A 144179-nucleotide genomic window follows, 5' to 3' on the forward strand; every position below is an offset into this window, starting at 1 on the left:
CCTTCCAGCCTCTTTTTCCATCCATAATGTTTTTCATAGATCTTTGTTGCGGAAATATGTGGTGCCCGTTGTTCCCTCTGTTGATCCTCCTGCCCCGGTGTTGATTGATGGGGAGTTGGAGTATGTGGTTGAGAAGATTTTGGATTCTCGTTTTTCGAGGCGGAAGCTTCAGTATCTTGTCAAATGGAAGGGTTATGGCCAGGAGGATAATTCTTGGGTTGTTGCCTCCGATGTTCATGCTGATGATTTGGTTCGTGCCTTTCATTTGGCTCATCCGGATCGGCCTGGGGGCTCTGATGAGGGTTCGGTGACCCCTCCTCAAGGGGGGGGTACTGTTGTGAATTCTGCTCTTGGGCTCCCTCCGGTGGTTGTAAGTGGTAGCGCTGCTGTCTCTGAATCGCAGCATTTATCAGGTGTGTTCACTTTTTGCAATTTTGACTGGGCTATTTAGTCTTGCTTCACCCTTTGGTCAGTGCCAGTTGTCCATTGTTCCTGGAGGATTCACATCCCTGCCTGGTCTCTTCTGCTTTGCAGTTCATTTCAACAAAGATAAGTTCTGGCCTTGATTTTTGCTGTCCACATGCTGTGGCCTTATTGTTCAGTTCTTTTCCATGTTTTTGTCTTGTCCAGCTTGGTCTGTATAAGGATTTGTTTAGCCAAGCTGGTATCTCTGGAGATGCAGATATACCCTCCATATCTTTAGTTAGCTGTGGAGATTTTGTATTTTCTGTGGTGGATATTTTCTAGTGTTTTAATACTGACCGCATAGTACTCTGTCCTATCCTTTCTATTTAGCTAGAAGTGGCCTCTTTTGCTAAATTCTCATTTCAGTCTGTGTATGTTTTTTCCCTCTCCTCTCACAGTCAATATTTGTGGGGGGCTGTCTATCCTTTGGGGATTTTCTCTGAGGCAAAGATTCTATCTTTAGGGGTAATTAGTCCTCCGGCTGTGTCGAGATGTCTAGGGAGCGCTAGGTACATTCCACGGCTACTTCTAGTTGCGGTGTTAAGTTCAGGGTCTGCGGTCAGTACAGGTACCACCTTCTCCAGAGTACGTCTCATGCTGCTCTTAGGCCACCAGATCATAACAGATGCAGTTTGTTTTGCAAAGAGCATGCAACCTGATTTTGTCTTTCTACCCTCTTGGAACATTATCACCCAACTTCCGTTTTACACTATATCTATAGAAATATGAAGAGATCCAAAATTAAGATAAAAATTAGCTTTTATTCAGTAGTACATAAAACAATAAAAAAGCAAGAATACTGTCAAAGGACACTGAAAAAATGAACACACCAATAGTACACTGATATTAATGATACACGGGATATTCTACATTAACAATCATAATGCGGAAAAATGTATTGCTATACTCATATGATGCAGTTTGTAAGTTCCCACAGTTATAAAGATATCTACAACAAATGTAAATGTTTAATGGAGGACTGGCACTAGACATATACTGGCATGAAAACTCCTAAGCAGTATATTTATCCACACTATATTGACATGTAGCCATATGGAGCTAATAAAGGCTAATAAAAGTAATAATGTTAGTGTTGCCCACAACAATTTAGCCACTAGTCCCATCAATCCATTCAAAAATGTAGGAATTACCTGTGAAAAAGGTGATTGGTGCTTATTCGGCGTCCACTCACCCCGACGTATGTTTCGCCGTCAGCTTCTTCCGGGGGCTTGTCAGGGTGAGAGGCAGCCGGATATTTATATGACGCGCCACCAATAAGTGCTTGCCAGGGGAAAGAAATCGTCGCCTGCCCACAGTAGCGCATAGCGCATCCGCCCGCCTCCTCCAACGGGTACTTCCCTAACGACGCTCAATGACACGCAAGCTATGACGTCTGCGTGTCAGTGTATGAGCGTCCCAGGAAGTCCCAAGAGGGTGGGAAGAACGCACATGCTCAGAGGCATTTGGACACCATTTGAATTGGAAAGAGAGTGCACAGGGCAAAGAGCTATAGTGCCTATTATAGTAAAGTGATACAATTAACAACATAAAGCATGTTGACACCGTGAACACAAGGGTGAAAGGGATGATAGTGAATGAAGAATAGACCATATATAAATAGATTATATCTAACGTTATAAAATAACCACCACCAAGATGAATATGCATGGTTTTATTAATGAAGTGAAAGAATAATTGGCGAGTTAAATTAATCCATATATGAAAATGTATAAAAATGATATCTTAACCACCACCAAGAGTGAGTATGTATGGTTTTATTAATGAAAGTGTCACGAACCATACTAACAATTCTTCATTATATTAAAATAATTGTGCCTAACAACAGTGTTGTTGTTGTAATATTGCAAACATAGAAAATAAAACATGAATAAAAGTGACCAATATTAAAGTGACCAATTACTAATAACAACACTTCTCCCAAGGAGTAGTAACTTGAATACATAATCAATATAATACACTAAACATCACTGTGTGATACATATCTTAATAATAAAATTCCTATTACATACAGTATATGATATTAAAAGTTACATTTTTAAAGTGACAGTGCATTGAAAAGACCAATCCATCACTATAGCTAGAAAATAAATTTGACCCATGTTACACCCCAGAAAGCGAAAAGAGTTTGAAAAAAATAATTATTATGGAATCATCATTGATAGCCATGTACATATAGACCAAAACCCGTGAAATACATTATGAACCTCATGATGTTGTTTATCAATCATAAATATCACATATAGGTCTATTGGTCTGAAGATCCAAAATCAACAGATATAAGAAACAAAAATATCAAAGAAAAACCATCATGGCTCCAAAAAATCAGGATGTAAAGAATCCAATTCCACCGTTTAACAGAAGAACTCTGGTGACAAGCAGCCATCCTTCCCATGGGACAAATGGTTTATGAGATAACTGAAATAAGAATAAGATGTGAAAAAACAAGTAAAAACATAAAAACAAAGCAGAAAATCAAACCGGATACCTCCCACCCATAAAAAAGATGCATCCTTACAGAAACGCTGAGAAACCCATGGTTTCATTGAGGCCTGAGGGACTGATGGTACCCAAACGGTTGATCCAACGACATTCCAGTTGTGCCAAAGCTTTGCCTAATTCACCCCGACATGAGCCCAAATCTAACTGATCAATGGCCTTAACTTTTAGACTGCAGGAATTGCAGTTATATTTTTTGAAGTGACGTGGTATTGTCTTTAATTGAGTGTCATCTTCAGCTGTTTGTGCTTTTTCAATGTCAAGGACATATTCTCTTACTCGAATCTTCAGTTCCCGTGTGGTAAGACCCACATATACCTTACCACCCGGGCACTCAGCATGATAGATGACCGCCTTGGATGTACACGTAAGATGCTTAGGAATCTCGTACATCCGTGACCCATCAAAATTTTTAAAGAACTTTCCTTTGACCAAATTAAGACCTGCCTTACATAGGCCACATGGAAAAAATCCTTGAGGAGGAGAGGAAATTAACACACTTTTTTTATGAGGTTCATAGTGGCTATGAACCAGGAGATCTTTGAAGTTGGCAGAACGTTTGGCAACACATTGTGGAGTTTGAGGCAAGATTTGTTTTAATATTGGATCAGATAACAAAATCTTCTAATGTATATTGATAATATTAACAAGATGTTGCCATTGACCATTGAATGTGGATATGAATCGTACCTGTTTCTTATCTTCTTTTTCAGCATTCTTTTTGATGCCATATAGCAACTCATTTCTTCATGTACGTTTCGCTCTATTATACCCCCTCTGGATCATCTTCTGGCTGTATCCTCTTGTTAGGGCTGGTGGAATGCACCGAGTAAATATAATGATAGTAAAGGTGCGTTCGCAGCCTGGGGTCCTCCATGCAGGAGTGGAACCTGCTGCTAGTTAATGGCGGCACCATATGGTAGTACTACGCCAGAATAGACATGGGTTCCATCACCCAGTCTGTATAGGAGGGAACTCTGTTGCTTCACAGAGTCACAGGGAATAAAGGTAACACTGTGCCCTGTTAGCAGTCACAGGGTGCAGCAAATGGATACTAGTGGGATCCTACAATTCACCCCCACTATGCTGGGGATTGATCCCGCTCTGAGGACGCCCTGAGTAAGATGCTAGGATCAAGTGGGAGTTCCCACCCTACACTGATGGATTGTCAGGAGAAACTGGAGATTGCCACACAGAGTGCGTACAGCACCGCACTGGTGGTCACCGCTGGTTAGACGCAGTATAGATTGTGCCTGGTGCTGGATGGCACTATCTGGCACTAGACAGCTCCAACATTCGAGAACATTCATCAACTCTAGGGATGGGAATGATTTGGAGCTTTCACCAGAACAGGCATACATCCACACACACACAATTACTGATTTATACTAGTGCAGGGCCATGCGGCCATGCAAGCCTTTTATAGAGGAAGCTCTCCGGGACCTTCCTAGTGGTCCAATAGGAGCTGCTGCAGGACGTGAGCATGTGACCCCTGACCTCCAATGAGAGGTCGTCCCTTGGGCATGCTCAGTAGAGTAAAAGCAGGACTTAGTCTCAGGAGCGTCTGCTCGCTGCTGATCAGTGCTGGTTACAATGACTGAACCTGGAAAATCAGCAGTAACCAAGAGCACAGTATCTGCCTGAGCCAGACGCTGGGTCTGACATCTCTGCTGAGCAGGCTTCACTGCGGCTGGAGAGGAATGGGAGATGGTTCAAGATTCCCCCTGTGCAGCGGCGGGAACTCAACACCTCTTTCTTCAAATCTTTCAGTTAGGTCCATGCATTGTCTTTCAAACGACTTTTCATCAGAGCAAATTTTCCTCACCCAAAGAAATTGTCCAATAGGGATCCCCCGAATGGTACTTTTTGGATGTGATGAATCAGCCATAAGACAGGAATTTGTGGCGATGGGTTTTCTGTAAACGTCCGTATGTATAGTACCATTTATTGATGTCTCAATCCATATATCCAGGAATTGCAAACCAATACCAGATTTAAAGGTGAGACGTTTGTTGCGATCATTTGCATTCAATTTTTGCATAAAACATCCCTATTCCTCTGTTGAGCCCTCCCAAACGAAAAAGACGTTGTATATATATCTCATCCAGTTGTGCACTTTACTCATTTCTGCAATGTCATCCTCTAAAAAAATTTTTCTTTCCCATGCGCCTAAAAATAAGTTGGCGTACGAGGGGAACATGCAGGGTGAGAGGCCAATCAAGAAATTATGTTGTAAAGCGTACCTTGGAGCATCCTAGTGTGGGATCACTGGTCTCCCTGGACATGGTGAGAGGAAGTAGGATCAGGGTGAGAATCAAGGGATTCAGACTGTTGGTTGGTGAGAATGGAATGTGTGGAGGACTGGATGGAGCTGGCAAGCATGCTGGAAGCATTATCTGCTATCCAAACTACTACGTGTCCTCATTGGTGTGGCTTCAGAACTGGTGTCCTTTGCCTTTCTGCAAAGTGTGACAGAAAGATGTGTCGTAGATGGGCATGTTTCTCATGTTTCAGCAGCAGGTGTAGTTGCACCTGCCCCACGTCCACAGCGTCTGTGTGTACCATCATTAGTACTTCCATTTCCTTGTACCTTACTGCACGCATTCTACATTTTCTCATTGCTAGTTCTCTAGAAACTAAGTTTCCTTTATAAATTGAAACTAAAAATTTTTGAACCAAAAATTTGGTGAACTGTAGCAAGCCACAAGGTTTTAAAAAATGTAAACCACCTTAATTTTACAAAGAGCATGTTAAACTGTATGGATGACTAAGTGAATCCAGAAAAAATGTTTTGAACGTCTTGTTTTATATACCACCATAATGTAAGAAAAAACAGTGTGCTAAAGTCTATGGATGACTAATTAAATCCACACAAAAAATTTGCACTCTTTTGGAGTTTTATGTACCTTCCGTAATGTAACACTAAGCACGTTAAACTCTATTTTTTCCACAGACTGAATAATGTAAAAAGGAAACCAAAAAACAATGGTGGATTACGTTGTTGTTTTTTTACCATTTTACTTCAGTTGGAGATTTTTACCCATGTTTCAGTATATAATGCCGTGAAGTAAATCATTTGATTTAAAAGAAAAACTCATCCTTCAAATAAAAGCCCTGATATAGCTATGATGATAAAAAATTGAGTTTATGGCTCTCAAAGAAATAAAAACGAAAAAAGGAAAATTGTCAGCCTTAGGAAGGGGTAAATATTTCAAGTGCTTTCAAGAGTAAGCTGAGTACATCAAATTCAACAATACATTTTGTTAAAATGAACAGAAACAATTTTGTAATATGTACAAACTACATTGAAATTTCTTCAGAAAGCAATACTTTCATCCCTGTCAGCTGCCCTGATTTTTAAGATTTATAGGAAAGATATGTGATGCAATATGTTCTCTCTCTCTGTCTTCATAAAACATTTGTAGACTTCTTTTGTCCCCAAGATGCAAAAGTTAGTACATTTCAAAAGCAAACCCCACGGGTAATTTATATTGACTGCACTGAAAACGAAATGGTTACCTTGATGCAGGAATGAAATAAAACTATTATAAATGGGGCTTCAGCAATCTCCTTCATGTTTCTCCAGGATATAAGCATCTCTGCTACTTTGATAGATACTCGTTGTCACAAGAAAACTCTGCTCTTCAATTTTCATGTGTATTTTAATAGCCACCATAGAGATTTCCGTTCATCTCAATTTGGCAATGACTTCATTTATTCAAGTTGTATGTTTTATCATTTTTGTAGCATTTGTAATTTTGGCTTTGATTTATGATATCATTGTTCTAGCTTTACTCTAAAAACTACCAGAACAATTTAACAGTTCATATTTTTAAAAAATTGAAAAGATTTCCTGTGTTAATATTGATTGAGAGATTTAGATATAAAATAGATGAATATAGACCAAGAGTATAATCATTGTTTGTGCAGATTAATTAAAAAGAAGATACACCTAATAACAAAAGAAATGACAGATTTGATAAAGTGTTTATTTCATTCCATTTCTCAGCATAATTATCATTGGACAGTTATTTCTGGAAAAGAAAAGTGATTCATACTGTTGTTTAGTTGTAAAATAAAGCCAGGCATACTTGTGGTCACTTGATAACAGCCTGAGCAGGCAGCAGAGCAGAATCCTGACTAATTTGTTGAGGTACCGACAGATTATCTTTTAGAAAAGTTTTTTCCTGAGTTTCTGTAAAAATTTAGAAAAGTACCTAGATGTACAGTATGTGATTGCTCAACAGGTAGGTTCTCTTGATTTATTATTTTAACACTTAAGAAGGTTTAAGTATATCAGTAATATTTCATCCCCCACACTATTGATATGTGCATGTACATCTTTTAAAGATAATTTTGATAATACCTTTACAATATGAATCTGTTTCTCTGTTTCTGAGAAATCCAATTTTGACTTGATATGCAAATGAGCTGAAGAGCTATTGTAGATCTGAAGCCACTGTCACTCCAGTTCTTTTCCCCACCCAGCGCCACCTCCTACTGCTTGACACAGCACATGATCTAACGTGGTGCTTTGCAGTGCATTAGAATTGTAATCAGACTGCAGAAAGTGAAATTTCCATATAGGGACTTGGTAAAAAAAACAAAACAAAAAAACATAAAAAACATTGTTAAAATATTTTTAAACAAAATCACAAAAAAATTATGAAAAATTAAAACATGTTACCCATAAACAAATATTTTTATGAAAAAAATAAAAAAAGTACACGTTTGGTATCGCCACATCCGAAACAATGCGGCCTATGAAACTGTCCCACTAGTTAAACCCTTCAGTGAACACCGTGAAAAAAAATATCAAATGTGGCAAAAGACAAACGGTATCTTTGAAAGCATCATGTTGTCCCACAAAAAAACAAAACCCCATACAGCTCAAACAGCTGAAAAGTAAAAAAAATTTATAGCTCTCAGAATAAAGCGATGCAAAAATAATTTTTTTTCTATAAAATAGTTTTATTGCGTAAAAGCTTCAAACTACAAAAATAAATTATTTATCAATTTTATCACATGCAGAATGGCATTAAACAAACAAAAATCAAATTCCTGAATTGCTTGTGTTTGTTTTGCCTCTCAAAAATTAGAATAGAAAGCTATAAAAAAAAGTCATGTGCCCGAAAATGGTACCAATAAAAAGATCGACTCATCCCACAAAAAAATAAGCTGTGACATGACTCTGCCAGTAGTAATATGAAAAAATTATAGTTCTCAAAATGTGGCAGAAAATCAAATTTTTTAGTGTGTGATAGCAGCCAAACATAAAGATAGCAATATAAATCTGATATCGCACAGACTCAAAGAATGAAGTCATCTAATTACTTATACCGCATGGGGAATGGTATAAAAAATAAATTACTAATATTTCACCTGCTGTTGACTTTCTCATTCTGCCTCACAAAAACCACAGTAAGGCTTGGAGCATATTTATCCTGCACTCTACGCTGAGTACTTACACTGGGGTTTCTGTGTAAATGTCTGAAATACGTGAGTCAGACATAACCCTCTGCAGAAGATTCCCTAAAATGAAGCAGATGGAGGCACTGTAGACACTAAAGAAAATAGAAAAAATTGGAGTCCGGCTCAACAGGACTGGATTTTCCTTTTCTTTCTTTTTTCAAAAGAAAATATAGTGCATATAAAAGAAAAATTTACATGGTCGACATGACCCAGTTGACGCGTTTCCACTGCACTAGGCAGTGTTACTCATGAGTAAAGATTACAACTTTAAGTTTAAAACTGGCTTCATATTTCTTTCTTCTTCCTGGTGGAGCCATGATGGGTTTTGACTGCCGGACATTTGTACTGTACTGTATGCACTGGTGAACAAGTACAGATCCCGGTGATGTACTGGAATCCAGTATACAAATCCAGTATACAACAATCATCCAATGTACCGTACCGGCTGGTTTTTGTATACAAACCCTGTTTGCATTGGTCAGCTCTCCCTGCCTGCCCAGACCTCCCTGTCCTCAAGACAATGAGAGTGCATCCTTCTGGCCTGCCTTTGTACCTATTACTGGTACCTCCAGAGAGTGCTGTGCCCAGAAAAACATGCCTCTTTCACCTGTCTGGTCCGCCCTTGTATCTCTGCCTCTCATAGAATCATAGAATGTTAGAGTTGGAAGGGACCTCCTGGGTCATCTGGTCCAACCCCCTGCTCAAAGCAGAATTCACTAAATCATCCCAGACAGATGTCTGTCCAGCCTCTGTTTGGAGACTTCCATTGAAAGAGAACTAACCACCTCTCGTGGCAGCCTGTTCCACTCATTGATCACCCTAACTGTCAAAAGTTTTTTAATATCTAATCTGTGTCTCCTCCCATTCAGTTTCATCCCATTACTTCTAGTCTTTCCTTGTGCAAATGAGAATAAAGATGATCCTTCTACAATGTGACAATCCTTGAGATATTTGTAGACAGCTATTAAGTCTCCTCTCAGTCGTCTTTTTTGCAAGCTAAACATTCCTAAATCCTGTAAAAGTTCTTCATAGGACATGGTTTTCAGACCACTCACCATTCTGGTCGCTCTTCTCTGAACTTGCTCCAGTTTGTTGATGTCTTTTTTAAAATGGGGTGCCCAAAACTGAACACAGTATTCCAGATGAGGTCTGACCAAAGAGGAGCAGAGGGCAATAATGACTTCACGTGATCTAGACTATATGCTTCTGTTAATACATCCCAGAATTGTATTTGCCCTTTTTGCTGCTGCATCACACTGTTGACTCATGTTCAGTCTGTGATCTATTAGTATACCCAAGTCTTTTTCACTCACATGTGCTGTTGCTTAGCCCTATTCCTCCCATTCTCTATATGCTTTTTTCTGGCCTCTAGCCTCTCTTGCTCCTGAGGACTTCACAGTGACGAGGTGAGGGAGGGCAGTGAAGCTGCACAGGTGCGCATGTGCGAGATCCGAGAGGCAGAGAAGATAATAAGATCGAAGCGCAGGCCAGATGGGTAAAAGAGGCGTGTCTTCTGGGCACAGCGCCGCTCTCTCGCTGTTTTCCATACCCCGGGACGCCTGCAGCTTGCTTCACCTTCTAGTAAGATGCCCCCTCACCTCTTCATCGGGACTGCTCCCCCCACTATATGTGCCGACCGCTGTATAAGGTGACCGTCAACAGCAGAGTGCAACACAACTGCCGTACAAGGTGACACCGGTGTATAAGATGACCCCCGACTTTTCTGAAGATTTTAAGGGGTTAAAAAGTCATCTTATACGCCGGAAAATACGGTACATGGGAAATAATACATGTAATCTCAGCTGATTTAAACAAACCTTCACTCTACTCTACCAATCAGAACTTTTATTTTCTTATGAGATAAGACCAAGAGGAAGGACAATAATTTAGTTGTAATTTAATTAGCATAAAGCACACTGCAAACAGCTCTTTGCATCATCCTAATTACTCAGTTGCTGCAGGGAGAATAAAACTTAATTTTCTCTCTGTAGCCTTGCTTTCAGTAACACAGAAAAACATGGTTAAAACACTGCTTACCTGCAGACACTATATCTGCCGGCAAAGAGCGTTTTGGGAGGTGTCACTTTCCCTTTAAAAATATGGAAGTACTAGACTAGTAGACATAATGGAAAACTATATTGGTAAAAGTAAATGCTGAACTTCAGAGTATTCTGTTAACCTTGACCTAGTTCTAATAACGCAGTCTCCTACCATTGTATACCAAACACCAATACCAGCTAGAATTTATTACATTATGAATTAAAAACATTTCATTGTTTGTGTCGCACAGGAATGCATTTAGTAAACAGGACTGCTGAAAGAACCAACAATGTGCATGATGAAGATATGTATGTGTTTTCCAAGATATTCACAATATAGCAATGAACAATTTACATACTAGAGAATTGAACAAGGAAGCAGTAATGTCCCCTTTTCATATACAAGAAATGTATTGTAAAAATTACAAATAAATGAAATGACAATTATTATCCAATGTTTTGCTGTCACTGAATGGGAAAATGCTGAAAGCCTTAACCATGTCCAGTGATGATAAAATATTAAAATGGAACATAACGCAGTAAGTTGGGATACATGATATTACCGAAAAACACAAAACTGATACATACATTAGAAATACAGAAGAAAAATTGTAAAATTAATGTAATAAATAAAAAAATGTAACCTACATACCAAGGTAGAAGATAAAGTTTTGTACCTTGTGAAGTTTGGGTAAAATATTCTATATATTTTTTAGGTGTATCATATATTATTGAGCATTCTAATTACATTATTCAGCACAATTGTTGGTGATAATATGGATTTAACTTAGTGTAATCTTAATTAAAATAATATAGTGGCCATTGGATTAGAAAGATGTAAGAGTACTAAAATGTCATTACACACATCAACAATACAAAAATAGTAGCATCATATAGTACTAGTACACTAGTATCAACATCATAACCATGAATCTTCTTTGCTACATAGTCCCTATTTATTTCTTCTTGCTGCAGCAGTTGCCCATTTGGGTTGGAGCCCACAGTTTTCATATTTCATTGCTGGCATCTATGGTATTCCTGGCTGCTGGCATCTATGGTATTCCTGGCTGCTGGTGTAGAGCCCCTGAGGGTTCAGTCGCCACAGAGGTACTGCATCTCATCCAGAGGTGTGGTAACCCACTTTCAGGTAAGGAGGGGACACTACCCAGGACTCCAGCATCCAACACCTCACCACTCCAGTCAGGGCACCTGGTTGTACCCTATGGGAGGATGGCCTCATCCCAGTCTGGAGAGGGTTACTAGGTAGAGGGTGTGGGTGGAGAGAGTAGAGTTGTCATAGGAACAAGAGGGAGGAGTGAGTTAGAGGGTTAGACAGTAGGAACTGGGGACGTGAGCAGTGAGGAGCTCATACATCACCAGAAAGGAGATAGAGAAGTTGCAGAAATAGAGAGAGAAAGAAGGGGTCCTAGGGGCACGGGTAGTGAGTAATCCACCCATGGGACCCGCATCCATGCTGATGATCGCCAGGTGGAGGGACCAGGTCGCAGTGGGAAACCGGCCCCCAAGACTAGTGGAATTCAACAAGGCTCAGCTAGCAAGCCGGAGGCTGTGGTGCCTGTATGTGCCACAGCCACATTCTTACACATTCACTGGAAAGGCAGCCATATAGGAGCAAGGGGACTCAGAAGAGGTCCGACAAGGTCAACAGCTGCAGGCTTGGGACACTGTGTGTGAAGGCGCAGGGTAGGGGAGGTGGTGGCAGTGAGATGGCAAGGAAATGAACATAAGAGAGGAGTCCCAGAGAAGTGTACCCTAAATCATCTGGGGGTTGGCTGGACCACAGACCCGGAGGACACAGCACACGGCTGGAGATAGTATTCTGGAGAACTGTGAGTAAAGCGTTGAAAACTGCACTCAGCTGTGTCCTCTGAATTATTCCTGCACCACTTGCCCTGCACTACAACTACCACAACCACCATCAGCACAATTAACACCTATATCTGCACTGGAGACTAGCTCTGCCCATGGAGAGCTGAAACATCTTTGCTGCATCACCAACTGCCCCAGTGGATCTGAACTGCAGCGTCTGCCATATTAACCAAACACCACGGGTGGCCTCACGAACACTCTCCCCATAAACTTTACCCCCTTCATTTCACTTTTACTGGATGCTCTGGGCCTTATAGGTTATGGCTTGATTTATTGCACAAACATCTGTGGGATTGTCCCTAATTTTATTATATGTTATGGTGTATTTTTTAATTATGTGGATATTCCCTCCTCTTGTGGACATTTCCTTTTTATCTGTACTAACTACTTTGGTCTCCTGACCTTTGGCAGGTGATCAATATTTACAGTTTGGTTGTTACATACTATATTATCATTAGGAAAGTGTTATTTGTACTTTGCTTAGCCCATGCCTGATACCTTATAGTGTGGAACCGTGCAATGAATTTTTTTGATACTGTGCGCCACTTGTCCATCTCCTTTTTCTTATAATGTGAGTTATTGTTAAAATTAGTTTGTGTAATAAAATTGTTATCTTTTTACATATTTGGACTTTGTACTCTATTTCTCTTGTAGGTTATATATCTATGGTATTCCTGGCTGCTGGCATCTATGGTATTCCTGGCTGCTGGCATCTATGGTATTCCTGGCTGCTGTCATCTATGGTATTCCTGGCTGCTCTCTACACCCTCTATTTTTCCCCTTGATGAAGATAAATCCTTCATACACTTGTGAATTTCATTTTGTGCTCCCTCAATGCTGAGAATCTCACATAGGTCCCTAGTCATGGCACTCAAGATGGCACTGCAGCCTCAACAGTTTGTTCACATAGCGTTTTATAACAGTTTTTGGAGTGGATCTTCTATAAAATCTTCCTCAACAACTGCTTCAAAAACTCTTGAATATTTCTCCCTGTGGGAAATCCTATGCTAGTTTAGATGAGGAAGCATTTTTTTAGTCATATGCTTGAAAAAAAAACAGTTTTTTAGCTTTTTATTCCTGTTTTGAAAAACTTCTTATGGAAAAAAGAAAGTTTGTGTCACTTCTTTGAAGAGAAATTTGAAGGAAACTTCTCCATACTGTGCATTGTTCAGTATAGTGGCTGCAGAAAATGTTTGGGGAAAAAACTTTTCTGAAATCCTTAAAAATTGCCTCAGGAAAAGATAACCTGCTCCAAACACCCCGTGTGAACATAGACTTAAGGTATCAAAGCGTTTTTACATAGATTGTTCTAGCAGAATAATCGACATCTAAAAACACTTCTAAAAACATGTAGTTTTTACATAGTTACAAAGCTACAGAGGTTGAAAAAAGACATCAGCTCATCACATCTGAGCTAGCATCACATCCAGACAATTCAGTACAGCAGTATAATGTCATCCTTAGCTTTGTTGCCTTTCTCTGTGTGATAAAAAAAACAAAGACAAGTAGGAATCCATGCCTGTGTGCTGTCATGTATATAGGGGACTTCATAGTAGCTAATCAACTTTCATAAATTTTAAGAAATTGCCAGTCCCAGCAAATTCAAATAATTTGTATATCAATTTACGTAAATCGCTAAAGAAAGAAGGTTCACTTCAATTTTACACATGTCAGAACAATCCATCAGTCACGAAAGGCTCCCTTAACCTCAGGCATGACAGGAGGAGATTTCCCATAATGCCTTGCAGCTATCACATTACATCATATGGTGCAGTCAGCAGCCATTTCAGAATTCAGCAGCCATTTTAGGGTGATTAAGGATAGTGAGAGGATGTCCAAATTCACAGTTAAGCAAAAAGCTGTTAATCATTGGACAAATACTCCAGACAGTAATGTTATACAAGTGAAGAAGATAAGTTTAGTAGTATATGAATAATACAGGGATTCAGTTGAGAAAGGTGCAGATAGATAAGAGGTGCCAGAAGCAATATCTGATTCAAAAACAACAAAGGTACACCGGCGCTGTCCTAAAATACTGTACTGTGTGAGCTGCTGGCACCCTGGCAGGTGGGATGTGCGGACCTGCCCAAATAACCAACCAAAAACAAAACAAGAGTCTGCCGCGCTCCAACACAGATGGGTGAACAAATGTCTACGTAACACTGCTCACCTGGTTGTGCTAGTGTTCAACCGTGTTAGCACAGTCCCGGAGCTGAAGTAGCAACACCAGATCGGTGTGCCCAAAGTCACCGGTGTATCCGCTGCCTTGGCTGGGTCTGCAGATGGGGAGCGTCCTCCCTGAACACCGTAAGTAGCTCCTGGAGAGCTGGAGTGTGCTAATCGGCGGTGTGCCTCGGCCGAAGGCGCCGCCGTGTGTGAGCAAAGTGTACGAGGGGCGTGGTAGAGCGGTGACGTCACCTGTCCGTAGAAGACGGGCATGTACAGGGGCCAATGACCGACGCGTTTCGAGGGAGACGTCCCTCTTCCTCAAGGTTGTGGTCCCTGTACTAACGCTAAACCTATATACCCCCCGTCATCCTCCCTGCTCCTGAGCCAATTTTCCTAATGACCTCGCCAGCACCCTGCAATTAGTGGCATGCAGTATATGACACATGAAAACACCTATACTGAATTGCGCATGACCGCTAATCCCTATTATTCCACGGATAAAACGACCTCCTGTTTTCCAAATTAAAATTAAAATTTATTTATTATTTATTGGTCCCCAACTAATATATAAAAAATATAACATGTATAAATATGTATAAATAAGTAAAAATTTTATTCAAATGCTAAAATAACCCCACCTTACCCTTTGATAAACTTGATCCTAAAAATTTTTTTTTTTTTTTTTTATTGCCCTAACAGAGCTATATTTAAAAAGAATTATCAGTGTGCAGTATGTAATTGCATCGATAAAAACATACCTCCATTCGCATTGAAATAAAAATACCACTCTGAAATCATACACTGAAATGGTGGTACCCACTGTTAATATATTAAAGGGCATACAGTTCAATTTCATAATTGAGTCCCTTTGGGGCCAGACTGTTGAGTGTAAAAATCCAATTGGACTCAACCCTAGACATGCTCCTCAGGTAATCCCCCCCTCTGGGGTTTTTTTGTACGATCTGGATGCCACAAAAAGATGTCCCATTGCACATTCGTCCATGTTTTTCTGCATAGTGGCGTGACAAAGGGTGGCCACCAAACCCCTTAGTGATATTATCCAGGTGTTCCTTTATCCTGTCTTTCAATCTCCTTTTTGTGCGGCCTACATATATCTTCTCGCAGGGGCATCTAATAATATAGATGACCCCCGTTGAATGACAGGAAATATTATCCTTAATGCTGAACATTTCGGTCCTATCTGTATTCCAAAAACTCGTTTGGACCGACTTTTTGCATTTTACCCGTATACAGCAGGAGCAAGTTCCACACGTGGTGAACCCCCCTTTAAGATTCGGCCATACTGTGCTTGTTGGTTTAGTGTGTCCATGAATCATTCCCATCCTGGCTGTTGGAGCTATCATATTTCCAATATTCTTAGCCTTTCTAAAGACAAATCTTGGTTCGTCAGCAATAAGTTCTCCCACCACCTTATCCTTTTTTAAAATGGGCCAATGTTTATAGATTATATTAGTGAATCTTTTACGATTCGCATGGTATTGCGTAATAAATGGTATTTTCCCAATTTCGTGTGCTATGCTCAAGAGTTGTGGTCGTTTTTCGGTTGCATGAATCAAATTCCCTCTTGGCACAATCCTGACATCCTGCCTGATCTTTTCCAAGGATGTCTCACAGTACCCTCTTTCTATAAACTGTTTCTTTAGATAGTTGGATTCTTCATCATAATCCCCATCTTTTGTGCAATTCCGTCTTATACGTGTAAACTGGCTTTTTGGAATGTTTGAAAGCCATGACGGAAGGTGGCAACTATCTGTATGGATGTAGCTGTTGCAGTCAACTTCCTTGTGATAGCATTTGGTAAGTATGGTATTGTTTTCTATAAAAATATTTAAATCCAAAAAATTTACATTAGATGTACTTATAGTGGGCGTAAACTCTAACCCATACCTGTTATCATTCAATCCCTGAAGGAAGGTGCTGAGGTCGGGCTGTGTCCCTTCCCATATAAATACCACATCGTCAATAAAGCGTCGCCACAAAATTAGGCCTTTCCGTAGTTGGCCATTCTGATAAATGTAGGACTCCTCCCATTTCCCCACATATAGATTAGCATAACTTGGGGCAAATTTTGTACCCATGGCTGTACCCCACGTTTGCAAATAAAACTGTTTACAATAAATAAAATAATTGTGTTGGAGAATAAATTTCATACTCTCCACAATATATGCAATCTGAGTGGGGTTGTAAGAGTGTAGTTGTTCCAAATAATATTCAGCTGCTGAACAACCCTTCTCCTGGTTGATAACCGTGTAGAGAGATTTAATGTCCAATGTGCCAAGTATGTAGTTACTCCCCCAGCTCGTGTTTTCCAAAACACGTATTGTATCCCCTGTGTCTTTTAGATAAGCTGGAAGAAGAGTGACACATTTCTGCAGATGTGTATCCACGTATTCTGATAAATTGACTGTCAGGCAATTAATGCCTGATATAATTGGCCTTCCAGGAGGGCATCTGGAGTTCTTGTGCAGTTTCGGGATGTGATAAAAAATTGCCACACTTGGTGTTTTATTATTAATAAATTGAAACTCCTTTTTATTTAAAATGCCCATAGACTTGCCTTTCATGGCTAAAAAATTTAACTTTTTTACATATTGCACAGTGGGATCCCCTAAAAGCTTCTTATACGTAACAGTATCATTTAAGAGCCTCAATGCTTCCGTATGGTACATACTGCGATCCATGATGACTATGCCACCCCCTTTATCGGCACCCCGGACCACAATATCATTATTGTCCTGGAGATTGATTAAAGCCTTTCTTTCCTCTCTAGTGAGGTTGCTTGGAGCATACTTAGGGTTCACTCTTTTTAATTTTCTGATGTCAGAAGTCACTAATGTTTCAAAGGCGTCAGCACCTTCCTTCAGGGATTGAATGATAACAGGTATGGGTTAGAGTTTACGCCCACTATAAGTACATCTAATGTAAATTTTTTGGATTTAAATATTTTTATAGAAAACAATACCATACTTACCAAATGCTATCACAAGGAAGTTGACTGCAACAGCTACATCCATACAGATAGTTGCCACCTTCCGTCATGGCTTTCAAACATTCCAAAAAGCCAGTTTACACGTATAAGACGGAATTGCACAAAAGATGGGGATTATGATGAAGAATCCAACTATCTAAAGAAACAGTTTATAGAAAGAGGGTACTGTGAGACATCCTTGGAAAAGATCAGGCAGGATGTCAGGATTGTGCCAAGAGGGAATTTGATTCATGCAACCGAAAAACGACCACAACTCTTGAGCATAGCACACGAAATTGGGAAAATACCATTTATTACGCAATACCATGCGAATCGTAAAAGATTCACTAATATAATCTATAAACATTGGCCCATTTTAAAAAAGGATAAGGTGGTGGGAGAACTTATTGCTGACGAACCAAGATTTGTCTTTAGAAAGGCTAAGAATATTGGAAATATGATAGCTCCAACAGCCAGGATGGGAATGATTCATGGACACACTAAACCAACAAGCACAGTATGGCCGAATCTTAAAGGGGGGTTCACCACGTGTGGAACTTGCTCCTGCTGTATACGGGTAAAATGCAAAAAGTCGGTCCAAACGAGTTTTTGGAATACAGATAGGACCGAAATGTTCAGCATTAAGGATAATATTTCCTGTCATTCAACGGGGGTCATCTATATTATTAGATGCCCCTGCGAGAAGATATATGTAGGCCGCACAAAAAGGAGATTGAAAGACAGGATAAAGGAACACCTGGATAATATCACTAAGGGGTTTGGTGGCCACCCTTTGTCACGCCACTATGCAGAAAAACATGGACGAATGTGCAATGGGACATCTTTTTGTGGCATCCAGATCGTACAAAAAAACCCCAGAGGGGGGGATTACCTGAGGAGCATGTCTAGGGTTGAGTCCAATTGGATTTTTACACTCAACAGTCTGGCCCCAAAGGGACTCAATTATGAAATTGAACTGTATGCCCTTTAATATATTAACAGTGGGTACCACCATTTCAGTGTATGATTTCAGAGTGGTATTTTTATTTCAATGCGAATGGAGGTATGTTTTTATCGATGCAATTACATACTGCACACTGATAATTCTTTTTAAATATAGCTCTGTTAGGGCAATAAAAAAAAAAAAAAAAATTTTTAGGATCAAGTTTATCAAAGGGTAAGGTGGGGTTATTTTAGCATTTGAATAAAATTTTTACTTATTTATACATATTTATACATGTTATATTTTTTATATATTAGTTGGGGACCAATAAATAATAAATAAATTTTAATTTTAATTTGGAAAACAGGAGGTCGTTTTATCCGTGGAATAATAGGGATTAGCGGTCATGCGCAATTCAGTATAGGTGTTTTCATGTGTCATATACTGCATGCCACTAATTGCAGGGTGCTGGCGAGGTCATTAGGAAAATTGGCTCAGGAGCAGGGAGGATGACGGGGGGTATATAGGTTTAGCGTTAGTACAGGGACCACAACCTTGAGGAAGAGGGACGTCTCCCTCGAAACGCGTCGGTCATTGGCCCCTGTACATGCCCGTCTTCTACGGACAGGTGACGTCACCGCTCTACCACGCCCCTCGTACACTTTGCTCACACACGGCGGCGCCTTCGGCCGAGGCACACCGCCGATTAGCACACTCCAGCTCTCCAGGAGCTACTTACGGTGTTCAGGGAGGACGCTCCCCATCTGCAGACCCAGCCAAGGCAGCGGATACACCGGTGACTTTGGGCACACCGATCTGGTGTTGCTACTTCAGCTCCGGGACTGTGCTAACACGGTTGAACACTAGCACAACCAGGTGAGCAGTGTTACGTAGACATTTGTTCACCCATCTGTGTTGGAGCGCGGCAGACTCTTGTTTTGTTTTCAATATCTGATTCAGTGTGACTTATCAGTGATATAGAGTAGCTGATATGTGTCGTGCTGCATTTGAATTTCAATAGCACATTTTTTCTTAATTGTTAATGCACTAGAAAACAGAATCAAGGCAGCACAATATTTTTACAGAAAATATAATAAATCCAAAATCAGTCTCAGTCATTTAACTATGGAAATAAATAACACGGCACTCTGGAATGACACTGCTGGTGGTGCTCGAGTTGGGTGTCCGACCCATACAATTAGGCAAAAAAATTATTTGGCACTCAATATTTAAAAAAATTGATTCCTTCTTTATTGTACATCCAGATCAAATAAATTAAATTAAACGTTTTCGGTCCGTCATAGGACCTTCATCAGAATGTCCTTATTGGAGAAAACTGGATGTCATATGCAATTATGGGAATAAAGGCAGCTGTATGCGGTCTGGTGACGCTGAGTACCTCAGCAGCCTTCCTCCAGAGCCCTCTCACTCACCGGTGGTATCGCCACATGACGGACCTGGTTAATAAGCATCATCCCCCTTGCAAGTTTCCTGCCAAGTACTGGAGTGCTGTTTATCTTTTACCACGTCACAGCCCCACAAGATCACATTAGCTTTTTCCCACCTGGGCATCCCTACTGAAGGGCGGGCTTGCCATGTGACTCACCGAGGCACTCAGCGCCATTCCTGTCGCAAGTCCTTTTCATATTCAAGTAGCGCTGTTCCTCTCCTCATTTTTTTGCACATCTGTTTTACATATCATATTTAACATTCATATACTTTTCACCAATATAACACTCTGTTGAAGGTGCTGAATTGGACATGTACCTACCTACCATTTATTATTACATCATTTTTGGGAAAAGAGTTGAATTTTAGTAAAGCGAAAAAATGTAGATATGTAACTGTAGCTGTCTACTTTAGCATGTATGTTTTACTAGTCCATTTTTACAATCATGCATTACACACCTACATGGCGACCTACTGCCACATTTTATTGATAGTATACCAACCTACCTAGTATTTCTTGTTACATTCTTTTTGGCAAGAGTTGAATGATGGATTTGAAAAATTTAAATCCAGGAATTGAAGCTTGAGGAAAGTAATTTGAATATTTCCATTGCATTCTCGGAAGAGTGAAGAGTCATTGCTAGTCTGAAGATCTTTGGGTGTAGCTTGATTGAGCTGCTTGAAGGAAAACATCAAACTGCGCCATCAGATTTTTTATAGCAGTTTAACAACAATTTTGTTCAACTTGGAGAAGGAGATTGCCCATATGGTGTGCTGCAATGTGTGCTTTGTATTTACAAACTTGCCAGAGGAAATAACAAACATTATGAGCCAGGAATGTAAGCTTGCGACTGTGTTAGAGGAAAAGGTGCAAAGTCAGCAGGAGAGAATAGATACACTAAAGCTCAAAGAAAATTAACATTTCCGTGCTAGAGCAGAAGAACCTCTTCAGTATGATGCAAGAGAACAACTTTTCACCCTTCCTACAGAAGCTAAGGATAGAGTAGAATTAACTATTCTGAATGTTCGAAGAGAAGCACCTTTCAACGTACCTGCAGAAGATGGGAAATGAAAGCATATGACTAAGGAAGAGTGACCCATGGAAGTTCGGGGAGATCGGCTGAACTTGAGAAAAAAGTTTGGTTCGGGTGCCAGAACCTAACATCAACTTGACCACAGACCTGAACTCCTTATAAGTCAATGGGGACCCGGACTTTGTTGCTGTCAAATGATCGTAGTAAGTGCTAGGTTGCTGAAAAAGGAAGCAAAATTGGAGTAAGGGCAGGATAATTTATCAGCAAACAAATGTGGATTGGAAAATGACTTAAAATAACATAGTAACAAAAAAAAAATCTGTGCCGTGCATGTGTATTCTACTGTACTTGTTAATAAGATATGAATAAATGAAATAAATGACATGGAGTCCCCCTATGTTTTTAATAACCAGCTAAGGGAAAGGTGACAGCTGTGAGCTGGTATTATTATTCTGTTAAGGGACCAATATCCATGGACGTATTAATATTAATCCCCTGCTGTCTGCTTTGCCTTTGCTGGTTATTGCAAATGGGAGACCCTTAAAAAATGATGTGGGCCCCCCTGCTGTGGTGGCAATCAGGGTAATGGGATTGTGGTGTTGATGTCAGCTGTGTAATGTCTGCTGAGGTTAGTAATGGAGAGGCATCTATCAGACACCCCGATTACTAATCCAGTAAATAAAAATAGAAGAAAACACTCAAAAAAATCTTTATTTGAAAGACTCTTAGCTGACTAAAAAAAGCTACAAACCGTGATACTTGAAAAAGGGGGGAATCACTATATACTAACCATGAAGGATGCCCAAACTTTTGCATCAGCCCATTTTCATTTTTGTACTTTTTAAAATGTAAAGGATGATAATATATAATATATATTTTCTTTGCTTAGCACACAAAGGAAATGTGCTGTCTTTAACTTTAGACCTTTTGTAGATCACTTAATTTTCAACTTGCTTAACTGTACACAATAACAGTCATTTTGATGAGGGTAGTCCAAACTTTTAGATGCCACTGTACTAGGTACTAAACATACAGGGTAACAAAACTTTTGCATAAGCCCATTTTCATTTTTGCAATTTTTAAAATGTGAAAAATATATATCTTTTTTTTGCCTAAAATACAAAGGAAATGTGTAATCTTTAACTTTAGGCCTTATAGAGATTATTTTATCTTCAACTTGCTGTAACTGTAATTTTGAACAGTGGTGCCCAAACTTTTACATGCCACTGTACATCCTGGAGTGCTGAAAGTGACAGCAGAGGAAATTGCAGAACCACTAAAAAGAATCTTTTAAGATTTCTGCAGAACAAGAGAAGTCCCAGAAGATTTTAGAAGGGCAACTGTTGTGCCTATCTTCAAAACATGAAAGAAGATGGAGCCAGGAAATTACAGGCCAGTGAGCCTTACTTCTATACCAGGAAAGTTCTTTGAGCAAATTATTAAACAGCATGTATGTAAGTACAGGATAAGAATACAGTAACTAATCAGAGCAAGCATGGCTGTGTAGCAAGCAATTCATGCCAGACTAATCTAATTTCCTTCTATGATGGAATCACTGACTGGGTGGACAGGGAAATGCAGTAGACATGGTATTTTTAGACTTCAACAAAGCATTTGATAAAATATCTCATACCATCCTGATTCAAAAAATGACCAAGTATGGGATTGACGAGGCTATAGTTAGGTGAATTCATATCTGCCTCAGTGATCATATTCGAAGAGTAGTAATACGTAGGGGTAATATCCAATTTGGAAGAATGTCCCAAGTGGCGTACCACAAGGTTCTGTCTTGGCCCCAGAATAGTTCAACATTTTTATAAATGATCTAGATAAGGGAACTGAAGGTAACCTGTTATGATCCTAGTGGCAAGGATCGCAAGATTGACTAGCTAAGTAACTAAACCGACGACCAGCTCTAGGGAAGTGGTATCTAGATTGACCGCAACCTGATCCTATCCGCAAACAACTATAGGCAGCCGTGGAACGTTACCTGAAAATCCTAGACGTCTCTTCACGGCCTGAGAAACTACCTATTCCTAGAGGGAAAGTAAAGTCCTTACTTGCCTCAGAGAAATGACCCCAAAGATATAGAAAAGCCCCCCCACAAATATTAACGGTGAGTTAAAGGGAAAGCACAAACGCAGAGATGAAATAGATTTAGCAAGTGAGGCCCGATAACACTAGATAGCAGAAAATAGGAAGGGAGCTGTGCGGTCAATAGAAAACCCTAAGCAAAATATCCACGCAGAGATTGCTCGAGCCCCCGCACCAACTAACGGTGCAGGGGAGGCAACTCCGTACCCCAGAGCTTACCAGCTGCAAGAACTCACATATTAGCAAGCTGGACTAAACTCATCATACACTGAAATCATATTGCAGACTGATGAGCAAAAAATAATCAAACGGAAACTTAGCTTCTCCAGAAGAGACTGAAAACGAAGATAATCAGGGGAGATCAGAATAGCGCTGAATACATCAACAGCCGGCAACAAGTGGAGGTGAAGCAGAGCTAAATAGGAAACTCCCTAGTGCATACCGAGGCAGCTGATTCAGCCACAGATCCGCAGGATAACAAACAAAGCCACCAGGGGGAGCCCAAAAACAAAACTCACACAATACCACCTGTGACCACAAGAGGGAGCCCGAAAACAGATTTCACAACAGTAGCCCCCCCTTGAGGAGGGGTCACCGAACCCTCATCAAAAACCCCCAGGGCGATCAGGGTGAGCCACATGGAAGGCACGAACCAAATCAGCCGCATGAACATCAGAGGCGACAACCCAGGAATTATCCTCCTGACCATAGCCCTTCCACTTAACCAAATACTGAAGCCTCCGTCTAGAAATACGAGAATCCAAGATCTTCTCCACCACGTATTCCAATTCTCCCTCAACCAGCACAGGGGCAGGAGGCTCAACCGAAGGAACCACAGGCACCACATACCTCCGCAACAACTACCGATGGAACACATTATGAATAGCAAACGATGCTGGGAGGTCCAAACGAAATGACACAGGGTTAAGGACTTCCAAAATCTTATAAGGACCGATAAACCGAGGCTTGAACTTGGTAGAGGAGACCTTCATAGGAACAAAGCGAGAAGACAACCACACCAAGTCCCCAACGCGAAGTCGGGGACCCACACAGCGACGGCGGTTGGCAAAGCGCTGAGCCTTCTCTTGTGACAGCTTCAAATTGTCCACCACATGATCCCAAATCTGATGCAACCTATTCACCACAAGATCCACTCCAGGACAGTCAGAAGGCTCCACCTGACCCGAGGAAAAACGAGGATGAAACCCTGAATTACAAAAAAAGGCGAAACCAAAGTAGCAGAACTAGCCCGATTATTAAGGGCATATTCGGCCAATGGCAAAAAAGCCACCCAGTCGTCCTGATCAGCAGAAACAAAACATCTTAAATAGGTTTCCAAGGTCTGATTAGTTCGCTCGGTCTGGCCAGTCGTCTGAGGATGGAAGGCCGACGAAAAAGACAAATCAATGCCCATCTTAGCACAAAAGGTCCGCCAAAATCTAGACACAAACTGGGATCCTCTGTCGGAAACAATATTCTCAGGGATCCCATGCAAACGAACCACATTTTGAAAAAACAGCGGAACCAACTCGGAGGAGGAAGGCAACTTAGGCAAGGGCACCAAATGGACCATCTTAGAAAAACGATCACACACCACCCAGATGACCGACATTCTCTGAGAGACAGGGAGATCTGAAATAAAATCCATGGAAATGTGCGTCCAAGGCCTCTTCGGGACAGGCAAAGGTAACAGCAAACCACTGGCACGAGAACAGCAAGGCTTAGCCCGAGCACAAATTCCACAAGACTGCACAAAGGAACGCACATCCCGCGACAAGGAAGGCCACCAAAAGGACCTGGCCACCAAATCTCTGGTACCAAATATTCCAGGATGGCCTGCCAACACCGAAGAATGAACCTCGGAAATAACTCTGTTGGTCCATCTATCTGGGACAAACAGTCTCTCCGGTGGACAACGGTCAGGTCTATCCACCTGAAACTCCTGCAGCACTCGTCGCAAATCTGGGGAGATGGCAGACAAAATCACCCCTTCTCTGAGGATACCAGCCGGCTCAGAATCTCCAAGAGAGTCAGGCACAAAACTCCTAGAAAGAGCATCAGCCTTCACATTCTTCGAACCAGGCAGGTACGAGACCACGAAATCAAAACGAGAGAAAAACAACGACCAACGAGCCTGTCTAGGATTCAGCCTCTTGGCCGACTCGAGATAAATCAGATTTTTGTGATCAGTCAAGACCACCACACGATGCTTAGCTCCCTCGAGCCAATGTCGCCACTCCTCAAATGCCCACTTCATAGCCAACAACTCCCGATTACCGACATCATAATTCCGCTCGGCAGGCGAAAACTTTCTTGAAAAGAAAGCACATGGCTTCATCACAGAGCCATCAGAGCTTCTCTGTGACAAAACAGCCCCCGCTCCAATCTCAGAAGCATCAACCTCGACCTGGAAAGGAAGAGAGACATCTGGCTGACATAAGACCGGAGCCGAGAAAAACCGGCGCTTCAGCTCCCGAAAGGCCTCCACAGCCGCAGGAGACCAATTAGTAACATCAGAACCCTTCTTGGTCAAATCCGTCAAAGGCTTAACAACACCAGAAAAATTAGCGATGAAGCGACGGTAAAAATTAGCAAAACCCAAGAACTTCTGAAGACTCTTAACAGATGTAGGCTGAGTCCAGTCATGAATAGCCTGAACCTTGACTGGGTCCATCTCAATAGTAGAAGGGGAAAAAATGAAACCCAAAAAAGAAACCTTCTGGACTCCAAAAAGACATTTTGAGCCCTTCACAAATAAAGCATTGGCACGCAGGACCTGAAACACCATCCTGACCTGCTTAACATGAGACTCCCAATCATCAGAAAAAAACAGAATATCATCCAGATACACAATCATAAATTTATCCAGATACTCGCGGAAGATGTCGTGCATGAAGGACTGAAAGACAGAAGGAGCGTTAGAAAGTCCAAAAGGCATCACCAAGTACTCGAAATGGCCTTCGGGCGTATTAAATGCAGTTTTCCATTCATCACCCTGCTTAATACGCACAAGGTTATACGCACCACGAAGATCTATCTTGGTGAACCAACTAGACCCCCTAATGCAAGCAAACAGATCAGATAACAATGGCAAAGGATACTGAAATTTGACCGTGATTTTATTTAGAAGGCGATAATCAATACAAGGTCTCAGGGAACCATCCTTCTTAGCCACAAAAAAGAATCCCGCACCCAGAGGGGAGCAGGAGGGGCGAATAAGTCCTTTCTCCAAAGACTCCTTTATATAACTCCGCATAGCAGCATGCTCCGGCACTGACAAATTGAAAAGTCGTCCCTTAGGAAACTTACTACCAGGAATCAAATTTATAGCACAATCACAATCCCTATGAGGAGGCAGAGAACTGAGTTTGGGCTCATCAAATACATCCTGGTAGTCCGACAAAAACGCAGGGACCTCAGAAGGAGTGGATGAAGCAATTGACACCACAGGAGCGTCACCATGAATTCCCTGGCAACCCCAACTTGACACAGACATTGCTTTCCAATCCAGGACTGGATTATGAGTCTGCAACCATGGCAGACCCAACACGACAACATCATGCAAATTATGCAGAACAAGAAAGCGAATCACCTCCTGATGAACAGGAGTCATGCACATGGTCACTTGCGTCCAGTACTGAGGTTTATTCATAGCCAATGGTGTAGCATCAATACCCCTTAGTGGAATAGGGAATTTTAAAGGCTCCAAAACAAAACCACAGCGCCGGGCAAATGACAAATCCATCAGGCTCAGGGCAACACCTGAATCTACAAAAGCCATAACTGGGTAAGATGACAGGGAACAATTCAGGGTAACAGACAAAATGAACTTAGGCTGTAAAGTACCGATGGTGACAGATTTATCAATCTTTTTTGTGCGCTTAGAGCATGCTGAGATAACATGAGCTGAGTCACCACAATAAAAGCACAACCCATTTTGCCGTCTATAATTTTGCCGTTCACTTCTGGTCAGAATTCTATCACATTGCATAGACTCAGGTGTCTGTTCAGAAGACACCGCCAAATGGTGCGCAGGTTTGCGCTCCCGCAAACGCCGATCAATCTGAATGGCCAGAGTCATTGACTCATTCAGACCTGCAGGCGTAGGGAACTCCACCATGACATTCTTAATGGCTTCATTCCATTGAGTAAGCACCGACCATTTCCAAAATTTCTGGCAATACACCTCTGCTTCATCTTGCCCCTGAGAGAGGGCCAACAAAGCTTTTTCAGCCTGGTTCTCAAGATTAGGTTCCTCATAGAGCAATCCAAGGGCCAGAAAAAATGCATCCACACTGAGCAATGCAGGATCCCCTGGCGCCAATGCGAAGGCCCAATCTTGAGGGTCACCACGCAAAAAGGAAATGATAATCTTAACTTGCTGAACGGCATCACCAGAGGAACGAGGTTTCAAAGAAAGAAACAATTTACAATTGTTCTTAAAATTCAGGAACCTAGATCTATCTCCAGAAAACAACTCCGGAATAGGTATTCTAGGCTCTGACATAGGACTGTGAACAACAAAATCCTGAATACTTTGTACCCTTGCAGCAAGATGATCTACACTGGAGGCCAAACTCTGGATATCCATGTCAGCAGCTGAACTCAGAGCCACACCAAGATTAAGAGGAGGAGAGAAGCTAGACACACGGCAGCAAAAAAAAAAAAAAAAAAAATCCTCAAGGCTTCTCTTCTCCTGCTTCTGCCATGCAATTAACACTTTATGGGCCGGCTGTACTGTTATGATCCTAGTGGCAAGGATCGCAAGATTGACTAGCTAAGTAACTAAACCGACGACCAGCTCTGGGGAAGTGGTATCTAGATTGACCGCAACCTGATCCTATCCGCAAACAACTATAGGCAGCCGTGGAACGTTACCTGAAAATCCTAGACGTCTCTTCACGGCCTGAGAAACTACCTATTCCTAGAGGGAAAGTAAAGTCCCTACTTGCCTCAGAGAAATGACCCCAAAGATATAGAAAAGCCCCCCACAAATATTAACGGTGAGTTAAGGGGAAAGCACAAATGCAGAGATGAAATAGATGTAGCAAATGAGGCCCGATAACACTAGATAGCAGAAAATAGGAAGGGAGCTGTGCGGTCAATAGAAAACCCTAAGCAAAATATCCACGCAGAGATTGCTCGAGCCCCCGCACCAACTAACGGTGCAGGGGAAGCAACTCCGTACCCCAGAGCTTACCAGCTGCAAGAACTCACATATTAGCAAGCTGGACTAAACTCATCATACACTGAAATCATATTGCAGACTGATGAGCAAAAAATAATCAAACAGAAACTTAGCTTCTCCAGAAGAGACTGAAAACGAAGATAATCAGGGGAGATCAGAATAGCACTGAATACATCAACAGCCGGCAACAAGTGGAGGTGAAGCAGAGCTAAATAGGAAACTCCCTAGTGCATAACGAGGCAGCTGATTCAGCCACAGATCCGCAGGATAACAAACAAAGCCACCAGGGGGAGCCCAAAAACAAAACTCACACAATACCACCTGTGACCACAAGAGGGAGCCCGAAAACAGATTTCACAACAGTAACCTGATTAAATTTGCAGACAATGTAAAGTTAGGAGGGATAGCTAACCCTAGATAAGACAGAAAAAGGATTCAGAAGGATCTCGATAAGCTTGAACAATGGACAGCGAATAATATAAAGGTATTTAATAGCTAGAAATGCAAGATTCTACATCTGGACAAGAAAAATTTAAAAAGCATCTAAAGAATGGGAGGACTGGAACTAAGCAAGAGAACGTGTAAAAAAGATTTGGGCATACTAACAGATCACAGACTGCACATGAATCAATAGTGTGATATATTAGCAAAATAGGAACCGTTCTGGGATGTATTAGCAAATGCATAGAGTCTACATCACCTAAAGTAATTATCCCCTTCTAATCCTCCTTGGTCAGACCTAATCTGGAATACTGGAGTCCAGTTCTGGGCAACACATTTTAAAAAAGACATGAAAAAACTGGAGAAAGCTCAGAGAAGAGCTACCAGGATGGTGAGTGGACTTCAAACTCTGTCCTTCGAGGAATGGTTAAAAGATCTGGGAATGTTTACTGTCATGTTCCCAATGGCAGGGAATTAAACACATAACACGGGCAAAAACAGGACGAGCTCTAGGGTGATGGAACCTGAGCTGACCGCGATCCTGAACCTCAACACTCAACTAACAGCAGCCGGGGAACGTTCCTGGGGGGACTCTAGACGTCTCGCGCCAGCCGGAGATCTAGCTACCCCTATCAGAAGAATCACAGACCTATCTTGCCTCCAGAGAAATATTCCCACAGAAATAGCAGCCCCCCACATATAATGACGGTGAAATGAGAGGAAGGCACAAACGTAGTTATGAAAACAGATTCAGCAAAATGAGGCCCGCTTAAGCTAGATAGCAGAGGATACAAAAGGTGAACTGCGCAGTCAGCTTAAAACCCTTCAAAATACCATCCTGAAATTACTTGAACTCATGTGCCAACTCATGGTACATGAGTGGTAATTTCAGCCCACTAGAGCAACCAGCAGCAGAGAATTACATATCTGCAAGCTGGACTAAAAACATGAAAGCAAACATGAAACAGGGAAATCCAGACTTAGCTTGTCTTGAAGGCCTAGGAGCAGGTAGCAAAGGTAACAGAGACACACTGATACATTGATAGCCGGCAAGGGAATGACAGGAAAGCCAGGTTAAATAGGAAACACCCAGCCTCTGATGGACAGGTGGAAACCAGAGACTGCAACCCACCAAAGTCACCCAGTACCAGTTGTAACCACCAGAGGGAGCCCAAAAACAGAATCCACAACAGTACCCCCCCCTTGAGGAGGGGTCACCGAACCCTCACGAGAACCCCCAGGGCGATCAGGATGAGCTCTATGGAAGGCGCGGACCAAATCAGTCGCATGAACATCAGAGGCGACCACCCAGGAATTATCCTCCTGACCATAACCCTTCCACTTAACCAAATACTGGAGTTTACGTCTGGAAACACGAGAATCCAAGATCTTCTCAACAACATACTCCAATTCTCCCTCCACCAGCACCGGAGCAGGAGGCTCAACCGAAGGAACAACGGGCACCTCATACCTCCGCAATAACGACCGATGGAACACATTATGAATAGCAAACGATGCTGGGAGATCCAAACGAAAAGATACAGGGTTAAGAATCTCCAAGATCTTATAAGGACCGATGAACCGAGGCTTGAACTTAGGAGAAGAGACCTTCATAGGGACAAAACGAGAAGACAACCACATCAAGTCCCCAACAAGAAGTCGGGGACCCACGCGGCGACGGCGATTAGCAAACTGCTGAGTCTTCTCCTGAGACAACTTCAAATTGTCCACCACCTGATTCCAAATCTGATGTAGCCTGTCCACCACCACGTCCACTCCAGGACAATCCGAAGGCTCCACCTGACCAGAGGAAAAACGAGGATGAAACCCCGAATTACAAAAGAAAGGAGAAACCAAAGTAGCAGAACTAGCCCGATTATTAAGGGCAAATTCGGCCAGTGGCAAAAAGGCAACCCAGTCATCTTGATCAGCAGAAACAAAACACCTTAAATAAGTTTCCAAGGTCTGATTAGTTCGCTCCGTCTGGCCATTCGTCTGAGGATGGAATGCAGACGAGAAAGACAAATCAATGCCCATCTTAGCACAAAACGTCCGCCAAAATCTAGACACAAACTGGGATCCCCTGTCAGAAACGATATTCTCCGGAATCCCATGCAAACGAACCACGTTCTGAAAAAATAAAGGGACCAACTCAGAGGAGGAAGGCAACTTAGGCAAGGGTACCAAATGAACCATCTTAGAAAAGCGGTCACACACAACCCAGATAACGGACATTTTCTGTGAGACAGGGAGATCTGAAATAAAATCCATGGAAATGTGCGTCCAAGGCCTCTTCGGGATAGGCAAGGATAACAACAACCCACTGGCCCGAGAACAGCAAGGCTTAGCCCGAGCACACACTTCACAAGACTGCACAAAGGTGCGCACATCCCTTGACAAGGAAGGCCACCAAAAAGACCTGGCCACCAAGTCTCTAGTACCAAATATTCCAGGATGACCAGCCAACACAGAAGAATGGACCTCGGAGATGACTCTACTGGTCCAATCATCCGGAACAAACAGTCTTTCTGGTGGACAACGATCAGGTTTATCCGCCTGAAACTCCTGCAATGCACGTCGCAAGTCTGGGGAGACGGCGGACAATATTACCCCATCCCTAAGGATACCAGTAGGCCCAGAGTCTCCAGGAGAGTCAGGCACAAAACTCCTGGAAAGAGCATCTGCCTTCACATTCTTCGAACCTGGCAGGTATGAAACCACAAAATTGAAACGAGAAAAAAACAACGACCAACGAGCCTGTCTAGGATTCAGACGCCTGGCAGACTCAAGGTAAATCAGATTTTTGTGATCAGTCAAGACCACCACACGATGTCTAGCACCCTCAAGCCAATGACGCCACTCCTCAAATGCCCACTTCATGGCCAAAAGCTCCCGATTACCCACATCATAATTGCGCTCGGCGGGCGAGAATTTTCTAGAAAAGAACGCACATGGCTTCATCACCGAGCCATCGGAACTTCTCTGTGACAAAACCGCCCCCGCTCCAATCTCGGAAGCATCAACCTCAACCTGAAAAGGAAGTGAAACATCCGGTTGACATAACACAGGAGCAGAAGAAAACCGGTGCTTAAGTTCCTGAAAGGCCTCCACAGCCGTAGGAGACCAATTAGCAACATCAGCACCCTTTTTAGTCAAATCAGTCAAAGGTTTAACAACACTGGAAAAATTAGTAATGAACCGACGATAAAAATTAGCAAAACCCAAGAACTTCTGAAGACTCTTAACAGATGTAGGTTGTGTCCAGTCACAAATCGCCTGAACCTTGACGGGATCCATCTCAATAGTAGAAGGAGAAAAAATGTACCCCAAAAAAGAAATCTTCTGGACTCCGAAGAGACATTTTGAGCCCTTCACAAACAGAGAATTGGCCCGCAGGACTTGAAACACCTTCCTGACCTGTAGAACATGAGACTCCCAGTCATCAGAAAACACCAAAATATCATCCAAATACACAATCATAAACTTATCCAGATATTCACGGAAAATATTGTGCATAAAGGACTGAAAGACTGAAGGAGCATTAGAAAGTCCAAAAGGCATTACCAAATACTCAAAATGGCCCTCAGGCGTATTAAATGCGGTTTTCCACTCATCACCCTGCTTTATCCGCACAAGATTATACGCACCGCGAAGATCTACCTTAGTGAACCACCTAGCCCCCTTAATGCGAGCAAACAAATCAGTCAATAATGGCAATTGATACTGATATTTGACTGTAATCTTATTCAGAAGGCGATAATCTATACAAGGCCTCAGGGAACCATCTTTTTTTGCCACGAAAAAAAAACCTGCTCCCAGAGGGGACGAAGATGGACGAATATGTCCCTTTTCCAAGGACTCCTTAATATAATTCCGCATAGCAGTATGCTCTGGCACTGACAGATTAAATAAACGACCCTTAGGGAACTTACTGCCAGGAATTAATTCTATAGCACAGTCACAATCCCTATGAGGAGGGAGCGAATTGAGCTTAGGCTCCTCAAAAACATCCCGATAGTCAGACAAAAACGCAGGGACCTCAGAAGGAGTAGATGAAGTGATTGAAATCAGAGGTGCATCATCATGAACCCCCTGACATCCCCAGCTTAACACAGACATTGTTTTCCAATCCAGGACTGGATTATGAGTTTGTAACCATGGCAGACCAAGCACTAGTACATCATGTAAATTATACAGTACAAGGAAGCGAATCACCTCCTGATGAACGGGAGTCATGCGCATGGTCACTTGTGTCCAGTACTGCGGTTTATTCATAGCCAATGGTGTAGAGTCAATTCCCTTCAAAGGAATAGGAACTTCCAGAGGCTCCAGACTAAAACCGCAGCGTTTGGCAAATGACCAATCCATAAGACTCAGGGCAGCGCCCGAATCCACATAGGCATCGACGGAAATGGATGACAGTGAACAAATCAGAGTTACAGACAAAATGAACTTAGACTGCAGAGTACTAATGGCAAAAGATTTATCAACCTTTTTTGTGCGTTTAGAGCATGCTGATATAACATGAGCTGAATCACCACAATAAAAACACAATCCATTTTTCCGCCTATAATTTTGCCGTTCACTTCTGGACTGAATTCTATCACATTGCATAGTCTCAGGTGCCTGTTCAGAAGACACCGCCAACTGGTGCACAGGTTTGCGCTCCCGTAAACGCCGATCAATCTGAATGGCCATAGCCATAGACTCATTCAGACCTGTAGGCGCAGGGAACCCCACCATAATATCCTTAATGGCCTCAGAAAGACCATCTCTGAAGTTTGCAGCCAGGGCGCACTCATTCCACTGAGTAAGCACCGACCATTTCCGAAATTTTTGACAATATACTTCCGCTTCATCATGCCCCTGAGAGAGGGCTAATAAAGCCTTTTCAGCCTGAATCTCCAGGTTAGGTTCCTCATAGAGCAATCCCAGTGGCAGAAAAAACGCATCCACACTGAGCAATGCAGGATCCCCTGGTGCCAATGCAAATGCCCAATTCTGAGGGTCACCCCGCAGGAAAGATATTACAATCTTGACCTGCTGAGCAGGGTCTCCAGAGGAGCGAGATTTCAAAGAAAGAAACAATTTGCAATTGTTCCTGAAATTCAGGAAGGTAGATCTATCTCCAGAAAAAAACTCTGGAATAAGAATTCTAGGTTCAGACATAGGAGTGTGAACAACAAAATCCTGTATGTTTTGAACTTTTGCAGCAAGATTATTCAGGCTGGAAGCCAAACTCTGGACATCCATGTTAAACAGCTAAGGTCAGAGCCATTCAAGGGTTAAGAGGAGGTAAGAAGCAGCTAGACAGCAATTAAGGGCTAGGCAGCAAAACTCTGAGGGAAAAAAAAAAAATTCCCTTCAACACTTCTTTTTCTCCTGCTTCAGCCCAAACAATTAACACTTTGTGGGCCGGCTATACTGTCATGTTCCCAATGGCAGGGAATTAAACACATAACACGGGCAAAAACAGGACGAGCTCTAGGGTGATGGAACCTGAGCTGACCGCGATCCTGAACCTCAACACTCAACTAACAGCAGCCGGGGAACGTTCCTGGGGGGACTCTAGACGTCTCGCGCCAGCCGGAGATCTAGCTACCCCTATCAGAAGAATCACAGACCTATCTTGCCTCCAGAGAAATATTCCCACAGAAATAGCAGCCCCCCACATATAATGACGGTGAAATGAGAGGAAGGCACAAACGTAGTTATGAAAACAGATTCAGCAAAATGAGGCCCGCTTAAGCTAGATAGCAGAGGATACAAAAGGTGAACTGCGCAGTCAGCTTAAAACCCTTCAAAATACCATCCTGAAATTACTTGAACTCATGTGCCAACTCATGGTACATGAGTGGTAATTTCAGCCCACTAGAGCAACCAGCAGCAGAGAATTACATATCTGCAAGCTGGACTAAAAACATGAAAGCAAACATGAAACAGGGAAATCCAGACTTAGCTTGTCTTGAAGGCCTAGGAGCAGGTAGCAAAGGTAACAGAGACACACTGATACATTGATAGCCGGCAAGGGAATGACAGGAAAGCCAGGTTAAATAGGAAACACCCAGCCTCTGATGGACAGGTGGAAACCAGAGACCGCAACCCACCAAAGTCACCCAGTACCAGTTGTAACCACCAGAGGGAGCCCAAAAACAGAATCCACAACAGTTTACCTTGCAAAAAAGAAGGCAAGGAGACTTAATAGCAGTCTGCAAATATCTGACAGGATATCACAGTGTAGAGGGATCATCCTTTGTCTCATTTGCCCATGGAAAAATGAGAAGCAATGGAATGAAACGGAAAGGGAGAAGGTACAGATTGGAAAAAACTTTTTGACAGTGAGTGTGATCAATGAGTGAAACAGGTAGCCAGGGCAGGTGGTGAACTCTCCTTCAATGGAGTCTTCAAACAGAGGCTGGACAGACATCTGTCTGAAATGGTTCAGTAAACCCTGCACTGAGCAAGGGGCTGGACACGAAGATCCTGAAGGTCTCTTCCAACTCAAACATTCAATGATTCTATGTATGATTAACAAAAGTTAATTTTAGTATTGCACAAAATGAATAGTAAAAGTAAAAGTGGCATTGGCAATGGAAAAGTTAGTGGAAATGTAATTAAAACCTGGAGCACAGCTAAAAATGAATAACTGCTAGCAGCTGAAAACCACCACAATCACTGGCACTAGCTATATTGGTTGTAGTACAATCAAATGCAGATTACAATTAGCCCCCTTATTCTCAGGCAAGCATATTAGTTGGAAGGAAATGAAGGACGTTATTGAATATATGGCAGACATAGTCACATTGTGACGATGTTACATCTTACAACCACATCATCAGTTTGAGTCGGTGTTCTTCACATAATGGTCTGCTGACTAGAATGATTTAATCACAAATGACTAAGTGGGATCATTTTTGGTCTGCTTTTTAAAAATAAAAAAGATGAACAGTGTACTGTGTTATTAAATGGGCTGTTGGTTTCTACCTGGTTACTATTCATGTCTACTGTGAGGTCACTTTGAAAATATTAAAACTGTGTATGAGTGTATACAAACCCTTCCAATCTCTTTACTACAAAGTGTTACACACATTTTATCAGGGCAATTGGAGATTTTACAGTATTGCAATATATAGCATTAGGCTGAAAATCTCATTCTTAAAAAGAAATAAAATAGTCGAACCTAGTGAATTTTAATTTCAAAGCTGCTGTCAACTCTATTAATTTCTGTATTGTGATCATTTTTACTTTAGAACCCATACTTTATTAACTTTTGTTTTGCATACTGAAATAACCCTTTAATTGAGTTGCAAAACACGTCCCTCTAACATAATAAAACCAAGTCACATGTTCATATAGACTACTTGAGTAATAGCGCTTCAACCATGAAAGCCATGCAAATTCCGTGGAGAGGTTGAGTAGTGAAATGCGTGGAGTATAAAATTGTCAATCCTGTTGCATCAAATAATTTAAGCATGTAAGTATCATCAGCACAAAACCTATGTATTCATGATAAGCTTAAGATCACCATACACAAAGCCAAGAGTGGGCTGTATTGGTTTACCTATGCTGACAACGGACTGATGGCAACCAGATTAGCCTGCCTAGTCTTCCTAAAGAATATAGTTGAATGATCATGAATGAATGAAAAAATGAATCACATCAGGGCATCAGAGCTCTGTCTAATATATGTCTGTTGTGAAGAACCTTTGTAATGTCAGACAAGGTGCGAAAAGAATGTTTTTGTTCTCTGGAAGCTGTCATTTTGAAAATGTCAAAGAAGTTTTTCAAAGAAAAAACTTTGCTTCATTAAGAAAAAAACAAGTACAGTCCTCTTAAGTAACTGCTATCACGTCTACAAATGTGCAACATCATGTTCTTTTTACTTTTCCCCTTTTTCACCTTGCATTGCTATGGTCCGTCCACATTTCTTGTTCATCATGACTTGCTTGAACTCTAAAATGTTCTCTCTCATTTATAAACCCATGAAGCAATACATCATAAATAGATGCATGTGGCAGTACATAATCAAATATGTGAAAAGTTATTTTGAACGCTTTCTTTATCTAATTTAGCTTGCGCTTGTATGCTTCACCATCTGCTTTCCTTGCATGATCACACAGCCCACTCTTCTAGTCTCTTTACATCTTTACATATAGATTTTGCTTTTCTCTACGCAGCCATATATTTTCCTTCTGTCTCATTAACTCAACTCTCTGGCTACAATGTGTTAAAAGTTCTGACTGATTACAGGCCCCATCACAAAGGCGATGTAAAGCAGAAATGGTTAGTCACAGCTGAATACTTTGTCTGCGGGAAGATGCATACATATGCTTTATGAAATGTGTCTAGAAGAACGCTGGATTCAAATCATATTATGTCACATGTAAATTTTCTGTTCTTACCAAGAATAAAAAAGTAAAAACTAAAAGCCAAATATTAGTCATCGATCTAATAAACTGGTAAAGCCAATTAGCTATTCAATAAAGTCAGTCACTAGTACATGCCTTTTAGATGAGGTTATCTATATAATGCCTGATCAAATGTGTGTTCATAGGTTTAAAGTCCCCATACACATGTGTATGAGGGCCTCCTGACTGGGCACCACCAGATTACGTTAGGGTGGATAAGGATCAGGAGATTGGAACTGAATTTCCCTATCCGTTTATTCTTCATGCAGGGTGACTCTTGTGAGCATGAGCATGAGCACCCTAAGGAAAATCGGTGCTGACATTCAACTCATATTCCACTGGGACCATAGACTAAAATAAATATTCCCAGAACTATCACTTCTTTCCTATAAATAGCCATGAACCATAAGGAATATTCTTATCAGGAATGTCCTCTCATAACCATCTTTGACTAGCACATTGACCTGCAACAGTAAATGCAGGACTTGTACCCACATTTTACCAATCAATGCAATTGCACCGTAGCATAGCTACTGGGGGTCGGAGGGTGTATGTGTAGTGATGAGCGAACGTGCTCGCCACTACTCATTACTCACCCAAGTATCACTGTAGTCGGTGTACTCGGCAAGCACCGAGCATTTCTGGGATTACTCGGGGGGAACTCAGGTCTCCCCCTGCATTTTTGGCGGTATTTAAACCCAATCAACATACAGGGATTCTCTGCCAGACACTGTAATGCCGTAGCCATCTTTGCTGTAGTTTTGCAGTGATTGGCTGGCCGCACAGCATCATTAGGGGTATAAGAGACCGGACGCCGCCCTGCTCGGCGCATTCAGCTCCGGAATCAGACAGTGTATGGAGTGCTGCTGCTGAGATAGATAGAGATAGATAGATTTGGGGATTTCTTAGTTAGTGTGGGGTCTACCATCCTAAACTACTCAAATCCAGCTAAACCAACAGTCTTTCTAAGGACTAATTCCGGAGTATATAGGTTGCAGTGTTAGGTAGGCAGGGGAGTGTACGTCGCTCTATACATATCAGTGCAAGGCCTGCAGGCACAGTATGTGTGTATATAGATGTCACTGCATACATCAAGAGGGTGCATTCCATTACTGTCTGCTGCTGCTACCTTTAGCAGATATTGACCGTATATACCTAGCCCCAGGTATAACTGGCTAGGAAAAAAAAGTTTGCCAGGATAATAGAGATTATTTTATTGCAAAGCAATCCAGAGCCTTTTTTTCTCCATTTATTTTTTGACACTGCACAATACAGCTAGATCCTTTTCCTAGCACAGCGTGAAAATCCAACAATTTTAAAGGGGTCACAAAAATCACTTATGAGTGCGCAGAAAAATCTTTCATTTTTTTGTGGTATGGTAGAGTAGAATTTTTTTAGTGTCTTACACAATTTCTTGACACCATTTTGCTGAACCTCCCAAAAAAATACATACAGGCCCCACAATTTACAGTGTGGTATATCTGTGACACAACTCATACTTCCGTGTGCTAAAATTTTGGGTATTTTAGGCCTAAATTCCATTTTTTGGCTGTCTGTTACTCTAGTTATATACAGCACTATTTTGCAGACCACCCAAAAAATACAGGCCACATGTTTGGCAGTGTGTTATCTCCGTGACAGGCCTCATATATTCTGTGTGCTCCGAGTTTGGGCATTTTTGGCCAGAATTCCAGTCTTTTTCCTGTCTGTTACTCTAGTTATATACAGCACTATTTTGCATTAAAAAAATAAAAAATACAGGCCACATATTTGGCAGTGTGGTATCTCCGTGACATGCCTCATATATCTGTGTGCTTTAAGTTTGGTCATTTTAGGTAAGTATTTCAGTATTTTTCCTGTCTGTTACTCTACTTATATACAGCACTATTTTGCATCAAAAAATAAAAAATACAGGCCACATATTTGGCAGTGTGGTATCTCTGTGACAGGCCTCATATAACTGTGTGCTCCAAGTTTGGGCATTTTAGGCTGGTATTCCAGTGTTTTTCCTGTCTGTTATTTTAGTTATATACAGCACTCTTTTGCATTTAAAAAAAATAAAAAATACAGGCCACATATTTGTCAGTGTGGTACCTCCGTGACAGGCCTCATATATCTGTGTGCTCCAAGCTTGGGCATTTTAGGCCAACATTCCAGTGTTTTTCCTGTCTGTTACTTTAGTTTTATACAGCACTATTTAGCAGACCTCAGAAAAAATACAGGCCACATATTTGGCAGTGTGGTATCTCCATGACAGGCCTCATATATCTGCGTGCTTCAAGTTTGGGCATTTTAGGCCAGTATTCCAGTGTTTTCCTGTCTGTTACTTTAGTTATATACAGCACTATTTTGTATTAAAAAAAAAATTCAGGCCACATATTTGGCAGTGTGGCATCTCTGTTACAGGCCTCATATATCTGTGTGCTCCAAGTTTGGGCATTTTAGGCTGGTATTCCAGTGTTTTTTCTGTCTGTTACTCTAGTTCTATACAGCCCTAATTAGCCCCCAAAAATACAGGCCACATGTTTGGCAGTGTGGTATCTCCGTGACATGCCTCATATTTCTGTGCGCTCTAAGTTTGGTCATTTTAGGTAAGTATTCCAGTATTTTTCCTGTCTGTTACTCTACTTATATACAGCACTATTTTGCATTAAAAAATAAAAAATACAGGCCACATATTTGGCAGTGTGGTATCTCTGTGCCAGGCCTCATATATCTGTGTGCTCCAAGTTTGGGCATTTTAGGCTGGTATTCCAGTGTTTTTCCTGTCTGTTACTCTAGTTATATACAGCACTATTTTGCATTTATAAAAATAAAATATATAGGCCACATATTTGGCAGTGTGGTATCTCTGTGACAAGCCTCATCTATCTGTGCTAAAAATTTGGCCATTTTAGGCCTACATATTCTAGTGTTTTTGCTGTCTGTTACCCTACTTATTGACACCAATTTGATCATCGAAAAAACATTTTTAACTACAGTCCAGATAGTTTAAAGTGTGGTTTTCCCACACACGCATCACATACAAGTTTGCTCCCAATTCAGCCATTTGTAGTGAACGTGTAAAATATACGTTGGGCAAGGCGCGTGGCAAGGGACAGGGAAGTGGATGTGATGGTGTTGCGCATGCCAAGGCTGAAGCCATGGGCAAGCTGAAAATGGGCCACCAAAAATACCTACATCTTCTCGCTGGACCTTAGTGTCCGAAGTCCTAGGGGACCACAGCAAGACAGCACTACTGAAGCCAGAGCAGTTGTTGGTTGGATAGCGGATAATACTTCCAGTTACTTGGCCACCAGCACTCTTTCTTCCACATGGTCAAGTCTGATTAGCCGTGAACCTGGACCACATATTACTCACCCTGATCCTCCTTCCTCCCACCAAGCTGAGTGCCCTGAGACAACTGATCCCAAACTCGCACACTCCAAAGAGCTGTTCACATTTCCATTTATAGATTCGGCCTCTTGCCCGGTCCCCTTGAAGTGGTGCAAGATGAGATTCCATGTAGTGATGACCAAATATTTGAGCAGCCACAGTCACAAGAGGTGGATGATGATGAGACACAATTGTCAGAAAGTCAGGAGGAGAACCAGGGTGCGGAAGTGGAAGATGAGGTGGTGGATGATATATTAACTGACCCTATCTGGCAGGAGGACATGTAGAGCGAGGACAGCAGCACACACAGGTAGGGAGGCATAGCACCTCTTCAGGCAGGAAGATGTAGTGTAGTGGCTGCAAACAGAAGGCGGACAACCGTTCCCCGTAACACCAACATGATGGAAGTTGCCAGTCCAACTGTTAAGTCTTCCCGAGTATGGTTATTTTTTTAAAGACTCTGCCGATAACCCCCCAAAACAGGCCATTTGCAACACCTGTTATGCCAGCATCAGCAGGGGTAACAAAACTACCAGCCTTACCACCACCAGTATGATCAGGCACATGGCAGCAAAGCACCCGACTTTGTGGGCCCAACCCCAGTCTCCAGGAACAGTGTCTGCGGGTGACACCACTGCTTCTTTCACTATTGTGCGTGCAAGCGAATCCCCTTTCCACGGTGCATGCGAAGATGCCTTCTGTCCTGCACCTGCCATTGCCCACACTCAAATAGCACCATCATCAAGCACGTCCACATGCTTGTCCCAGCACAGCCTTCAGTTGTCCATACCCCAATCATTGGAATGCAAGCCTAAATACGCAGACAACACTCCACAGGCCACGTACTAAATTCAGACATTACTCGTCTGCTTGCCCTGGAAATGTTGTCTTTTAGCACAGTGAAGACGGAATTTTTCTGCAACCTGATGATGACGGCTGTCCCAAGGTTCTGGGTCCCCAGCCGTCACTATTTCTCCACCTGTGCTGTCCCGGCATTAAACAAGCACATGTGTCATGGTTCTCAATGGCAAGAGAACGTAATAAAGCATACAAAAGGACTAGCTCTTGGAAGATGGAAACTCGAGCTGACCATGAGCTAAACCTACCGCACAACTAACAGTGGCCGGGTAGCGTGCCTACGTTTTATCCCTAGACGCCCAGCGCCAGCCGGAGAACTGACTGACCCTAGCAGAGGAAAATACAGACCTGGCTTACCTCTAGAGAAATTTTCCCCAAAAGGCAGACAGTAGCCCCCACATATATTGGCGGTGATTTTAGAGGAAATTAACATACGAAGTATGAAGATAGGTTTAGCAAATTGAGGTCCACTTACTAGATAGTAGGAAGACAGAAAAGGGAACTTCACGGTCAGCTGAAAACCCTTTCAAAATACCATCCTGAAATTACTTTAAGACTCTAATATCAACTCATGACACCAGAGTGGCAATTTCAGCTCACAAGAGCTTCCAGCCTCAGAAATATTCAATCACAGAGAACTGGAACAAAAATGCAAAACAAACTTAGGACAACAAGTCCAACTTAGCTGATAGTTGTCTAGGAGCAGGAACATGCAACAGAAAGGCTTCTGGTAACATTGTTGGCCGGCATAGAAATGACTGAGGAGCAAGGCTAAATAGAAAACTCCCACATCCAGATGGAAAACAGGTGAACAGAGGAGATGAAGCACACAAGTGCAGTACCACCAGAAACCACCGGGGGAGCCCAGAAACCAAATTCACAACAGTACCTCCCCCTCAAGGAGGGGGCACCGAACCCTCACCAGAACCACCAGGGCGATCAGGATGAGCCCTATGAAAGGCACGGACCAAATCGGAGGCATGAACATCAGAGGCTGTCACCCAAGAGTTATCCTCCTGACCGTAGCCCTTCCACTTGACCAGATACTGAAGTCTCCATCTGGAAACACGGGAGTCCAAGATCTTCTCGACAACGTACTCCAACTCACCCTCAACCAACACCGGAGCAGGAGGCTCAACGGAAGGCACAACCGGTACCTCATACCTGCGCAACAACGACCGATGGAAGACATTATGAATAGAAAAAGATGCAGGGAGGTCCAAACGAAAGGACACAGGGTTAAGAATCTCCAATATCTTGTACGGGCCGATGAACCGAGGCTTAAACTTAGGAGAAGAAACCTTCATAGGGACAAAACGAGAAGATAACCACACCAAGTCCCCAACACAAAGACGAGGACCAACACGACGACGGCGGTCGGCAAAATGCTGAGTCTTCTCCTGGGACAACTCCAAATTGTCCACCACATGCCCCCAAATCTGATGCAACCTCTCCACCACAGCATCCACTCCAGGACAATCCGAAGACTCCACCTGACCGGAAGAGAAACGAGGATGAAACCCCGAATTACAGAAGAAAGGAGAAACCAAGGTGGCAGAACTAGCCCGATTATTGAGGGCAAACTCCGCCAAGGGCAAAAAGGCAACCCAATCATCCTGATCCGCAGACACAAAACACCTCAAATAAGTCTCCAAGGTCTGATTAGTTCGCTCGGTCTGGCCATTAGTCTGAGGATGGAAAGCAGACGAAAAAGACAAATCAATGCCCATCCTAGCACAGAACGCTCGCCAAAATCTAGACACGAATTGGGTTCCCCTGTCAGAAACGATATTCTCCGGAATACCATGCAAGCGCACCACATTTTGAAAAAACAGAGGAACCAGCTCGGATGAGGAAGGCAATTTGGGCAAGGGAACCAAATGGACCATCTTAGAGAAACGGTCACACACCACCCAGATGACAGACATCTTCTGAGAAACAGGGAGATCAGAAATAAAATCCATGGAGATGTGAGTCCAAGGCCTCTTCGGAATAGGCAAGGACAACAACAATCCACTAGCCCGAGAACAACAAGGCTTGGCCCGAGCACAAACATCACAAGACTGCACAAAACCTCGCACATCTCGCGACAGGGAAGGCCACCAGAAGGACCTAGCCACCAAATCCCTGGTACCAAAGATTCCAGGATGACCTGCTAACGCAGAAGAATGGACCTCCGAGATGACTCTACTGGTCCAATCATCAGGAACAAACATTCTACCAGGCGGGCAACGATCAGGTCTATTCGCCTGAAACTCCTGCAAGACCCGTCGCAAGTCTGGGGAAACAGCAGATAATATCACTCCATCCTTAAGGATACCTGTAGGCTCAGAATTACCAGGGGAATCAGGCTCAAAACTCCTAGAAAGGGCATCCGCCTTCACATTTTTAGAACCTGGTAGGTAAGAAACCACAAAATTAAACCGAGAGAAAAATAACGACCAGCGCGCCTGTCTAGGATTCAGGCGCCTGGCAGACTCAAGATAAATCAAATTCTTGTGGTCGGTCAGTACCACCACCTGATGTCTAGCCCCCTCAAGCCAATGACGCCTCAAAAGCCCACTTCATAGCCAAGAGCTCCCGATTACCAATATCATAATTTCGCTCAGCGGGCGAAAATTTACGGGAAAAGAACGCACAAGGTCTCATCACGGAGCAGTCGGAACTTTTCTGCGACAAAACCGCCCCAGCTCCGATTTCTGAAGCGTCAACCTCAACCTGAAAAGGAAGAGTAACATCAGGCTGACGCAATACAGGGGCAGAAGAAAAGCGGCGCTTAAGCTCCCGAAAGGCCTCCACAGCAGCAGGGGACCAATCAGCAACATCAGCACCCTTCTTAGTCAAATCAGTCAACGGTTTAGCAACATCAGAAAAACCAGTTATAAATCGACGATAAAAATTAGCAAAGCCCAAAAACTTCTGAAGGCTCTTAAGAGAAGAGGGTTGCGTCCAATCACAAATAGCCTGAACCTTGACAGGGTCCATCTCAATGGAAGAGGGGGAAAAAATGTACCCCAAAAACGAAATCTTTTGAACCCCAAAAACACACTTAGAACCCTTTACACACAAGGAATTAGAGCGCAAAACCTGAAAAACCCTCCTGACCTGTTGGACATGAGAGTCCCAGTCATCCGAAAAAATCAAAATATCATCAAGATACACAATCAAAAATTTATCCAAATAATCACGGAAAATGTCATGCATAAAGGACTGAAAGACTGAAGGGGCATTTGAAAGACCAAAAGGCATTACTAAATACTCAAAATGGCCCTCAGGCGTATTAAATGTGGTTTTCCACTCATCCCCCTGCTTAATTCGCACCAAATTATACGCCCCACGAAGATCAATCTTAGAGAACCACTTGGCCCCCTTTATTCGAGCAAACAAATCAGTAAGCAGTGGCAAAGGATACTGATATTTAACCGTGATTTTATTCAAAAGCCGATAATCAATACACGGCCTCAAAGAGCCATCTTTTTTAGATACAAAGAAAAAACCGGCTCCTAAGGGAGATGACGAGGGACGAATATGTCCCTTTTCCAAGGACTCCTTAATATATTCCCGCATAGCAGCATGTTCAGGCACAGATAGATTAAATAAACAACCCTTTGGAAACTTACTGCCCGGAATCAGATCTATAGTACAATCGCAATCTCTGTGCGGAGGTAGTGAACCAAGTTTAGGCTCCTCAAAAACGTCACGATAATCAGATAAAAATTCCGGAATCTCAGAGGGAATAGATGACGAAATGGAAACCAAAGGTACGTCCCCATGAGTCCCCTGACATCCCCAGCTTAACACAGACATTGCTTTCCAGTCGAGGACTGGGTTATGAGATTGCAGCCATGGCAATCCAAGCACCAACACATCATGTAGATTATACAACACAAGGAAGCGAATAATCTCCTGGTGATCCGGATTAATACGCATAGTTACTTGTGTCCAGTATTGTGGTTTGTTACTAGCCAATGGCGTGGAGTCAATACCCTTCAGAGGTATAGGAACTTCCAGAGGCTCTAAATCAAACCCACAGCGTTTGGCAAAGGACCAATCCATAAGACTCAAAGCGGCGCCAGAGTCGACATAGGCGTCTGCGGTAATAGACGATAAAGAGCAAATCAGGGTCACAGATAGAATAAACCTAGACTGTAAAGTGCCAATTGAAACAGACTTCTTAGTACGTTTAGAGCATGCTGATATAACATGAGTTGAATCACCACAATAGAAGCACAACCCATTTTTTCGCCTAAAATTCTGTCGTTCGCTTCTGGACAGAATTCTATCACATTGCATAATCTCTGGCGTCTTCTCAGTAGACACCGCCAAATGGTGCACAGGTTTGCGCTCCCGCAAACGCCGATCAATCTGAATAGCCATTGTCATGGACTCATTCAGACCTGTAGGCACAGGGAACCCCACCATAACATCTTTAATGGCATCAGAGAGACCCTCTCTGAATTTCGCCGCCAGGGCGCACTCATTCCACTGAGTAAGCACAGACCACTTACGAAATTTTTGGCAGTATATTTCAGCCTCATCTTGCCCTTGAGACAGGGCCACCAAGGCTTTTTCAGCCTGAATTTCTAAATGAGGTTCCTCATAAAGCAACCCCAAAGCCAGGAAAAACGCATCCACATTGAGCAACGCAGGATCCCCTGGTGCCAAAGCAAATGCCCAATCCTGAGGGTCGCCCCGGAGCAAGGAAATTACAATCCTGACCTGCTGTGCAGGATCTCCAGCGGAGCGAGATCTCAGAGACAAAAATAATTTACAATTATGTTTGAAATTCTGGAAGCGAGATCTATCCCCAGAGAAAAATTCAGGTAAAGGAATTCTAGGTTCAGATGTAGGAGCATGAATAACGAAATCCTGTAAGCTTTGAACCTTCATAGCGAGATTATTCAAACCTGTAGCTAAACTCTGAGGATCCATATTAATCAGGTGAAATCAGAACCATTCAAGGATTAGAAGGAGAGAGAGACGAAGGCTGCAGTAAGCAGAGATGCTAGTGAATCAACTAATGAGCAAACTCAGGAGAAAAAAAAAAAAAAATATCTGCAGACTCTTTTCTCTCCTTTCTTCTGCCAATTATTTTAACCCTTGGCCGGCCAAACTGTCATGGTTCTCAATGGCAAGAGAACGTAATAAAGCATACAAAAGGACTAGCTCTTGGAAGATGGAAACTCGAGCTGACCATGAGCTAAACCTACCGCACAACTAACAGTGACCGGGTAGCGTGCCTACGTTTTATCCCTAGACGCCCAGCGCCAGCCGGAGAACTGACTGACCCTAGCAGAGGAAAATACAGACCTGGCTTACCTCTAGAGAAATTTTCCCCAAAAGGCAGACAGTAGCCCCCACATATATTGGCGGTGATTTTAGAGGAAATTAACATACGAAGTATGAAGATAGGTTTAGCAAATTGAGGTCCGCTTACTAGATAGTAGGAAGACAGAAAAGGGAACTTCACGGTCAGCTGAAAACCCTTTCAAAATACCATCCTGAAATTACTTTAAGACTCTAATATCAACTCATGACACCAGAGTGGCAATTTCAGCTCACAAGAGCTTCCAGCCTCAGAAATATTCAATCACAGAGAACTGGAACAAAAATGCAAAACAAACTTAGGACAACAAGTCCAACTTAGCTGATAGTTGTCTAGGAGCAGGAACATGCAACAGAAAGGCTTCTGGTAACATTGTTGGCCGGCATAGAAATGACTGAGGAGCAAGGCTAAATAGAAAACTCCCACATCCAGATGGAAAACAGGTGAACAGAGGAGATGAAGCACACAAGTGCAGTACCACCAGAAACCACCGGGGGAGCCCAGAAACCAAATTCACAACAGTACCTCCCCCTCAAGGAGGGGGCACCGAACCCTCACCAGAACCACCAGGGCGATCAGGATGAGCCCTATGAAAGGCACGGACCAAATCGGAGGCATGAACATCAGAGGCTGTCACCCAAGAGTTATCCTCCTGACCGTAGCCCTTCCACTTGACCAGATACTGAAGTCTCCATCTGGAAACACGGGAGTCCAAGATCTTCTCGACAACGTACTCCAACTCACCCTCAACCAACACCGGAGCAGGAGGCTCAACGGAAGGCACAACCGGTACCTCATACCTGCGCAACAACGACCGATGGAAGACATTATGAATAGAAAAAGATGCAGGGAGGTCCAAACGAAAGGACACAGGGTTAAGAATCTCCAATATCTTGTACGGGCCGATGAACCGAGGCTTAAACTTAGGAGAAGAAACCTTCATAGGGACAAAACGAGAAGATAACCACACCAAGTCCCCAACACAAAGACGAGGACCAACACGACGACGGCGGTCGGCAAAATGCTGAGTCTTCTCCTGGGACAACTCCAAATTGTCCACCACATGCCCCCAAATCTGATGCAACCTCTCCACCACAGCATCCACTCCAGGACAATCCGAAGACTCCACCTGACCGGAAGAGAAACGAGGATGAAACCCCGAATTACAGAAGAAAGGAGAAACCAAGGTGGCAGAACTAGCCCGATTATTGAGGGCAAACTCCGCCAAGGGCAAAAAGGCAACCCAATCATCCTGATCCGCAGACACAAAACACCTCAAATAAGTCTCCAAGGTCTGATTAGTTCGCTCGGTCTGGCCATTAGTCTGAGGATGGAAAGCAGACGAAAAAGACAAATCAATGCCCATCCTAGCACAGAACGCTCGCCAAAATCTAGACACGAATTGGGTTCCCCTGTCAGAAACGATATTCTCCGGAATACCATGCAAGCGCACCACATTTTGAAAAAACAGAGGAACCAGCTCGGATGAGGAAGGCAATTTGGGCAAGGGAACCAAATGGACCATCTTAGAGAAACGGTCACACACCACCCAGATGACAGACATCTTCTGAGAAACAGGGAGATCAGAAATAAAATCCATGGAGATGTGAGTCCAAGGCCTCTTCGGAATAGGCAAGGACAACAACAATCCACTAGCCCGAGAACAACAAGGCTTGGCCCGAGCACAAACATCACAAGACTGCACAAAACCTCGCACATCTCGCGACAGGGAAGGCCACCAGAAGGACCTAGCCACCAAATCCCTGGTACCAAAGATTCCAGGATGACCTGCTAACGCAGAAGAATGGACCTCCGAGATGACTCTACTGGTCCAATCATCAGGAACAAACATTCTACCAGGCGGGCAACGATCAGGTCTATTCGCCTGAAACTCCTGCAAGACCCGTCGCAAGTCTGGGGAAACAGCAGATAATATCACTCCATCCTTAAGGATACCTGTAGGCTCAGAATTACCAGGGGAATCAGGCTCAAAACTCCTAGAAAGGGCATCCGCCTTCACATTTTTAGAACCTGGTAGGTAAGAAACCACAAAATTAAACCGAGAGAAAAATAACGACCAGCGCGCCTGTCTAGGATTCAGGCGCCTGGCAGACTCAAGATAAATCAAATTCTTGTGGTCGGTCAGTACCACCACCTGATGTCTAGCCCCCTCAAGCCAATGACGCCTCAAAAGCCCACTTCATAGCCAAGAGCTCCCGATTACCAATATCATAATTTCGCTCAGCGGGCGAAAATTTACGGGAAAAGAACGCACAAGGTCTCATCACGGAGCAGTCGGAACTTTTCTGCGACAAAACCGCCCCAGCTCCGATTTCTGAAGCGTCAACCTCAACCTGAAAAGGAAGAGTAACATCAGGCTGACGCAATACAGGGGCAGAAGAAAAGCGGCGCTTAAGCTCCCGAAAGGCCTCCACAGCAGCAGGGGACCAATCAGCAACATCAGCACCCTTCTTAGTCAAATCAGTCAACGGTTTAGCAACATCAGAAAAACCAGTTATAAATCGACGATAAAAATTAGCAAAGCCCAAAAACTTCTGAAGGCTCTTAAGAGAAGAGGGTTGCGTCCAATCACAAATAGCCTGAACCTTGACAGGGTCCATCTCAATGGAAGAGGGGGAAAAAATGTACCCCAAAAACGAAATCTTTTGAACCCCAAAAACACACTTAGAACCCTTTACACACAAGGAATTAGAGCGCAAAACCTGAAAAACCCTCCTGACCTGTTGGACATGAGAGTCCCAGTCATCCGAAAAAATCAAAATATCATCAAGATACACAATCAAAAATTTATCCAAATAATCACGGAAAATGTCATGCATAAAGGACTGAAAGACTGAAGGGGCATTTGAAAGACCAAAAGGCATTACTAAATACTCAAAATGGCCCTCAGGCGTATTAAATGTGGTTTTCCACTCATCCCCCTGCTTAATTCGCACCAAATTATACGCCCCACGAAGATCAATCTTAGAGAACCACTTGGCCCCCTTTATTCGAGCAAACAAATCAGTAAGCAGTGGCAAAGGATACTGATATTTAACCGTGATTTTATTCAAAAGCCGATAATCAATACACGGCCTCAAAGAGCCATCTTTTTTAGATACAAAGAAAAAACCGGCTCCTAAGGGAGATGACGAGGGACGAATATGTCCCTTTTCCAAGGACTCCTTAATATATTCCCGCATAGCAGCATGTTCAGGCACAGATAGATTAAATAAACAACCCTTTGGAAACTTACTGCCCGGAATCAGATCTATAGTACAATCGCAATCTCTGTGCGGAGGTAGTGAACCAAGTTTAGGCTCCTCAAAAACGTCACGATAATCAGATAAAAATTCCGGAATCTCAGAGGGAATAGATGACGAAATGGAAACCAAAGGTACGTCCCCATGAGTCCCCTGACATCCCCAGCTTAACACAGACATTGCTTTCCAGTCGAGGACTGGGTTATGAGATTGCAGCCATGGCAATCCAAGCACCAACACATCATGTAGATTATACAACACAAGGAAGCGAATAATCTCCTGGTGATCCGGATTAATACGCATAGTTACTTGTGTCCAGTATTGTGGTTTGTTACTAGCCAATGGCGTGGAGTCAATACCCTTCAGAGGTATAGGAACTTCCAGAGGCTCTAAATCAAACCCACAGCGTTTGGCAAAGGACCAATCCATAAGACTCAAAGCGGCGCCAGAGTCGACATAGGCGTCTGCGGTAATAGACGATAAAGAGCAAATCAGGGTCACAGATAGAATAAACCTAGACTGTAAAGTGCCAATTGAAACAGACTTCTTAGTACGTTTAGAGCATGCTGATATAACATGAGTTGAATCACCACAATAGAAGCACAACCCATTTTTTCGCCTAAAATTCTGTCGTTCGCTTCTGGACAGAATTCTATCACATTGCATAATCTCTGGCGTCTTCTCAGTAGACACCGCCAAATGGTGCACAGGTTTGCGCTCCCGCAAACGCCGATCAATCTGAATAGCCATTGTCATGGACTCATTCAGACCTGTAGGCACAGGGAACCCCACCATAACATCTTTAATGGCATCAGAGAGACCCTCTCTGAATTTCGCCGCCAGGGCGCACTCATTCCACTGAGTAAGCACAGACCACTTACGAAATTTTTGGCAGTATATTTCAGCCTCATCTTGCCCTTGAGACAGGGCCACCAAGGCTTTTTCAGCCTGAATTTCTAAATGAGGTTCCTCATAAAGCAACCCCAAAGCCAGGAAAAACGCATCCACATTGAGCAACGCAGGATCCCCTGGTGCCAAAGCAAATGCCCAATCCTGAGGGTCGCCCCGGAGCAAGGAAATTACAATCCTGACCTGCTGTGCAGGATCTCCAGCGGAGCGAGATCTCAGAGACAAAAATAATTTACAATTATGTTTGAAATTCTGGAAGCGAGATCTATCCCCAGAGAAAAATTCAGGTAAAGGAATTCTAGGTTCAGATGTAGGAGCATGAATAACGAAATCCTGTAAGCTTTGAACCTTCATAGCGAGATTATTCAAACCTGTAGCTAAACTCTGAGGATCCATATTAATCAGGTGAAATCAGAACCATTCAAGGATTAGAAGGAGAGAGAGACGAAGGCTGCAGTAAGCAGAGATGCTAGTGAATCAACTAATGAGCAAACTCAGGAGAAAAAAAAAAAAAATATCTGCAGACTCTTTTCTCTCCTTTCTTCTGCCAATTATTTTAACCCTTGGCCGGCCAAACTGTCATGGTTCTCAATGGCAAGAGAACGTAATAAAGCATACAAAAGGACTAGCTCTTGGAAGATGGAAACTCGAGCTGACCATGAGCTAAACCTACCGCACAACTAACAGTGACCGGGTAGCGTGCCTACGTTTTATCCCTAGACGCCCAGCGCCAGCCGGAGAACTGACTGACCCTAGCAGAGGAAAATACAGACCTGGCTTACCTCTAGAGAAATTTTCCCCAAAAGGCAGACAGTAGCCCCCACATATATTGGCGGTGATTTTAGAGGAAATTAACATACGAAGTATGAAGATAGGTTTAGCAAATTGAGGTCCGCTTACTAGATAGTAGGAAGACAGAAAAGGGAACTTCACGGTCAGCTGAAAACCCTTTCAAAATACCATCCTGAAATTACTTTAAGACTCTAATATCAACTCATGACACCAGAGTGGCAATTTCAGCTCACAAGAGCTTCCAGCCTCAGAAATATTCAATCACAGAGAACTGGAACAAAAATGCAAAACAAACTTAGGACAACAAGTCCAACTTAGCTGATAGTTGTCTAGGAGCAGGAACATGCAACAGAAAGGCTTCTGGTAACATTGTTGGCCGGCATAGAAATGACTGAGGAGCAAGGCTAAATAGAAAACTCCCACATCCAGATGGAAAACAGGTGAACAGAGGAGATGAAGCACACAAGTGCAGTACCACCAGAAACCACCGGGGGAGCCCAGAAACCAAATTCACAACACACATGTCCCACAACATTACCCATGTCCTCAACAATGCAGTTACTGGGAAAGTACACCTATCTACGGACACGTGGACAAGTGCTTGTGCCCAGGGACGGTACATCTTGCTGATGGCACACTGGGTTAACATAGTGGAAGTCGGGACCCAGTCAGACCTTGGGATGGAACACGTCCTCCCGACACCAAGGATTGCAGGCCCTACGTCAATCAGGGTTGCCCCCACAGTCTACAGCTCCTGCACCTCCTCCTCCTCCTCTTCAGCTTCCATCTCTGAAATGAGCACATCAGTCACAAGCTGGAAGCACTGCAGCATTGCGAAATCCAAGCTGCGACAGGCTGTGCTGAAGCTAATATGCTTAGGTGACAAACCGCACAATGCTGAAGAGTTGTGGACAGCTCTGAAAGAGCAGGCATATCTGTGCTGAAACCCTTGAACCTGCGGCCAGGCATGGTTATGTGTCACAATAGCAGGAACCTGGTGGTGGCTCTGAGGCGAGGTGAACTGACACACGCACTATGCCTGGCCCATGTGCTTAACCTCGTGGTTCAACGGTTTCTAAAAAGCTATCCGGAACTGCCGTATCTGCTTGTGCAAGTATGCCGTCTGTGTTCCCATTTTAGAAGGTCAGCTACAGCTTCAGCCTCCCTTGCCATGCTTCAGCAGCAATTGCAGCTTCCGGGTCACCGACTGGTGTGTGATGTCCCCACGCATTGGAACTCTACACTGCAGATGTTGGAAAGGATTTGTGAGCAGAAGAGGGCAGTTTTTGAATAACAGCATCAACAAGGCGGTTGTTATTCAGGTCAGACTCCACACATAAGAAATCAGGAGTGGACATGGATGTCAGACATATGTACCATCCTCCAAAATTTTGAGGAGTCCTCCGAGATGGTGAGCAATGATGCCATAATTAGTGTCACCAACCTGCATCTATGCATTCTGAAAAGCTCTCTGCTCACAATGGAAAAGGATGCATAACAGGTGGAGCAGGAGGACATGGAGCAAGGAACCATACAGGGTGATTACACACAGCCCAGCCTCATGTCATCCCAACGTGGATTGTTTGACAATGAGGAAGAGGAGCAGGAGGAAGAACAGGAGCTACTTTCATGTGCTTTAGATGGTACTGCAAACACAGCTGTCATACCATCTGTTCAGCGTGGATGGCATGAGGAGGAGGAGGATACCTTGGTCAGTTGTCCTGTTGGTGAGGACATAGAAGGCTTGCCTGTTACCAGTCTGGCATGCATGGCTGACTTTATATTGTGCTGCCTTTCCTCTGACCCTCACATTGTAAACATTTTGGGTGACAGTAATTACTGGGTAGTTACTCTTTTAGACCCACGCTACAAGGAGAACTTTCAATCTCTTCTTCCAGAGGCAGACAGGTGTACTAAAATGGTGAATTACCAGAGGACCATTGTTGCAGAATTAGTAAAAAAATTCCCATCTCAAAACACTTGCGGCAGACATAACAGTTACTTGGACAACCAAGGCGTACAGGCGAGAGAGACACAGCTCCAATCCAGCAGAGGCAGGGGAACACTAGCAAAGTTCTGGGACAGTTTTCTCAGACCCTCCCAGCACTCTGGCCCTGAGGTGCGGGGTAAGATCACAAGGAATGGAATGTTTTCTAAGATGCTGAGGGAATACCATTCTGACCCTACCAACATCCTCCGTGATTCCTCTGTGCCTTTTAATTATTGGGTATCCAAGCTGGACACGTGGCATGAACTGGCTCTATATGCCTTGGAGGTCCTGGCCTGCCCTGCTGCTAGCGTTTTGTCAGAGTGGGTTTTTAGTGCCGCTCGTGGAATTCTCATAGATAAGCGCATTCACCTGTCAATGAAAATGCAGACAGGCTGACTCTTATAATAATGAACAAGGGCTGGATTGGGCCAGACTTCTTTACACCACAAAATGACAGCGAAACATAACCTGCAATGCAGTGTCTTTTTGGGAGGTGTATTCCTATGCACCTCTTCACACCCATACATGGGTATAAGCTTTCTGATTTTGGCTATTTGGTGTACTCCTCCTTTTTGTCCTCATCCTCATCATCCATCACCACTAGAACACCAGGGTGAACGTCTTCTATGCTGCTACAGCCAGTCAATTTTTTGGCAAGGGTGTCTATGATCCCCATTAAAAAAATTTAAAAAATGTACCCCCATGGGGAAATATTTGTCAGCCCATGCACTTAGTGTATGGGCATTACAAGTATAGGAGACCCACTCCTTTAAACTGTGAAGACCTTTTTCACAGGTCACACTCCATGTCTCTTCCTTCACCACCCCTACATCACCAGGGTGACCGTGTTCCATGATGAAATAGCCACTACATTGTTTTGCAAGGGTGTTTACGATGTCTGCAACAGCAATTATTTACACAGTAGGTTGATGTGTCCCCCTCAGGAGAAACTTTTTTTCAGCCTATGTACTTAGTGTATGGGCATTACAAGTCTAGGAGACCCGCTCCTTTAAATTGGGCCTATTTTTTAATGAGACCTTCCTACATGTCTCATCATTCACTGCCACTAGATCACCAGAGTTAACGTGTTCCATGCTGCTACAGCCACTTTAGTTTTTTGCAAGGGTGTTTATGATGCCGTAATAAAAATATTTACACAGTATATTGATGTGTACCCCCAGGAGAAAATGTTTGTCAGCCCATACACTTAGTGTATGGGCATTACAAGTCAGGGAGACCCGCTCCTTTGTAATGGGACAGTTGTTTAATGAGGTCCTCCTCCATGTTTCTTTCAAGGGGGTATTGGGGTGCATGCAAATTTTGGTCTAGGCGGCTGTGGCATTCCATGCATAAGGAAACAGTATGGCAGGACCAACTGAAGAATGTGAAGATGGTTTTCCTGTGGCCATCCAGTATGTGGTTTCAAAGGCTTATTGTGGTGCATATGACTTGGTAGCAGGGCAGGCCATGCAGTCAATGCATAAGAAAACAGTATGGGAGTACAAAATTAATAATGTGAAGTGGGTTTTCCTGTGGCTATCCAGTACCTGGGTTCAAAGGCTTCTTGGGGTGCATATGACTTGGTAGAAGGGCAGGCCTTGCAGTCAATGCATAAAAAAACAGTATGGGAGTACAAAATGAATAATGTGAAGTGGATTTTCCTGTGGCCATCCAGTACCTGGGTTTAAAGGCTTATCAGGGGCATATTACTTGCTAGCAGGGCAGGCCTTGCAGGTAATACATAAGAAAACATTATGGGAGTACAAAATTAATAATGTGAAGTGGGTTTTCCTGTGGCCATCCAGTACCTGGGTTTAAAGGCTTATTGGGGTGCATAATACTTGCTAGCAAGGCCGGCCTTGTAGTCAATGCATAAAAAAACAGTATGGAAGTACAGAATGAATAATGAGAAGTGGATTTTCCTGTGACCGTCTATTATGTGATTCCAAAGGCTTATTGGGGTGCATGCATATGAGTTGGTAGCAGGGCAGGCCATGCAGTCAATGCATAAAAAACAGTATGGAGTACAAAATGAATAATGTGAAGTGGATTTTTCTGTGACCATCCAGTACCTGGGTTTAAAGGCTTATTGAGGTGCATATGACTTGGTAGCAGAGCAGGGCTTCCAGTCAATGCATAAGAAAAAAGTATGGGAGTACAAAATTAATAATGTGAAGTGGATTTTCCTGTGGTCATCCAGCATGTGGTTTCAAAGCCTTATTGGGGTGCATATGACTGGGTAGCAGGGCAGGCCTTGCAGTCAATGCATAATAAAACAGTATGGGAGTACTAAATGAATAATGTGAAGTGGGTTTTCCTGTGGCCATCCAGTACCTGGGTTCAAAGGCTTATTGGGGTGCATATGACTTGGTAGAAGGGCAGGCCTTGCAGTCAATACATAAGAAAACAGTTTGGAAGTACTAAATGAATAATGTGAAGTGGATTTTCCTGTGGCCATCCATTATATGGTTTCAAAGGCTTATTGGGGCGCATATGACTTGGTAGCAGGGCAGGCCTTGCAGTCAATACATAAGAAAACAGTACGGGAGTACAAAATGAGTAATGTGAAGTGGACTTTCCTGTGGCCATCCAGTATGTGATTTCAAAGGCTTATTGGCGTGCATATGACTTGGTAGCAGGGCAGGCCTTGCAGTCAATGAGTAACAAAACAGTATGGGAGCAGGGCCGCCATCAGGGCATTACAGCCATTACTACAGTATGGGGCCCGGTGATGAGGAGCAAAAAGGGGGGCCCGAGCATGCTCGCAGCCCGATCTGCACTCCGATCGGGCCCCCTGACATTTTATTCAAGCTGCCGAACACCAACAACACGGTGGTGTAACAGAGACACCCACAGTGCTATAAATGCAGTGGAAATGAGTGCTGTAGCTCTAAGCCGCCGCCTGCGGCCCGGGCCCGGTGCATCATGGTCCAGTTCGTGACATCACACGCTGCCCTGCTCCACTTCCTCATTCCGGAGCAGAACAGCATGCGGTGTGCCACGTGGCTGCGGACGGCGGAGCAGAAGAGGCAGCGGGGGACCACCTGTGGGAGGAAGAATTCTGGAGACACGGGAGGGTATGAGGAAGAATGCTGGAGACACGGGGGGGTATGAGCAAGAATGCTGGAGACACGGAGAGGAAGGAAGAATGCTGGAGACGCTGGGGGCAGAATCCTGGAGACACTGGGGGCAGAATCCTGGAGACACTGGGGGCAGAATGCTGGAGACATTGGGGACAGAATGCTGGAGACACTGGGGGCAGAATGCTGGAGACACTGGGGGCAGAATGCTGGAGACACTGGGGGCAGAATCCTGGAGACATGGGGGGCAGAATGCTGGAGACACTGGGGGCAGAATGCTGGAGACACTGGGGGCAGAATGCTGGAGACACTGGGGGCAGAATGCTGGAGACACTGGGGGCAGAATGCTGGAGACACTGGGGGCAGAATGCTAGAGACACTGGGGGCAGAATGCTAGAGACACTGGGGGCAGAATGCTGGAGACACTGGGGGCAGAATGCTGGAGCCACTGGGAGCAGAATGCTGGAGACACTGTGGGCAGAATGCTGGAGAAAATGGGGGTGGAATGCTGGAGACACAGGGGACAATATCCTGGAGACACTGGGGGCATATTGCTGGAGACACTGGGAGCAGAATGTTAGAGACACTGGGGGCAGAATGCTGGAGACACAGGGGGCAGAATGCTGGAGACACTGGAGGCAGAATGCCGGAGACATTGGGGGCAAAATCCTAGAGACACTGGGGGCAGAATGCTGGACACACTGGGGACAGAATTCTGGAGACACTGGGGTCATAATGCTGGAGACCCTGGGGCAAAATACTGGAGACACTGGGGGCAGAATGCTGGAGACACGGGGGCAGAATGCTGGAGAGAATGGGGCAGAATGGAGATACGGGCATGATTGGAGATACAGGGCAGAATGGAGATACGGGCATGATTGGAGATACAGGGCAGAATGGAGATACAAGGCAGGATGAAAGACATGGGGGCATGATTGGAGACACTGGGGCAGGATTGAAGACAGATCGTGCAGGATCATGGGGCAGGATGGATATTATGGAGACAGATAGGGCAGGATGGATACTCAAGAGGGCAGGATGTGTGAACATATGGTTGGAGCCAGAAGTGAGACACACGGGGGCCAGGATGGGGAATATTGTTACCATAGGAGCTAATTAAAGGGATATTATTACTGCAGGGACATATTTATTTTATTTTTTGAGGATACTGTTTTAAATGGGGGGGCGGTCCTGTTACTGTGTGGAGTGATGCTATGTCACCTTTTTTTCTTCATATGGTGTAATGTAGAAGTTGGGAAAAATTAAATGTGTTCTGCAAGCAGAGCTCAAGATAACTGTGTTATTTCCTGAAGAGACGAGCCCTGGCTGAAAGAAGTGATGGCGGTCTGTGCTGGATGAAAGTTGAAAGATGAAGGACTTCACCTAGAGACGTCACTGGTGAGTCAGTGTGTTACCTATACACTGACACTATACACTGTATACTATATACAGAGCTCCTGTGTATAATGTCACCAGTGATCACTGTATTACCTATACATTATATACAGAGCTCCTGTGTATAATACCACCAGTGATCACTATTATCTGTACACAGACACTGCATACTAAGTACAGATCTCCTGTGTATAATGGCACTTATGGTGATAGTATTGTGGGTTTTTTTTATTACTGATCAGTATTGTAGTATTCAGTCACTATGTGGTGGTAATATGTGGTCTGGATATGGTGCTGCAGTATTTGTCCCTTGTATGTGCTATTTGGTCACTTTGGGGTGGCAGTATGTGGTCTGGTCATGGTGTAGCTGTATTTGTCCCTTGTATGTGCTATTTGGTTACTTTGTGGTGGTAATATGTGGTCTGGTCATGGTATAGCGGTATTTGTTCCTTGTTTGTGATATTATTAGATCACTGTGGTGGTAATATGTGGTCTGGTCATGGTGCGGTGGTATTTGTTCTTTGTATGTAATATTATTCGGTCACTGGTGGTAATATGTGGTCTGGACATGGTGTAGCGGTATTTGTTACTTGTATGTGACATTATTGGTCATTTTAAAAATTGAAAAATAAATAAACATATACCTAAACTGTATTGCATATTTTAACAAATATTTAATAGGTTACAGCAGAGTAGGGCCCAGCCAAAAGTGTCTACCGTGTTATGGTGGCAGCTTAACCCCTTAGTGACAGAGCCAATTTGGTACTTAATGACCAGGCCAATTTTTACAATTCTGACCACTGTCATTTTATGAGGTTATAACTCTGGAACGCTTCAACGGATCCTGCTGATTCTGAGATTGTTTTTTCGTGACATATTGTACTTCATGTTAGTGGTAACATTTCTTCGATATTACTTGCGATTATTTATGAAAAAAATGGAAATATGGCAAAAAATTTTAAAATTTAGCAATTTTCAAACTTTGGATTTTTATGCCCTTAAATCAGAGAGATATGTCACAAAAAATAGTTAATAAATAACATTTCCCACATGTCTACTTTACATCAGCACAATTTTGGAACCAAAATTTGTTTTTGTTAGGGAGTTATAAGGGTTCAAAGTTGACCAGCAATTTCTCATTTTTACAACACCATTTTTTTTTTAGGGACCACATCACATTTGAAGTCATTTTGAGGGGTCAATATGATAGAAAATAACCAAGTGTGACACCATTCTAAAAACTGCACCCCTCAAGGTGCTCAAAACCACATTCAAGAAGTTTATTAACCCTTTACGTGCTTCACAGGAACTGAAACAATGTGGAAGGCAAAAATGAACATTTAACTTTTTTTTGCAAACATTTTGTTTCAGAACCATTTTTTTTTATTTTCACAAGTGTAAAAACAGAAATTTAACCATTATTGTTGTTGTGCAATTTCTCCTGAATACGCCGATACCCCATATGTGGGGGTAAACCACTGTTTGGGCGCACCACAGAGCTTGGAAGAGAAGGAGCACCGTTTGACTTTTTCAATGCAGAATTGGCTGGAATTGAGATCGGATGCCATGTCACGTTTAGAGAGCTCCTGATGTGCCTAAACAGTGGAAACCCCCCACAAGTGACCCCATTTAGGAAACTAGACCCCTTAAGGAACTTATCTAGATGTGTGGTGAGCACTTTGAGCCCCCAAGTGCTTCACAGAAGTTTAGAAAGTAGAGCCGTGAAAATAAAAAATCGCATTTGTTTACACAAAAATGATCTTTTCACCCACAAATTCTTATTTTCACAAGGGTAACAGGAGAAATTAGACCACAAAAGTTGTTGTGCAATTTCTCCTGAGTATGTTGATACCCCATATGTGGGGGTAAACCACTGTTTGGGCGCACCGCAGAGCTTGGAAGAGAAGGAGTGCCGTTTTACTTTTTCAATGTAGAATTGGCTGGAATTGAGATTGGACGCCATGTCGCATTTGGAGAGCCCCTGATGTGCCTAAACAGTAGAAGCCCCCCACAAGTGACCCCATTTTGGAAACTAGACCCCTTAAGGAACTTAACTAGATGTGTGGTGAGCACTTTAAACCCCCAGGTGCTTCTCAGAAGTTTATAACGTAGAGCCGTGAAAATAAAAAATCACATTTTTTCTACAAAAATTATTTTTTTGCCCCAAAATTTTTATTTTCACAAGGGTAACAGGAGAAATTAGACCACAAAAGTTGTTGTGCAATTTCTTCTGAGTACATCGATACCCCATATGTGGGGGTAAACCACTGTTTGGGCGCACTGCAGAGCTTGGAAGAGAAGGAGTGCCGTTTTACTTTTTCTATGTAGAATTGGCTGGAATTGAGATCGGACGCCATGTCGCGTTTGGAGAGCCCCTGATGTGCCTAAACAGTGGAATCCCCCCACAAGTGACCCCATTTTGGAAACTAGACCCCTTAAGGAACTTATGTAGATGTGTGGTGAGCACTTTAAACCCCCAGGTGCTTCACGAAGGTTATAGCGTAGAGCCGTGAAAATAAAAAGTCACATTTTTTTTTCAAAAATGATCTTTGTGCCCCCAAATTTTTATTTTGACAAGGGTAACAGGAGAAATTAGACCACAAAAGTTATTGTGCAATTTCTCTTGAGTATGACGATACCCCATATGTGGGGGTAAACTACTGTTTGGGCGCACCGCAGAGCTTGGAAGAGAAGGAGTGCCGTTTTACTTTTTCAATGTAGAATTGGCTGGAATTGAGATCGGACACCATGTCGCGTTTGGAGAGCCCCTGATGTGCCTAAACAGTAGAAACCCCCCACAAGTGACACCATTTTGGAAACTAGACCACTTAAGAAACTTATCTAGATGTGTGGTGAGCACTTTAAACCCCCAAGTTCTTCACAGAAATTTATAAAGTAGAGCAATGAAAATAAAAAATCCTTTTATTTTTCCTCAAAAATGATTTTTTAGCCTGCAATTTTTTATTTTCTCAAGAGTAACAGGAGAAATTGGACCCCAAAATTTATTGTGCAATTTATGCTGAGTAGGCTGATGCCCCATATGTTGGGGTAAACCACTGTTTGGGCGCATGGTAGAGCTCGGAAGGGAAGGAGCGCCGTTTTGGAATGCAGACTTTGATAGAATGGTCTGCGGGCGTTATGTTGCATTTGCAGAGCCCCTGATGTGCCTAAACAGTAGAAACCCCCCACAAGTGACCCCATTTTGGAAACTAGACCCCCCAGGGAACCTATCTAGATGTGTGGTGAGAACTTTGAATGCCCAAGTGCTTCACAGAAGTTTATAATGCAGAGTCGTGAAAATAAAAATAAAAAATTTTTTCCACAAAAAAGATTTGAGCCTCCAAATTTTTATTTTGACAAGGGTAACAAGAGAAATTGGACCCCAAAAGTTGTTGTCCAATTTGTGCTGAGTACACTGATACCCCATTTGTGGTGGGGACCACTGTTTGAGCGCATGGAAGAGCTCGGAAGGGAAGGAACCCCATTTTGGAATGCAGACTTTGATAGAATGGTCTGCGGGCATTATGTTGCGTTTGCAGAGACCCTGATGTACCTAAACAGTAGAAACCCCCACAAGTGTCCCCATTTTGGAAACTAGAGCCCCCAAGGAACTTATCTAGATGTGTGGTGAGAACTTTGAATGCCCAAGTGCTTCACAGACGTTTATAATGCAGAGTTGTGAAAATAAAAATATTTTTTTTTTCCACAAAAAAGATTTTTTAGCCCCCAAGTTTTTATTTTCACAAGGGTAACAGGAGAAATTGGACCCCAAAATTTGTTGTCCAATTTATCCCGAGTATGCTGATGTCCCATATGTGGGGGTAAACCACTGTTTGGGTGCACGGCAGAGCTCGGAAGGGAGGGAGCACCATTTGACTTTTTGAGCGCAAAATTGGCTGTGGCGTTTAGAGACCCCCTGATGTACCTAAACAGTGGAAACCCCCCAAATCTAACTCCAACCCTAACCCCAACACACCCCTAAGGCTTCTTTCACACTTCAGTTGTTTGGCGTCAGTCAGCTCCGACATAGTGACGGATCCGTCACAATTGTTGAGAAAACGGTTTTAACGGATCCTGTTTTTTGACGGATCCGTTACTTGGGGGTTGTCTGGGAAAAGTATCTACTTTTTGGAGCATGCGCAGTTGAAAAAGTGGATTGGGGCGACGGATCCGCCGAAATGACAGTAACGACGGATCCGTCGCCCATAGGTGGCCATTCTATGGAATGACGAACGCGACGGATCCGTCGCGAACCGCCATTTTGGCGCAGACAAAAAACGTTACAATGGCTGTCAATGTCTAGATGACGTCCACCAAATCTCGACGGATCCGTCACAAGGCAGATGGAACGGACGACCATCCGCCACAATCCGTCACTAATGCATGTCTATGGGAAAATAGCGGAACCGCCAAAAAAAATGGCGGATCCGCTATTTGATGAAAATGGCGGTTTCAGACTGACGCCAAAAGACTGAAGTGTGAAAAAGGCCTAACCCTAATGCCAACCCGATCCATAATCCTAATCACAACCCTAAGGATAATCGCAACCCTAACCTCAAAACAACCATAACCCTAATCAGAACCCTAAATCCAACACACTCCTAATCCTAATCTCAACCCTAACCTCAAACCTAACCCTAATCCCAATACACCCCTAATCCCAACCCTACCCTTAACCCTAATCCCAAACCTAACCTTAATCCCAAACGTAACCCTAATGCCAACCCTAATCCAAACCCTAATCCCAACTCTAACCCTAACTTTAGCCGCAACCCTAGTCCTAACTTTAGCCCCAACTCTAACTATAGCCCTAACTTTAGCCCCAACCCTAACCCTAACCCTAAATTTAGCCCCAGCCCTAACCCTAAATTTAGCCCCAACCCTAACCCTAAATTTAGCTCCAACCCTAACCCTAAATTTAGCCCCAATCCTAGCCCTAACCCTAACCCTAGCCCTAACCCTAACCCTAATTTTAGCCCCAACTCTCCTCTCCTGCCGGCCGGCAGATGGCAACAGAGAGTGGGCGCACTACGCATGCGCCCGCCATTTTCTTTTCATAGGAAGGAGAAGACACAGGAGGACCCAGGGACACCGGTAAGTATGATAGGGTCCCCAAATCCCCCTATTTCTCTGTCCTCTGATGTGCGATCACATCAGAGGACAGAGAATTACACATCACTTTTTTTTTCTTTTTTTTTTTTGCGGTCGCCGGTAAACAGTTAATTACCGGCGATCGCAAAACCCGATCATGTTCTTTGGGGTCTCGGCTACCCCCAGCAGCCGAGACCCCAAAGATCTCCCAGGTGCCGGCCGGCGGGCGCACCGCGCGTGCGCCTGCCATTTTTAAGATGGCGGCACCCATGGGGAGCCACGAGGAGCACCGGGGGAGACAGGTGAGTATCGGGGGGGCATCGGGGGCGACCGGGGACCCCATTTCTCTGTCCTCCGATGTGCGATCACATCGGAGGACAGAGAAATTAAATGGGAAATCGCGTTTTTGGGGTTTTTTTGCGATCGCCAGTAAACGGTTAATTACCGGCGATCGCAACTCGGGGGTCGGTAAAAAAACCCCGAATCGTGTTCTCTGGGGTCTCGGCTACCCCGGGTAACCGAGACCCCAGAGAAAATCCGACTCTGGGGGGCGCTATTCACTTTTTCCACAGCGCCGTTAATTAACGGCGCTGTGGTTTAAGTACCCTTAGCGGCCGCCGTTAAAAGGCGTATCGGCGGTCGTTAAGGGGTTAAAAAATCTTTTGGCCAAAACAAAAGCTGCCGACTATATGTGTGATCTGGTGAGGGGAACTGTTAATGTGCGATAGATGAGAAGTGGAGTTTTTCCAAGAGAGAGCGGGGGTACTGTGGACAGTTCAAGGGGTGGAGGCAGGGCTGGGGTGGAGCCTGGGCGGAGTCTCTAGGGGGCCCCGAAAAATTTGCCAGTATGGGGTCCCGAAATTTCTAGTGGCAGCCCTGTATGGGAGTACAAAATGAATAATGTGAAGTGAGTTTTCCTGTGGCCATCCAGTACCTGGGTTCAAAGACTTATCGGGGTGCATATAACTTGGTAGCAAGGCAGGCCTTGCAGTCAATGCATAAGAAAAAGTTACGGAGTACAAAATGAATAATGTGAAGTGGATTTTCCTGTGGCCATCCAGTATGTGGTTTCAAAGGCTTATTGGGGTGCATATGACTTGGTAGTAGGGTTGGCTTAGCAGTCAATGCATAACAAAATAGTATGGGAGTACAAAATAAATAATGTGAAGTGGATTTTTCTGTGGCCATCCAGTACCTGGATTCAAAGGCTTTTTGGAGTGCATATGACTTGGTAGCAGGGCAGACCTTGCAGTCAATGCATAACAAAACAGTATGGGAGTACAAAATGAATAGTGTGAAGTGGGTTTTCCTGTGGCCATCCAGTACCTGGGTTCAAAGGCTTATTGGGGTGCATATGACTTGATAGCAGGGCAGGCCTTGCATTCAATGCAACATTTTTTCACGAAGTCCTACTGTACCTCTCGCGAAAGGGGTATTGGGGTGCATTGTAATTCTTGTCAGCCCAGCTACTCACTGCACAGGCATTGACAGCATAGGAAACCCACTATTTAATTATGGCCCTTTAAGAATATTAATGCCACCTGACGCCCCTCTAAAAATAGGCTTTGTGACTTTAAGAGTCCCTCCATCATAAATAAAACCAGATGTGTCTGCTTATGTGTCACTCACCACATGGCCAGCTAGGGTTGTTAAATATTACAATGACATTTCCCAGTGAATGCATTTGTATTGGTTGAAAGCAATGTTAAAGTTGAAAAATGCATAAAAAACGCTGGTGTGAACATAGCAAAAGTGGTGGAGGAACATTTTGGTCTGGGGTTAATTATGTTGCCTTATATACAAGTCATTAACCTGGAAAGGATGGACCTTACTAGCAAAAGTGGGGGAGGAACATTTTGGTCTGGGGTTAATTATGTTGCCTTATATACAAGTCATTACCCTGGAAAGGATGTACCTTAACATATTTCCCAGCAAAATCCATTTTGGTTTAGTTTTTGTATGTTTTTTGGTACACCTGTAAAAATGGCGTGAAACTCTGACAACATTGTTTACAGATGTGACCTAGGAGTCAGAAATGCTTCTAGGGACATTTGCCATGATGTTCCATTGTCATGTGCATAGTATTTCCATCATTTTCAGATGTTTTTAGACCTTAAATGGACCCCCGGGGGGATCGCGGTGAAAATGCTCGGGTCCCCCATAGACTTACATTGGGCTTGTTGTTCTGTCCGAGTACCTGAGTATTCCAATTAGCTCGACTGGAGCAACGAGCACCCAAGCATATTAGTGCTTGCTTATCACTATGCATGTGCACTGGGCCCCTCGCTCAGAGCAGCCTACCCAGAAATTCCACTATACTTAATCGTACAGACATGCGCAGCATATCCATACAGTTATTCTCTGCGACAGAGCAGGGAAACATGGTTTGCACTGCCACTCTCCATTTTAAAGGCTGCTGGTCACTTTCGGTCTGCATCTGGCAAAACTACAAGTCCTGGGCAGAGCAACATCAGAGTCTGTCTGCCCAAGATCTGCTGCTGGCCGGCGTAAATAGTGGGGGCTACTTAGTTGGGCCTCATGCATAGTGGGCACTACTTATGGGGCCATCATACATAGTGGGGTCTACTAAAGGGACCATCAAATAGTGTTGGGAGCTACTAAGTGAGCTTTCATAGTGTGGGGGCAACTAAAGGGGCCATCATATTCTGGGGGCTACTAAGGTGGTCATGATACAGAGTGGGGCTGCTAAGGTGGCCTTAATGCAGTGTTAGGGCTACTAAGGGGGGCCAAGATTCAGTATGGGAGTTAATATGAGGTGCGTGGGCTATGTCAGAAGCTATAATACAGAGGGAGGGCTATTGTGATGGCCATTATACAGTGTGTGAGCTAATGTGGAGCAATCGTTCTATGCGAGGGCATGATATAGTGTGGGGGCTCCAATGGGGCAATCACACAGAGTGGAGGCTACTGTGGGACTATTGTACAGTGTGGGGCCATTAAACAGTGGGGGCTACCAAGGGGCCATTATACAGTTTGAGAGCCATTATATCATAATAGGGTATCTAGATAGAGGTAGCACCTCTGGTGGAGGGCTTGCTGTGTCCTTTCTGGACGGCTCTTCCATCTTTGGTCCTCATCTGATGCTCAGCTCTCACATGTACCTCCAAGTAGCTACTAGCATGCGACAGTGGGTACACCCTGAAACACTGCCTCGGCGGGAGTGCCAAACCAGGTGAGGGTAGCTGTTGTGCTTCTGGATCGCCCCAGAGTAAGGCAATGGGGTACTCGGTATCGGGTCCTGCAGTTCAGGGGATATCACGGTGGCTGACCCGGTCCGTAGCCCTCAGGGGCGTCCAGTAAAAGAGTTTATATACGGGCAAGGTGCAATAAAGAACGAGGAGACAGGTTTGCAGTCTTTTACCTTGTTTACTGAAGACTTCAGATGGTATCCTCAGCCCGGAGCGCCAGATGACAGGGCAGGCAGAGTCGGTCTGTAGGCAATTCCAGAGTCCCCTTATCCAGGTGGAAATCAGTAGACTTCCTACTAGCGCCTGGGTGTTGTAGTACTTCCCTGCTGAGCTTCTCGATAAGGTCCTCACAACTCTTGTAGATGTTCTTGGTGTTATGTCTTCCTCTCTCTCTGTCCCCCAGATGGTGTGGATAGGACGGACCCGTATGACTAATGGCCTGAGGCTTGTTTATAGGGACCCTAGAGACGCCCCGGCCCCCACAGTTGCCACTGTCTTCTTAGGTATTAAGGTCAGACAGCCAACTTGGAATTGACAGTCCTCCTGGTCTCTGGAGCAAGGTTAGAGACAGTTGCTCCCTCGGTGTTCCTGGCTACCGGCTTCTGCACCTCAGAAAGGAGCAGCTTGTTCCTGGCTGATCTCCCTCTGATATTCCTCTCCTATGCTCTGCTTTCCTGCACACTCTCTGCTGTATGTCCATCTTTTAGTGCCTTTTCCCAGGAGTTGCAGCACTTCAGGCCAGCAAAGCTCTTCTCGTCCTGGCTGCCTGCCAGGAACTGAACTCCTTTCCCTCCAGATCAGGATGTAAATAGGGGAATTCACCCTAAACAGGCTTAGAGATCCCCCTTCTGGTCTGGAGTGTGAACATGTTGCATGTGTGTAATACCTGAATGTGGTTGTCTTTCATTGCCTTCAGACATGACATCACTTCTCCCCTGAAAGGATAATGACATCACTGCGACAACCAGGACACTGGGGCGCCGCGCTCCCCCCTGTTAAATCCAGTACTCCAGGACTGGGAAAAGAAGAACCACAATACATATTAGCAAAAGACATACAATTTTGAAATGCTATGAAAAACTTATACAAAAGTAGTGCTTCCCTTTATGGGAGGTGAGGACACTTGAATGTTGCGAAAGTCTCGGTCATGCACAGTTCATGACTCCTAGTTCAGTGAGTGCAAACTTGAAACAGCAGGGATCCCGGGTAAACAAAGGGATCCCTTTTAAAAGTATAATGAAAGTTTTGGAGCAATTCACTGTCCATTACTCCATTGTCCATTTTAAATCTGTAACAAAGATATATATATATACAAACATTTTCAACCAAACAGCAGCAACCGTTAATATTTCCAAGTTTTGTAGCAAATTGGGGTCTGATTCTTAGTGCTACGTGTAGACCTCCGCAATGCAAGGGTTGTTAGGGACCTAACAGGATCCGCTGTGCTTGCTATCGCTGGTGTAGTGCACTGTCTTCTGGCTACACTTCTAGTGAGTCTAGGTAGCACTGGCATGCTGGAGCTCACAGGACTGCTGCTACTAATTGTGGGCATGGCAGATTCACCGACAGCAGAGGGAGGACTTGCCGATTCAACGGTTGGCATAGCATCCTCTGTTGGAGCCTGCTGTAGTTGAGTTACAGCCGGGATCGCGTCGGCTATGGGAATCTGTTGGTGCAGAGTCTCTTTTGGCTCCAGATGATCTGGCATCACATTTGGTTCCGGCGGCTTCGGCTGATGAAACATTAAAACAGGTACCACGATGGCCTGATTTATTTGAGTCCAAGACTGGGGAAAATCGCCAAGAACAGTGTGTATCATCTCCTCTTCTATGGGTGGAGATATTCCTGGATCTGTTTCTCTATCTCTCAACTTATCAGGGCATATTTTGAGGTGGTCTCTGGATATTGCTGTCAAAGTTTCTCCTCCATCTTTGCTGATGAGACAGACCTTTGTATTGTCAAAGTCGGATGGCAGGATGGTATATGGTTCCGCTTCCCATTGGTCATCAAGTTTGTGTAGTCTCCTCTTCCGTTTGAGTACTTGTTCACCTGGCGACAAGGGAATTGCAGGAGCATGCTGGTTGTAGTCCCTTTCTTGTTTTTGTCTGGCTTGGGCTAGACTTCTTTCCACGCACACCTGTACTTTGCGGTACCTTTGCTGCCTTTCTGTATCCCAATCTGCATCGGGCGAGGCATCTTCTGTGTTTAGGACCCCCATGTCTAGATCAACAGGTAACTTACTGGATCTTCCTCTCATCAGTTATGCTGGGGTACAGTTGGTGGAATTCACTGGGATGTGGTTGTACATGTCTACCAAGTCGGGCAACTTTGCTGGCCATAAGTTCCGTTCCTCCACAGGCAAAGTCTTCAGTAAGTCAATTACCACTTGGTTCATCTTTTCACACATCCCGTTGGTTTGGGGGTGATACGGTGTCGCTCTGATCTTTTTACACCCGTATAATTTGCAGAATTCCTGGAACACTTCTGGCTCAAAGGCTGGCCCTTGATCAGTCAGTACCTTTTCCGGGTACCTGTGTGGTCTGCAGAAGTACTGCTGGAAGGTTTTGGCTGCTGTCCTTGCTGTCCGATCTTTGACAGGCACAACTACCAGAAATCTAGTGTAGTGATCTACGATAGTGAGGGCGTAGACATAGCCTGATCGGCTGGGTGTTAGCTTCACATGATCTAGCGCGACCAGTTTGAGCTGTCGTCTGGTGATGATGGGCTGTAGTGGAGCCCTTTGGCTGTCACGGTCCTCCCTGCGTAAGCTACATGGGCCACACTCTTGACACCACTTTTCGATGGCTTTCTTCATGCCAATCCAGTAGAACCTTCCACGAAGCAGACTCTCCAACTTCCTCCATCCGAAGTGCCCTGCTCCATCATTGTACGCTTCCAGAACCATTGGCACATCTTGTTTTGGGACTACTATCTTCCATACCAACTCATGGGTGCGTGGGTCGATGCTTCTTTGGCACAGCTTACCATCGTAAATAAACAGCTTGCCTCTCCCCTTCCACAGCTGTTGTGTCTCCTGTGGATCCTCCAGGCCAGGGTGTGATCCTGCCTGCATCAGGAGCTCTTTCACCCAACGGACCGCAGGGTCACTGTCCTGAGTCTCTGCCCATCCATGTTGAGGCAGGGGATTCAGCATGGCGTCCTGCTTGTTCCTGCTCCCGTTCCTCACATGATGGGAATACTGAGTGGCCTTGGGGTGATGGAAAGCTGGCAAATCTATTTCCTCGAGCGCTTCGGGGTCCTCTTCCGTTTCTGGCAAGTTGGGCATCCTGGACAACGCATCGGCATTCGCATTCTTGTGTCCTGCCCGGTACTTGATGGTAAAATCATAATTGGACAACTGGGCCATCCACCGCTGCTCTAGGGCACCAAGTTTCGCGGTGTCCAAGCATGTCAGTGGATTGTTGTCCATGAAGATGGTGAATTTTGCTGAGGCCAGGTAGTGCTTGAACCTCTCTGTCACTGCCCAAACAATGGTGAGGAACTCCAGCTTGAAGGAACTGTAGTTGTCAGGGTTCCTTTCTGTGGGACGAAGTTTCCTGCTGGCGTAAGCAATTACCCTCTCTTTGCCTTTCTGGACCTGGGACAACACGGCTCCCAGTCCCATGTTGCTGGCATCCGCATACAGCACAAACGGTTGGTTATATTCAGGGTAGGTCAGTACCTCTTCCCCATCAGCGCCAACTTCAAACAGGTGAAGGATCCCTCCAGGCCGTCGTTCCAGTCAAATGGGGTATTCTTACCCTTGGTTTTCTTGGATTGGCCCACTAACAGGTCTTGCAATGGCTCGGCTTTCTTGGTGAAGTCCTTGATGAATCTTCTGTAGTAGCCTACCAACCCAAGGAACTGCCGGACTTCATGGAGGTTGCTGGGCTTCGGCCAGTCTCTGATCACAGTGACCTTGTCAGGGTCTGGGGCCACTCCTTCGGCACTCACCACATGGCCCAGATACTGCACTTTGGGCTTTAATAGATGACATTTGGACGGTTTTACCTTTAGGCCAAAGTTGGACAGAGCTTTGAACACCTCTGCCAGGTGCTTTAGGTGGTCCTCATAGGTTTTGGAGAAGACGATGACATCATCCAAGTACAGCAGGACGGTTTCAAAATTCTTGTGTCCAAGGCAGCACTCCATCATTCTCTGGAACGTTCCTGGGGCGTTGTACAGTCCGAATGGCATGTAGTTGAATTCACAGAGACCCATCGGTGTGGTGAAGGCTGTCTTTTCCTTGTCCGCTTCTGTTACGGGAACCTGCCAGTACCCACTGGTGAGATCCAAGGAAGAGAAGTAGTTAGCAGATTTTAAAGCAGCCAAGGACTCCTCTATTCTGGGCAGTGGGTATGCATCTTTATGTGTAATGCGGTTTATCTGCCTATAATCAACACACATCCTCATCGTGCCATCCTTTTTCCTGATGAGGGCTAATGGAGCTGCCAAGGGGCTATAACTGTCTCTAACTACCCCAGCCTCCTTCATATCTCGCAACATGTCTTTGGCACATTAATAATGAGGTGGGGGTACAGGACGGTATCTCTCTTTAATGGGTGGATGATTTCCCGTGGGGATATGACGTTGAATCCCTTTTACCTGCCCAAAATCTAGAGGGTGCTTGCTGAATACCCACTCATACTCATGAACCACTCTGTAAGCCCCTTGTTTCTGGTGTGATGGGGTAGAGTCGGTGCCCACGTGTAATATCTGACACCAATCTTCCATTTGCCCTGCAGAGCCACTGTCCTCCGCCTGGTTGGACGGGACCAAGGGTTCTGGTGCCTGTATCACATTATTATCAACAGCAAACAATTTGGCAAGTGTGGCATATTTGGTTAGGTGGACCTCTTCCTCTCCACAGTTAAGGACACGTACTGGCACTCTCCCCTTGCGGACTTCAACCACCCCTCTGGCTGTCAGGAGGGTGGGCCTACTATCTGAATACACAGGTTCTACCAGGGCTTGATAGTCCTTACCCCTGAGGCCTATTGCTGCCCGACACCATATTAACATTTCGCTCCTGGGGGGTATTGCAATAGGGATTGAATCACTCACAGTGATGTGGCCAATTTCTCCACCAGTCAGTTCTACCTGCTGTCTTTGCATCAGAGCTCGGGTTTCTTTCTGCAGGGCATGCTGTTCACTGTAACCAGCTGTTTCTGCCACCTGTTGTAACAAGACAATAACCTCTGCAAGACAATTTTCTATGACATTAGTACCAATGGTCATCATGGGGTTACATTCACGTCGGTCAATATCAACAATCACAATTCCTTGGGCCTTCAATTCTACCCACCCCACTTTAATGGTGACCTCTTTGTACCCCACCTGTGGCAATGGCTGACCAATACTGGCTACTATGGTTAAATCATCATCAGGGCCACAAGTAATGTTGGTGTCCTATCAATAATGTTTATAAAGGATGTAAGGCATAGTTGTCACCTGAGAACCGGTGTCCAACAGAGCGTTCATGGGGATACCATCGATCACAATGGGGAGAACAGGTCGCCCTCCAATGTACTTGGCTCTCCAGTTTTGTGGGCCTGGTCATCCTACTCCTGGGGGTTGGCCCTCTGCCCCAGGGGTTGCTAGTTTAAATGACAGTACCTTGCAATGTGGCCAGCCTGGTTGCAGCGGCGGCAGATGGGTCATCTGTCCTGATGAAAATGATCGTCATCTCTGCCTCTGGTTAGCGGAATCCTCCTCTGTCGTCGCCAGGGAACATCCTCTGGTCTGGAAGCCAGCTTGATCTTCTCCTTGGGGGCCTCCTGTAGGGACTGCAATGCTCTTGGTCAGCTCCTGCATCAGGAGGCATAGTCCTGCAGGGGAATCATCTTCCAGGATCTGGGCATCGGCCTCGGCAGAAACTTGTGGATCTGGTGCTACCTCCTGGTGGTATGTGAGGGCTTGACGCCTAGGAAGTACTGTACGGTTGGGCTGTCGTGTTGTTAATTCCGTTCTCGGGCTCCCTCCTGTGGTCATGAGTGGTACTGTGTGAGTTTGGTCTTGGGCTCCCTCTGGTGGCCTTTAGCGATATGGCTGGTCTTGGCTGGGCTCAGCTGTTTCATCTCCTGCTAGGCTGGGCCTATTTAACTCACCTGGACCTTCTCTTGTCGCCTGCTGTCGGTGTATTCAGTCCTGATCCTGTGCTCTCCTGAATATTCCTTGTGACCAGTCTCCTGCTATGAGAAGCTAAGTTTGCTTGTTCAGTTTCTCATTATTTCCTTGAAAACGTTTCTCATTATATCATGAGTTCAGCCCAGCTTGCTTTTATGTGATTTTTTGCTTCCTAGTTAGTTCTGGGGTGCAGAGTGCGCCCCTCACATCGTGAGTGTGGGGGTTCTTGTATTCTCTGCGTGGTTTACTTTTGATAGTTTTGTACTGACCGCACAGACACATATCTATTTTCTGCCTATCTAGTATTAGAGGGCCTCATTTGCTAAATCTGTTTCATCTCTACGTTTGTGTTTTCCCCTTGACTCACCATTATTATTTGTGGGGGGCTATCTAAAACTTTGGGGTACATTTCTCTGAGGCAAGTGAGGTCTTTGCTTTCTCTCTAGGGGTAGTCAGTTTCTCAGGCTGTGACGAGACGTCTAGGTTTTCAGGTAACGTTCCATAGCTGCCTTTAGTGTGTTTGGATAGGATCAGGATTGCGGTCAGTATAGCTTCCACATCCCCAGAACTTGTCCTATATACTCAGGGTATTATTTGTCAGGTCAGTTTGAGATCCTACCACCAGGATCATAACAGTACAGCAGGCCCGAAAGTGTTAATGCAGCTAAAGAGGGAGAAGAGAAATCTTAAGGTCATTTTTTTTTTTTCCTCTGCACTGTGTTTTGCCTCTCTCCTCCCCTTAATCTCTGGGTGGTTCTGTATGCAGCTACTAATATGGACATTCAGAGTCTGTCTTCTAGTGTGGATCATCTCACTGCAAGGGTACAGGGCATTCAGGATTATGTAGTCCGCAGTCCTATGTCTGAGCCTAAAATACCTATTCCTGAGCTGTTCTCCGGAGATAGATCTAGGTTTTTGAACTTTAAGAATAATTGTAAGTTATTTCTTTCTCTGAGACCTCGCTCATCAGGCGACTCTGTTCAGCAAGTCAAAATTGTTATTTCTTTGTTGCGGGGTGACCCTTAAGATTGGGCATTCTCTTTGGCGCCAGGAGATCCGGCACTGCTAAATGTTGATGCGTTTTTTCTGGCGCTTGGAGTGCTTTATGAGGAACCAAATCTGGTAGACCAAGCAGAGAAGGTTTTGCTGGCTCTCTCTCAGGGTCGGGATGAAGCAGAGGTTTATTGTCAGAAGTTTAGGAAGTGGTCAGTGCTCACTCAGTGGAATGAGTGCGCCCTGGCGGCGATTTTCAGAAAGGGTCTTTCTGAAGCCCTTAAAGATGTTATGGTGGGGTTCCCCACGCCGGCGGGTCTGAATGAGTCAATGTCTTTGGCCATTCAGATTGATCGGCGTTTGCGGGAGCGCAAACCTGTGCACCCTCTGGCGGTATTTTCTGAGCAGAAACCTGAGCCTTTGCAATGTGACAGGATTCTGACCAGAGTTGAACGGCAAAACCACAGACGTCAGAATGGGTTGTGCTTTTACTGTGGTGATTCTGCTCATGTTATCTCAGCATGCTCTAAGCGCACAAAAAGGGTTGCCAAGTTTGTCACCATTGGTACTGTACAACCTAAATTCATTTTGTCTGTTACTTTGATTTGCTCTCTGTCATCCTACCCAGTTATGGCTTTTGTGGATTCAGGTGCTGCCCTGAATTTGATGGATTTGTCATTTGCCAGGCGCTGTGGTTTTATCTTGGAGCCTTTACAATTCCCTATTCCGCTAAAGGGAATTGATGCTACACCATTGGCCAAGAATAAACCTCAGTACTGGACTCAATTGACCATGTGCATGGCTCCTGTACATCAGGAGGTAATTCGCTTTCTGGTGCTACATAATTTGTATGATGTTGTCGTGTTGGGTCTGCCATGGCTGCAGGCTCATAATCCAGTCCTGGATTGGAAAGAAATGTCTGTGTCAAGTTGGGGGTGCCAGGGGATTCATGGCGATGCTCCTTTGGTGTCAATTGCTTCTTCTACTCCTTCTGAAGTCCCTGAATTTTTGTCGGACTACCAGGATGTATTTGATGAGCCCAAATCCAGTGCCCTACCTCCTCATAGGGATTGTGATTGTGCCATAAATCTGATTCCTGGTAGTAAGTTCCCTAAGGGATGACTTTTTAATTTGTCTGTACCAGAACATACCGCTATGCGGAGTTATATAAAGGAGTCCTTGGAGAAGGGACATATTCGCCCGTCCTCGTCCCCTTTGGGTGCGGGGCTCTTTTTTGTGGCCAAGAAGGATGGTTCTCTGAGACCCTGTATAGATTATCGCCTTCTAAATAACATCACGGTCAAATTTCAGTATCCCTTGCCACTGTTGTCCGATCTGTTTGCCCGGATTAGGGGGGCCAGTTGGTTCACCAAGATAGATCTTCGTTGAGCGTATAATCTTGTGCGCATAAAGCAGGGCGATGAATGGAAAACAGCATTTAATACGCCCGAAGGCCATTTTGAGTACTTGGTGATGCCTTTTGGGCTTTCTAATGCCCCCTCTGTGTTTCAGTCCTTCATGCATGATATCTTCCGAGAGTACCTGGATAGATTTATGATTGTGTACCTGGATGATATTTTGGTCTTTTCTGATGATTGGGAGTCTCATGTGAAGCAGGTCAGGATGGTATTTCATGTCCTGCGTGCCAATGCCTTGTTTGTGAAGGGCTCTAAATGTCTCTTCGGAGTCCAGAAGGTGTCCTTTTTGGGCTTTATTTTTTCTCCTTCTACTATCGAGATGGATCCAGTCAAGGTCCAGGCTATTCATGACTGGACTCAACCTACATCTGTGAAGAGTCTTCAGAAGTTCTTGGGTTTTGCTAATTTTTACCGTCGCTTCATCACTAATTTTTCTAGTGTGGTGAAGCCTTTGACGGATTTGACCAAGAAGGGTTCTGATGTGACGAATTGGTCTCCTGCGGCCGTGGAGGCCTTTCAGGAGTTGAAACGTCGGTTTTCTTCGGCTCCTGTCTTGCGCCAGCCCGATGTCTCTCTTCCCTTTCAGGTCGAGGTTGATGCTTCAGAGATTGGAGCAGGGGCTGTTTTGTCGCAGAGAAGCTCTGATGGCTCTGTGATGAGACCATGTGCTTTCTTTTCAAGAATGTTTTCGCCTGCCGAGCGGAATTATGATGTTGGTAATCGAGAGTTGTTGGCAATGAAGTGGGCATTTGAGGAGTGGCGACATTGGCTTGAGGGAGCCAAGCATCGTGTGGTGGTCTTGACAGATCACAAGAATTTGACTTATCTCGAGTCTGCCAAACGGTTGAATCCGAGACAGGCTCGATGGTCGCTGTTTTTCTCTCGTTTCAATTTTGTGGTTTCATATCTTCCGGGTTCGAAAAACGTGAAGGCTGATGCCCTTTCTAGGAGTTTTGTACCTGACTCCCCGGAAGTTTCTGAACCGGCTGGTGTTCTCAAAGAGAGGGTGATTTTGTCTGCTATCTCTCCTGATCTGCGACGGGTGTTGCAGGAGTTTCAGGCCAATAGACCTGACCGTTGTCCACCGGAGAGACTGTTTGTCCCAGATAGATGGACCAGTAGAGTTATTTCCGAGGTTCATTCTTCGGTGTTGGCGGGTCATCCTGGGATTTTTGGTACCAGGGATTTGGTGGCGAGATCCTTTTGGTGGCCTTCCTTGTCGCGGGATGTGCGTTCCTTTGTGCAGTCCTGTAGGATTTGTGCTCGGGCCAAGCCTTCGTGTTCTCGTGCCAGTGGATTGCTTTTGCCTTTGCCTGTCCCGAAGAGGCCTTGGACGCATATTTCCATGGATTTTATTTCGGATCTTCCTGTCTCTCAGAAGATGTCTGTCATCTGGGTGGTTTGTGATCGTTTTTCCAAAATGGTCCATTTGGTACCCTTGCCTAAGTTGCCTTCCTCCTCCGATTTGGTGCCATTGTTTTTTCTGAATGTGGTTCGTTTACATGGTATTCCGGAGAACATTGTGTCCGACAGAGGATCCCAGTTTGTGTCCAGATTTTGGCGATCCTTTTGTGCTAAGATGGGCATTGAATTGTCTTTTTCGTCAGCCTTCCATCCTCAGACGAATGGTCAAACCGAACGAACTAATCAGACCTTGGAAACTTATTTGAGTTGTTTTGTTTCTGCTGACCAGGATGATTGGGTGACCTTTTTGCCATTGGCTGAGTTCGCCCTCAATAATCAGGCTAGTTCTGCTACTTTCTTTTGCAATTCTGGTTTTCATCCTCATTTCTCCTCGGGTCAGGTTGAGTCTTCTGACTGTCCTGGGGTGGATTCTGTGGTGGATAGGTTGCAGCAGATTTGGAACCATGTGGTGGACAATTTGACTTTGTCCCAAGAGAAGGCTCAGCGCTTTGCTAACCGCCGTCACTGTGTGGGTCCCCGACTTCGTGTGGGGGATTTGGTATGGTTGTCTTCTCGTTATGTCCCGATGAAGGTTTCCTCTCCTAAGTTCAAGCCTCGTTTCATCGGTCCTTATAAGATTTTGGAAATCCTCAACCCTGTGTCTTTTCGTTTGGACCTCCCAACATCGCTTGCCATTCATAATGTGTTCCATAGGTCATTGTTGCGGAGATATGTGGTGCCTGTGGTCCCTTCTGTTGATCCTCCTGCTCCGGTCTTGGTCGAGGGGGAGTTGGAATATGTGGTGGAGAAGATCTTGGATTCTCGTATTTCTAGACGGAGGCTTCAGTACTTAGTGAAATGGAAGGGTTATGGTCAGGAGGATAATTCCTGGGTTGTCGCCTCCGATGTCCATGCGGCCGATTTGGTTCGTGCCTTTCATTTGGCTCGTCCTGATCAGCCTGGGAGCTCTGTTGAGGGTTCGGTGACCCCTCCTCAAGGGGGGGGTACTGTTGTGAATTCCGTTCTCGGGCTCCCTCCTGTGGTCATGAGTGGTACTGTGTGAGTTTGGTCTTGGGCTCCCTCTGGTGGCCTTTAGCGATATGGCTGGTCTTGGCTGGGCTCAGCTGTTTCATCTCCTGCTAGGCTGGGCCTATTTAACTCACCTGGACCTTCTCTTGTCGCCTGCTGTCGGTGTATTCAGTCCTGATCCTGTGCTCTCCTGAATATTCCTTGTGACCAGTCTCCTGCTATGAGAAGCTAAGTTTGCTTGTTCAGTTTCTCATTATTTCCTTGAAAATGTTTCTCATTATATTATGAGTTCAGCCCAGCTTGCTTTTATGTGATTTTTTGCTTGCTGGTTAGTTCTGGAGTGCAGAGTGCGCCCCTCACATCGTGAGTCGGTGTGGGGGTTCTTGTATTCTCTGCTGTGGTTTACTTTTGATAGTTTTGTACTGACCGCACAGACACCTATCTATTTTCTGCCTATCTAGTATTAGCGGGCCTCATTTGCTAAATCTGTTTCATCTCTACGTTTGTGTTTTCCCCTTGACTCACCATTATTATTTGTGGGGGGCTATCTAAAACTTTGGGGTACATTTCTCTGAGGCAAGTGAGGTCTTTGCTTTCTCTCTAGGGGTAGTCAGTTTCTCAGGCTGTGACGAGACATCTAGGTTTTCAGGTAACGTTCCACAGCTGCCTTTAGTGTGTTTGGATAGGATCAGGATTGCGGTCAGTATAGCTTCCACATCCCCAGAACTTGTCCTATATACTCAGGGTATTATTTGTCAGGTCAGTTTGAGATCCTACCACCAGGATCATAACACTGTCACTCCTGTAGCACTTGAATGGCCTTGTCTTTAAATTGCGCAAAGGTCAGGTCAGGATTCTGCATGGCCAGGAGGTGCAGTTGGGCCCTTTGGTGACTGCACAGGAGCCCCTCGATGAACTGCTCCCTTAAGAGTCTATCCTCATCTTGCATGCTGTCTGGATCATCCTGCTTGATTGCCCGCAGTGCCTCCTGGAGATTAAGGGCATAGTCCCGTAAGCTATCCTGAGGCCTCTGCTTGCACCCATAGAGCGTCAATTTAATTTCTGTAGCGGTATGGGTGTCAAAGGTGGTTTTAAGCTTTGCAAAGACCTGCTGCGCAGTTCTCTTATCCGCAGCGGGCCAGGACTTCACTTCTCTCAGAGCCGCTCCAAACAGTTGGCCCGTCACCATGTGAACTTTCTGAGGCTCCGTCAGGGGATAAAACTCAAGCAGGCTGCAGATCCCTTCTTTAAAGTCAGTTAACATATGCGATTCTCCTCAGGCGCTTGGCAGCACGGCAGCAGGATTTACCCACCCTCTATAGATCGGCCATGGCTACAGGTATAGCAAACTAACATATTATGGTGTAATTTTTCTCTATCTTGCTATGCTAGTGGTGAAAACCGGTTAGTCACCTTTGTGAACCTTTAAGTCTATTATGACTCAATAGCCATGGAGGTCTAAATATTTGGTATCCCAGATTGGGGCCTTTTTATATAGGTATTTAAAGTGGTGTGGCTTCTCATCTTGTGTTTTGCCGCCTGGCAAAAACTCTTATCTTCTGTTTTTTTGTTTGCTATTGGTACTTTTCACGGATTTACTATGTATATGATGTTATCGTTTAATATGATATTTAATAAAGTCTGTTATGTTTATAAATTTTGGTAGTCTTGCCTCCATCATGGTATATAGTCCTCACAGAATATTATTCTGAGTATTTTGAGAATTTGGACTGTACTGCTATAGGTTTTAAAGCTCATTATACTTGGAGACTTTAATGCCAGAGTGGGAACAGACCATCAAAATTGGGAAGGGGTCACTGGGAGACACGGCAATGGCAAGTGTAACAGTAATGGCCTGCTGCTCCTCAAGATGTGTGCCACACATGACCTTGCCATCACCAACACTTTATTACCCACACGCAAGGAAACATCATGGATGCACCCACGCTCGAGGCACTGCATCTCATTGATTACATCATTGCCAGGAAAAGGGATGAGATGGACTTTAGAGTTACGAGAGCCATGTGCTGTGCAGACTGCTGGACTGACCATCCCCTCATTGTGTCTAAGTGCAGGCTCCGCATCCTGCCTGCGAGGAGACCCCAAGAGCAGAAAACGACAAAGAGGCTGAATATCTATAAGCTGCAAAATAAAGGAATTGCAAGGGAATTTGCCAATGACCTTGATGGCAGACTGTTTAAATATACTGCAGGCAGAGGAGATCAGCGTTGAGGAACAGTGGACAATTCTGAGAGATGCTGTTTATAATACTGCTCTGGAGCATCTTGGATCAGCAGCCAGAAATAATCAAGACTGGTTCGATGAAAACGACGAGGAAATAAAGACACTCCTAGAGAAACATCAGCGGTACAAGGTGTATCAAAATGACCCCACGTTGTTAGCTAAGAAAGGTGCCTTTACCAACATAACAAGAAAGGCACAGGTGAAGCTAAGCGAGATGCAGGATCACTGGTTTAACAAGAAGGCCGATGAAATTCAGGGCTATGCAGATACCAATGACCAGAAATGCTTCTACGATGCGTTCAAAACTGTATATGGACCCCAGTCATCAAGCTCTTCATCTCTGCTTAACGCAGATGGAACTAAGCTGCTGACAGAAAAGAAACAAATTCTGGAACGCTGGGCTGACCACTTTAATAATATTCTTAATCACCCTGCCAATATCAATGATGAGGTTATTGCTCGCCTGCCCCAGGTAGAAATCTACAAGTACCTTGATGTTCTTCCAAGTGGAGATGAAGTCAGGAAAGCAGTAAAACAACTTTCTTGTGGAAAAGCACCCGGAAATGATGCTATACCTGCTGAGGTATATAAAGCTGGGGGCCCTGCTCTGATGCGAACGGTGACCAAACTATTCCAGTATATGTGGAAAAAGGAACAGGTTCCTCAACAGATGAAAGATGCCAGCATAATATACATATACAAGAGAAAAGGTAATCACCAATTTTGTGACAACCATCGAGGCATCTCCCTTCTGTCCACTGTAGGAAAGATATTGGCTCATCTCTTTCTCAACCGCCTTTTACATCACCTTGAGCAAGGCCTATTACCGGAAAGCCAGTGTGGTTTCCGTGCTAAACATGGAACAGTGGATATGGTCTTTTCAGCTGTCAACTTCAGGAAAAGTGTCAGGAGCAACACCGTGACCTTTATGTACTTTTGTTGATTTGACCAAGGCTTTTGACACAGTCAGTAGAGACGGCCTGTGGAAGATCATGGCAAAATTCGGCTGCCCGAGCAAGTTCATCTCAATCGTCTGGCAGTTCCATGATGGCATGATGGTGAAGGTTCTGAACGACGGAGACAAATCTGAGCCTTTCCGGGTAACAAACGGTGTAAAACAAGGCTGTGTGCTTGCTCCAACCCTGTTCAGTATGCTATTCTCTGCAATGTTAAGTGATGCCTTTAACAACTGTGAAGATGGAATCCAGGTTAGGTACAAGACTGATGGCAAGCTATTCAACCCAAAATGCCTGAAGGCGGTTACGAAAGTGCATGAAACTGTTATCCGTGAATTATTATTTGCTGATGACTGTGCACTTAATGCTAGCACGGAACAGCAAATGCAGAATGAAATGGACTGTTTTCGCAAGCTTGGTCTCGAGATCAACATTAGAAAAACCGAAGTCATGTATCAACCTGTTCCAGGAAAACTATACAAGGAGCCACGTATCACGGGGAAGGGGCAAAACCTCAAAGCAGTCGATAACTTCACATACTTAGGCAGCACACTTTCCCGTGAAGTAACCATAGACGCTGAGGTTAATAACAGAATTGCCAAAGCCAGTGCCGCCTTCGGGAGACTGGGTAAGAATGTCTGGGAATGAAGGAGACTCAGCCTTACCACCAAGCTGAAGGTCTATTGCGCGGTGGTGCTCATCACACTTCTCTATGCTAGCGAGACCTGGACAGTCTACAGCCGGCATGCTAAACAGCTTAATCATTTTCAGATGAGTTGCCTCCGCAGACTCCTCCACATCAGGTGGCAAGACAATGTCCCGGACAAGGCAATTCTGGAACAAACTGGGCTCTGCAGCGTTTACACTCTCCTGCTGAAAGTCCAAGCCAGGTGGGCTGGACACATGGTCAGAATGCCTGACAGCCGACTACTGAAACAGCTGCTGTATGGAGAACTGTGCCAAGGAAAGCGAGCAGTTGGGGTGCAGAAGCGCTATAAAGACTGCCTTAAGGTGTCTCTCAAAAACCTGGAAGTCAACACCAATGAATGAGAAGAGCTTGCCCTGGATCGTCCTGGTTGGCGGGGCAAGATCACCTCAGAAGCACATGCAGCTGAAAATAGGAAAATCTTTGATGCAAAAAGAAAGCGCGCTGTCCGCAAGGCACAAGTAGAATCTGGTGTCCTGACCACATCTGCTTCCTTATGTGAAGTATGTGGGCGAACCTTCAGGGCCCGATTGGACTCATCAGCCACCTCCGGACCCATAACTACTAATTCTCTTCTAACCCTGAAGTCATGGTCATCTTCGACTATGAAGGACGAACATCATATAATAATACTTTTGTTATACATGTGCCGGATCTTGAAGCCCCAGGGACCTCCCCCAATTCTGTCATTGGTTATTGTTGTTTGTTAATAAATGGCCACTGTGACCAATTATATCCAAAAAAACAAAGTCTCCTGTGTATCATTATTATAAGTTAAGGGGTATGGGAGACTGAGGGGAGAAAAATAAATAAATTAATATAGGGGTTGGTTTCAGTGGAATGACTTGGGCCATACCCTGTCATGTATATTGGGAGGGAGATTAGGCTCACCACCAATTATGAGTTGGACATACAGGATGAAAACAAAAACAAAAACAGAGAAACAGGGTGTTGTGAGTGGCAATCTTTGGGCTCGTGCTGTCGACCATATAATTTGAAGGAGTGCTACCCTTGTTTAGACGAATAGCACTCGTACCCATGTTATTCTTTGGGAATGTGCACATGTCAGATATTTTCTTTGGACTGAGTGCTCCTTTAGAAAGAAATCGTAGCATGCACAATTTGCCTCTGAGAATTGGATGTCATTCGCCCACTAAAATCTAATTTCGTACCGCATTTAGATAACATCCAAGTGGTGTCCAATTTTCACAGACTAAAGGTATCTTCACACTAAACGATATCGCTAGCAATCCGTGACGTTGCAGCGTCCTGGCTAGCGATATCGTTGAGTTTGACAGGCAGCAGCGATCAGGATCCTGCTGTGATATCGCTGGTCGTTGGTTAAAGTTCTGAACTTTATTTCTGCTGCTGCTCTCTCCTATGGTGGACTACACTTTTCTCATACCCCAAGATCAGACAACAGAGCAGGTGGAGGCGTTGGTCTGCTCCTTTCACCCAAATGTACCTTCCAAGTTATCCCCCAAGTACCCTCACTTGTATTCCCTTCCTTTGAGGTCCATGCTGTCAGACTCTACGTCCCCTTCTCCATGTGAGTGGCGGTGGTGTATCATCCTCCTGGCCCCTCTCATCAGTTCCTGAATCACTTTGCCACCTGGCTTCCACACTTTCTCTCCTGTGACACCCCCACCCTTATCATGGGTGATTTCAACATCCCCATTGATTCTTCCCTTTCCCCGTCTGCTTCTCACCTTTTATCTCTAACCTCCTCTTTCGGCCTCTCGCAGCATACTAACTCTCCAACGCATGAAGATGGAATCTCCTTTGACTTGGTCTTCTCCCGACTTTGCTCAGTGGATGATTTCACAAACACCCCTCTCCCGCTCTCTGACCACAACCTTCTTTAATTCTCTATCAAGAACTGCCATCCCGCTCAGGTCACCCCCACTTTCCACACTTATAGAAACATACAGGCCATTAACACCCAGAAACTTATGAAGAACTTGCAGACCTTATTGGCCCCAATCTCCTCCATCTCATGTCCTGATTCTGCTCTGAACCATTACAATGAAACCCTGCAAAGTGCCCTGGATGAAGCTGCTCCTCCTATACATAGAGCAACTCGACACAGACGGCGACAACCATGGCACACGCTGCAAACACGCTTCCTGCAGCGATGCTCCAGGTGCGCCGAACGTCTGTGGAGAAAATCTAATCTACCCGAAGATTTCATCCATTATAAGTTCATGCTAAAAACATACAACTCTGCCCTTCACCTCTCCAAACAAACCTATTTCAACACCCTCATCACCTCACTGCCCAATAACCCTAAACGTCTCTTCGACACTTTCCAGTCCCTACTCAACCCAAGAGAGCAGGCCCCAACCACAGATCTCCGCGCTGACGATCTGGCCAATTACTTCAAAGAAAAAATTGACCACATTCGACAGGAGATCATCTCCCAATCTCTTCATACCAGGCACTGTCCTCCCTCCCCCACTGCATCTAGTTCACTCTCTGACTTTGAACCAGTTACTGAAGAAGTAAGCAGGCTCCTTGCATCTTCTCGCCCGACCACTTGCACCAGTGACCCCATTCCGTCACATCTCCTCCATTCCGTTTCCCCGGCTGTCACCTCTCACATAACAAAAATATTCAACCTTTCCCTCACTTCCGGTATTTTTCCCTCCTCATTTAAGCATGCCATCATACATCCAAAAAACCCTCCCTCGACCAAAACTGTGCCGCTAATTATAGACCTGTCTCTAATCTTCCCTTCATCTCTAAACTCCTGGAACGCATGGTCCACTCCCGTCTTACCCGCTATCTCTCAGATAACTCTCTTCTCGACCCTCTTCAATCTGGCTTCCGCTCTTTACACTCTACTGAAACTGCCCTCATTAAAGTCTCTAATGACCTACTAACAGCTAAATCTAATGGTCACTACTAGGGTTGAGCGACTTTCATTTTTTTAAGATCGAGTAGGGTTTTGGGAAACCCGATTTTGTCCAGAGTCGAGTCGAGTGCAGTCGGCCGATTATCGCTAAAAGTCGGGGATCGACCGAAACACGAAACCCAATGCAAGTCAATGGGGAAGCATAGTCGGCAGTGAGTGGAGGCCAGGAAAACACCTACAGTGCCCATTTTAATGCCAAAAACATCCATTCTTGTTTCTGAAGCTTGCCAATCTTAATTAACTGTATAATAATAGTTGGGCATAGGGAATTGGGGGAAAGTTGTGGGGGGAGTAGGGCTGGCTCAAGTTTTTCGTGGGCCCAGGAAATGCGGACTACGTCACGGCGGTGTTGCAGGGAAAGGTAAGTATTTAAACGTTGCAAGTGCTGTGATCCTGAGCAAGCAGGGGGGGGCCCACTCGTTCGCATTGCCACTGGCACAGGGCCCCTCAAAGTACGGCGGTGTGTTTGCATGGCGGGGGCGCCTCCCACCAGCAGCGACACTTTTGCGTACTCTGAGGGGCCCTGTGCCAGTGACGTCGCCAACGAGTATGCCCCCCCACCTGATGAAGGAACCTGCACTTTCATCTGCACCTTCCTCTTTGTCCCTGTGTAAGGTGGTATAACATGCGGGAAGGGGAACCTTACTTTCAGCAGGGTCAGATTCTGGCTGTGTAGAGTACAAGGGGAATGTAGTGGTCTAGGTCAATGTACCAGCAGACTCATTTAGCAGTGGCTGGGCAATGGGCAGGATGAGGAGGAAACAGATATAGGGCCAAAGAATAAAGTAGGCTACATGCAGTTCAAAATTGGTAACAGGACTAAACAGGCGGCATTGCTTTGTTCAGTGGAGTAGCAAACCCAAGAGCAGCAGACACTGTTTCAAGGGCCTAACCACACTAGTAGGCCAAATGCAGTTCAATATCTGATAGTATAGGGCGGAAGCCAGAATGTGGAAGCTCAGCTTTGTTCAGTTGAGGACAACACCAGGGAGGGGCAGACACCTTTAGTAGGCCGGAAAAGCCTATTGCATTTTTTAAAATGGTAATTTGGAGCAGAAGGTTGAAGCTCAGCTTTATTTAGTTGAGGGCAACACCAGGCAGGGGCACACAGACAGACACCTTTAGTAGGCCGGAAAAGCCTATTGCATTTTTTAAAATGGTAATTTGGAGCAGAAGGTTGAAGCTCAGCTTTATTTAGTTGAGGGCAACACCAGGGAGGGGCAGAAGCCGTTAGTAGGCCCTAACCACCATTTTTTTTTTTTAAAACCACTTAATGAGAGCCGGAAGGTTGAAGCTCAGCTTTATTTAGTTGAGAACAACACCAGGCAGGGGCACACAGACAGACACCTTTAGTAGGCCGGAAAAGCCTATTGCATTTTTTAAAATGGTAATTTGGAGCAGAAGGTTGAAGCTCAGCTTTATTTAGTTGAGGGCAACACCAGGCAGGGGCACACAGACAGACACCTTTAGTAGGCCGGAAAAGCCTATTGCATTTTTTAAAATGGTAATTTGGAGCAGAAGGTTGAAGCTCAGCTTTATTTAGTTGAGGGCAACACCAGGGAGGGGCAGAAGCCGTTAGTAGGCCCTAACCACCATTTTTTTTTTTTAAAACCACTTAATGAGAGCCGGAAGGTTGAAGCTCAGCTTTATTTAGTTGAGGACAACACCAGGCAGGGGCACACAGACAGACACCTTTAGTAGGCCGGAAAAGCCTATTGCATTTTTTAAAATGGTAATTTGGAGCAGAAGGTTGAAGCTCAGCTTTATTTAGTTGAGGACAACACCAGGCAGGGGCACACAGACAGACACCTTTAGTAGGCCGGAAAAGCCTATTGCATTTTTTAAAATGGTAATTTGGAGCAGAAGGTTGAAGCTCAGCTTTATTTAGTTGAGGACAACACCAGGCAGGGGCACACAGACAGACACCTTTAGTAGGCCGGAAAAGCCTATTGCATTTTTTAAAATGGTAATTTGGAGCAGAAGGTTGAAGCTCAGCTTTATTTAGTTGAGGGCAACACCAGGCAGGGGCACACAGACAGACACCTTTAGTAGGCCGGAAAAGCCTATTGCATTTTTTAAAATGGTAATTTGGAGCAGAAGGTTGAAGCTCAGCTTTATTTAGTTGAGGGCAACACCAGGGAGGGGCAGAAGCCGTTAGTAGGCCCTAACCACCATTTTTTTTTTTTAAAACCACTTAATGAGAGCCGGAAGGTTGAAGCTCAGCTTTATTTAGTTGAGGACAACACCAGGCAGGGGCACACAGACAGACACCTTTAGTAGGCCGGAAAAGCCTATTGCATTTTTTAAAATGGTAATTTGGAGCAGAAGGTTGAAGCTCAGCTTTATTTAGTTGAGGGCAACACCAGGCAGGGGCACACAGACAGACACCTTTAGTAGGCCGGAAAAGCCTATTGCATTTTTTAAAATGGTAATTTGGAGCAGAAGGTTGAAGCTCAGCTTTATTTAGTTGAGGGCAACACCAGGGAGGGGCAGAAGCCGTTAGTAGGCCCTAACCACCATTTTTTTTTTTTAAAACCACTTAATGAGAGCCGGAAGGTTGAAGCTCAGCTTTATTTAGTTGAGGACAACACCAGGCAGGGGCACACAGACAGACACCTTTAGTAGGCCGGAAAAGCCTATTGCATTTTTTAAAATGGTAATTTGGAGCAGAAGGTTGAAGCTCAGCTTTATTTAGTTGAGGACAACACCAGGCAGGGGCACACAGACAGACACCTTTAGTAGGCCGGAAAAGCCTATTGCATTTTTTAAAATGGTAATTTGGAGCAGAAGGTTGAAGCTCAGCTTTATTTAGTTGAGGACAACACCAGGCAGGGGCACACAGACAGACACCTTTAGTAGGCCGGAAAAGCCTATTGCATTTTTTAAAATGGTAATTTGGAGCAGAAGGTTGAAGCTCAGCTTTATTTAGTTGAGGGCAACACCAGGCAGAGGCACACAGACAGACACCTTTAGTAGGCCGGAAAAGCCTATTGCATGTTTTAAAATGGTAATTTGGAGCAGAAGGTTGAAGCTCAGCTTTATTTAGTTGAGGGCAACACCAGGGAGGGGCAGAAGCCGTTAGTAGGCCCTAACCACCATTTTTTTTTTTTTAAAACCACTTAATGAGAGCCGGAAGGTTGAAGCTCAGCTTTATTTAGTTGAGGACAACACCAGGCAGGGGCACACAGACAGACACCTTTAGTAGGCCGGAAAAGCCTATTGCATTTTTTAAAATGGTAATTTGGAGCAGAAGGTTGAAGCTCAGCTTTATTTAGTTGAGGACAACACCAGGCAGGGGCACACAGACAGACACCTTTAGTAGGCCGGAAAAGCCTATTGCATTTTTTAAAATGGTAATTTGGAGCAGAAGGTTGAAGCTCAGCTTTATTTAGTTGAGGACAACACCAGGCAGGGGCACACAGACAGACACCTTTAGTAGGCCGGAAAAGCCTATTGCATTTTTTAAAATGGTAATTTGGAGCAGAAGGTTGAAGCTCAGCTTTATTTAGTTGAGGGCAACACCAGGCAGGGGCACACAGACAGACACCTTTAGTAGGCCGGAAAAGCCTATTGCATTTTTTAAAATGGTAATTTGGAGCAGAAGGTTGAAGCTCAGCTTTATTTAGTTGAGGGCAACACCAGGGAGGGGCAGAAGCCGTTAGTAGGCCCTAACCACCATTTTTTTTTTTTAAAACCACTTAATGAGAGCCGGAAGGTTGAAGCTCAGCTTTATTTAGTTGAGGACAACACCAGGCAGGGGCACACAGACAGACACCTTTAGTAGGCCGGAAAAGCCTATTGCATTTTTTAAAATGGTAATTTGGAGCAGAAGGTTGAAGCTCAGCTTTATTTAGTTGAGGACAACACCAGGCAGGGGCACACAGACAGACACCTTTAGTAGGCTGGAAAAGCCTATTGCATTTTTTAAAATGGTAATTTGGAGCAGAAGGTTGAAGCTCAGCTTTATTTAGTTGAGGACAACACCAGGCAGGGGCACCTAGACAGAAACCTTTAGTAGGCCGGAAAAGCCTATTGCATTTTTTAAAATGGTAATTTGGAGCAGAAGGTTGAAGCTCAGCTTTATTTAGTTGAGGACAACACCAGGCAGGGGCAGAAGCCGTTAGTAGGCCCTAACCACCATTTTTTTTTTTTTAAACCACTTAATGAGAGCCGGAAGGTTGAAGCTGAGCTTTATTTAGTTGAGGACAACACCAGGCAGGGGCACACAGACAGACACCTTTAGTAGGCCGGAAAAGCCTATTGCATTTTTTAAAATGGTAATTTGGAGCAGAAGGTTGAAGCTCAGCTTTATTTAGTTGAGGACAACACCAGGCAGGGGCACACAGACAGACACCTTTAGTAGGCCGGAAAAGCCTATTGCATTTTTTAAAATGGTAATTTGGAGCAGAAGGTTGAAGCTCAGCTTTATTTAGTTGAGGGCAACACCAGGGAGGGGCAGAAGCCGTTAGTAGGCCCTAACCACCATTTTTTTTTTTTAAAACCACTTAATGAGAGCCGGAAGGTTGAAGCTCAGCTTTATTTAGTTGAGGACAACACCAGGCAGGGGCACACAGACAGACACCTTTAGTAGGCCGGAAAAGCCTATTGCATTTTTTAAAATGGTAATTTGGAGCAGAAGGTTGAAGCTCAGCTTTATTTAGTTGAGGACAACACCAGGCAGGGGCACACAGACAGACACCTTTAGTAGGCCGGAAAAGCCTATTGCATTTTTTAAAATGGTAATTTGGAGCAGAAGGTTGAAGCTCAGCTTTATTTAGTTGAGGACAACACCAGGCAGGGGCACACAGACAGACACCTTTAGTAGGCCGGAAAAGCCTATTGCATTTTTTAAAATGGTAATTTGGAGCAGAAGGTTGAAGCTCAGCTTTATTTAGTTGAGGACAACACCAGGCAGGGGCACACAGACAGACACCTTTAGTAGGCCGGAAAAGCCTATTGCATTTTTTAAAATGGTAATTTGGAGCAGAAGGTTGAAGCTCAGCTTTATTTAGTTGAGGACAACACCAGGCAGGGGCACACAGACAGACACCTTTAGTAGGCCGGAAAAGCCTATTGCATTTTTTAAAATGGTAATTTGGAGCAGAAGGTTGAAGCTCAGCTTTATTTAGTTGAGGGCAACACCAGGGAGGGGCAGAAGCCGTTAGTAGGCCCTAACCAAAGTTGAAGGCCAAATGCAGTTTAATTTCTGATACTATAGGCCGAAAGCCAGAAGGTGGAAGCTCCGATTTAGACAGTGGAGGACAATTTGAATTAGGGACTGCAGACAGACTTAGTAGGCTGTCCCCTGTGGACCATGCATCCACCACATTAACCCATTGCGCCGTAATGGACACGTAATCTTCCGTGGCCATGCCTACAGGTCCATGCGTCTGTTGTCAGGTGCACCTTTGTACTCACAGATTGCCAGAGTGCATGGACAATGCGGTCTTCTACATGCTGGTGGAGGGTTGGGATGGCTTTTCTCGCAAAAGAAGTGTCGACTGGTTAGCTTGTAGCGTGGTACAGCGTAGTCCATCATGGCCTTATTAATAGTAAATAAAATATATAACTAGGCTCTATGAACTTTTAAATAGGTTCCAGGGGTACACGGGCAGCATTGGTGTGGTCAGTGGAGGAGTATTGCAAGTAGGGGCTGCAGACAGGCTATCAAAGGCCTAAAATAACAAACAGTAGGCAGTCATGGCAGTTTTACATCGGTTACATGGATACACAGGCAGGCACTCCAGGCAGCATTGTGGTCAGTGGAGGAGTATTGCAAGTAGGGGCCGCAGACAGGCTATCAAAGGCCTAAAATAACAAACAGTAGGCAGTCATGGCAGTTTTACATCGGTTACATGGATACACAGGCAGGCACTCCAGGCAGCATTGTGGTCAGTGGAGGAGTATTGCAAGTAGGGGCCGCAGACAGGCTATCAAAGGCCTAAAATAACAAACAGTAGGCAGTCATGGCAGTTTTACATCGGTTACATGGATACACAGGCAGGCACTCCAGGCAGCATTGTGGTCAGTGGAGGAGTATTGCAAGTAGGAGCCGCAGACAGGCTATCAAAGGCCTAAAATAACAAACAGTAGGCAGTCATGGCAGTTTTACATCGGTTACATGGATACACAGGCAGGCACTCCAGGCAGCATTGTGGTCAGTGGAGGAGTATTGCAAGTAGGGGCCGCAGACAGGCTATCAAAGGCCTAAAATAACAAACAGTAGGCAGTCATGGCAGTTTTACATCGGTTACATGGATACACAGGCAGGCACTCCAGGCAGCATTGTGGTCAGTGGAGGAGTATTGCAAGTAGGGGCCGCAGACAGGCTATCAAAGGCCTAAAATAACAAACAGTAGGCAGTCATGGCAGTTTTACATCAGTTACATGGATACACAGGCAGGCACTCCAGGCAGCATTGTGGTCAGTGGAGGAGTATTGCAAGTAGGGGCCGCAGACAGGCTATCAAAGGCCTAAAATAACAAACAGTAGGCAGTCATGGCAGTTTTACATCGGTTACATGGATACACAGGCAGGCACTCCAGGCAGCATTGTGGTCAGTGGAGGAGTATTGCAAGTAGGGGCCGCAGACAGGCTATCAAAGGCCTAAAATAACAAACAGTAGGCAGTCATGGCAGTTTTACATCGGTTACATGGATACACAGGCAGGCACTCCAGGCAGCATTGTGGTCAGTGGAGGAGTATTGCAAGTAGGGGCCGCAGACAGGCTATCAAAGGCCTAAAATAACAAACAGTAGGCAGTCATGGCAGTTTTACATCGGTTACATGGATACACAGGCAGGCACTCCAGGCAGCATTGTGGTCAGTGGAGGAGTATTGCAAGTAGGGGCCGCAGACAGGCTATCAAAGGCCTAAAATAACAAACAGTAGGCAGTCATGGCAGTTTTACATCGGTTACATGGATACACAGGCAGGCACTCCAGGCAGCATTGTGGTCAGTGGAGGAGTATTGCAAGTAGGGGCCGCAGACAGGCTATCAAAGGCCTAAAATAACAAACAGTAGGCAGTCATGGCAGTTTTACATCGGTTACATGGATACACAGGCAGGCACTCCAGGCAGCATTGTGGTCAGTGGAGGAGTATTGCAAGTAGGGGCCGCAGACAGGCTATCAAAGGCCTAAAATAACAAACAGTAGGCAGTCATGGCAGTTTTACATCGGTTACATGGATACACAGGCAGGCACTCCAGGCAGCATTGTGGTCAGTGGAGGAGTATTGCAAGTAGGGGCTGCAGACAGGCTATCAAAGGCCTAAAATAACAAACAGTAGGCAGTCATGGCAGTTTTACATCGGTTACATGGATACACAGGCAGGCACTCCAGGCAGCATTGTGGTCAGTGGAGGAGTATTGCAAGTAGGGGCCGCAGACAGGCTATCAAAGGCCTAAAATAACAAACAGTAGGCAGTCATGGCAGTTTTACATCGGTTACATGGATACACAGGCAGGCACTCCAGGCAGCATTGTGGTCAGTGGAGGAGTATTGCAAGTAGGGGCCGCAGACAGGCTATCAAAGGCCTAAAATAACAAACAGTAGGCAGTCATGGCAGTTTTACATCGGTTACATGGATACACAGGCAGGCACTCCAGGCAGCATTGTGGTCAGTGGAGGAGTATTGCAAGTAGGGGCCGCAGACAGGCTATCAAAGGCCTAAAATAACAAACAGTAGGCAGTCATGGCAGTTTTACATCGGTTACATGGATACACAGGCAGGCACTCCAGGCAGCATTGTGGTCAGTGGAGGAGTATTGCAAGTAGGGGCCGCAGACAGGCTATCAAAGGCCTAAAATAACAAACAGTAGGCAGTCATGGCAGTTTTACATCGGTTACATGGATACACAGGCAGGCACTCCAGGCAGCATTGTGGTCAGTGGAGGAGTATTGCAAGTAGGGGCCGCAGACAGGCTATCAAAGGCCTAAAATAACAAACAGTAGGCAGTCATGGCAGTTTTACATTGGTTACATGGATACACAGGCAGGCACTCCAGGCAGCATTGTGGTCAGTGGAGGAGTATTGCAAGTAGGGGCCGCAGACAGGCTATCAAAGGCCTAAAATAACAAACAGTAGGCAGTCATGGCAGTTTTACATCGGTTACATGGATACACAGGCAGGCACTCCAGGCAGCATTGTGGTCAGTGGAGGAGTATTGCAAGTAGGGGCCGCAGACAGGCTATCAAAGGCCTAAAATAACAAACAGTAGGCAGTCATGGCAGTTTTACATCGGTTACATGGATACACAGGCAGGCACTCCAGGCAGCATTGTGGTCAGTGGAGGAGTATTGCAAGTAGGGGCCGCAGACAGGCTATCAAAGGCCTAAAATAACAAACAATAGGCTCATTGCAGTTTTACAGCGGTTACATGGATAGACGGGCAGGCAGCTTGGTGGTCAGTGGAGGAGTATTTAAAGTAGGGACGCAGACAGGCTTCAAAGGCCTAACATAAGAAAATGGGCTGGCTGTAGGCACTTTATAATTGGTTCCAGGGGTACACGGGCAGCAGTGGTCTGGCCAGTGGAGGACTAGTGGAAGGAGGGACCGCAGACAGGCTTCAAAGGCCTAACATAAAAAAATGGGCTGGCTGTAGGCACTTTATAATTGGTTCCAGGGGTACACGGGCAGCAGTGGTCTGGTCAGTGGAGGACTAGTGGAAGGAGGGACCGCAGACAGGCTTCAAAGGCCTAACATAAAAAAATGGGCTGGCTGTAGGCACTTTATAATTGGTTCCAGGGGTACACGGGCAGCAGTGGTCTGGCCAGTGGAGGACTAGTGGAAGGAGGGACTGCAGACAGGCTTCAAAGGCCTAACATAAAAAAATGGGCTGGCTGTAGGCACTTTATAATTGGTTCCAGGGGTACACGGGCAGCAGTGGTCTGGTCAGTGGAGGACTAGTGGAAGGAGGGACCGCAGACAGGCTTCAAAGGCCTAACATAAAAAAATGGGCTGGCTGTAGGCACTTTATAATTGGTTCCAGGGGTACACGGGCAGCAGTGGTCTGGTCAGTGGAGGACTAGTGGAAGGAGGGACCGCAGACAGGCTTCAAAGGCCTAACATAAAAAAATGGGCTGGCTGTAGGCACTTTATAATTGGTTCCAGGGGTACACGGGCAGCAGTGGTCTGGCCAGTGGAGGACTAGTGGAAGGAGGGACCGCAGACAGGCTTCAAAGGCCTAACATAAAAAAATGGGCTGGCTGTAGGCACTTTATAATTGGTTCCAGGGGTACACGGGCAGCAGTGGTCTGGTCAGTGGAGGACTAGTGGAAGGAGGGACCGCAGACAGGCTTCAAAGGCCTAACATAAAAAAATGGGCTGGCTGTAGGCACTTTATAATTGGTTCCAGGGGTACACGGGCAGCAGTGGTCTGGCCAGTGGAGGACTAGTGGAAGGAGGGACCGCAGACAGGCTTCAAAGGCCTAACATAAAAAAATGGGCTGGCTGTAGGCACTTTATAATTGGTTCCAGGGGTACACGGGCAGCAGTGGTCTGGTCAGTGGAGGACTAGTGGAAGGAGGGACCGCAGACAGGCTTCAAAGGCCTAACATAAAAAAATGGGCTGGCTGTAGGCACTTTATAATTGGTTCCAGGGGTACACGGGCAGCAGTGGTCTGGTCAGTGGAGGACTAGTGGAAGGAGGGACCGCAGACAGGCTTCAAAGGCCTAACATAAAAAAATGGGCTGGCTGTAGGCACTTTATAATTGGTTCCAGGGGTACACGGGCAGCAGTGGTCTGGTCAGTGGAGGACTAGTGGAAGGAGGGACCGCAGACAGGCTTCAAAGGCCTAAAATAACAAACAATAGGCTCATGGCAGTTTTACAGCGGTTACATGGATACACGGGCAGCTTGGTGGTGAGTGGAGGAGTAGTGCAAGGAGTGTCTGTCCCAGTACTCCCAAAATATAAATAGATGTTAATGTCTCGCAAAACAACCAAAACAAAAAAAAAGGTGGCATACTTAGGTACAGGGGTGGGCTCATCTGCTGAGTTTCTGACATAGTAATTTGGCAGTAACTATTTAATGGTGCCAATATAGGACACAGACACAGACTACTTTAAGTTGCATCATAGATGTCTACAAATTTGTATTGTCAGTGCCAGACATTGAATGATGTCAGCGAATAGACTAAAGATTGGTGGAGCTGTGCGACATAATTTTGCATGTGGTAGAGCACATTTTGAGCTGGGGTAGGGGGGAACTCTCTAGAGGCCGGCGGGACCGCCCCAGGGCCCCTCATGTTACAACGGTGTGTCTGACGTTGGGTGCGCACCACCACCTCCAGAGACACTACATTGTACTATGAGGGACCCAGTAGCAATGCCGTCAACCAAAAGCGAGCACACCCACCTCTTCAGACAAACAGCAGTCTCACGGGTGCTTGCGCCAAGTCGCGATACCACGGCCCCGTGTGGGGAGTTTGGCCATTTAGGGAGGTGTAAACATGTCGTATGCTGTACAATCAGCTGCAGCAAATTAGACATTAGAAAAGTAATTCACAGGCAAGAGCCTTTCATAGGAAAGCTAGGTGTCGGCCGGGCAAGGTGGGGCAAAAGATTTCGAAATCCAGTTGTGGTTCATTTTAATGAATGTTAGATCGTCAACATTTTGGGTAGCCAGACGAGTCCTTTTTTCGGTTAATATTGAACCTGCAGCACTGAATACTCTTTCTGATAGGACACTTGCTGCCGGGCAAGCAAGCTCCTGCAATGCATATTCTGCCAATTCTGGCCAGGTGTCTAATTTGGAGGCCCAGTAATCAAATGGGAATGACGGTTGAGGGAGAACATCGATAAGGGATGAAAAATAGTTAGTAACCATACTGGACAAATGTTGTCTCCTGTCACTTTCAATTGATGCAGCAGTACCTGTCCTGTCTGCGGTCATAGCAAAATCACTCCACAACCTGGTCAGAAAACCCCTCTGTCCAACGCCACTTCTGATGTGTGCACCCCTAACACTCCTAGTCTGCTGCCCCCTGGAGCTCGTGTGAGAACGATCACGTGCGCTGTGTGCTGGGAATGCCTGAAGCAAACGGTCAACAAGAGTTGATTGTTTGGTTGCTAATATTAGTTCCAAGTTCTCATGTGGCATAATATTTTGCAATTTGCCTTTATAGCGTGGATCAAGGAGGCAGGCCAACCAGTAATCGTCATCGTTCATCATTTTCGTAATGCGTGTGTCCCTTTTTAGGATACGTAAGGCATAATCCGCCATGTGGGCCAAAGTTCCAGTTGTCAAATCTCCGGTTGTGATTGGCTGAGGGGCAGTTGCAGGCAAATCTACGTCACTTGTGTCCCTCAAAAAACCAGAACCCGGCCGTGACACGCAACCAATTTCCTGTGCCCCCGGGAAAGGTTCGGCATTAAAAATATACTCATCCCCATCATCCTCCTCGTCCTCCACCTCCTCTTCGCCCGCTACCTCGTCCTGTACACTGCCCTGACCAGACAATGGCTGACTGTCATCAAGGCTTTCCTCTTCCTCTGGTGCAGACGCCTGCTCCTTTATGTGCGTCAAACTTTGCATCAGCAGACGCATTAGGGGGATGCTCATGCTTATTACGGCGTTGTCTGCACTAACCAGCCGTGTGCATTCCTCAAAACACTGAAGGACTTGACACATGTCTTGTATCTTAGACCACTGCACACCTGACAACTCCATGTCTGCCATCCTACTGCCTGCCCGTGTATCCTCCCACAAATAAATAACAGCACGCCTCTGTTCGCACAGTCTCTGAAGCATGTGCAGTGTTGAGTTCCACCTTGTTGCAACGTCTATGATTAGGCGATGCTGGGGAAGGTTCAAAGACCGCTGATAGGTCTGCATACGGCTGGCGTGTACAGGCGAACGTCGGATATGTGAGCAAAGTGCACGCACTTTGAGGAGCAGGTCGGAGAACCCAGGATAAGTTTTCAATAAGCACTGCACCACCAGGTTTAAGGTGTGAGCCAGGCAAGGAATGTGTTTCAGTTGGGAAAGGGAGATGGCAGCCATGAAATTCCTTCCGTTATCACTCACTACCTTGCCTGCCTCAAGATCTACTGTGCCCAGCCACGACTGCGTTTCTTGTTGCAAGAACTCGGACAGAACTTCCGCGGTGTGTCTGTTGTCGCCCAAGCACTTCATAGCCAATACAGCCTACTGACGCTTGGCAGTAGCTGGCCCATAATGGGACAACTGGTGTGCAACAGTGTCATCTGCCGATGGAGTGGTTGGCAGACTGCGTTCTGTGGAAGAGCTGTAGCTTCTGCAGGAGGACGAGGAGGAGGAGGAGGAGGGGGTGCGAACGCCTACAGCCAACTGTTTCCTAGACCGTGGGCTAGGCACAACTGTCCCTAAATTGATGTCGCCTGTGGACCCTGCATCCACCACATTCACCCAGTGTGCCGTGATGGACACATAACGTCCCTGGCCATGCCTACTGGTCCATGCATCTGTAGTCAGGTGCACCTTTGTACTCACAGATTGCCTGAGTGCATGGACGATGCGCTGTTTAACATGCTGGTGCAGGGCTGGGATGGCTTTTCTGGAAAAAAAGTGTCGACTGGGTAGCTCGTATCGTGGTTCAGCGTACTCCATCAGGGCTTTGAAAGCTTCGCTTTCAACTAACCGGTAGGGCATCATCTCTAACGAGATTAGTCTAGCTATGTGGGCGTTAAAACCCTGTGTACGCGGATGCGAGGATAAGTACTTCCTTTTTCTAACCAGAGTCTCATGTAGGGTGAGCTGGACTGGAGAGCTGGAGATCGTGGAACTTTCGGGTGTGCCGGTGTACATGGCAGACTGAGAGACGGTTGGAGACGGTATTGTTTCCGCCGGTGCCCTAGATGCAATATTTCCTCCTACAAAACTGGTGATTCCCTGACCCTGACTGCTTTTGGCTGGCAAAGAAACCTGCACAGATACTGCCGGTGGTGCGGAAAATGGTGGCCTTACAGTGACGGAAGGGATGTTGCGTTGCTGACTAGCTTCATTGGCCGAGGGTGCTACAACCTTGAGGGACGTTTGGTAGTTAGTCCAGGCTTGAAAATGCATGGTGGTTAAGTGTCTATGCATGCAACTAGTATTTAGACTTTTCAGATTCTGACCTCTGCTTAAGCTAGTTGAACACTTTTGACAGATGACTTTGCGCTGATCAGTTGGATGTTGTTTAAAAAAATGCCAGACTGCACTCTTCCTAGACTCGGATCCCTTTTCAGGGATTGCAGACTGAGCTTTAACCGGATGGCAACGCTGTGCTCCAACAGGTTTTGGCTTTGACACGCGTTTTGGGCCAGATACGGGCCCGGCAGATGGAACCTGTTGCGATGTTGATGCCTGCTGCGGCCCCTCCTCCACCTCCGCTTCTGAACTACTGCCGCCTGCACCCTGTTCCCCCAATGGCTGCCAATCGGGGTCAATAACTGGGTCATCTATTACCTCCTCTTCGAGCTCGTGTGCAACTTCGTCTGTGTCACTGTGTCGGTCGGTGGTATAGCGTTCGTGGCGGGGCAACATAGTCTCATCAGGGTCTGATTGTGGATCTGTACCCTGAGAGGGCAATGTGGTGGTCTGAGTCAAAGGAGCAGCATAGTACTCTGGCTGTGGCTGTGCATCAGTGCACTCCATGTCAGAATATACTTGTAATGGGCATGGCCTGTTAAATGTTTCACTTTCTAAGCCAGGGACGGTATGTGTAAAGAGCTCCATGGAGTGACCCGTTGTGTCGCCTGCTGCATCCTTCTCTCTTGTTGTAGTTTTTGCTGAGGAGGACAAGGAAGCGACTTGTCCCTGACCGTGAACATCCACAAGCGACGCGCTGCTTTTACATTTACCAGTTTCGGAAGAGGAGGCAAAAGAGCTAGAGGCTGAGTCTGCAATGTAAGCCAAAACTTGCTGTTGCTGCTCCGCCTTTAAAAGCGGTTTTCCTACTCCCAGAAAAGAGAGCGTTCGAGGCCTTGTGTAGCCTGACGACGAAACTGGCTCCACAGCTCCAGACTTAGGTGGAATATTTTTATCCCCACGACCACCTGATGCTCCACTACCACTACCATCATTACCAGCTGACAATGAACGCCCACGACGACCTCTTGCACCAGACTTCCTCATTGTTTTAAAATCTTAACCAAAGTAACTTTATTTGTTGCTGTCAAACAACTTACACGGTGAGCTATAACTTCAGTATGATTTCAATATCCCTTAACAGGTTGGTGAGACCACAAGGAAAATCAGGCACAATGTTACACACTCTGTTTTCTGTGGCACAAAATCACAGAGATGACACACACGCAGGACTGTCACTCAAGCACTAATGTCAATATTAATCTCCCACCTAATTTATTTATTTTTTTTTCTCAGGGAGACTTTAGAAACCAAATAATATTAAAAAAAAAAAAAAAAAAAAAGGCTTTCTATGGCCCACAATTAGAGAGAGAGAGGTGGCACACCCAGGAGTCAAGACTGGCACACAAGCTGAAAGGGCAATATTACTCTCCCACTGTTTTTTTATTTATTTATTTTTTTTTTTCAGGGAGACTTTAGAAACCAAATAATAAGAAAAAAAATAAATAAATAAATAGGCTTTCTATAGCCCACTGAATGAGAGATAGCACACACAGCAGTGGCACACAAGCCCTGACTGAGGCCAATATTTTTCTCCCACTGATTGATGTAGTGTTTTTGTGTTGAGGTAGATTTTAGAACACAAATCAAGGAAAAAAAAAAAAAATGCTTTCTATGGCCCACTGAATGAGAGAGAGGTGGCACACCCAGGAGTCAAGACTGGCACACAAGCTGAAAGGGCAATATTACTCTCCCACTGTTTTTTTATGTATTTTTTGTTTTTTAAGGGAGACTTTAGAAACCCAATAATATTTAAAAAAATAAATAAATAGGCTTTCTATGGCCCACTGAATGAGAGGGAGAGAGGTGGCACACCCAGGAGTCAAGCCTGGCACACAAGCTGAAAGGGCAATATTACTCTCCCACTGTTTTTTTATGTATTTTTTGTTTTTTAAGGGAGACTTTAGAAACCCAATAATATTTAAAAAAAAAAATAAATAGGCTTTCTATGGCCCACTGAATGAGAGGGAGAGAGGTGGCACACCCAGGAGTCAAGACTGGCACACAAGCTGAAAGGGCAATATTACTCTCCCACTGTTTTTTATGTTTTTTTTTTTTTTTCAGGGAGACTTTAGAAACCAAATAATAAGAAAAAAAATAAATAAATAAATAGGCTTTCTATAGCCCACTGAATGAGAGATAGCACACACAGCAGTGGCACACAAGCCCTGACTGAGGCCAATATTTTTCTCCCACTGATTGATGTAGTGTTTTTGTGTTGAGGTAGATTTTAGAACACAAATCAAGGAAAAAAAAAAATGCTTTCTATGGCCCACTGAATGAGAGAGAGGTGGCACACCCAGGAGTCCAGACTGGCACACAAGCTGAAAGGGCAATATTACTCTCCCACTGTTTTTTTATGTATTTTTTGTTTTTTAAGGGAGACTTTAGAAACCCAATAATATTTTTTAAAAAAAATAAATAGGCTTTCTATGGCCCACTGAATGAGAGGGAGAGAGGTGGCACACCCAGGAGTCAAGCCTGGCACACAAGCTGAAAGGGCAATATTACTCTCCCACTGTTTTTTTATGTATTTTTTGTTTTTTAAGGGAGACTTTAGAAACCCAATAATATTTAAAAAAAAAAATAAATAGGCTTTCTATGGCCCACTGAATGAGAGGGAGAGAGGTGGCACACCCAGGAGTCAAGACTGGCACACAAGCTGAAAGGGCAATATTACTCTCCCACTGTTTTTTTATGTTTTTTTTTTTTTTCAGGGAGACTTTAGAAACCAAATAATATTAAAAAAAACAAAAAAAAAAATAGCCTTTCTATGGCCCACTGAATGAGAGAGAGAGGTGGCACACCCAGGAGTCAAGACTGGCACACAGGCTGAAAGGGCAATATTACTCTCCCACTGTTTTTTTATGTATTTTTTGTTTTTTAAGGGAGACTTTAGAAACCCAATAATATTTAAAAAAATAAATAAATAGGCTTTCTATGGCCCACTGAATGAGAGGGAGAGAGGTGGCACACCCAGGAGTCAAGCCTGGCACACAAGCTGAAAGGGCAATATTACTCTCCCACTGTTTTTTTATGTATTTTTTGTTTTTTAAGGGAGACTTTAGAAACCCAATAATATTTAAAAAAATAAATAAATAGGCTTTCTATGGCCCACTGAATGAGAGGGAGAGAGGTGGCACACCCAGGAGTCAAGACTGGCACACAAGCTGAAAGGGCAATATTACTCTCCCACTGTTTTTTTATGTTTTTTTTTTTTTTTTCAGGGAGACTTTAGAAACCAAATAATATTAAAAAAAACAAAAAAAAAATAGCCTTTCTATGGCCCACTGAATGAGAGAGAGAGGTGGCACACCCAGGAGTCAAGACTGGCACACAAGCTGAAAGGGCAATATTACTCTCCCACTGTTTTTTTAGGTTTTTTTTTTTTTTCAGGGAGACTTTAGAAACCAAATAATATTAAAAAAAAAAAAAAAAAAATAGGCTTTCTATAGCCCACTGAATGAGAGATAGCACACACAGCAGTGGCACACAAGCCCTGACTGAGGCCAATATTTTTCTCCCACTGATTGATGTAGTGTTTTTGTGTTGAGGTAGAATTTAGTCAAATAAGCGAGAAAACAGCCGCACTCTCTCGGGTTATAGCTTGCAAAGTGGTGTATTTATTCACATGTGTTTGACATTCAAATATATGTACACATACAGCAGGATAAGAAAAAAAGTGACGTTTCGACCCAGTTCCGGGTCTTTCTCAAACTGAGTAGCTGATGCTGTTTGAAAATTTGAAATTAGGTCCCAAAAGGGGCTCCTCTTGGTGTGGCGCTGGGGTATCCTGCTTCCTGGAAGTGTGTAGAATTTAGAACACAAATCACGGAAAAAATAAATAGGCTTTCTATGGCCCACTCAGTGAGAGATGGCACACACAGGGATGGCACTGTAGCAGAAATGCCAATCTTAATCTCCCACAAAAAAAAAAAAAAACAGGGACTGTCCTACAATTACTATCTCCCTGCAGTAATCTAAGCCAGGTATGGCAGGCAGCAATAGGAGTGGACTGATGCACAAATTAAATAAAAAGTGTGGACAAACAAAAAAGATAGCTGTGCAGAAAGGAAGGAACAAGAGGATATGTGCTTTGAAAAAAGCAGTTGGTTTCCACAGTGGCGTACACACAGCAATACAGCTATCACGGAGCCTTCTAGGGCAGCCCAATGAGCTACAGCGCTGAGGGGAAAAAAAAAAAAAATAGCTTCCACAGTCCCTGCACACCGAAGGTGATGTTGGACAGTGGAAATCGCTGCAGCACAAGCGGTTTGGTGGTTAGTGGACCCTGCCTAACGCTCTCCCTGCTTCTGACGAAGCGGCAGCAACCTGTCCCTAAGCTCAGATCAGCAGCAGTAAGATGGCGGTCGGCGGGAACGCCCCTTTATAGCCCCTGTGACGCCGCAGACAGCAAGCCAATCACTGCAATGCCCTTCTCTAAGATGGTGGGGACCAGGATCTATGTCATCACGCTGCCCACACTCTGCATTCACCTTCATTGGCTGAGAAATGGCGCTTTTCGCGTCATTGAAACGCGACTTTGGCGCGAAAGTCGCGTACCGCATGGCCGACAAGCACAGGGGTCGGATCGGGTTTCATGAGACGCCGACTTAGCCAAAAGTCGGCGACTTTTGAAAATGATCGACCCGTTTCGCTCAACCCTAGTCACTACTCCATGCTAATTCTATTGGATCTTTTCGCAGCATTCGACACTGTGGATCATCAGCTCCTCCTCACTATGCTCCGCTCCATCGGCATCAAGGACACCGTTCTCTCTTGGTTCTCCTCCTATCTCTCTGACCGATCCTTCACTGTATGTTTTGCTGGTTCCTCCTCCTCTCACCTTCCCCTTACTGTTGGGGTTCCTCAAGGATCAGTCCTAGGCCCCCTCCTCTTCTCTTTGTATACTGCCCCTATTGGACAAACAATCAGTAGATTTGGGTTCCAGTACCATCTCTATGCTGATGACACCCAATTATACACCTCTTCTCCTGCTTTCACTCCGACCTTCTTAGAAAACACCAGTGATTGTCTTACCGCTGTCTCTAACATCATGTCCTCCCTCTATCTGAAACTGAACCTGTCAAAAACTGAACTCCTCGTGTTCTCTCCCTCTACTAACCTACCTTTGCCTGACATTGCCATCTCCGTGTGCGGTTCAATCATTACTCCAAAGCAACATGCCCGCTGCCTTGGGGTCATCCTTAATTCCAAGCTTTCATTCACCCCCCACATCCGATCACAGGCTCGCTCTTCTTATCTGCATCTCAAAAACATTTCTAGAATTCACCCTTTTCTTACTTTCGACTCTGCAAAAACACTTACTGGTTCTCTTATTCATTCCCGTCTGGACTATTGTAACTCTCTACTAATCGGCCTCCCTCTTACCAAACTCTCCCTGCTCCAATCTGTCCTGAATGCTGCTGCCAGGATCATATTCCTCACCAACCGTTACACCGATGCCTCTACCTTGTGCCAGTCATTACACTGGCTACCCATCCACTCCAGAATCCAGTACAAAACTACTACCCTCATCCACAAAGCACTCCATGGCTCAGCACCACCCTACATCTCCTCTCTGGTCTCAGTCTACCACCCTACCCGTGCCCTCCGCTCCGCTAATGACCTCAGGTTAGCATCCTCAATAATCAGAACCTCCCACTCCTGTCACCAAGACTTTACACGTGCTGCGCCGATTCTTTGGAATGCACTACCTAGGTTAATACGATTAATCCCCAATCCCCACAGTTTTAAGCGTGCCCTAAAAACGCATTTGTTCAGACTGGCCTACCGCCTCAACGCATTAACCTAACTATCCCTTTGTGGCCTATTAAAAATAGAAAGAAAACAAAACATATAATCAGGTTCCTTGCATCGTGTTCTCATACACTTTATGCAGTTAATAGCCCTCTGTGTCTGTACTGCTACATACTTAGGCTGTTAACTGGTTCATGCAGCTTTACATGAACACCCGAGCCTTACACTATGGCTGGTCCAAATAACTAAAGCAATTGTTACCATCCACCTCTCGTGTCTCCCCTTTTCCTCATAGTTTGTAAGCTTGCGAGCAGGGCCCTCATTCCTCCTGGTATCTGTTTTGAACTGTGATTTCTGTTATGCTGTAATGACTATTGTCTGTACAAGTCCCCTCTATAAGTTGTAAAGTGCTGCGGAATATGTTGGCGCTATATAAATAAAAATTATTATTATTATTATTATTTGGTCGTCAGATCGCCGTGTATAGTTGTGTTTGACAGCAAAAGCAACGATACCAGCGATGTTTTACAATGGTAACCAGGGTAAATATCGGGTTACTAAGCGCAGGGCCGCACTTAGTAAACCGATGTTTACCCTGGTTACCAGTGTAAAATGTAAAAAAGCAAACAGTACATACTCACCTTCACGTCCCCCGGCGTCCGCTTCCTGCACTGACTGAGCTCTGGCCGTAAAGTGAAAGCACAGCACAGCGGTGACGTCACCGCTCTGCTGTTAGGGCCGGCACTCACAGTCAGTGCAGGAAGCGGACGCCGGGGGACGCGAAGGTGAGTATGTACTGTTTGTTTTTTTACATTTTACACTGGTAACCAGGGTAAACATCGGGTTACTAAGCGCGGCCCTGCGCTTAGCAACCCGATGTTTACCCTGGTTACCCGGGGACCTCGGCATCGTTGGTCGCTGGAGAGCTGTCTGTGTGACAGCTCTCCAGCGACCAAACAGCGACGCTGCAGCGATCGGCATCGTTGTCTGTATCGCTGCAGCGTCGCTTAGTGTGAAGGTACCTTAAGGCCATGTGCACACGTTCAGTATTTTTCGCTTTTTTTTCGCGTTTTTTTGCTATAAAAACGTGATAAAAACGCAAAAAAAAAGCTAACATATGCCTCCTATTATTTACAGTGTATTCCGCATTTTTTGTGCAAATGTAGCCTTTTTTTCCACGAAAAAATCGCATTGCGGAAAAAAAAGCAACATGTTCATTAAGGTATGTGCACACGTCCGGATTTCTTGCAGAAATTTACTGAAGAAAAACGGAAATTTTCTGCAAGAAATCCGCATTTTTTTTTTGCGTTTTTTTTCCCGTTTTTTTCGCGGTTTTTTTAGCATTCTGCAAGCGTAATTAGCTTGCAGAATGCTAAAGTTTTCCAAGCGATCTGTAGCATCGCTTGGAAAACTGACTGACAGGTTGGTCACACTTGTCAAATATAGTGTTTGACAAGTGTGACCAACTTTTTACTATAGATGCTGCCTATGCAGCATCTATAGTAAAAGATAGAATGTTTAAAAATAATAAAGAAAATAAAAAAATGGTTATACTCACCCTCTGCAGACAGCCAATCTCCTCTGCGGCATCCTTTCCTATAGATGCCGGTGTGGTTCAGGACCTTCGATGACGTCGTGGCTTGTGATTGGTCGCGTGAGCGGTCACGTGACCAATCACAAGACAGTGACATCATCACAGGTCCTGAACCACACCATCTATAGGAACGGAAGAGAGAGCATGCACCGGAGAGGTGGGAAAACTTTAGCATTCTGCAAGCTAATTACGCTTGCAGAATGCTAAAAAAAACGCAAAAAAAAACGCAAAAAAAACGCAAAAAAAAAAAAATGCGGATTTCTTGCAGAAAATTTCCGGTTTTCTTCAGGAAATTTCTGCAAGAAATCCGGACGTGTGCACATACCCTAACAATATAGAGAAAATGGAGAAACTTTTTTTTCTCTCCACCTCTGAGAAAAACATATCCCACTCTGATTACACTCTGTAATTACACTCTGATGTCTGATCAGAGTCTGACTAGCATAATCAAACCAATTTTCTCTTCTGCACCATTGGAAAAATTATTCTTGAAAATCTTCCTATTAAAATGCAAAAAGGTATGGTTATACTCATTCTATAAATACATCAAACACATATCCAACTCATGGTGGAGCCTGTAAAATGTAAACATAATTGTAGTGAAATACAACATATAGAAAAGACTCATATACAAATAATAATTAGGCAAACCTAGATAATTAAAGTGTATCATTTCTAAGTAATAAAGTAATTTTGTACCTCAAGTAGTATGCTCTCATTAGTTGCAATGTCATTTTTTATCTATATAGGTCTCACTTTCGACACCCCAACTTCTTTATTGGCCCCTTTTAGCTCTGCTGTTCAGGCTCTTCGGAGGGAAAGGGGTCACAACATATACTTATTCGCACATGCCAAAGACTCTTTTACAGCCAGCAGATGGCTACTTTAGAGTTCTTTATATTGACTGCCATCTTAGTGTTATATATGCATTGGTAAACTGAAATGTTGCAGGACTTTGCTTGTAATGGAATTCATTTATTGGAACAGATGGTGAGCACATGCAGCACAGGGCCGTCACCAGTCTGTAACAATGCTTTTTAACGATACGTGTCCCCATTGACATAAATGTGTCACTATGGTTCATTCACTCTGTCTGTTCCATTCTATGACAAACTGTTACGGTATATTATCATTCTCTCAGAAGTATCGTCAGTCAATCAGCATCAGTGTAAAACAAGGCAGATGTATCAATGGAGGCATGAGCGCTGTCAGTTTAAGTGCTGTTGGTAATTTATACAGCTATGCCCAATTTATGTACTGTACTATATAATGTATTTCAAATGTTGTCTTCATTGAACAGATCAGCGAATGATCATGAACAGCGCAATATTGCCATTTCTTCCAAAACTGTCACACAAAACAAAATAACAGAATATGTAGCATAAATATCATAGTAAGTTCGGAGCACGGAATTACAAAAAACAATGATCAATATAACTAAACAAAAAAATAAACTTTCCAAAAAAAATGCACATCAGATGGTGAATAAATACTGTAGAAATAAGGGCTCATCCAGAAGAGCATATCAAACTTTCGTGTGCTGACCGAAAGCAAAATGGGTAGTAAACAGACAGCAAAAGGACCAATGCATGTCATTGTGGTAGTTCACATGAACCGATGGTTTGTGTGTAAAAAAAAATCACATAATTTACTACTTTTATTCGTATTCTGGATCAGTCTCACATATTACAAGTCAATGGGTGGCCAAAAAAAATCATACATGTAAAGTAGCATTGGTAGGCAAACACAATGAAACTAAAAATAATAATAATAAAGATAAAATTACCAGCAATGCAAGAGACCAGTCACCCATCACACCACACCCATGGGTGTGGTGGGTCCCTGGTCTCTTGCATTGCTGGTAATATCTTTATTATTATTATTTTTTGTTTCATTGTGTTTGCCTATCAATGCTACTTTACATGTATGTGTTATCTTGGCTCTTACTGTGACGTACGGATGTTGGATGTCACTATAAGAGTTTATTAAGACTCTTATTATATTGATTAATTTTGTTGTCACATAAGCCTGGTGCTATCCAGGTCTGTAATAATTTTAAGAGTGTCAATTTCTGGTATCACGAACCTACTATAATGTGAATTACAAGGCAGTCTGTTTGTACTGAGTTTTGTATAATTTTTGTAGCTCTATAATAGACATAGCAGTGCATTATATGCTATTTTACTATCCAGATATATCCATTTTTTCCTGTATTTGTACTCCCCATTCTTTTATATACATATAAATAAATATATTTATCCATATTATAATTTCTATTGACATAAAAATATGTTTTAGCCTTTTCCAATAGCTTTGTTTTCCCATGTTTGTTCATTGTTATCAAAGTGAGCCTTTAGCACTTTCTGTTAACAATGGGAAGCATTTGTTATGAACCCCCTTGGTGGCACTAAAAACCTGCTCAAACAAGATGCTAGTGGCAAGGCAGCACAACACCTCCAAGCCATAGAGGGAAAGCTCATGCCAGGTGTCCAGCTTTGAGAACCAAGAGTTCAAAGTCACAGTGGAATTAGGGCGTATGCTGGTTTGGTCAGCCAGGTATTGCTTGACCATCTTTGCAAACTTTTCCCTCCTTGGCAAAAATTCCTAGGCATCAGGTCCTGGGCGCTGGGCTGGTGTCATGAAATTGGCCCACGGCTTCGACAGTATATCCCTGCTTCTGCTTTGTGTTTCCCTGTCCTCTCCTGCTTGGTTGAACAAGGAAGCTTGCCCCCTGCTGCTAGCGTTGTCTGATGGAAATTTTTTCAACATATTTCACTCAATGGCCTTCTGGTATAGCACCATTTTAGAAGACCTCTCTACATCAGGAAGTAGAGATGCAAAGTTCTCCTTGTAAACTTTTGACTTTGTAGTAAGTGATATAAATGCCTTTAAACATTCTCTCTCACTCATTATTCTGGCATTTGGAAAATACTAATAATTATGGCAATCCTAATTGCCCTAAAACGGGAAAGGTATATTCTGATTTCATGTCAGATATTGAGAAAAACATACATATGTGTCTTTTTATATAGCGTATGTAAACTTCTGGTTTCAACTGTATATTGGGAATGACTCAATCTCTGTAGGTATTGGAATAAGGTGACTGAACAGAATTTCACAAATTGGAATAAGGTGACTGAACAGAATGTTTCAATAAAATTTATCACATAACTGTGTGAAGTGTTTGTTCAATGTTTTAGGACTTTCTCTTACTGTCTCTATTGCTGAGCTGTGAGATCTGACAAACTAACTATTCCAAATCACCTACTGCATTACCTACTCACACTTTTTTATAGGCTATAATATTTCCTCCGAATTGGCTGCGCTATGAAAGCAGGTTAAGGGATGCAATGACAGACAGAGGCAGAGCAAGAGTTAACACAAAATTTAATTTCTTATAATAACTACTCCTCTCAGGGAGAAAACACAACAGAGATAACAGGTCAGCAGAACACAGATTCGGGAGCAAGGAAAAAATGGAAGTGGAGGAAAAAAAAGAGAAAAGAGAAAAATAAAAAAAAATAGTTCCATGGGAGAAAACAAAGGAAAACAAAAATATTTTCTTCAACTACCGTCGACTTCAGGAAACTGGTTTGTTACAGAGAGTTTGTTGGCACTAAAACTGTGATGCATAGATGTCCATTATGATCCTCAGAATAATGATGTCTCTGATCCTGGCGGTGGTGTTAATCCCTTGGGATCTGGAGTATTAACATTGACGTATATCCTCCTGACGGTGGAGGGGATTCCCCGGAATACGGTTGGTGTGCAAAAGATAGGGACGTGATGAGCCAGGTATCACACAATTTCTCTTCCCCTCAGCGTACTGAGATCTTGTGTCACCTGTCTCCGTTGTCCCAGAAGAAATCTCCTCAAAGCCGATATCTAATTTCCCCTGTCTAAGCGTGTCGGCACTTATGTCTTGTCTCAGGAATCTTTTCCTCATGGTACACGATGTCGGCAGAAATCCAGCATGTTGTGGTTGGTAGTCTCTATCTAAAGGCACGCGCACAGCCCCCACTATCTCTGTCACTTTGGCACCTTGATGTAACGGGAGCCACCTCAGTCCAGCGAGCTTTTCATCCCCGTCTTATACAACAAGGGTAGGCAGGCACCACTGCCAGGGATCACCTATCGCATGCTACAAATGAGTACAACAGTCATAACAAAAGACAAAAGGGTAGCATGCATTTCAGAAGGGATCACCACTCAGAAGTATCAAAAAGAGAATAATTTTATTGTTAAGTCACACCTTAAACACTGCACAAAAAGTTAAAAACATTTAAAATTGCAAACCAAAGCAAATATAGAAACAAAGACCCATAATAAGGTCATACCACAGTCCCACCCTAAACACAAATAAATATAGCAGATGCTATCATTAATTCACAAGTAACCATATACAGCTACAACATGTCAGTATAATACAGCAGGGATCTATACATAGGAGTCAAATGTCAGGGATTACCGGTGCAATATTTACCAGTTCAAAAATCCCTTAAGGCTTAAAGTGCCAAACAATAGCAACCTATACAACCTGAACCTGTTCACAAGACTTCCCAAGCAGTGTCCCTGTAAGATGCATCAATGCAATGAAGGAATAGTGTCAAAGGGTGGGTCTGGGCACTGAACGCCCAACGTGTGTCGCCAGTTGCACTGGCTTCTTCAGGGGCTATGCATACAGTGAGCGTGTGATCTTCTTAAATACCTTGGTAATAAACGTTAGACCAGGCGCAGCTGGAGTCCAAGGAAATAACAGGAGATTGCAATGGCACCGGTATGTGGGAGTAGACCGGAGGTAACTAAGATGCCAGCGCCTGCGCAGTGTGATAAGTGAAGACCGGGCTCCTGCTCCAAGATTTCCGTCCAAGACCAAACGCGCACGCGGCGTTCAACGCATGCGTGGTGGATCCAAGATGGACACGGAGCAAACAGGAGATACCCCGGCCAAAAGTCAAAAGTCAAAAACGCCAGTGCCTGCGTGGTGTGGTGAATGAAGTTCGGGCTCCTGTTCCAACATGTCCGCCCAAGACCAAACGCGCACGCGCGGCCGATCCAAAGGCGGACACAGAGCAACAAGGAACCACCCCGGCCAGAGGATTCTTAACACTAAGTAGTGGTGCTAAAAAGCGCATGCGTAAAAGAGGTTTACCCCATCCAAGACCATTTAAATGTAGGAAATATGGCGCAAAAGGGCACCAACCATAAAACCCAATATAGTCTGCACAGAAGAGGTGCAGGTCTCTACACTTTAGAACTCTAGATGAAAAAATCTGGTATACTTAGAGGGGATGGCATAAGCATATACAGTTACATAAACAATTGCATATAAGGTATTTAGAAAGCCATGGTTTTCAACGGATAGAAACTAGTTCATCCATACATAGGAGTATGTTTATTCAATAATAACAAAACACCTTCATTATTCAAAACTCTCCGGGCTAAATAGATGAAAAATGTGCGGAAGAAGTTGATTATAACTTCCTCCCACACATAAACATATCATAGCTCATTTGGCAACACTGGTCACAAGGATTTGCACAAAAAAAAACCCCACACCATGCCCTTAAAGTTGTTTATAGTAGCCGGTAAAAAGCAGATCTTCATTGAGTCCATGTGAGGTGAGGCTGTTCAATTTATGAATCCACTTAGATTCACATCTAAGTAGTTTCTTGACTACATCACCATCTCTGACATTTTGTGGGATCTCCTCAAGCCCCATGACCTTTAGTCCTGTAGTGCGTCCATTGTGGAAATCCAAAAAATGTGTAGCGACAGATGAGATGCCCTTGCCCCTTTCACGATCCCTTGAAGCCGTAGAGATGTTTGACAGGTGTTGCTGAACTCTTCTTCGCAATTCTTAGGTAGTTTGTCCTACGTAGACTTTTGGGCAATCACAGATCAAAGTGTAGACGAGTGAATGGGTCTTGCAGTTAAAGAAAGACTTTTTAGGCGAGATCTGAAAAGGAGAGACAGTGAGCGACAAGCTATCCTGGGCTACCGTATACTGACAAATATTACAATTGCCACATGCAAAAATGCCGAAGACTCTCATTCCCCTATTTAGTCTAGTAGTTGGGTGCAAAAAATGGCTGTGGCAAAGCAGATCTTTCAGATTTTTTGCCCTCCTGGCAATCAGTTTAGGGGTAGCTGAAATATGGGGTGTTAGTCTAGGTTCGCTCAATAAAATGCCCCAACTCTGATCCAGAATCCTATAAACGTCCCTCCACTGGTTGTTGAAGGTAGTAACAATGCCCAAAGGTATGGTTGACTCACATGTCTGTTTTTGAAGTAGCTCCAAATGTGAACTGGTCCTGGCCCTCTGGTAAGCGGAAGAATTGATTGCTTTGGGGTATCCCCGATGTCTAAAGCGGTCCGTCAATTTTTTCGCTTCACACTGGAAGTCCGACGTCAAACTGCAGTTCCTCTTCAATCGCAGAAATTGGCCTGTTGGGATATCATTTTTTAGGTGCCTATGGTGGAAGCTTGAATAGTGCAATAAGCTGTTCATCGCCGTTGGTTTCCGATACAGTGTGGTGACTGTTGTGAATTCCGTTCTTGGGCTCCCTCCTGTGGTTGTGAATGATACTTTTGGGAGTTCTGCCCTTGGGCTCCCTCTGGTGGGTTTGAGTGGAACTGCTGCTCCTGGAGTTTGGCCTGGCAGCTGACTTCACTAATCGGCTCCCTTGGCCTTGGTATTTAACAGGGCTCTGGCCTGTAATTCATGCCAGCTGTCAATGTTCTTCTAGGTTAGACTCAGTCTTCTCCTTGGATTTCTCTGATGGCCTGTCCATGTCAGCATAAGATAAGTTCTTGCTAGTTCTTGTACTTACTGTTCAGTTCAAAGTTATGTCTCTTTTTGTCCAGCTTGTCATTATGAAACATTCAGGCTAGCTGGAAGCTCTGGGGAAGCAGAGTTGCCCCTCCACACCGTGAGTTGGTGTGGAGGTTATTTTTGTAATCTCTGCGTGGATTTTTAGGTTCTATATACTGACCGCACAGTTCCCTTTCCTATTTCTGTCTATCTAAGTCAGAGTTGGCCTCCTTTGCTAAAATCTGTTTTCGTCCCTGCATTTGTCATTTCCCTCTCCACTCACAGTCAATATATGTGGGGGGGCTATCTTTCCTTTTTTTTGGGGAATTTCTCTGAGGCGAGAGAGTTTTCTATTTCCATCTTTAGGGGTAGTTAGTTGTTAGGCTGTGAAGAGGCGTCTAGGGAGTGACAGGAATGTCCCACGGCTATTTCTAGTGTTTGTGTTAGGATTAGGGATTGCGGTCAGTAAAGCTACCACCTCCTCAGAGCTTGTTCATGATCTATTTTACCCACCAGGTAATATCAGTGCTGCTCCGTACCCACCAGGTCATATCAGTGCTGCTCCGTACCCACCAGGTCATTTCAGTGCTGCTCCGTACCCACCAGGTCATATCAGTGCTGCTTCGTTCCCACCAGGTCATATCAGTGCTGCTCCGTTACCACCAGGTCATAACAGGTGACAACATATGAACCTTCCAGGCTTAACTTAAGATCCAAGAATTCCACTGAGGTCTGTGATATATTTGATGTGAGATTGATGTTAAAGGGATTGTTGTTTAAATCCGCAATAAATTGGTTTCAGTCCTCCTTCGGTACCTTTCCAAAACATTACAATATCATCAACAAACCGGAGCCATTTTTGGCTTCTTTCCCTAAAGGCCGTATGCTTGTAAACCACTGACTCCTCCCACCAACCTAAAAACAGGTTTGCGTAAGAAGGTGCGCACCGTGCCCCCATGGCGGTACCCTTGATCTGTCTATAAAAACTCCTATCAAAAATTAAGTAGTTTTTATCAAGGACGAAAAACAAAAGATCCAGGAGAAATTGATCATGCTCTCTGTCCCCCGTGGTGTTCAAGTCCTGAAAAAAAGAGACCGCTTTTAATCCTATGTCATGATTAATGCTGGTATAAAGGGACTCGACATCCAATGTAATTAAAATTGTACCTGGTGGTAAACAAAAATTTTGGAGAAGTTGGATCAAGTGTGTCGAGTCCCTGAGAAACGATTTGAGTGTCATGGCCATAGGTTGTAGAAAAAAGTCTAGATATGGACAAGGTTTCTCAAAGAGGCCATTAATACCAGAAACTATAGGCCTACCTGGGGGATTGACCAAGGACTTGTGCACCTTCAGAAGAAGGTAAAAAGTCGGCACCACGGGATAATCTGTTGTAAGAAAGTCCACTTCCTTTTTACTCAATGTGCCACACTGTAATGCTCGTCCCATGAGCTGATCCAATTTTCCTTTAAAGATGTCAGTGGGGTCTGCTGGAAGACGTAAGTAGCAAGAGGAATCTCCCAGTTGACGTCCAACTTCCTGTAAGTAAAGGGAATTAGGCCACAGACAATATTACCCCCCTTGTCCGCTTCACGAAACAAAAATTCCTTATTTTTCTGCAGACCCCAAGGTGCCCTACTTTCAATCAAATTCAGATTTTTATTTTCATTACCATCAAGATGGAGGGCCTGTATATCTCATGTTTGGTTGAAGAAAATCTGACCTGCTGGGAAAAGAGAAAATGAAGGGGGGCTTGCGAGGGTAGTCTTCCACCAAAACGTCTTCTGGTGGGTGCTACTTCATTCTCATGGAGTAAATCCATGAGATCCCTGAGGACTTGCCTCTCATCATTCGGGAGTTGGTCTACTGAGGAAGGATGATGGTATAAAAGTTTGAACATTAGTTGGTGACAAAATAGATAAACGTCTTTCACAAGAGTAAACTTGTCTAAGGTGTTCATTGGGGCAAATATAAGTCCCTTCCCTAAAACCATTTTCTCTGCTGTCAATTCGTGTGTAGTCAAATTGATAATTTGTAAATTACCTGAGTCCTGTGGATTCTGTTGCTCAAGAAAAGGTTGGGAAGTCATAGCTATCGTTTCCTGTAATTGTATCTCGTCTCCCGCTTGTACAATGGGGACCAGTTCCTGTAACCCTGATACATTTCTTTGTCCCTCCTAATCTTACGTCTACCCTGCCTGCAGCGCCTTCGAGATCGCTGGGGTCCGACGATAAAAAATCGCTGGAGGAAGCTTCGAGTCTGGTATTGATGCCAGTATTAGTTTTGACTCAAATGAGACCGCTCTCCTATTGCCTCGATGAACCCATCTATAGGCTCGCCCACCAGTGAAGTCTATCTTGTCCCTATGGAAGTTGCATCGTTTACCTTCAGTAATCTCTTTTTCATATTTATCGATAACAATTTTTAGTTGATGTTTGAAAGTAGCCACTAAGGACACCTCAAAAGTGGCAAGTTGAGTTTCCCTAATCGTAATATCTTCCTTAAGCTTAATCAGAAGTGCCTGGTCATGTGCTATCATATCCATTAATATGGATGAGCATTTCATTAAACCTGCTTCCCAGGTATTTTGAAAAGATGTATCTACCTCCCAGGGGGGAAAAATCTGGACCCTAAGTCCACGAGGGACAAAACCTGTAACCTTGTATTCCTCCAAACTCCTTATATTCCACCACACCTTGGTGAGTGATTTGTGCAAATTAGTCAATTCATTAGTTACTTTAGAAAAGCCACCATCATTGTTAACCGGTTCATTGATACAACCACTACCAATTTAAAAGATTCCCTGAGCCCTCTGGCTCCAGGCTGTTTCTCTAGTCTGCAGATCCATATTGCTTAGAAAGAAAGTATATCTCTGAATCTATTGCAGTGTGCCACACACCAAGAAAAGAGGAAACCACTAGGTTCTCTAAAAGACTGTCTTATACAACAAGGGTAGACAGGCACCACTGCCAGGGATCACCTATCGCATGCTACAAATGAGTACAACAGTCATAACAAAAGACAAAAGGTAGCATGCATTTCAGAAGGGATCACCACTCAGAAGTTTCAAAAAGAGAATAATTTTATTGTTAAGTCACACCTTAAACACTGCACAAAAAGTTAAAAACATTTAAAATTGCAAACCAAAGCAAATATAGAAACAAAAACCCATAATAAGGTCATACCACAGTCCCACCCTAAACACAAATAAATATAGCAGATGCTATCATTAATTCACAAGTAACCATATACATCTACAACATGTCAGTATAATACAGCAGGGATCTTTATATAGGAGTCAAATGTCAAGGATTACCGGTGCACTATTTACCCGTTCAAAAATCCCTTAAGGCTTAAAGTGCCAAACAATAGCAACCTATACAACCTGAACCTGTTCACAAGACTTCCCAAGCAGTGTCCCTGTAAGACGCACCAATGCAATGAAGGATAATAGTGTCAAAGGGTGGGTCTGGGCACTGAACGCCCAACGCGTGTTGCCAGTTGCACTGGCTTCTTCAGGGGCTATGCATACAGTGAGCGTGTGACCTTCTTAAATACCTTGGTAATAAACATTAGACCAGGCGCAGCTGGAGTCCAAGGAAACAACAGGAAATTGCAATGGCACTGGTATGTGGGAGTGGACCAGAGGTAACTAAGACGCCAGCGCCTGCGCAGTGTTATAAGTGAAGACCGGGCTCCTGCTCCAAGATGTCCGTCCAAGACCAAACGTGCACGCGCCGTTTGGCGCACGCGCGGTGGATCCAAGATGGACACAGAGCAAACAGGAGATACCCCGGCCAAAAGTCAAAAGTCAAAAACGCCAGTGCCTGCGTGGTGTGGTGAATGAAGTTCGGGCTCCTGTTCCAACATGTCTGCCCAAGACCAAACGCGCACGCGCGGCAGATCCAAAGGCGGACACAGAGCAACAAGGAACCACCCCGGCCAGAGGATTCTTAACACTAAGTAGTGGCGCTAAAAAGCACATGCGTAAAAGAGGTTTACCCCATCCAAGACCATTTAAATCTAGGAAATATGGCGCAAAAGGGCACCAACCATAAAACCCAATATAGTCTGCACAGAACAGGTGCAGATCTCTACACTTTAGAACTCTGGATGAAAAAATCTGGTATACTTAGAGGGGATGGCATAAGCATATACAGTTACATAAACAATTGCATATAACGTATTTAGAAAACCATGGTTTTCAACGGATAGAAACTAGTTCATCCGTACATAGGAGTATTTTTATTCAATAATAACAAAACACCTTCACTATTCAAAACTCTCCGGGCTAAATAGATGAAAAATGTACAGAAGAAGTTAATTATAACTTCATCCCACACATAAACATATCATAGCTCATCTGGCAACAGGGTTCACAAGGAGTTGCAAAAAAAACCAAAACCCTACACCATGCCCTTAAAGTTGTTTATAGTAGCCGGTAAAAAGCAGATCTTCATTGAGTCCATGTGGGGTGAGGCTGTTCAAATTATGAATCCACTTAGATTCACATCTAAGTAGTTTCCTGACTACATCACCACCTCTGACGTTTTGTGGGATCTACTCAAGCCCCATGAACTTTAGTCCTTTAGTGCATCCATTGTGGAAATCCAAAAAATGTGTAGCGACGGATGAGATGCCCTTGCCCCTTTCACGATCCCTTGAAGCCGTAGAGATGTTTGACAGGTGTTGCTGAACTCTTCTTCGCAATTCTTGGGTGGTCTGTCCTACGTAGACTTTTGGGCAATCACAGATCACAGCGTAGACGAGTGAACGGGTCTTGCCATTAAAGAAGGACTTTTTAGGCGAGATCTGAAAAGGAGAGACAGTGAGCGACAAGCCATCCTGGGCTACCGTATACTGACAAATATTACAATTGCCACACGGAAAAGTGCCGAAGACTCTCATTCCCCTATTTAGTCTAGTAGTTGGGCGCAAAAAATGGCTGTGGCAAAGCAGATCTTTCAGATTGTTTGCCCTCCTGGCAATCAGTTTAGGGGTAGCTGAAATATGGGGTATTAGTCTAGGTTCGCTCAATAAAATGCCCCAACTCCGATCCAAAATCCTATAAACGTCTCTCCACTGGTTGTTGAAGGTAGTAACAATGCCCAAAGGTGTGGTTGACTCACGTGTCCATCTTGGAAGAAGCTCCGAACGTGAACTGGTCCTGGCCCTCTGGTAAGCGGAGGAAATTATTCTTTTGGGGTATCCCCGATGTCTAAAGCGGTTCATCAATTTTTTTGCTTCACACTGGAAGTCCGACGTCAAACTGCAGTTCCTCTTCAATTGCAGAAATTGGCCTGTTGGGATACCGGTTTCTAGGTGCCTAGGGTGGAAGCTTGAACAGTGTAATAAGCTACTCGTCGCCGTTGGTTTCCGATACATTGTGGTAACAAAATACGAACCTTCCAGACTTAACTTAAGATCCAAGAATTCCACTGAGGTCCGTGATATATTTGATGTGAGCTTGATGTTAAAGGGATTGTTGTTTAAATCTGCAATAAATTGGTTGCAGTCCTCCTCGGTACCTGTCCAAAACATTACAATGTGATCGATAAACCGGAGCCATTTTTGGCATCTTTCCCTAAAGGCCGTATGCTTGTAAACCACTGACTCCTCCCACCTACCTAAAACCAGGTTCGCATAAGAAGGTGCGCACCGTGCGCCCATGGCTGTACCCTTGATCTGTCTATAAAAACTCCTATCAAAAATGAAGTAGTTTTTATCAAGGATGAAAAACAAAAGATCCAGGAGAAATTGATCATGTTCTCTGTCCCCCATGGTGTTCAAATCCAGAAAAAAAGAGACCGCTTTTAATCCTATGTCATGATTAATGCTGGTATAGATGTCCATTATGATCCTCAGAATAATGATGTCTCTGATCCTGGCGGTGGTGTTAATCCCTTGGGATCTGGAGTATTAACATTGAAATATATCCTCCTGACGGCGGAGGGGATTCCCCGGAGTACGGTTGGTGCGCAATAGATAGGGACTTGATGAGCCGGGTATCACACAATTTCTCTTCCCCTCAGCGTACTGAGATCTCGTGTCACCTGTCTCCGTTGTCCCAGAAGAAATCTCCTCAAAGCCGATATCTAATTTCCCCTGTCTAAGTGTGTGGGCACTTATGTCCTGTCTCAGGAATCTTTTCCTCATGGTACACGATGTCGGCAGAAATCCAGAATGTTGTGGTTTGTAGTCTCTATCTAAAGGCACGCGCACAGCCCCCACTATCTCTGTCACTTTGGCACCTTGATGTAACGGGAGCCACCTCAGACTAGCGAGCTTTTCATCCCCGTCATGTCGGCACAACCTTCTCTCTGCCTGGCACGCGTCGTTCTTCTCTACCGTTAACCAAGCTCTGACCCTTTTTCTCCCCAAACACATGTTCTGCCTTCCTGCCAAATCTTCCTGGTCTCTCGCGCACTTCAGCCCTATTAGCTTGCCCGTTCTCCCTTCTTCCCTGTATAATCTGGGTGACAGTCCCGTTGGTTCAGAACCCTTCATGGAAAAGATCCACCTGGTTCGGGTGTTCTCCTTACAGCTATACCATGTGAAGTGGTAGCTGCAACAAATTATGGTGAAGCCTGCTTAGTTGTTTTTGGAGTTTATGTCAATCTTCTGTTTCTGATGTAATGTTCTGCAATGTGGAAAATGGAAGTGGACATTTTTTTGCTATTTCACCCAAATCGATTAGTAAATTGTTCAAATTCACCCAGATCAGCGAATTTTATGAAATTCGACTTGAGTTGATTAGCCTCAAATTAATTTGATCATCTCTGATATTAACCCATTATGGTTTTTTGCAGCAATTTTTAAGGAATGGCAGAATCCATAAAGAAACTGACTGCACTACAACTACATGAAATATAAAATCATGTAATGGTGACATAGAGTTTGACACACCTCTTTATGTTGCCTATAAAACGTGTTCAAAGTGTGGTTATGTTAGACAATGAATTCAGCTTCTCATAAGCGAATACTCCTAAACATGATGAACGTGAGCTTGTCTCTGTAATACAGCTCTGTTACCTGCACAATGTTTCACAAAGTTCCAGTTGCTGAGGATACAACTTTATTGCACAAGGTCTTTTTAATGAAAGTATACTAAAAATAAATTCATGCAAAATGAATTAGGTAGGCCCAAAACTCCACTACAGAGTACGTAGGACCCCTGCCAGTCATGACATGTGGTTTTATATGCCGGCTGGATCTTGTGAGGTGTCACTTCCCAGATTTTGTCACTCTTTTCTGAACTGTCAATGTTAAATGAGGGATGGCTATTAAAAGAAGCTCTTGTTACCTGAGAGGAAGTGGAGAACTAATGAGCAGCTCCAGCTCTTATAGAGATGTAAAGACCAGTTCAAGTCGACCTTGTGTACCTTTCCTGTCGAGATCAGAAAGACTCCTAGGTGACATCGGTATTGTATCTTCAGTTGCTTGCCCTTCATTTATACTATAATAGATTTCAAACCAAATGGGAAATACAGGAAGCTCAAAAACCAGAAAAATCTTACTGAGAGACTGAATCAAAGTAGAGCAGCTGCCACATATCTATTTAATTCTGAGGGGAAATACTGAAATATGAAAAGGAGAACATTTTGTTTTGAAGAAAAGGAAGGCTAAAGAAATATATTGGCTTATGTAAGTTAAGCCTACTTGTTATAAAATATAGGATTTTCTGAATTGCATGATAATATAAAGAGTCTTCTAGAAAATCTAGAGCCCAGAGGTGACCTATCATTTCAAATTCACTTGTCATAAAAATTAAAAAAAATAATGACGTGATTCTGCTTGCATGGCCATCAAGACCTGCACCCCAGCTAATCACACCACTGTGATAATGATTATATGATGTTTTTTGCAACATCCTCTCTCTTTTATGCCTTTTGAACTCCAAATTAATATTATTTGTTTTACTGTTGGATGGGAAACCAATACACCACAGCCATATATTATGTACTCAGGATTTCTGGTTTATTAAAACAGAGCACAAGGTTAAGTAGTGTCACAGACAAATTAAAGCTCTCTCTGAAATATGTATCTAGTAGGAAAGGAACTTTAAGGGTGTTAATAAAAATGTGAAACTTCCCAGTCCAGCAGTGTTATTTGATTACTATGACACATAGACAAGACAAGATGGATACCACAAAATGTAGTCTGTTCTCCCACAATGTCATAAAATTTTACTTCATGATAAAAGAATGGGAAGCTTGACAAAGCATGTTGGAAGGTCTATGTCATTCAAAAAAACTGAAGATTTCAGATTGCTGAAAGAGTCTGTTTTAGGGTTTTCACAACTTTAAAAGTTATGGGCACATTTGTGAGCATTTCCATTTAATTAAATACATAAATTGTTGTGTAATAATATTTGAATTTGGTTATTAATAAAAGGTTAGTTACTTTTGCATTCTAAAGCCTCTGTATTGCCTCTCTACTGCACTGTTTATCTGGCAAATGAAGAATTCATAACTTTTGTCTTTATTCTTCTAAAATACTCTCTGCTGATTTATGATCCCAAAGTTCAAATCAACTTCTGTGTTATAAATCAGCTGAGAACAGTTCACAAGAAAAATGATAAGTGTTTTAAAATCTCCTGTCAGAATGAGCTTACTGACAGATTCTCAGTCAATTAATTCTGCAGCCAGCAATATACAGGCTATAAAAGTAAAACAGTGCAATTTATTGAGTGTGAGTGTAATGTACCTCACACCTAATAGCACACCAGGACTGGAACACGATTTACCTGTAGTTTGTCAGAGTATGCATAAGCAGCAGCTCCTCAACAATGACCTCATTCAGTGACCTTACCGAACTGCAGGCTTTTTTTCTGTCACCATAATCGACAAAGTTCTGGGTCAAATTGCCTGTTGCCCACGGGTAGTTTTGATGGTCTAGATTCTAGTAACTTCCATAACTTCCTGAAGGTTCTGCTCTTCTTCTGAATTTTAGTCCAATCATGGTTCATAGTGGGTCTAAGACTAGGTTTTGAACCGGGAGGTCTGTGGACTCTGTGCACATTTGGTTTGGTGACATAAGAGTATAAGGCAGGCATTTATTTTTCTATTTGGGCACTACGGTTGCATCTGCTGCAAATCGTCTGACCTGAGGAATCAAATCTGTCAGCAAGTCTCTTACCTGTTCTGTACTAGCTGTTCCTATAGACTTTACAGTGGCAAGTCCCGAAATAAGCAAGGATGCTGTCAGGACTCTGAACATTTTTTATTACCTTTTTGTGCATTACTGCCCTTTTCCAAGATGGCGTCTTTGGTCTCATGTGCACTGTGTCTTCTTGCTATAAAACTCCACCCCAGCCTTCAGTCTGTGCTAGAGTATTCTGCCTTGCATCCAGCTCCTGACCTCTGGTGACTCCCTGGCTATATACCTGCTCCTGTGAACCTGTGGGGTTATCCTGCTACTCTGCTCTGAGTTCCTGCTGCATTCACCAGTTCCAGTAATCCTCCTTCATCTGCTGCTCATGTTTACTTCCATCTGCATTTGCTGGACATGTAATCTGTTGCTGCTCTGCAAGAACCTGAGACTATTACCCAGACCTCCCTGGTTGAGCTAAGATATTATTTGAACTGCCTTATAAGCATATCTATCTGAGTTTTGGACTAAGCAAGGACTTATTCGTGTCAAGTATCCTCAAGAATAATTGTGCTTTATAGACTTTCTGCGTGATTGCATTTTCCTCTGAAGTTTCCTATAGACTGCTGAGCTGCATTTGACATTTGCACCAAGTGTTGTGGACTTGAGTTTCTCTCTGCACCTGTTTGAATCACAGTGTGATAATATAGACTTTACCACTTATAAAACTGTGTCCTGTAGTTGTCTTGTTCCACGCAAAGAGTCTCCTGAGTTATCCCCTATAATTATTACAGATGGTCTTCTTAATTGGATTGGTGCTTCAACTTCTTTAATTCTTTACATAGGATTACAAGGATTTTTGCAAGCTGTGCAACTTGACCACGGAACTTTTCAGTAGGGTCTTATACCTGCTGTGGAATGCACTGAACAATAGGTTTGACATGGGCAGACACAGCACTCTCTTGGTCATTCAACCCTATATATACAGCCTTTGGACTTAGATATAAATCAGCAAGTTCTGTATGGACTGACACAGATCTGGATGGTATGCCCGGGTGTAATACTTTAATGGCAGACTCTTTAAAGTACAAAAAATCACTATCAGGATGTTGTAGAGCCAGTATTTTCAACTGTAACTTGGTAATATTACTTCCTCAATAAATTGTTCCTTTAAAATTTGATCAGCATTAATAGATTCAGGGGGATCAGCTTGGATAAGGGCATGCCAGGCTTCCTGTAAACTGAGGGCAAAATCACTTAAAGATTCATGGGACTGATAACTTTTGCAAAGAATCCCGTCTTCAACTCTGACTCAATGGACTCAAACCTGTTATGATCTGGTGGCCTAGGAGCAGCATGAGACATACTCTGGAGAAGGTGGTATCTGTACTGACCGCAGACCCTGAACTTAACACCGCAACTAGAAGTAGCCGTGGGATGTACCTACCAATCCTAGACACCTCAACACAGCCGGAGGACTAATTAACCCTATAGATAGAAAAGGAAAAACTATCTTGCCTCAGAGAAAATCCCCCAAAGGATAGACAGCCCCCCCACAAATATTGACTGTGAGAGGAGAGGAAAAAACATACACAGACTGAAAACAGGATTTAGCAAAGGAGGCCAATCTAGCTAAATAGGAAGGATAGGACAGAGAACTATGCGGTCAGTGTTAAAATACTAGAAAATATCCACCACAGAAAATACAAAGACTACACATCTAACTAAAGACATGGAGGGTATATCTGCCTCTCCAGAGATTCCAGCTTGGCTGCATAAATCATTACACAGATTAAGCTGGACAAGAAAAATCATGAAATGCACTGAACAATAAGGCCCACAAAATGTGGGCTGCAAAAACAAGCAGAACTTATCTTTGTGGAAATGAACAGCAAGCAGGAGAGACCAGGAAGGGATGTGAATCCTTCAGAAACAATGGACAACTGGCACTGACTAAAGGGTGAAGCCAGACTAAATAGCCCAGTCCGAAGTGGACACACCTGATGATTGCTGTGAAAGACAGATAGCAGCGCTACCACTTATAACCACCGGAGGGAGCCCAAGAGCAGAATTCACAACACAAACCCTCATAGGTGGAAGGTGATGGAATTCAGATGCACTGCTAGTGGTGAAAAAGAATTCCCAGAGAAAAGTTAGCAAGAGGGATGCTCTACCCATACCGAGAATTAGGGTTGGTTAAGTCAGATACTTGTGGGAAAGACTGTAATCCGTTGGGCCTTATCCTATATGCCTGATTTTAATGACTGTAAGCTGCCATGTAAAAGTTCAACTCTTTTATCAAATTCAGTGTCCCTGGGATTGCTTGCTATACAGATTCTGGAAAGTGAAAACCTGGAGCCAGTGAAGGAATATGGGGAACAAGTATGCGTGGTGCACTCCACACACAGCAGGACACCGGTACTGGGACAGGTTTTGTCTGTAGTGTGCCATAGCATGCAGAAGCAGTAGCTCATCTATGACTTCTTCACTCAGGCACCTTGGAAAGGCACAGAGGTAATATCCTATTGTGAAACCACTTTTACAGTAACCTCATGTGGTGTACGGCAGAGGGTTGTGCTCCTGGCAGTTAATAATGTGCTTTACAATGACGAAGCTTTCAGTTGCAATGAGCCTCTTTCCCTCCCCAATTACAGAACTCTGCAAAGGAATACGTGGATTTCGTCCACACTGCCCAAATGATGAGCATGGTAGCTCAGTGGATAGCACTGCAGCCTTGCAGCGCTGGATTCCTTGTTGTGAATTAGACTGTTTGGCACCCACCTGGGTCGTTAGTCCAGGGGTGTAGCTATATAAACTTCCTGGATCCTTAGTCCAGTGCCTGGCATCGTTGTAATCAGATCCTTTCTGTTTGCTCCTGTCTGCTGGTCCGGGTTCGTGCAAAATTAAGCTAAGTCCTGCTTCTTTGTTTTTTGGTTATTTGCTTTGCTCTTATTTTTGTCAAGTTTGTACTATATGTGATTCCTGACTTTGCTGGAAGCTCTAGGGGGCTGGTGTTCTCCCCCTAGACGGTTCGGGGGTTCTTGAATATCCAGCGTGGATATTTTGATAGGGTTTTTGCTGACCATATAAGTCATCTTACTTTATTCTGCTATTAGCTAGTGGGCCTCTCTTTGCTAAATACCTAGCTCATTCTTACGTTTGTCTTTTCCTCTTACCTCACCGTTATTATTTGTTGGGGGCTTGTATCCAACTTTTGGGGTCTTTCCTCTGGAGGCAAGAAAGGTCTTTCTTTTTCCTTCTAGGGTTAGTTAGTTCTCCGGCTGGCGCGAGACGTCTACAACCAACGTAGGCACGTTCCCCGGCTGCTGCTATTTGTGGTGCTAGGATTAGATATATGGTCAGCTCAGTTACCACTGCCCTAGAAGCTGGTTTTTTGTGCTTGCAGACTTAGTAATTATTTCTGAGACCCTCTGCCATTGGGGTCATAACAGTATGCCAGGCCAACATTGAATGTTTAATGCATTGCAGAAGTGGGATAATAAGAAAGGAAATTCTGAGTTTTTTTTTTTTTTCCTCTCTTCCTCCCCTTTACCTCTGAGTGGCTTGTGCTTGCTGCAGACATGAATGTCCAGACCTTGATTACAAGTGTAGACCAGCTTGCTGCTCGTGTGCAGGGCATACAAGATTTTGTTACCAGGAGTCCAATGTCTGAACCTAAAATACCTATTCCTGAACTGTTTTCTGGAGACCGATTTAAGTTTAGGAATTTCAGGAATAATTGTAAATTGTTTCTATCTCTGAGACCCCGTTCATCTGGAGATTCAGCTCAGCAAGTTAAAATTGTTATCTCTTTTTTACGGGGCGACCCTCAGGATTGGGCTTTCTCGCTAGCGCCAGGAGATCCGGCATTGGCAAATATTGATGCGTTTTTTCTGGCGCTCGGATTGCTTTACGAGGAACCCAATCTTGAAGTTCAGGCAGAAAAAGCCTTGCTGGATATTTCTCAGGGCCAGGATGAAGCTGAAGTGTATTGCCAACAATTTCGGAAATGGTCCGTGCTTACTCAGTGGAATGAGTGTGCTCTGGCCGCAAATTTCAGAAATGGCCTTTCTGAAGCCATTAAGAATGTGATGGTGGGTTTCCCCATTCCTACAAGTCTGAATGATTCCATGGCGCTGGCTATTCAAATTGACCGGTGTTTGCGGGAGCACAAAACCGCTAATCCTCTGGTGGTGTTGTCTGAACAAACACCTGATTTAATGCAATGTGATAGAATTCAGACTAGAAATGAGCGGAAAAATCATAGACGTCAGAATGGGTTGTGTTTTTACTGTGGTGATTCTACACATGTTATATCAGCATGCTCTAAACGCCTAACAAGGGTTGTTAGTCCTGTCGCCATTGGTAATTTGCAACCTAAATTTATTTTGTCTGTGACTTTAATTTGCTCATTGTCTTCTTACCCTGTTATGGCGTTTGTGGATTCAGGTGCTGCCCTGAGTCTTATGGAGCTGTCATTTGCCAAGCGCTGTGGTTTTGTTCTTGAACCGTTGGTAAATCCTATTCCTCTTAGAGGTATTGATGCTACGCCATTGGCGGAAAATAAACCGCAGTTTTGGACGCAGGTAACCATGTGCATGACTCCTGAACATCGGGAGGTGATTCGTTTTCTTGTTCTGCATAAAATGCATGATTTGGTTGTTTTGGGTCTGCCATGGTTACAGACCCACAATCCAGTCTTGGATTGGAAGGCTATGTCTGTGTCAAGTTGGGGCTGTCAGGGAATTCATGCTGATTCCCCGCCGGTGTCTATTGCTTCCTCTACTCCTTCTGTTGAGCCTCCTGCTCCGGTGTTAGTTGAGGGCGAGTTGGAGTACGTGATGGAGAAGATCTTGGATTCTCGTCTCTCCAGACGGAGGCTTCAGTATCTGGTCAAGTGGAAGGGCTATGGTCAGGAGGATAATTCCTGGGTGGTTGCTTCTGATGTGCATGCGGCCGATTTAGTTCGTGCCTTTCACGCTGCTCATCCTGATCGCCCTGGTGGTCTTGGTGAGGGTTCGGTGACCCCTCCTTAAGGGGGGGGGTACTGTTGTGAATTAGACTGTTTGGCACCCACCTGGGTCGTTAGTCCAGGGGTGTAGCTATATAAACTTCCTGGATCCTTAGTCCAGTGCCTGGCATCGTTGTAATCAGATCCTTTCTGTTTGCTCCTGTCTGCTGGTCCGGGTTCGTGCAAAATTAAGCTAAGTCCTGCTTCTTTGTTTTTTGGTTATTTGCTTTGCTCTTATTTTTGTCAAGTTTGTACTATATGTGATTCCTGACTTTGCTGGAAGCTCTAGGGGGCTGGTGTTCTCCCCCCGGGCCGTTAGACGGTTCGGGGGTTCTTGAATATCCAGCGTGGATATTTTGATAGGGTTTTTGCTGACCATATAAGTCATCTTACTTTATTCTGCTATTAGCTAGTGGGCCTCTCTTTGCTAAATACCTAGCTCATTCTTACGTTTGTCTTTTCCTCTTACCTCACCGTTATTATTTGTTGGGGGCTTGTATCCAACTTTTGGGGTCTTTCCTCTGGAGGCAAGAAAGGTCTTTCTTTTCCCTTCTAGGGTTAGTTAGTTCTCCGGCTGGCGCGAGACGTCTAGAACCAACGTAGGCACGTTCCCCGGCTGCTGCTATTTGTGGTGCTAGGATTAGATATATGGTCAGCTCAGTTACCACTGCCCTAGGAGCTGGTTTTTTGTGCTTGCAGACTTAGTAATTATTTCTGAGACCCTCTGCCATTGGGGTCATAACATTCCTGGGTTCAAATCCCACCAAGGAAAACATCTGCAAGGAGTTTGTATGTTCTCGTGTTTGCGTGGGTTTCCTACGGGTACTCCGGTTTCCTCCCACATGCCAAAGACATACTGATAGGGAATTCAGATTGTGGGCCCCATCGGGGACAGGGATGATAATGTGTGCAAACTATAAAGCGCTGTGGAATATGTTAGTGCTATATAAAAATAAAGATTATTATTATGAGATTCCAGAAAGTTATTAAAGTTTGTCAGTGGTTTATTCTACGTGTTTCAAGGTTTTTTGCACCCTCTTCTTCAGGAAATACCACCTGGTATTTACTGTAATAACGTTTTGGAATCTCATCATTTGGGCAGCGTGGACGAAATCCACGTATTCCTTTGCAGAGTTCTGTTTTATGCAGTCTGTAAACACCTTGTGGATCTGCGACAGCCATTACCTACACATGCTTTGAATACCTAATACCAGGTGAGCAGTTTTCTGTCAAATTGCTTACTCTATCTCTGGGATAAGACCCAATTTTACACTTGTGCCTCCCTTCTTCCTCACAATACCTCCCCAATTACACACACTAAGTTCCACAAAAGGATAAGTAATATAAGAGTTCGAGATAGTTTGCTGCTGCATCAAATGTGTATCAGACTGTTTGAGGTGGGCTCCTGGACTTAGGGCTAAGGGTGAATCCCAAATCTGCTCACATCAGAATGAGTAATGTGGAGAATAATGATTTGCGCAGTTGCTGCTTCTTTAAGTAGAGGATGATGGTGGTGATGATGGTTTGTGCAACTAATCCCAATCATGAAACAGTGTTAGCTTGAAAAGAACAGTCTCTTTACTTATGATAACAGGGTAAACCTGTAATATAAGGCCATGTTCACACTTCGCGGCGTCCCTCTGCGGGTTCCCCCGCAGCGGATTTGATACATCTGCAGGGCAAAACCGCTGCAGTTATCCCTGTAGATTTATCGCGGTTTGTTCTGCGGTTTCCGCTGCGGGTTTCCGCCTATACTATTGATGCTGCATATGCAGCAATATGCAGCATCAATAGTAATGTTAAAAATAATAAAATTTGGTTATACTCACCCTCTGATGTCCGGATCTCCTCGGTGCTGCACCCGGCGGTCCGGTTCCAAAGATGCTGAGTTAGAAGGACCCTTCGTGACGTCACGGTAATGGGACTGCGACGTCACGGTCATGTGACCGCGATGTCACCGCAGGTCCTGTTCGCACAGCAACTCTGAGTGGCCAGCCACGTGCAGCGCTGAGAGGTGAGTATAACATGATTTTTTATTCTTATTCTTTTTTTTTACCCCAAATATGGTTCCGAGGGCCTGGAGGAGAGTCTCCTCTCCTCCACCCCGGGTACCACCCTCACATTAGCCGCTTACTTACCGCAACGTGGGCACAGCCCCATGCGGGAAGTAAGCGGTTCAATGCATTCCTATGGGTGCAGAATCGCAGCGATTCTGCACAAAGAAGTGACATGCTGCGGGTTTTAAACCGCTGCGTTTCTGCGCGGTTTTTCCCGCAGCATGTGCACAGCGGTTTGCGGTTTCCATAGGGTTTACATGTAAATGGAAACGCTATGGAAACTGCTGCGGACCCGCAGCATCAAAATTGCCGCGGTTCCACAGTAAAAACCGCAAAGTGTGAACATGGCCTAACAGTGAATGCGTCCTTCTGTCTGAAGCTAGTATAGACTGTGTCTGTGCACTGCACCTGCACAGTGTGGCAGGAGTCAGAAGGATGCATCCAGCATTAACCCACCGATGGTCTAGTGCGGCGAAGAGGGAGGAGGAGAGGGAAGAGGAGGAGTGTGGCGCCGGAGTCAGTGCCTATCTCCTGCACCATGAGGACGAGGCTGGAGGATGAGTAAGACAGCGGAGTCAGAGATCTCTGGCACACGAGGAGGGAGGAGGAGCAGGAGTGTGATGCCAGAGTCAACACCTGCACATATCGCAATCTCCTGCTCCATTTTATTGAAGACAATTTCTCACACAGTGTATTCAACAAAATGGCACCTGATAGTGTGGTATGCATACGCACTGACACTGGTGCAATTTTCTTTAAATATTTAATGCAGATGACGAACTGCAGAGGAGCTGTGGAAAAGATGAGTAGGAGTGGGTTTTTTTATGTATGTTTTGAACAACAGCAGTGCAGGCAGGGTGGGGGGAGCATATAATAGGATGGGGGATGGGACTGGGGGAGTATAGAAAAGGCAAGGGAAGCATATAATAAGACGGGGACCAAGCTGGGGGAGCATGTAATAGGACAGGGGATAAGGCTGGGGGAGCATATAACAGGCTGGGAGAGCATATAATAGGATGATGACCATGCTGGGGGAGCATATTATAGGATGGGGGACCAGGCTGGGGGAGCATATACTAGGATGTGGGAGCATATAATAAAATGGGGGACTAGGCTGGAGGATCATATACTAGGATGGGGGACGAGGCTGGTGGAGCATATACCAGGCTGGGAGAGCATAAAATAGGTTGGGGGACCAAGCTGAGGGATCATATAATAGGATGGGGGACCAGGCAGGAGGAGCATACACCAGGATGGGTGGAGCATATAATAAGATGGGGGACCAGGCTCAGGTACCATGTACCAGGCTGGGGGAGCATATAATAGGATATGGTGCCAGGCTTGGGGATCATATACCAGAATTGGGGACAAGGATTGGAGAGCATATAAAATTATGGAGGATCAGGCTGGGGGAGCATATACTAGGATGGAGGAACATATAATAAAATGGGGGACCAGGCTGGTGGATCATATAATAGGATGGGGGCACTAGGCTTGGAGCGCATATACCAGGATGGGGGGATCAGGCTGGGGGAGCACATAATAGGATGGGGAACTAGAATGAAGGAGTACATACCAGGATGGGGGTTCATATATCTGGCTAGTGTAGCATATGTCAAGATGGCTAAGCATATACCAGGATGCAGGATGGGGAACCAGGCTGGGTGAGCATATACCAGGCTAGGGGAGCATATACCATGCTGTGGGAGAAAATTCAAGGATGGGGGACCACTTACCAGGATGGAGGAATATATATCAGGCTGGGGAAGCATATAATATGATGGGGAACATGCTGGATAAGCATACAATAAGATGGGGGACCAAGAAGGTGGGAGCATATACTTGGCTGGAAGAGCATATACAAGACTGGGGGAGCATATAGTAGGATAGGGTACCATTTACAAGGATGGGGAACCATATACAAGGATGGGGAATCATATACCAGTACTAGCTATTGAACCTATTGTATGCCCGTGTGGAGAGCATTTTCATTGGTACATTTTTGTGAAATGTTAAAGGAAACATCTTCCCAAAAATAACTCTGTTAACCTGCAGATATGCTGTTAATTTATAGGTTAACAGTGCTCTCATGCTGCCCAGCACCTACACGCAGCCGAATGCAACTGGGAGAAAATTAACTTTATTCTCCCAGACAGCATTCGGCTTCGGACATGGAGACAGGCATGTGTTGTGACTGTCCCACAGCCGCGACACATGCAGCTGCTGCGCCAGACACCTCTGATTATCCGGAGCCATCCAGGTATCCGGGTTCCCGCAGCAGCTATTCGATAAGCTCTATTAGCGAGCCGAATAAGGAGTGAGCCGACAATATTCGCTCATGTCTATTTAGGATCATTATCCATTTGTAGAAGCCATTTTCTTTTCAACTTCAACTTTTTTTTATATATGGTATTATACAGTGGGGCAAAAAAGTATTTAGTCAGTCAGCAATAGTGCAAGTTCCACCTCTTAAAAAGATGAGAGGCGTCTGTAATTTACATCATAGGTAGACCTCAACTATGGGAGACAAACTGAGAAAAAAAAATCCAGAAAATCACATTGTCTGTTTTTTTTATCATTTTATTTGCATATTATGGTGGAAAATAAGTATTTGGTCAGAAACAAAATTTCATCTCAATACTTTGTAATATATCCTTTGTTGGCAATGACAGAGGTCAAACGTTTTCTGTAAGTCTTCACAAGGTTGCCACACACTGTTGTTGGTATGTTGGCCCATTCCTCCATGCAGATCTCCTCTAGAGCAGTGATGTTTTTGGCTTTTCGCTTGTCAACACGGACTTTCAACTCCCTCCAAAGGTTTTCTATAGGGTTGAGATCTGGAGACTGGCTAGGCCACTCCAGGACCTTGAAATGCTTCTTACGAAGCCACTCCTTCATTGCCCTGGCGGTGTGCTTTGGATCATTGTCATGTTGAAAGACCCAGCCACGTTTCATCTTCAATGCCCTTGCTGATGGAAGGAGGTTTGCACTCAAAATCTCACGATACATGGCCCCATTCATTCTTTCATGTACCCGGATCAGTCGTCCTGGCCCCTTTGCAGAGAAACAGCCCCAAAGCATGATGTTTCCACCACCATGCTTTACAGTAGGTATGGTGTTTGATGGATGCAACTCAGTATTCTTTTTCCTCCAAACACGACAAGTTGTGTTTCTACCAAACAGTTCCAGTTTGGTTTCATCAGACCATAGCACATTCTCCCAAAACTCCTCTGGATCATCCAAATGCTCTCTAGCAAACTTCAGACGGGCCCGGACATGTACTGGCTTAAGCAGTGGGACACGTCTGGCACTGCAGGATCTGAGTCCATGGTGGCGTAGTGTGTTACTTATGGTAGGCCTTGTTACATTGGTCCCAGCTCTCTGCAGTTCATTCACTAGGTCCCCCCGCGTGGTTCTGGGATTTTTGCTCACCGTTCTTGTGATCATTCTGACCCCACGGGGTGGGATTTTGCGTGGAGCCCCAGATCGAGGGAGATTATCAGTGGTCTTGAATGTCTTCCATTTTCTAATTATTGCTCCCACTGTTGATTTCTTCACTCCAAGCTGGTTGGCTATTGCAGATTCAGTCTTCCCAGCCTGGTGCAGGGCTACAATTTTGTTTCTGGTGTCCTTTGACAGCTCTTTGGTCTTCACCATAGTGGAGTTTGGAGTCAGACTGTTTGAGGGTGTGCACAGGTGTCTTTTCATACTGATAACAAGTTTAAACAGGTGCCATTACTACAGCTAATGAGTGGAGGAAAGAGGAGACTCTTAAAGAAGAAGTTACAGGTCTGTGAGAGCCAGAAATCTTGATTGTTTGTTTCTGACCAAATACTTATTTTCCACCATAATATGCAAATAAAATGATAAAAAAACAGACAATGTGATTTTCTGGATTTTTTTTTCTCAGTTTGTCTCCCATAGTTGAGGTCTACCTATGATGTAAATTACAGACGCCTCTCATCTTTTTAAGTGGTGGAACTTGCACTATTGCTGACTGACTAAATACTTTTTTGCCGCACTGTATTTGCATCAAGAATCTATTGAAATTTCATTGAATCCATTCTTTCCTGCACCAGAAAAATGTTCCCTGTGCCTTTTGTTGCAACACAACCTCAAAGCATGATTGATCCACCCCAATGCTTGATGGTTGGCGAGATGTTCTTTTCTTGAAATTCTGTGCCATTTTTTCTCCACACATACCTTTGATCATTGTGGCCGAAGAGTTCTATTTTAACAACATTTTTCCACAGAACTTGTTTCCAAAATGCATCAGGCTTGCTTAGATGTTCTTTTAAAACGTCTGACTCTGAATGTTATGGTGAGGATGCAGGAGAGGTTTTCTTCTGAAGACTCTTCTTTGAAGGCCATATGTGTGCAGTTGTCCAGAGTCTGTTACGTCTTTCTGAAGGTCTTTTACTGTCAAGCAGGGGTTCTAACTTGCCTCTCTAGCAATCCTGCATGCAGATCTCACTGAAATTTTGCTTGGTCTTCCAGACGTTATCTTGACCTCCATTGTTCCTGTTAACTGTCATTTACTTTTTACATTTCAAATTGAGGAAAAGAGCAATTTGAAAATGCTTTGATACTTTCTTATAGCACTCTCCAGCATTTTTGGGCCTCTACAATTTTCATTTTCAGAGTACTAGGCAGCTGCTTAGAAGAACCCATGGCTGCTGTTTTTTGGCAGAAGGTTAGAGGGGGCTAGGTTTTAATAAAGCTGGGAAATTTGCACCACCTTGTCTTTCCTAATGATGATAGATAACAAGCCATAACTCTTACAAGCTAATTACCATATTTTTTGGACTATAAGACACACTTTTTCCTCCATAGGAGGTGCATCTTATAGTCCAGATATACCTGCTCTGGCTGTTTTGGGGAGGTGGGGGAGCGTCAGCTGCGGAGAAGCGGGTCACAGAAAGCAGGAGCTGGTGGGTTCGGCCAACTCCAGTTCCCGCTGCTGAAGAGAAATTAATATTCACTGCATTCCGCGCTCATGGGCATGGAGAGCAACAAGTGCAGGTTGCTCGCTTGTGCCCGCTACTTAAGGCAATTAATATTCACTCCCCTCCACTCCTATAGGTGTGGAATGCTGTGAATATTCATTCCCTTTAGTAACATGCACATGTGAATGCCCGAAAGCTGCAGGAAGCTGGTGGCTGCCACTGTACCCGCTGATAAAGAGCAATGAATATTCACTGCTCTCCATGCATATAGTCCCAATGGGGAGAGCAGTGAGAATTCTGGAAGCTGTCCTAAGCTTGTAAGAAGCGCATGATGTCCCTGCCATGCGCTGCTTACAAGCATAAATGAGCTGCTGGCATCGGAACAAGACATTGCGAGGGAGCGCTGGACGGTAAGTATAATGGTTTATGTTTTCTTGTGTTTTTCTGATGGGGCCAGGCATACCAGGATGGGGATGGGGGCCAATCATACCAGGATAAGGTTGGGGTTATGCATATGTAACAAGGTGGCACGGGGTGGTAGTCGTGGTGAGTTTAGTAAAAAAAAGGATCCCACATTGGGGAATTGACATTACATTAAATTGGGCCTACTTCTGCCAATGTCTCCTGCAATGTGTCCTTTAACTGCCACTAGATCACCAGGGTGAACATGCTCTGTATGGTGAATTTTGAGCAAGAGGGCTGTGATGGCGCTATTTTATTGAGTAGAAAAAAGGACCCCAAATTGGAGAATTGGGCATTACATTACATTGGGCCTACTTCTTAACTCTGTCTTCTGCAATGTGTCCTTTAACTGCTACTAGATGACCAGGGTGAACGTGCTCTGTATGGTGAATTATGGGCAATGGGGCTGTGATGGCACTATTTTATTTAGTAAAAAAATAACCCCACATTGGGGAATTTGGCATTACATTACATTCGGCCTACTTCTTAACTCTGTCTCCTGCAATGTGTCCTTTAACTGCCACTAGATCACCAGGGTGAATGTGCTCTGTATGGTGAATATTTGGCAAGGGGGCTTTGATGGCACTATTTTAGTTAGTAAAAAAAGAACCCCACATTGGGAAATTGTTTGTCAGCTCATGCCCTCCATTACAAATCTCAGAGACCCACACCCGTACATTGGGCCTACTTCTTAACTCTGTTTCCTGCAATGTCTCTTCCTTATCACCGACAACATGACCTGGGTGAATGTGTTCTGTACTTTTATAGGCCACAGAATTTTGAGCAAGGGGGGCTGTGATGGCAATAATATATTTTTAGAAAAGGTACCCCCCATTGGTGAAACCACATCCATGTTGGCAAAGACTTCATAACATTTGTGTAACTTAAAGAGCTCACTTGAAAGCTCCTTTATGTGCTGCCTGGTTGCTCACATTGGACACAATACACTTCATATAAATTTGTTAAAGCAATGCTGTTTGGCTCAGTAGTTCATTACAAATATTTCTTTGTCGACTATATAAGTTTCTCTCTTTGAGATCCATAACTTTGGCTGCCTCAAATGTACAAATAGGGAATACACAAATGGCGATTTGGAATCCAGATTAAAATACTTTATACCGAATGCATTCAGACAATTACATAGCTGCATTTCTTGTAAAACATTTACAGATGTGACAGACAATGCTCATAGTGACACAATCTTGAGAAATGTTTGTTTATTCACTTCACAAACAGCCTCTATATGTTTGCTGTTTGTCATTGTAAAACATTAAGGTTTACTGAAACTCTGCCTGCCGTGGTTTGAACTAAATCCGTGTGGCTTTTATTTTCTAGGGGTTTATGGCCCCTTGTCTGATGACTCCTTGATATCTCAGTTTTATACAACCTTGAAAGCTGGCCACTTGAAGTGCTGGGTGAAACTAGAGTTACTACATAGTGTAAATCACTATATAAGACCAGAGAAACATGACTAAGACAGATGCCAAAACTGGGGTACCTGTACATGTACAGTGTGCTGATACCTGCATAATTGGGGATGCCCATGCAGTGTAGGTAATCTCCCAGGGTTTCTCTGTCTTGGTGTTGCTTCTCTGATATTCCAGACGGATGATGTTTATAAGCCTCTTGTGGATGATGTAAGTATACTGTATATAGTTAATCTTTATATACTGTATATGTAATCACTATATGTTTTTAATCCTTATATGTGCTTATTAACCTTTGTATGTTAACATATACAAAAGTGCACATACTTACACTATTCAATCATACTATTCCTTGAAATTTGTAGTTTGCAATAAAATTGTGTTGTATTGCAAGTATTAGCCTTATTTAAAGCTGTAGCTGACCCTTAGTTTTAAAAACATGGCAAATAAAATTGCCAAATTCTCCCATAAATAATTCTGCACAGAGGGAACCATCATACCATTAAAAAATACAAGTAGATTTGCATGGGCCCATCCAGTATGTGGGTTCCAAGGCGTAATGGGGTGCATATGACTATGCAGCAGGGCTGGCCTTGCTGCCAACATGTAAAACAAAGGAGTAAGAGAGTACAAAATGCATAATGTTAAGTGGATTTACATGGGCCCATCCAGTATGTGGGTTCAAAGGCTTATTGGGGTGCATATGAACTGGTAGCAGGGCAGGCCTTGCATTCAATGCATAAATTTTTCAGGAGGCCCTCCTGGACATCTTGTGAAAGGGGTATTGTGGTGCATCGTAATTATTGGCAGCCCATCCACTCACAGCATAGGCTACAACAGTTTAGGAGACCCACTGTTTAATAATGGCCCTTTAAGAAGATTAATTCCTCCTGATGCACGAGTAAAAATAGGCTCTGTGACTTTAAGAATCCCTCCTTCATATTGAAACAAGATGGGTCTGCTTATGTGCTACACACCACATGGCCAGCTTGGGTTCTTAATTGTTACAATGACATTTCCCAGTGAATGCATTTGTATCTGTTGAAAGCAATGTTAAAGTTGAAAAACGCTTCAAAAACGCTGCATCTGAACTAAGTGGGGAAGGAAATTTTCGGTCTGGGGTTAAATATTTGGCCTTACAGGCAAGTCAATAACCTTCAAAGGAAGTACCTTAACATATTTCCCAGCAAAATCCGTTTTGGTTTCGTTTTAGTGTGTTTTTTGTTGCACTAGGAAAAATGGCATGAATCTCAGAAACAAATGTTTACAGCTGTGAACTAGGAGTCAGCAATGCTTCCAGGGGCGATCCCCATGATGTCCCTGTGTTATTTGAGCAGTGTTTTCATCACTTTCAGATGTTTTGAGACCTTAAAATGACCACGGGGGATTGCAGTAAAAATACTCGGGTCTACCATAGACTTACATTGGGCTCGTTGTTCTGGCCAAGTACCCGAGTATACCAAGCTGCTCGACCCGAGCAACGAGCACCTGAGCATTTTAGTGCTCGCTCACTAGTAGAGGGTATTTGTTTTTTATGGTAATCGCATTCAATCCCCTGTAATCAATACATGGATGCAGTTCTCCGTTCTTCTTCTGAACAAAGAAGAAGCCAGCCCCTGCAGGAGACACTGACTACCCAATAAACCCTCTCTCCAGATTCTCCTTGATATATTGAGACATAGCCTCATTCTCCAGGAGAGATAAAGGATAAACACATCCCCAGTGAGGCTTAGCACCTGGCATGAGATCTATAGGACAGTCACAGGGATGGTGAAGTGGAAGAGTCTCCACTGCCTTTTTGGAGAACACATCTGTGTACTGCCAATAATGTTTAGGGAGAGAGGACAGGTATATGGTGACCTATGATGTGGCAACCTGATCCTGAGCCCTCAAACATCTTCCCTTACATGACCCACTCCAAGTTAATATGCTCCCAGTAGACCAGTCTATATGAGGGGAGTGATGACACAACCAGGGTATCCCTAATAACACCTCGTCGATACCCTCGGGAATGACTAGCAACAAAATTATCTCCTGATGTGCTGGAGACATGACCAGAGTGAGTGGGATGGCCTGATGTGTAATTTGAGAGGGCAAGGCAGACCCATTTGCCACCCGGACAGTAAGTGGCTTGGAGAGCATTACCAGGGGAATTTGCGTGCCGCTGGGTGAAGGCAGAAGACATAAAATTGCCCTCAGTCCTGGAGTCCAGACAGGCCTCCGCTAAAAACTTGTTGGCAAAGTGACCAGGCTGCCTAAAAACATGGCAGATCGGAGGTGTACGAGCTGTCCGAAACTTAAGTCCCTCTCGAGAAACTTCCATGGCCTCCTGAGGTTCAGAAACCTGGGCTGGAGTTTCCAAAGGCTTGGCAAAATTTGGAGCCAGATGAAACCTCTGCCGCCACTGGTCTTGCTTCAACCCACGCTCAGCATGCCAAAGGTCGATGAGAGTGGAAACCGATATTAATTCCTCCAGTGTGGCCAGAATTTCCCTAGTGGCAAGAGCATCCTTTACATGATCAGCCAGTTCCCTTCAAAAGACTGGGATGAGGACTTTATCCGGCCACTCTAGCTCTAAAGCTAGAGTCTGGAAATGGATGGCAAAATGGCTGACCATGGAGGAGCCTTAGGTTAAAACCATAAGTTGGAGCATGATATCGTGGGTGATGCGAGGTCCCAAAAAGACCTGCTTCAAAGTGCTCAAAAAACGCAAGATGCTCTGCACCACCAGATCATTGCGCTCCCACAGCGGCGTAGCCCACTCCAGCACTCTGTCCGTCAACAGAGAGATGATGAATCCCACCTTAGCCCATTCAGATGGGAAACATGATGCCAGCAGCTCCATATGTACGGTATAGCACACTGGTTCACGAGCCCCCTACAGGTCTTACAGTCACGTGCGAACTTATGGGACAGAGGGAGACAGGAGAGAGATGGAACAGAGGTGGCAGCAGACATATGAGTCACAGCTTCAGAGGCTGCCTGAGCTGCTACCGCGGTGACATCCACATCTGTGGTTGTGCGCTCCAGAGCAGACAAGCTGCCCTCCAGCTGCTGGATGTGCCACTGTAAACGCTGCTCTTCCACCATTGCTAGCCAGACAATGGCGCTAATACACTGTGTTCCAAATTATTCTGCAAATTGGATTTAAGTGTCATAAAGATTTAATTGTTTTGCTTTTCAAATAAACTCGTGGATGGTATTGTGTCTCAGGGCTCAATGGATCACTGAAATCAATCTTAAACACATGTGATAATTGGTTCTCCAGGTGATTCTAATTAAAGGAAAACTACTTAAAAATGATGTTCCACATTATTAAGCAGGTCACAGTTTTCAAGTAACATGGGAAGGAAAAAGGATCTCTCTGCTACTGAAAAGCATCAAATAGTGCAACGCCTTGGTGATGGGATGAAAACATTAGAAATTTTCCAAAAACATAAGCGTGATCATCGTACTGTTAAGAGATTTGTGGCTGTATCTGAGCACAAATGTGTTTGTGCTGATAAAGGCATAATGAGGACGATTTCTGCCAGGCAAGTTCATCGGATTAAGAGAGAAGCTGCTAAAAAGCCATTTCAAAGCAGCAAACAGATATTTGAAGCTGCTGGTGCCTCTGGAGTCCCTCGAACCTCAAGGTGTAGGCTCCTTCAAAGGCTTGCTGTGGTGCCTAAACCTACTATTCGTCCACCCTTAAACAGTGTTCACAAGCAGAAATGGTTGTATTGGGCCCACACATACATGAAGACTAATTTCCAAACAGTCTTGTTTACTGATAAGTGTTGAGCAACCCTGGATGGTCCAGATGGATGGAGTAGTGGATGGTTGGTGGATGGCCACCATGTCCCAACAAGGCTGCGACGTCAGCAAGGAGGTAGAGGAGTCATGTTTTGGGCCAGAATCATGGGAAACAGCTGGTAAGGCCCTTTAAGGTTCTTGAAGGTGTGAAAATGACCTCTGCAAAGTATATAGAGTTTCTGACTGACAACTTTCTTCTATGGTCTAAAAAGCAGAAACATGCCTTCAGGAGCAAAATCATCTTCATGCTGACAATGCCCCATCTCATGCTGCAAAGAATACCTCTGAGTCATTGACTGCTATGGGCATAAAAGGAGATAAACTCATGGTGTGGCCACCATCTTCCCCTGACCTCAACCCTATAGAGAACCTTTAGAGGATCATCAAGAAATAAAAACTATGAGGGTGGGAGGCAGTTCACATCCAAACAGCAGCTCTGGGAGGCTATTCCAACTTCATGCAAAGAAATACAAGCAGAAACTCTCCAAAACCTCACAAGTTCAATGGATGCAAGAATTGTGAAGGTGACATCAAAGAAGGGTCCTATGTTAACATGTAACTTGGCCTGTTGGGATGTTTTGGCGTTAAATAGCTTTTTTGTTCAGTGAATGTGACCTCCTAATGCTGCAAATTCCACAAATGAGCATTTTCAGTTCTTTAAAACATATCAAATGTATAAAAATTCTACTGTGCATAATAATTTGGAACAGTGCATTTTGAGTTTTTATTCATTTTGGAGATTATACTGTTATCATTGGGAGGTTTCTTCAATAAAATTAGATGTATAATCTAATGGGTGATGACTTTTATTAGACTGACTGTCATTTGCACCGACCATTTAGGAAAATCCGATAAAAATGTAATTTGCATAATAATTTGGAACATAGTGTATACTGTTACGGTGGGTGGAACGCACTAAATAAATTATAATAACGAAGTGTGTTCGCCACCCAGGGTCCACCGTGCAGAGATGGTACACTGCAGCAAAAAGGACAATGGTGAGACTTGCAGTGATTTAAACAGACTCACACTGAGTTAACGTCACTCAGTGGAGTAGCACGTGGCTATGTGAATCGCACACAGTGATGGAAAATAAACTCTGCTATGAGACTGTGTTTATCGGCACATGGCGGCAGAGTGGATATGGCGCTAAACGCGTACCCTGTTAGCGTCACCGAAGTACGCAAGCCTCACTGGGGCACGGGAACTGGTAGTGGACTCCAAGCACTCAAAGAACTACTCTCCAGAGGGGCCAGAATTCTAAAGGCACTATCGCCTGCCCTGAATTCAACCACACAAACACCCCTCCAGGGAAGCCGGAATTCTAAAGGCTCTGAGCCTGCCCTGAGCACACACAGCTGAGTTCACACTACCGTCAGGTTCCTCTCACACACCAAGCACAAATGATATTAGCGCCCCAGTGGGTGCGCCAAAGATCATTTTATAGTTTCTTTCAATCTGACAGGACCTTGCTCACTGGCCAATCTGGAATCAGACCAGGACCTGAGCATGTGACGGGTGACCGCAAATGAGAAGTCGAGCCATGAGCATTCTCAGTAGAGTGAAACCTGGACTTAGTCTCAGGAGTAACTGCACGCTGTTGAGCATAGCCAGTTACTATAGCTGAACTTGGAGAGGCAGCAGTAACTAAGCGTACCGCCCAGATCTGAGCAAGATGCTGAGACCGACATCTTTGCTCAGCAGCATTCACTGCAGTCGAGACTGAATGAGGGACCGCAGGAGAAGACAAAGCTTGGGATCCATCCTTAGCAGTGGAAGAATCCCGGTGCCTAACACATTTTCTGTCACATTTGCAAAGAAGATTCAGTAGAGGCAAATATTGCAATAATTTGATACATTCATGAACCTGCTTATGTGTGATCAACATGCCTTAGTGTGGGAATCTCACTGTACTAAAATGTAGAATAGCAGCTCTTGCCAATCACCGGCCGTCCCATCAACCCCATATGCTGCTCCTTTCTCCTCCGTCACCATTCCAGGTGTTTACACTCAGGTCTCCAGCCACAGAAAATGCAATTGTTTACCCACACAGTCGGTGTGAGCGAGAACCAGTCAGTTATGGAAGTAGACATGACTGTTGCTTTTGTGTCACCTAGCACAACACATCTTTCTCAATCCGCCATAACATCTCAGCTCACAGTCTAGCAGTTTGTCCTGTTCTCCGTTCTCCGCCCTCTCTCAGCACAGTAGCCAGCTCCCGATCCCATAGTTGTGGTCACATAAAATAATGTTTTCTCCTACACATGGCAAAGCTAAGAGCTTGAACTCCACCATCTCCAATCTGTTGGCCATAGAAATGCTGCCTTTTCACCTGGTGGATACAGATGGTTTTCAAAAGTTAATTGCTGTTGAAGTCCCACAGTACCAGTTTCCCATTACTTCTCAAGCTGTGATTGTGCTACACGAGCATGTTGCCGACAACACTACCTGTTCCCTGAAAAAATCTATGTTTGCCTGGGTGCATTTCACCACTGACACCTGGATGAGCAAATTTGGGTAGGATCGTTAAATCTCACTGACTGAGCACTGGATGACTCTAGTGGCTGTGGGGGCAGGCAGTCAATGGGCTGCTACACAAGTCTTTGAATCCCCAAGACTTGTGGGATAAACCTCTGTATCTAACAGTTCCTCCACTACTTCAGCCTCTTCCACCTCCTCTAGGGCCTCCACCTGAGCCCTTAACCTCTCGCTTAATCAGACACGCATTCTAGCGGTGCAGATAGTATCCTCCTCACCTTCATATCGCACAGCCATGGCTCACCACAATCATGCAGTGTTTAAACTAATATGCCTTGGAGATCACAGTCACACAGCTCAAGAGTTGTGGACAGATATCCAGGCCGAGTTAGAGCAATGGCTGTCTCCTCTAAACCTGGAGCCAGGGAAGGCCGTGTGTGATTACAGTGACAACGTGGTGGTGGCCCTATGTCATGGCAACCTCACACACATGCCTTGCATGGCTCATGTTCTCAACCTAGTGGTACAGCAATTTCTCCAACACTATCCAAGCCTGGATGCGCTGCTGCATAAAGCACATTTGCTGTGTGCTCAATTCCACTGATAGGTCATCAACTAGCATCACGACAGAGCTCTTTTGACCTACCAGTTAACCATTTGATTAGCGATGTATCGACATGGTGTAATTCCACTCTGCACATGTTGTAGTGGTTGTGGCAGCAGCGCTGAGCCCTGGTGCAGTATGTCCTTTTACATAGCCTGGGCCAACTCAGTCCGGACGTGGAGCAAATCATGCTTGCGGAGTGGGCACAGGTGAGGGATCTCTGTACCCTTCTGCACTGTTCTGAAATGGCAACTAAGATGATTAGTGCTGACGATGCCATCATCAGCATCACTATTCCTGTCATATACATGCAAAAGTCAAAAATACTCTCTTTTTTATGACTAAAGAATAAAAAAAACTAATTTTACAATTAAAAACTAATTTTGCTATGGAAGAAAAAGAAGTAGTTTATTTAGGAATTATCTTCACAAATAATTTACACACAATAATTTCATCCAACCTAGAAAATATTACTAAAACTGTTTCTAAAGATTTCAATAATTTTGGATATGCTGATCTTTCCTGGCTAGGAAAAATTTTAGTAGTAAAATCCTTTATATTACCAAAAATCTTATATACATTTAGAACCTTACCACTAGCTATTCCTTCTTTATAGATTTTTACAATTCAAAAGTTAACAAAATCCTTTGTTTGGAATGGGAAAAAAGCTGGCATCTGATATTCTATATAAACGTAAGTGTAATTGTGAAATAGGCTTACCCAACATGTTAGCATACTATTTAGCATCCTTAATTAAACAGAGTTTATGTTGGATTAGTAATACCCCTACTCCTGCCTGGATCCATTTAGAGTCTGCCCAAAATAAATATAATTCTTTGCAAGAAATAATTTTTAATCATTTATTTAAATCGCCTTCTTGGGAGTCATCACACCGAATATTTCAGCCTATAAAGCACACCTGGAAAACACTTACAAAACCAAATAAAAACCATAACAGATCAGATCAAATTAAAAAATTTTCCGTATCTATGATTGCAACTATGTACAAGCTTTCAATACCGATACATGGACCAATTTAGGGATAAAAAAGATTGAAAATATATGCAATGGTGATAACTTTCTTTCAGTAATATTAAAACCAAATATAATCTTCCTTCTTCAGAATTTATATTTTACAAAATTCTAAAAGATCAAATTTGGAAATTTCTTCATTCCAGAGCTTTGAATATAGAAATATCTTTGTCATTACTTTGTAATATTAATCATAAAATAATATGGAGTCTAAAAAATCTTTAGAATCATTCTAACAAAGACAACAATATAACAAAAAGCATCTACATGACTCGTTGGGAGTCAGATTTAGATGTTACATTGCAAGTTGAATAGTGGGAGAGTGCTATTAAAATACTTATGCTTCCAACATTTCCATGTTTCTTCATGAGTCTTTTTATAAGCTACTAATAAGGTGGTACTACACCCCAACTAGATTATCCCATATAAACCATGATAATTCTCCTCTTTGTTGGAAGAATTATGGATATCCAGATAACATACTCCATATATTCTGGTGCTGTCCAAAAATTAAAAAATTATGGAAGCAAGTAATGCAGTACATAAACATTCTCTCCAACAATAGTTTTTGATATCCGCCCAGATGGCACTTCTTTCTACTGATATGGAGAACATTGATCCCTCAATTAAATATGTCATTATCCACATTTTTTAAGCAGTCAAAAACTTTTTGGTCTACTGGTGGAAAAAGGAAGAGGCATCAAAATTTTCAGATATCCTAGACAAGCTTCAATTACACGGCTCCTTGGAGTTGAGGTTTGCAATAAATAACGATTTTCTAAATAATTATTCCAGAAAATGGTAGCTGTGGAATTTAAAATTTAAAATTTAAGATTCTATTTATCATAAAACAATAATACTTTCTATTGGTTTAGATTTACGTGATTAGACATATGGTTTTATGTTTGGTCGAAACTTATCTTGCGATATTGAATTTCATTGTATAATATAATTTATTTAAAAATTTGTACTTAATACTTTATGCTAGCCATGTAATAATTGTTACTGTTATTATATTGTGTAAACCATTCTGATTTTACTTGATTTGTAAAATTCTGGGTTCTCTAAATTTTATCATTATACCTTTCCCTTTTCCCCTTCTCTAGTGTTGTTGCCTACCCTTCCTCCCTATACCTACCCTTAAAAAATATTTTACAATAAACATATTTGAAAAGAAAGTATAGTTATTTTTTAAATATATATTCTTTGCAATAGTTTATGTATCATCTACATGCTACCAGGAATATTCGTATTTTAAACATTGACTTATAAACTGCAAATGCTATGTCATCTTAATTAAACTTCAATTGACTTATGTGAAGAAATCATACAGTAATTCCCAAGGATGTTGTTAACACAACAATAATTGCTGTCGGCAGCGCACCAATTTTAGTATATGTTTCTGCTATCAAGTGTAAACATTAGTTCAATACAGAATAACCTATACTTTGAGCATTTATTGCATTGATTAATATATCAAATACACAGCATAACAAATCCCTGGAAATGTTCTGAATAGTAGTTACATGAGATGTAAGGTTGGCAAAGATCAGTTTCATCAAGATTGAGAAACTGGGTAAATATGTCATAAACTGACATTTCAGTGCTGTTTCTCAAGAAGAAGTGTATGTATAAAAAATAAGCAAGACATTATACTCTAGGCCTTGATTAACCAAAGGAAAATTCCTTTTTGCTCAGATCAGTATTAGTTGTCATACTAAGAATGCTATTAAAATTGTCTTCTGTGAAGAACAAATCCCGGTTCATGGCCAAAATACATTGTCTCGAATCCACAAGATCCCCTCCCCAGCGCTGGTAGTC

This window comes from Ranitomeya variabilis, chromosome 5, assembly GCF_051348905.1.
Source record: "Ranitomeya variabilis isolate aRanVar5 chromosome 5, aRanVar5.hap1, whole genome shotgun sequence".
In the NCBI taxonomy this organism is placed as follows: Eukaryota; Metazoa; Chordata; class Amphibia; order Anura; family Dendrobatidae; genus Ranitomeya; species Ranitomeya variabilis.